This window comes from Salvelinus fontinalis, chromosome 27 (assembly GCF_029448725.1).
Source record: "Salvelinus fontinalis isolate EN_2023a chromosome 27, ASM2944872v1, whole genome shotgun sequence".
Classification (NCBI taxonomy): domain Eukaryota; kingdom Metazoa; phylum Chordata; class Actinopteri; order Salmoniformes; family Salmonidae; genus Salvelinus; species Salvelinus fontinalis.
The window spans coordinates 10017018-10161196 of NC_074691.1; the positions used below are offsets into that span (position 1 = coordinate 10017018).

At 43.0% G+C, this 144179-nt stretch overlaps 4 protein-coding genes across 7 annotated transcripts; 2 read left to right on the forward strand and 2 right to left on the reverse strand.

The window, feature by feature from the left end:
- Positions 1–23503: 23503 nt before the first annotated feature.
- LOC129824998 (heparan sulfate glucosamine 3-O-sulfotransferase 5) lies at positions 23504–94450 on the forward strand. 3 transcript variants are annotated; one of them, XM_055884626.1, is made up of 5 exons: positions 23504–24101; positions 52142–52218; positions 52356–52522; positions 91946–92087; positions 92199–94450. In XM_055884626.1, the coding sequence occupies exons 4-5, from the start codon at positions 91981–91983 to the stop codon at positions 93130–93132; spliced, it is 1041 nt and encodes a 346-aa protein (XP_055740601.1). In that variant the 5' UTR covers positions 23504–24101; positions 52142–52218; positions 52356–52522; positions 91946–91980; the 3' UTR covers positions 93133–94450. The 3 variants fall into 3 exon arrangements, with proteins under 3 accessions (XP_055740601.1, XP_055740600.1, XP_055740598.1); XM_055884625.1 differs by lacking the exon at positions 52356–52522 and having other exon boundaries at positions 23505–24101; XM_055884623.1 differs by lacking the exons at positions 52142–52218; positions 52356–52522 and having other exon boundaries at positions 23505–24101.
- A 6243-nt stretch (positions 94451–100693) lies between these two features.
- LOC129824999 (serine protease 27-like) lies at positions 100694–108961 on the reverse strand. Its single transcript, XM_055884627.1, has 6 exons — positions 108878–108961; positions 104093–104113; positions 103812–103974; positions 102000–102268; positions 101664–101812; positions 100694–101319 (listed from the first exon to the last, which is right to left on the reverse strand). Exons 1-6 carry the CDS (start codon positions 108933–108935, stop codon positions 101032–101034), a joined length of 948 nt encoding a protein of 315 aa, XP_055740602.1. The 5' UTR covers positions 108936–108961; the 3' UTR covers positions 100694–101031.
- Positions 108962–118416: 9455 nt separating this feature from the next.
- LOC129825000 (histone deacetylase 2) lies at positions 118417–126686 on the forward strand. Of its 2 annotated transcripts, XM_055884629.1 has the most exons (14): positions 118417–118594; positions 119308–119420; positions 119527–119644; positions 119791–119865; positions 122337–122475; positions 122622–122763; positions 123070–123162; positions 123758–123866; positions 124094–124234; positions 124974–125082; positions 125346–125476; positions 125622–125759; positions 125938–125980; positions 126295–126686. In XM_055884629.1, exons 1-13 carry the CDS (start codon positions 118540–118542, stop codon positions 125976–125978), a joined length of 1404 nt encoding a protein of 467 aa, XP_055740604.1. In that variant the 5' UTR covers positions 118417–118539; the 3' UTR covers positions 125979–125980; positions 126295–126686. The 2 variants fall into 2 exon arrangements, with proteins under 2 accessions (XP_055740604.1, XP_055740603.1); XM_055884628.1 differs by having other exon boundaries at positions 125938–126686.
- A 3690-nt stretch (positions 126687–130376) lies between these two features.
- LOC129825001 (myristoylated alanine-rich C-kinase substrate-like) lies at positions 130377–133869 on the reverse strand. Its single transcript, XM_055884630.1, has 2 exons — positions 133467–133869; positions 130377–132277 (listed from the first exon to the last, which is right to left on the reverse strand). The coding sequence occupies exons 1-2, from the start codon at positions 133560–133562 to the stop codon at positions 131579–131581; spliced, it is 795 nt and encodes a 264-aa protein (XP_055740605.1). The 5' UTR covers positions 133563–133869; the 3' UTR covers positions 130377–131578.
- Positions 133870–144179: the final 10310 nt, after the last annotated feature.

Genomic DNA, 144179 nt, shown 5'->3' on the forward strand with positions numbered 1-144179 from the left:
GTATATCTGTTTTAATTTACCTCCATAAAACCACACAGGAATATCAACAGTCCAGAGAATCCTAATCCTACAGCAGTCCAATTAGAAAGCTACTTTTCTTCCCTCTAATTAATCCAACTTCCTGTAGATTGAACTCAATTAGCCTTTCGTGTTTTATTTTGATCATTGATTCTCAATTTGAGACGATCCAGTCATTGGCTTTCTGATGAGAATAGTACGACATTGCAGTTGCACACCACCATAAAGGATTCAACACAAATACCTCCAAGACATCTTCATATGTAGCTATCGCATCACATAAAAACACACAATTCTTTCTATTTATGGAAAGTGCTTGTGTTTGCTTTTCCAGATAGGATCAGTATTCCATTCACAGTGTGACAGTTACGGTTCAGATAGCTGTCTCTCCTTCCCTCTGTAAACCCTGTCATTCCAGTGTCACCTAGGAGGTCAAATTAAATGACACGTGGGTCACAGTGGTGTTTTTAGGAGGGATACACCGTGCCCACACATAGTGACAATTCCATTAACCCCCCTAAGAACGCTCACATCACTGTCAAAGCTGTCACAATGGATTCACATCATTTCTGAATCCACACGACCATCATTTCTTACTTTAAAGAAGGAGAATGCTAGATGTACAGTCAGATCCCAAATTATTTGCAGCCTTGATAAAGATGAGTCGGAAAGACGGTACAAAAAAATTAACTGAGCTATAAATAAACTACTGAGCTATATTGTATGCTATATTTGATTTATACTCATAAAACTGCTAAGAGACAAATATTTTGTTTAACAAGTAACACATTTTGCTCAAAAAGATAGGGGTCAAAATGATTGGTACCCGTGTTTTCTATACCTTTCAATACCTCACCTTGTGAGGATAACGCCCTTTTCTAACATGTTTTATGAGATTTGAGATCCCAGACCGTTCCTCCATACAGAATCTTTCCAGATCCTTGACATCCTTCGTCTGCGCGTATAGACCGCCCCCTTCAATTCAAACTACAGGTTTTCAATGGGGTTCAAGTCCGGAGACTGAGATGGCCATTGCAAGATGCTGATTGTGTGGTCAATTAACCATTTCTTTGTGGATTTTGATTGGTGTTATTGTCTTGCTGTAAGATCCTCATTCAGATTCAGCCTCCTGGCAGAGGCAACCAGGTTTTTGGCTAAAATGTCCTAGTACTGGGTAAAGTTAATGAAGCCATTGACCTTAACAAGGGCCCCAGGACCAGTGGAAGCAAAATAGCCCCATGACATCAAAGATCCTCCACCATATTTTACAGTAGGTATGGGGTTCTTATGCATCCTTATTTCGATGCCAAACCCACCACTGGTGTGCCTGGCAAGGCGGCTGAAACCACAAGCACACATGAAAATGGCCATCTCAGTTTCTGGACATGTACCCCATTAAAACCCTTAGTTTTGAATTGAAGAGGGCAGTCCATAAGCACAAACGAAGGATATCAATGATCTGGAAAGATTTAGTATGGAGGAATAATCTAAAATCCCAACCAATGTGTTCTCCAATCTCATAAAATATTTGACAAACAGGCTTAGTGCTGTTATTCTCCATACAGGTGACGTATTGAAAGGTATTGAAAACAGGGGTGCCAATCATTTTTACCCTTATCTTTTTGAGAGAAAAAAAGGATTACACGATAAACAAATATCTATTTTTCTGAGCAATTGTATTAGTATAACGTAATATAAATCTCCCAATTTGTTTAAGCATACAATATGCTCATCTTTTTTTCAAGGGTGCCAATAATTTTGGACCTGACTGTATATGGCTGTGGAAGTGGTAGAAATAAAATGCAACCATTCAATGACATTCAGTTCCGACAATATCAATATACATATTGTTAGAGTGCTGTATTTTATATTTAGAGGAAGAGCAAAGTGAACCCTTACAAAGTTCCCGTTGGGGATAATGAAAGTGACTGAGATGTCAGAGTTGGGGAGAGAAGAGCGTAGATGTGACAGCCAGGTCCAACGGAGTACCCTTTCAACAAAAATAACTGACAAGCATGGCAGTCTAGGGAACAGCAGAGGGGAACAAAAGTTTTCTTGAAAATGTATACTTTTATATACTGTACCATCTTTTGTTTTTGGAATATAATTTCTCGATATTCAGGTAGTTGTTTTTGATATCATGGCATCATAGTTATTGGCATATTACAATAAAAAGTTATATCCACTTTATATAACAAAAAGGGCCTTGGCATTCAGAAACCCAATGGTCCACTCTGTCTGCCAATAAAACCTCACGTTATCATTTCAGGAGTGTTTCTTAGCCAATCAGCATAAAGAACTGATTTCCGATCATTATATCTGTTTTGGATAATGGTTTATAATATCTTCTATCTGCGTTTATTAGCACTTTGGTTGATTGCCACATACAGTAGTTCCTCTTATTGAGTCATAATAATATTTAGACCCAGGTTTAAGATTCCTCAGCATGTTTCCTGGGAGAGGGTGCTTGTTAAGATTTACAGGCCATTTCCTGGTCCCATTTCCTTTAGTAGGTAATATGTGTCACTTTTTATAACATTGAGGAGTTGAAGTGTCGAGGTGAAATGTTAAGTGATGTTTCGGTGAAATGCAAAGGGAGGGAAGAGATTGGCTTAGACTTAAGTGGATATTCCAACCCTCACAGTCGTAGTCCTCGGATGGTCAGGATCACAGCCCCTGGTCTAACTAGGACTAAACATGAGCATCATCTTTGTCCTTGAGGGGTCTGGATGATGTACACATAGAATTGCATATAGAATCCCTATAGAGACGTCTAGGATCTCTATGGATATGCTGTACAGTTTAGAAAAGGCATGTACCGGTAACTGCAATACCATGTTCTCTTGCTGGTTTACCTTTTAAAATGGTCATTGGTTTACCATTTGTGCCTTGTTGGTTTATAACCTTGATTAGTTGATCATTTTGGGAATTTTCTTTGTATTGATTGGGATCCACCTGTGTGAAATTTTCAAATCACAGTAGCTTATCAGTATCCTTTTTATTGTTGCTACAACAATAGGAAGTATATTAGAGCCTGTTCATGTTAGCATCACCAACATTAAATCCTACATTATAAATGGCCATAAAACACATCCACTTCTCATGGTGCCAGTTGGATGTTAATTATTTTTGATTGAACTAGATAGCCTGTGATGTTTTGATGAATGCACAATGGGGAACACTCTCAGCATTTTATTCTGCTAATGATGCATTTTGACAATACTTAATGAGCACGGAGTAATAAGATTCACTTGCCATTTTCTACCTTTATTAAAGAATTACCATTTGGAAATTCATCGTGCTACTTCCACTTCCACTGAGTGACAAAACAAAATCCATTAGTCTATTGTGCCTCGCCTTGCCAGCCAGTGTGTATGTGAATGTGAATACTAATGTCTCATCTTCAGCACGCTCCATTCATTGATGTTTCAGTGTGCTGGTTGCCTTCTCTTGCATTACTATACAATAAATCCAATGGTATATATTTTTTCAATGACATCATATACTTCACTTCAAATATACACGTCATAATTGTCGTGACTTGACTTTAACATTAATCTGAAAACTGTTATTTATCTAATGACCTAAATATGTTTAATTGTTACCCGATTGAATGAATCATGTAACAATTAACTCATTGTGATCTGGGGCACCACGAGAGCCATCGCCCGAATTAAACTCTAAAAGATCTTTCCCTATCACATCTATAAACAGTCAACTTATTAATCACAACCTCGTGTTATATCATCATTCATTCGTAACCTCCTTGCATCTGCAAAAACCCGAGCCTTACTTACAGTTGAAGTCGAAAGTTTACATACACCTTAGCCGAATACATTTTAACTCAGTTTTTCACAATTCCTGACATTTAATCCAAGTAAAAATTCCCTGTCTTAGGTCAGTTAGGATCACCACTTTATTTTAAGAATGTGAAATGTCAGAATAATAGTAGAGAGAATAATTTATTTCAGCTTTTATTTCTTTCATCACATTCCCAGTGGGTTAAAAGTTTACATACACTCAATTAATATTTAGTAGCATTGTCTTTAAATTGTTTAACTTGGGTCAAACGTTTCATGTAGCCTTCCACAAGCTTCCCACAAGAAGTTGGGTGAATTTTGGCCAATTCCTCCTGACAGAGCTGGTGTCACTGAATCAGGTTTGTAGGCCTCTTTGCTCGCACATGCTTTTTCAGTTCTGCCCACAAATCTTCTACAGGATTGAGGTCAGGGCTTTGTGATGGCCACTCCAATACCTCGACTTTGTTGTCCTTAGGCCATTTTGCCACAAGTTTGGAAGTATGCTTGGGGTCATTGTCCATTTGGAAGACCCATTTGCGACCAAGCTTTAACTTCCTGACTTCTGTCTTGAAATGCTGCTTCAATATATCCACATAATTTCCCCCCTCATGATGCCATCTATTTTGTGAAGTGCACCAGTCCCTCAAGCAGAAAAGCCCCCCCCCCCCCCACAACATGATGCTGCCACCCCCGTGCTTCACAGTTGGGATGGTGTTCTTTGGATTGCAAGCCTCCCCCTTTTTCCTCCAAACATAACAATGGTCCTTATGGCCAAACAGTTCTATTTTTTGTTTCATCAGACCAGAGGACATTTCTCCAAAAAGTACGATCTTTGTCCCCATGTGCAGTTGCAAACTGTAGTCTGGCTTTTTTTTAATGACGGTTTTGGAGCAGTGGCTTCTTCCTTGCTGAGCGGCCTTATAGGTTATGTCGATATAGGACTCGTTTTAATGTGGATATTGATACTTTTGTACCTGTTTCCTCCAGCATCTTCACAAGGTCCTTTGCTGTTGTTCTGGGATTGATTTGCACTTTTTGCACCAAAGTACGTTCATCTCTAGGAGACAGAACGCGTCTCCTTCCTGAGCGGTTTAACGGCTGCGTGGTCCCATGGTGTTTATACTTGCGTACTATTGTTTGTACAGATGAACGTGGTACCTTCAGACATTTGGAAATTGCCCCCAAGGATGAACCGGACTTGTGGAGGTCTACAAATAGTTTTCAGAGGTCTTGGCTAAGTTCTTTAGATTTTCCCATGATGTCAAGCAGAGAGGCACTGAGTTTGAAGGTAGGCCTTGAAATACAACCACAGGTACACCTCCAATTAACTCAAATGATGTCAATTAGCCTATTAGAAGCTTCTAAAGCCATGACATAATTTTCTGGAATTTTCCAAGCTGTTTAAAGGCACAGTCAACTTAGTGTATGTAAACTTCTGACCCACTGGAATTGTGATACAGTGAGTTATAAGTGAAATAATCTGTCTGTAAACAATTGTTGGAAAAATTACTTGTGTCATGCACAAAGTAGATGTCCTAACCGACTGTCCAAAACTATAGTTTGTCAACCAGAAATGTGTGGAGTTGTTGAATAACGAGTTTCAATGACTCCAACCTAAGTGTATGTAAACTTCTGACTTCAACTGTATGATTCAGTACTACACAAATTGGTTTAATTATTTATTTATTAGCTAATTAAATGGTAACACAGGATAAACATACACACTTAATATGTTAAAAACATGGCTGCTTGTTACAAAAGAGATGGAGAGGGAGGGAGAGAGGGGGACAGAGACAGTTAACATTGGTACTTTCAGAAACTACTCTCACTTACAGTAAACGTGTACTTTGCACACGAACCGCCGCCCGCTTTGAGTAAGAAATCATGAATGTATTTACGTGAAATTCCTATGTTCACTGGATCTCTCCCGGTGGACAGAGCTGCTTTGGAAAGGGTGTTGGCGGCATGCTTGTAAGGCTCTGATAATTTGTAATATTACACGCACAATGCATAGTATGGAAACTTTGTACATGTAATGGGTATACTTCCAAGTTACAATATTTCCTTCACAACATTTTTAATGACATCACAAAATAACAAACAAAATGACATTAGTGTTCTATAGATCACCTCTGACCATTCCCCAAGTTCTATGTTAGAAATATTGTTCCAGTAGTTGCTTTTGAACATGTTAGAGTTTCAGCGGGAAAAAGTATCTTGAAACAAAGTACATTTCTTTGGTGAATATTGGAGAGGGAGACCTGAATCTTGCCCCCTTGATTTATGACAGGACATGAGTTGTTAATCCTGTCTAGTTCTTTGTCTGAGGTCTGAGTAAACTTATTCATTGCAAACCTGATCTGACCTATGGAGATTCTCATGGACAGTCATGACATGTTGGTTACCCGTGTATGGATGACCCAACACAGTTGTAACCTTAAACATTTTAAGCAAATGAACGCAGTTACACTATCTTGCGATCTATACATCTTCAACATTTCAACATAGCTAGCTAGTTTTAGTGTTAAATGACATTGTGTATGTTACAAGTGGAATGTGAAATGTAATGGTTTCATGGTTCTATGACAACACGCTCAGGTTTAGTTACTATTTCTAGAAGTTTTACAGTACGATGGAACGTCTAGAAACTTGGCGGCATTTCAGCCATATGCCATTCTCAATGGGAGTCAGCATTTGCAGGCTCTTCCCTGAACTAACCATTCCTTCTCTTAGCCAATTAAAAGCTCCACCCCTTTGCTAATGAAAATGCAAATAAACTCAGGAATTATGGAGATGGTTGACGACGCAGGTTAATTGGCTTAAAATTCGAGGAAATGTTGTAACAGATGCAACACTCTCAGGAATATGAATGTTACATTAATGCGTTAGTGAGTGTGTCGATGTGTACAAAATTGGGCATGCAACAACAATAGGTGGCTCTACACATGACATTTTTAAACATGTGTGCGCACTTGTGCATGTGCGTGTGTCACGTCTGTCCATCATCACTGGCACTTAACTCATTTTTGTGGGGACTTTTCTAAGCTGTGTGGAGTCATCAGATGAATTTACAGCCGCTGATCAAGGGCATCGTTCATAGGCTAATTGAACATCAAGTCAGACATCTCTCTCATTTGATTTATGGGGGATGGTGTCACGCCCTGACCTTAGAGATCCTTTTTATGTCTCTATTTTGGTTTGGTCAGGGCGTGAGTTGGGGTGGGCATTCTATGTTTTGTGTTTCTATGATTTTCTATTTCTATGTTTTGGCCGGGTATGGTTCTCAATCTGGGACAGCTGTCCATCGTTGTCTCTGATTGGGAATCATACTTAGGTAGCTCTTTTTCCCACCTGTGTTGGTGGGAAGTTGACTTTGTTTAGGGCACATAGCCTTTGAGCCTCACGGTTTGTGTTTGTAGTGTTTATTGTTTTGTTCGGCGTCATTTTTATCTAATAAAAATAAAATGTACGCTAACCACGCTGCACCTTTGTCATCCTCCTTCAACAGCCGTGACAGATGGCCAGTGCCATCTCTGTCTTTCATCTCATTTAGATCCTAAGAGGAACCACGAACAAGGACTCTATGAACTTCAATGTACCTCGCCATCCTTTATTTGACAACTTTTACAGATTCCTTGTTAAAATATGTGTATTGACGGTGATCAGTCTCACACCCACTTAGACACAACAATCCCTATTTTGGTTTAAAGCTTGTTGATTGCTGTGGATTTTGCTTTTGCAAAACAAATCCAAGAAGCCGGAGTGTAGGCAGAAATTTGTTGGGTTGCTGAGGAGTATTTTTATAATAATAATGTATTCTTTTTTTGTTTTTACTCAATCTGATTGGGTACGACCCTGCCAAGAAGTGCAGCCTGAAAACGCATTTAAAAAAAATACATTTAATCGTGACATATCAGTTTGAGGCTGTTATCATTACAATGGCCTCTAGAATTTGCTTGATAAATGTGCATGAGGTGACCCCTGAACACATTACAGCTCCCTGCTATCAGATTGTCAAATGAGGGCTACATTATAGATGGAGTGTGCCTGCTTCTACACACAGAGGCAAAGAGACAGCGAAGGGCTTCATCATTACTACCTGTCACCAGTATTTTTGTCTTGTATATTTCTGTGTAACCGATGCATGTACTACATGTGCCTGTACCATTTATCAAGCCTCTGATATTGATTCTGTTCTCAAGAAGGACATTCTACTGTTTCTCTCTCATGTCCCCATAGGGTAAGTATGTCCAGAACGTTGGTTATGACTGTTTGCACTCTCCTCCGGCCAATGTTCTGAACATTTATTTATTTGTAGCAAACTACACCACATCACCTCCAGCAACTGAAGTAGTTGGGCAGTACACAACACTAAAGCACTGGTCAAACAAGGAGTGTGAACTCAACACGGTCTTAAAAGGTACAAATGCTTTGGTCTTGACACACTATCAAATCTGATTCAGTTTTATGCTCGTTTGAACTGTCCAGGTCAAAAGGGAACATTATAAATCAGCCATGTTGGGAGGGGAGAACAATGGACCACACAAGGCTCCCACTTTTCACAAGGTCGTGACGAGGCCCACCAGGCTACACCAGAGTGGCTGCTTGGTATACAAGGCCACAGTAAAAAGAAATGGATCTTGATTGCCACGCTCTGTTGCCCCACTACAAATTTCCTAAGCCGTATTTCTCTTTAATATTGTTCAGAGCCAATAACTCGAGGGACAACTGACAGGGGCCGGCGGAGCGGAACATGATGCACCAAACATGATGGCACACAATACTGAAACAACTCATGCCTGTTATTTATTTCTATCTTTAAATTCGATAATATAATATTCAGATGGATGAGAGTGACAATGCTGAAAAACTGTGGTCATTGTCTCAGTGCAGAAGTTACATAATGATACAACTTCAAAAGAGACCGTCAAGTACTGAAGGTCACTTCTGGCATTCATTAGCGAACATGTTTCTGTAAGAATACATAATTATGATGTATTTAGTACATGTTTGGTCATAATCCATGATCCCTCTAAGCTGCGCACAGCTCCACTCGCGCTGCCACGCAGAAGAAACATCAGCGCGCCCAGAGAAGCACGAGATTGAACTTCACACAACTTTCTAGAGTTTGCCCCTTTAGTTAGACTATCAACGTTTTGCTCTACTGTGGGAATTGCTCTCGAATCGACGCAATACTAGCCACTTTCAATGTAACATACCAAAACAAAACTAACTGTGCAAGAGATTTTCTTGTAGGCAGAGCTCATTGGAGTAGGATTCTATTGCATTGACAGGAATGACTCAGGCCCATGCTCTACACAGACCGGTGCGCCATAACCAATCAGAGCTGCAGTAGGCCTATATGCAAATAACCATTTGCCATATATAGCTCTGTGCCATTCACTTTGAACAGGACTGTGTTTACCACCGTTGCACATTTGTTAATATTCTTTGCTAGTTAGTGAGTTATTAGCCCGGTTATAGCTATACTGAATAAAAATACAAACGCAACATGCAACAATTTCAAAGAGTTGACAGAGTTACAGTTCATATAAGGAAATCAGTCAATTGAAATACATTCGTTAGGCCCTAATCTATGGATTTCACATGACTGGGAATACAGATATGCATCTGTGGTCACAGATACCTTTAATAAAAGGTAGGGGCATGGATCTGAAAACCTGTCAGTATCTGGTGTGACCAGCATTTGCCTCATGAAACGCGACACATCTCCTTCGCATAGAGTTGATCAGGCTGTTAATTGTGACCTGTGGAATGTTGTCCCACCCCTCTTCAATGGCTGTGCGAAGTTGCTGGATATTTGCGGGAACTGGAACACGCTGCTGTGCACGTCAATCCAGAGCATCCCAAACATGGAAGAAGTGGGACATTTTCAGCATCCAGGAATTGTGTACAGATCTTTGCAACATGGGGCCATGCATTATTATGCTGAAACATGAGGTGATGGCTGCAGATGAATGGCACGACAATTGGCCTCAGGATTTCATCATGGTATCTCTGTGCATTGAAATTGCCATTGATAAAATGCAATTGTGTTCATTGTCCATAGGTTATGCCTGCCCATACTATAACCCCACTGCAAGCATGGGGCACTTTGTTCACAACGTTGACATCAGCAAACCGCTCGCCATACATGTGGTCTGCGGTTGTTAGGCTGGTTGGACATACTGCCAAATTCTCTGGAGGCGGCTTATGGTAGAGAAATGAACATTACATTCTCTGGCAACAGCTCTGGTGGACATTCCTGCAGTCAGCATGCAAATTGCACGCTCCCTCAAAACTTGAGACATCTGTGGCATTGGGTTGTGTGACAAAACTGCACATTTTAGAGTGGCCGCCTTTTGTCCCCAGCACAAGGTGCACCTGTGTAATAATCATGCTGTTTAATTAGCTTCTTGATATGTCACAACTGTCAGATGGATGGATTATCTTGACAAAGGAGAAATGCTCACTAACAGGGATGTAAACAAATTTGTGCACATGTAACATTTCTAGGATATTTTATTTCAGCTCATGAAACATTGGACCAACACTTTACTTGTGTTTATATTTTTGTTCAGCGTAATTTCTAGTCAACAATGGGGGAGTGGTTACTTCCTACAAGAGCACAAAATGTGTGCATTTCTAGCCATCTTTGAAAGGCAAGTCAGGTAAAGAGCTTTTTTTTTTTTTTTTTTTTTTACTTAAAGGGGCGGTGTTGTATTTTGAGACGGTCTTGAATAAGCTAAGTAGCCAATAGGCAGAGGGTAGCATAATTAGGCTGTTTCTCTCTAATAATGGTATGGAAATAATAATGATTTTCATTTAGTAAAGTGGTTTCTTGCATCAAACAACATTTTCAGTCACCTCCTTGTCTAAAGGACAAGTGGATAAACAGGTATAATGTCAATGTTTTTTTCAAAAGTCTCATGGAATGTAGGCCTACATTGAACTCCACACATTTGCTGCTACTGGTAGAACAGCTATTTCCACAATAAAATGTTACGAGATGCATTTTTCTACATTGTTTTTGATAGTAGGCCACTCTGGTAGGCAAAACACACGGCCAAGGCAACAAAGGAGTGGCTCAAGAAGAAGCACATTAAGGTCCTGGAGTGGCCTAGCCAGTCTCCAGACCTAAATCCCATAGAAAATCTGTGGAGGGAGCTGAAGGTTCGAGTTGCCAAACGTCAGCCTCGAAACCTTAATGACTTGGAGAAGATCTGCAAAGAAGAGTGGGACAAAATCCCTCCTGAGATGTGTGCAAACCTGGTGGCCATCTACAAGAAAAGTCTGACCTCTGTGATTGCCAACAAGGGTTTTGCCACCAAGTACTATGTCATGTTTTGCAGAGGGGTCAAATACTTTCCCCCCTCATTAAAATGCAAATCAATTTATAACATTTTTGACGTGTTTTTTTCTGGAATTTTTTGTTGTTATTCTGTCTCTCACTGTTCAAATAAACCTACCATTAAAATTATAGACTGATCATTTCTTTGTCAAATACTTTCCCCCCTCACTGTAACTAAGATGTTTGGTGCAGCATTTTTCAAGTGAAAAAATGTGCATGAAAACTAGTCGTCTGTCGTTGATTGACAACAAACACTTCATTGAAGAATCCCTACTGCTGACCAATCATAGACGAAGGGTCTTTTATACGTTTTATAAGGTGCTTTACTTTCAGACATTTACCATGCATAAGCTCCTAAAACCTAGTACTATGTGAACATGCTGGACCAAAGCACAGTGATCCACACAAGCACGCACTTGCCATCTCAATGGCTTCCTCGACTAGTGAAATCCTCTGAAGGTCCAATCATCTATTAAGCTAATTACCCTCCACCACTCATACACTACTGAAATGAGATCAGATGACATTGTCAGCCTACTTGAAAGATGGCTAGATCTTCACATGAATTAGTGCTTGCACACCATTTCTCCCTTTGAACATCAATGTAATGACAACTGCATCCCCATCCATCCAGCCAATGGCCTTCAATAGTATCAATCCATGTTATGACATCTAAATATATAATACTAACAATGTCCAATATGCTATCAAATGAACATGTGACACATACACTACATTTAATGCAATTGATTTACTGAGAACTTCTGAGACATTACGGTGAAATGATGCAAGTCAGCAGGTTTAAACGGCCTGCAGATCTGCAAAGGTTTACTCTTTTCTCTGTGTGCGTGTCAAGGTTCAAGTCTCTTTTCCAGGGTTAGAAGATCACTATCAACTCTATTGCTCCGCCACTGAAAAAACTGTACATCCGCACTGGCCCATGCCATACTGACCATATCCTCTCCCTACCAATGGCTCCTACAGTGCCTTCGGAAAGTATTCAGACCCCTTGACTTTTTCCACATTTTGTTAAGCTACAGCCTTATTCTAAAATGGGTTAAATAAAATAATGACAAAGCGAAAACAGGTTTTTAGACATTTTTGCTAATTTATTAAAAATAAAAAAACAGAAATACCTTATTTACATAAGCATTCAGACCCATTTTTCTACGAGACTCAAAATTTTGCTCAGATGCATCCTGCTTCCATTGATCATCCTTGAGATGTTTCTACAACTTGGAGTCCACCTGTGATAAATTAAATTGATTGGACATGATTTGGAAAGGCACACACCTGTATATAAGGTCCCAAGTTGACAGTGCATGTCAGAGCAAAAACCAAGCCACGAGGTCGAAGGAATTGTCCATAGAGCTCCAAGACAGTGTCGAGGCACAGATCTGTGAAAGAGTACTGTACCAAAAAACGTCTGCTGCATTGAAGGTCCCCAAGAACAGAGCGGCCTCCATCATTCTTAAATTGAAGAAGTTTGGAACCACCAAGACTGTTCCTAGAGCTGTCAGTCCGGCCAAACTGAGCAATCGGGGGAGAAGGGCCTTGGTCAGGGAGGTGACAAAGAACCTGATGGTCACTCTGACAGACCTCTAGAGTTCCTCTGTGGAGATGGGAGAACCTTCCAGAAGGACAACCATCTCTGCAGCACTCCACCAATCAGGCCTTTATGGTAGAGTGGCCAGACGGAAGCCACTCCTCAGTAAAAGGCACATGACAGCCTGCTTGGAGTTTGCCAAAAGGCACCTAAAGACTCTCAGACCATGAGAAACAAGATTCTCTGGTCTGATGAAACCAAAAGGGGCAGGCTGTCATTGTAAAATAAGAACTTTTTCTTAACTGACTTGCCTAGATAAATAACGGTATTTTTATTTTTTTAAAGATTTAACTCCTTGGCCTGAATGCCAAGTGTCACGTCTGGAGAAAACCTGGCACCATCCTGATGGTGAAGCACAGTGGTGACAGCATCATGCTGTGGGGATGTTTTTCAGCGGCAGGGACATAGAGACTAGTCAGGAGCGAGGAAAAGATGAACAGAACTAAGTACAGAGAGATCCTTGCTGAAAACCTGCTCCAGAGCGCTCAGGACCTCAGACTGGGGCGAAGGTTAACCTTCCAACAGGAAAATGACCCTAAGCACACAGCCAAGACATCGCCGGAATGGCTTCAGGACAAGTCTCTGAATGTCATTGAGTGGCCCAGCCAGAGCCAGGACTTGAACCCGATCGAACATCTCCAGAGAGACCTGAACATAGCTGTGCAGCAACGCTCCTCATCCAACCTGACAAAGCTTGAGAGGATCTGCAGAAAAGAATGGGAGAAACTCCCCAAATAAAATACAGGTGTGCCCAGCTTATAGCGTCATACCCAAGAAGACTCGATGCTGTAATCGCTGCCAAAGGTGCTTCAACAAAGTACTGAGTAAAGGGTCTGAATACTTATGTAAATGTAATATTTCTATTTTTTTCTTTTAATAAGTTAGCTAAAATGTCTAAAAACCTGTTTTTGCTTTGTCATTATGCTGTATCAGGTGTAGATTGCTAAGGGATAAAAAAAAAATACATTGTAGAATAAAGCTGTAACAAAACAAAATGTGGAAAAAGTCAAGGGGTCTGAATACTTTCTGAATGTCCTTTCATATAAAGTTATGTTAACACTCCTCTGTATCACTTCAGAGGATGTCTAAAACATAATATCAGCGACAACACCATTGAACTTTACATAATGTGTTTGCAACAATGCAACAAATTCAGAGATTTTACTGTTCATATAAGGAAATTAATTAAATAAATAAATTAGGCCCTAATCTATGGATTTCACATGGCTGGGCAGGGATGCAGTCATGGGTGGACCTGGTAGGGCATAGGCCTACTCATCTGGTAACCAGGCCCAGTGAGTTTTTCCCCGCAAAAGGGCTTTATTACAGACAGAAATACTACAGGGATATATGGGACCAGGGACGGTGAGGGGCAGGCTGTGGTTGGAGAAGACCAGCCGGAGCTTGCCGAGAAGTCTTGTTCTATGTGCAGACTGTGCAGGTGGCGACAAACGCGGCAACATCCGGAACCATAGTAGGCCACCAAAAGCGTTGTCGCTTTTTTCAGGGACAGTTCGTACTATCAGGTATGAAGGTAAGACCCAGATACAGACAACGTCGAATTAACAATGGTTTAATAACCCAACAGGGGCAGGCAATAGACAGGTCAATGCAGGCAGGGGTCAGTAAACCAGTGGTGGGGCAACGGTACCGGACGGAAGGCAGGCTCAGGGTCAGGGTAGGCAGAGGTCAATAATCAAGAGGTGGAGCAAAGGTACCGGTGGCAGGCAAGCTCAGGGGCAGGCAGAGTGGGTGGGCTCAGAGTTAGGGCAGGCAAGGGTCAAAACCAGGAGGGAGATAAAGAGAGACTGGGAAAAGCAGGAGCTGAGACACAAAAACGCTGGTTGACTTGACAAACAAGACAAACTGGCAACAGACCAACAGAGAACACGGGTATAAATACACAGGGGATAATGGGGAAAATGGGCGACACCTGGAGGGGGGTGGAGACAATCACAAAGACAGGTGAAACAGATCAGGGTGTGATATTTCAGGGTGTGTTTGACAAAACTGCACATTTTAGAGTGGCCTTTTATTGTCCCCAGCACAAGGTGCACCTGTGTAATGACCATGCTGTTTAATCAGCTTCTTGATATGCCACACCTGTCAGGTGGATGGATTATCTTGAAAAAGGAGAAATGCTCACTAACAGGGATATAAACACATTTGTGCACAAAATTTGAGGAAAATAAGATTTTGTGCGTATGGACAATTTCTGGGATTATTTATTTCAGCTCATAAAACATGGGACCAACACTTTACATGTTGCATTTATATATTTTTTCTGTATAAATGTAAGTTATTTTGCACTTGAACACTCAATATTAGGAGTGGGTCTCCTTGAAAGGGTATAATTGTTGTCTGCATTCTACAAATGATGCATTCATAAGCAACATTAGGCAGTCTGCAAAGGCTCTTCCTGTGTCAATTACATTTTGAGCTGCTCTAAGCAGAAAGCTGCATCATTATCATTAGTCGCGATGCATCATTCCTCAACAAACGTAAACACATGTCAGCACCTTCTCACATAAACTGGTTTTATTAACAAATGACGTTGGGTGAAAGGAAATAAAAGAGAAGTCATAAAACAAAATGCTTGCAAAAGCAGAACGCTGCCAAGACAGAAGATGGGCACAAGGTGAAGGTAGTAGAAGCAGATGAGTTTGGATAGTATAGGGATAGAGACTCATTTGAAGTATGAGCACATTCTTTTAGTCTGGTAGCCAAGCCCTCTAAGCTAAGAAAGGATGGGTTTCAGGGTTGGTGCGTGGCGTGTATGTTCCTCATGTAATCATAGAGGCAGTCACTCTTCTCACTGTCTTGTCCGGGGGAAGGGAAGACTGAACATCATTCCTGTGTGTGAGCCGCTTGTCATTCATGAGATCCCTCCTCTCCAGGTTTATCTGCTCCCAGACTATTGATTCACCACCAAACCCTAACTCGATGAGGGAAAGGTACGGTCATCCATCAAGACGTTGGCTCAGGACAGGAGATGAAAAACACGGGCAACTCATCATGTCCTTCATTCCATCCCCAATCAGTCAGAGGGTCCATCCCTAAAGATGCAGAGCCTCTACTCAGCACCAGCACCAGCACCAGCCCAAGGACATCAGCCTTTCACCGTCCTGACGCTTTCTACCTGGCCGTCTGAGGGATGACCCCAGGTGGCCCCGAAACAGTCCACATTAGTGCTCATCTGTCTTCATCAAGCACCGGTGGAGGCCTTTAGGTTGAAGACTACAGCTCGCCCACAAGACAAAGAACGGCACCATTAGTTTTGATTCCATTTCAGGTGCAGTGGTGACTTCAGGTGTCCTGCGGTGGTCAAGGACGGTGCCTCCTCTATGGCCATCTCGCTCCCAGAGTACCTCCACTGAGGGATGGAGCCACTGGTCTGCCTTCAATCTCTCTTCCTCATTGTCCACTCCCTGGAGGTTGGCTTGTCTATGAGGAACATAGCCTACCATTCATCTTAGTCCCATTAGAGGTGTGTGACACCAGGTAAATGGATGAATTGTAATGGTACCTGTAGGAACCAAGGTTTAAGCCATATACAGCACCAGTTCATTAGGGTTTAGTTAAGAGGTAGAACAGAGGTTTGAATGCTGTTGTGATTTTGAATGGCTACGGTTCTGCATTGGAAATAACTATTTAAATCCTAAGCTGATTGATTCATTCATTTAGCAAATATCTGATTGCTCATTCCACTGGAGTTTAAGATGTTATATATAATAGACCTGCAACAGAGCAGAGAATCACCCAGAGGCCTCTGTCTGCAGCCCCTAAAGACCACTGCATTTTAGAGACACCTTTTAATTTGTTACTGCTTTAATGCTTGACAAAATTTCATGTCCAAATAATGGTTTTAATTACGCAATTAGGACAGATCTGTTTTCCCTCAGAAGAACCGCTCAGTCAATTTTCTCGGAAGCTACATTCTGAGAGCCCTACGAGAGCCCTAAATCCAAGTGATAACACAATGTAAATATGTTAAGTAAATCGACATGAGAATTCCACATTTGCCCATGATCTCTGTCTTGTTGACTGATCTGGAGGCCCGATCAGAATATTCATTTTGAGGGCGTGCAAATATTCAGGTCCCCTCTGGAGGCGTGATACCCTATGTTAGCAGCAGGAGGGGTTGGAGGGCAGACTTCATTGGGTGTGAGCATGCGGTTGTAATTAATTTAACAGCACTTATACCTTAAAGAAAGATCTCACCAATATGTGCATTTCAATTACTTAATTACAAGCAGAATGGCAACAGAATTGCCGACACCAAACCGTATAATAATTGCATTTTATAAAATATTTTATCTTTAAATAGATTTTCCAATTCCAACAACACAACTGGTTTGAGTAAGACTAAGGTAAATGGTTTATAGATTGAGACAATCCCATTTTCAAGTTCTTTTCCTCTTAATAAATGCCAAAAGGGGCCACATTTCCTGCAAAAAGGGCATTGCCAATTGCTGCTCTTTTCCTATTAAAGGAGAAGACAGAGCGAGTAATTTCTAACTTGTCTATACCCCCACACGCCCCTCTCACATCAGGACATATTGATTTCACTGCTCAAATTGCTGAAATCCTCTGGTTTCCTCCACTCCATGCTGAAATTAATCAGGGTAATGTTCCTTCAGTAACACTTTATTTGGATAGTCGATCTGTAGATGCTCCACGGGTTGGAACCAAAATTACTTTCCAATCGTTTAGTTTTTTGTTCCATTCCACTGTTCCGACCAGCAAAATAAAGTTCTGAACCGGTTTGAACCAAAAAAAAATACTGGTTCCTTTCTGTTCCTTTTTAACCTGTGAAATCAACAGTTTTTTAAAACATTTATCTTATTAAATTACTTCACCAATCAGTGTGGAAAGAGCAGGCAAGCTAGTTGTTTAATGCGTGATGGACAGACAAGTGTAGCCAATGGCGCAAGATGCATTATCTGAATTAGGTCCACAGAATTATACCTAGGAGGAGCAGCTTCTATGGATGTCCTTTGAGCTAGATGGCTAACGCGCTTGAACTAGCCAGCTAACCCGATTGTGTGTGCAGAGTTGCACCAGAATTAAAAACACATCTTACCTTTTTGTAGTTAATAAATCCAATGTGAAAAACTACAGTAGGCCTATAGTATCCTTAACTAGTTTTGAAAAAGTTATATTCTTCTCTAGAAAACTAAAAATCTCTCTCCCTATCTTCTGAATTACGCTTGTAACATCAGTAGGGTAGGCTATGCTTTGAAGGGGGGAGGGGCAGGTAGCCTAAACACACACACACTTGCAAAGATTTTTACTTGCAGGCAGACACTGGAATACATTTCTGAGTGACAGAGTGAGGGCTTTGCATTGGAGTTTTGTTGCGTTTTTTTTGTGGGACAAGAAAAAAAATCCTGACATGTTAAATTAACCATGCTTTTAAACGAACGGTCCTGTTCCGGAACAGTTTGGATCGGTTCCGTTTCTGTTTCATGAAAAATTTATTTATTTATTTTCCGGTTTTCAGTTGTGTTCCCTGAACCGGTTCCAACCCTTACTATCTACAGACTATCAGTAACATTTAACTAACTAATTACTAACCCTAATCTTAACCCTTATCGTAACCCTAAATTCAACCCTTACCCTAACCTTAACCGTAACCTTAGCAAGCAGTTGCTTATCAAAAGATATTATGTTGATAGTATGACCATCTGTAGAGCATTTACAGAGGAACTATCCAGACTATCCAAATAAAGTGTGACCGTTCCTTCTAAGTGAAAACAAAATAAAAGGTACGCTGCCATACTGATCTAACTAATAATGGGGTATAAGTAAGGAGATGTGAAATCATTACTCAGCAAACATCATCTGTATTATTTGTACCCACTCCTCTGCTCCTTGTTGCATGGAAAGAGAAAATGTAAGGGCAGCCAAGGAGGAAGTTTGGGGCGGATACCTTGAAATGGGTCTGACTTTCAACAGGATCCTGACCAAAAGCATTAAATAGGCAATTGGCCATTGATTGCTTGCTAATGCCATGGGAGAATGGAAAATCATTGCAACTATTTATTTCTTTAAGAAAGAAATGCCTGGCCACTCATGCATGTTATTAAAATCGTTGAACTGAAATCCCCGTTGAAAGATATGGGATATAGATGAGATCTTGGAAAGGAAACCTGAACTTGCCAGAGACTATGAATTAACATACAACATATTGTGTTTCCGGCAGCAATAAATGAAAATGACATGACACTAAAATCTCCACCAGTGATGTTGAGCAAATATCCCAGAAGAAAATACTGAGCATCTCCAGTCCCACTAGGACCATGGCCAGAACTGTGTGCATTAGAATTTCTCAATCGTTGATGCCTGCCTTTACGTACCATAGCTTGGTCTGTCCCTGTTCAGCAAATTATAATTAAAGGGGGAAAAAATATTATCGATAGCTAGTATACTGTATGTTTGTGCTATCTCAACCCACGTGGTACATTTTCTCTAAGACAACAGCGCCATTTGGGAAATCATCCTACAAGAATGATTTCTATGAAGAAAAAAAAGCCTAATTGTTTTGTGGCGCCACTGTAGCTGATTGATTCACAGACCTAACAGTGGACTAGTCAAACACAGTTTGGCAGTGTTTCTATTTGAATGGATTCTTGGGGGCAATTAAGAGTTGGATCTGGTGGAACGTAGGAAGAATCAGCCCGAGAGGATAATGACAAATCGTTCCATTTCGGATTTTCTCCGAAAACAGGCCTCGGCCCACGTCTGCCAGTGCATCACTGACAGACACATGCACATCTCAGAGTTCATGACGCGTGACCAGTATCAGGGCTGGTGGAGTGGGGAAGAAGGAAACAACATGAGCATTAAGGGGTTAGAGCTGTCCTGATTTAATTGATACGGGTTTCCCATACCATACAGACGACTGACACACACTACTGTATGATTATGCCCTGTTTAATTCGGGATGCATACTATCTGTCCGTGGTCATTTCAAATAGCAATTGATTGTGAATCTCATTCTAAAAACAATACTGTATAAGACGTGTACATTCCAGTGCCAGTGTATACACACATTGGACATACAGTACATATAGACAGTATTTACAACAGTGTGTCGTTGTGGACTATTAAGGTATATCTATCACGTGTACGGGGCTGAACATCGGCGTGGTAAAACTGATGACACACCACCGCAGGAATGAAAGTGCCTATGGTGCGGTGTAGTTATGAAGAAGAATGTCTCTCGAGGGGTTCATTTTGTTAGCGACCATGATAATGCTTGACGGCAGTTACGCATTCTAATCGGATTTAAGTTTCCCCATGACAGTCTTTACCCAGAGGAGTAACGCTATTGTTCAATTTATACGATTAAAAGAGATAAAATAAATTGCGCACGGAGGTACTGAAATTAGACATCATGAGAGGTGACTCCGTCGCTGCAGGTTATTGGATCCCCACATAAGAGTTTGGCTGATATTAAACATTATGCAAAGACTTAAGTATAGATTTATATAATACCACATTACTTGAAATATGGTTCTACTTTGCAACAGGGGTAGTAGATGTGCTGACAATGTATGGAGCAGTTTTTTACTTAATACAAGGTGCAGCAGCTTGTCCATAGGGCAGGATATAGATCAGGCATAGAACAGAATGGTTGTAGGGTCTCGAGGTAGAAGTCGCCCTGCACCACAGATCTGCAGTAGAATCAGTCTATTCTCAATCCCGACCATTAGAGCATATGAACATACAGTATCTGATCCTATATCAGTGGTTAGGAGTAGCTTCTACCTTCTGTGGTTGTAGCGGTCAGATAGTTGTGGTCTCTGAGACAGACAACAGGCAGGTGGGAGTGTGAGCCCCTCTCCTCTCCTCACATGACTGAGGTTAGAGCAGCGCCAGTGCGGTCAGTCAAAGTGAATGTCATGTGTGGGAGATCAATGGCCTGACAAGAGCTGCTGTAGAGGTACACAACTGACAGCTAGTCAGCTACACATGAATATTTACAACTTGGTTGCCATTCTCTCTGTCTCTCGGTGTCTAACAGAGCTTGTCCTGGGGAATCTGACATGTAGCCTATATGGACTTCTATACATGTGAGGAAGTCAATATGGCAACAACTGTAGTATTCACAACAATTTGACCTCGTACATCTGTTTTGAAATGCAAGAACGAATAAAACTTTGGAAATATTATCTGAAATGTCATGATTTTAATTTTTGACTGTATTACAGTGCTGGTCTAATGCAGTGGTTCCCAACCACAGAGGGTACTTGAGAAGACCCATGAGACCATAGGCTTACTGGTAAAAATGCACATGGGGGGTAGTTCAGGGGTACTACGGGGCAGAGCAAAAAACGGTTGGTGGTCCAGTAACCGAAAAAGGTATACGTATAATTGAAAGGGTGATGTGAGAAAGCTAGCATCACATGTCACATCTGAGTCTATATTGAATCAAGATACATGGACCATTAATTCTAAAGTGTATAACTACCTTGTTTCCCCCTTGTAATAAGAAGCACTAATTTCAGGCACTTCAGATGATGGTCATACATGGAAAATATAACACACGAAAGGAACCTGATATTTCAGCGCCATGTACAGTGTGATGAGCCTCTTGATTCAAGATGCAATATTACCCCATTCACATAAGATCTCTCCATTTTAATTTCAAGTGATTCCTAAATGACTGGAGGTTGAGAGCCACTGAGTGAGAAGAGAGCACCACGCCCAACTGGATTAATGGGCCCTTCTTTCAGAGTGATTACAGCAAAGACACAGTTGTACAACACAGTACAACACCATCTGTGTCCCAAATGTCTCCCTATTCCATATTCAGTGCACTACCTGTGACCAGAGCTCTATGTAGAGCACTAGGAAAAGGGTGGCATTTGGGATACAACCCGCCTCTCCACTGTGGCTTTCTTCATCCTGTTATAAAGGATTAACCAGCTGCAAGCAAACAAAGGAAATGACATCATCCAACACTGAATTCAGATCCTTTCTGCACAAACAAAAATATGTATGTACAGTATGTGGATGTCCGCCTTATTGTAGATTTTAAACTGTTTTTTAGTAGCTGATAAGGGAGGTGGGTATGGGAAAAATACTAAATCTGAAATGATATACACTGAGTGTACAAAACATGATGAACACGTGTCTTTCCATGACATAGACTGACCAGGTGAAAGCTATGATCCCCTATTGATGTCACTTGTTAAATCCACTTCAATCAGTTTAGATGGAGGGGAGGAGACAAGTTAAAGAAGGATTTTTAAGCCTTTAGACAAATGAGACATGGATTGTGTATGTTTGCCATTCAGAGGGCGAATGTTTTGTACACTCAGTGTATATCACATAACAATATTTGGAGACTTATGTTCATAGTGTCAGTGGTTCTGTTAACGTGACAGGAGCAATCTTGTTAGTATATGGGAATGATAATCATACCAGGCAATAAGTAAAACTTCAGTCTAATATCACTAATGGACAATATGGTAATTGTAGACCATTAAATGTCTTAAGCTTCACATGATGTCTCTTAGTGAATTTATGGCCAGATTTTGTGTTATGGCTTTTCACACATTCTTCTTCAACTTTTGATAATTTCCATAATTGCATTTGACATAGCCTGACTTTATTTGGTGCATTAGTGAACGGACTAAACATTCCGAATCTCTTAAAATGAATAACACTATGTATTTCTTTTATGTGCAGATAAGTGCTGTGTGGTTAGTAAAAGTTGAAACGGCTAAATAATTGATGGTTCTTCTCCGCAATGAAAACGTAACACATCCTGCTTTCCAAAACAATTACGTAGCTTAGCTAACATAATCTTGAGCAACGGCACCTGCATCAGCTTCATTAGTCAAATTTGGATCTGCAAAAAGTTGTTACCAACTCTCTAGTACATATCCCATGGTTCCCCAGCAGCACAGTAAGAAACCAGCCATGTTGTCTTACGCTTGACAGATTCAATCTGCTCTGGGATGACTGAATAATTGAAAGTTCTAATGCAGGACCAGCTGGCAGCTGTGAGTGCCACAGAAACATCTAGACTATATATTCAAATAGCCTTTGTGACCAAACTAGGCTAAACTGAGGAGCCTGGCTATCAATATAATCCTGAGTTAGGAGGTTGATCTTGCACTAATAAACGAATTGATATTTGTGGCACTGTGCTGGTGTCAAAGTTATGTTGCCAATTTACGCAACCCTATCTTGTCATTTGAGCCCAAGTATTATTGACATTGGTCCACCCCATCTTTCAATTAATCTTTATTGAATCTTGACTCCAGTGACAAATTGTTAGGGCATTCTCGGCCTCTTATATGGGCTGTCAGCTAATTGCCCTATTATATAATGTCATTATTGTGGCAAACATGAAGCCCCTGGATAGTATTTAAAATATCAAGTGGTACAATTGGTTTTATGGAGATTCAATGACCTCTCCTTGTCATCACACACACACACACACACACACACACACACACACACACACACACACACACACACACACACACACACACACATATTGTCCCAGTTATCAATTATGGGAAGTTGCAATGATTCCAAATAGTTAAAACCGAAATTCTACAAAGCTGGTGATTTTTATTTGAAATGACCAAATAATTTTATTTTTATGGTGGGCTAATGGGATTGACATTTGGACACAGAGGCTACAGTAGCCCGCTTCACAATAAACGTACGACACTTGCTCCGACCATTACCTCTCTTGTCTGAGTTGAGCTGCATATCGTTTGCGCATCCACCTCTCTCCTCCAAGAAACGCCCAAACTCTCAAAATCAGTCGTCAGTCACAAGTCTGCTGCTACTGGTGGACGGCTGTGGTGGGCACTCCTACTGTATTTTGGAACTCAAAAGCTTGAACGCGCATATTCCAACTGCACAGTGCTTTGTCAAGGTGCCCTGAAAGCAGAGGGTACGCACTTACCGATCTACAGTTTCCGCGGGACAGCGCTGAGATTCACCATTCCCACAGAGGTCCACGAGATGTCACAACCTACTTCATTACATTAGTAGCAGATTACCTACACCTGGCTTCTTGGCGCCGATATTTGTGTACACGTGTGTTCCGTGTGGAACCAGCAGGATGACTGTTTAGAATAGTTTAATAGCATATAGAAACACAGAACATTTTCTCGACGAGTCGGTCCGGGACATCTCTTGCGGCAGTGCGTGTAGGTGCTTGAGACCGAGAAGCACCTGCTCTAGCCCGCAGATTATGTGGGGTCGCTTTCTGACCTCTACTGCATCTTGTTGGTTCTTCTTGTGCATTTCGCCACTGAGAGGATAGCCGTGTCCCGTTGAGGATGCCTAACAGGTAGGTTTACAGTAACATTTTGTTGTTAAAAAAAATATTCTGTACGTGTCATTCATTCCACCAACTAGGCACAGCGCTGTGTTCTGACTAGGCTGTTTTCTACGGGCAGGTAGCCTAACTACGGAAGCAATGGCTGAATGGATATATTTTACGTGTTCATCCCAAAGTTTGGACAAGTCTCTATAACTTAGTTAACATAATGTATGTATTTTTTTTTTTACATGGGTAAATAATAAGCCTTTGCATTTCACTCCATATTTTCAGCTGTCAGGACAGAGCTAAAATTGACCTGCTAGGCGTCATTTCTTTTGGCCCATGTTTTTTTAATTACATTTTTTACAAGTTTTACATGCCAATCTTTCCAGTATGTCAGTCTTTAAGTTCACAGTTATGTTCTGTATTGCAATGTTTCCCAACTCGAGTACCCCCAACCTTACCCTAACCCTAACCCTAACCCTAACCCATTTTTGCTGTAACCCAGTCAAGCACACCTGATTCAACTTGTCAACTGATCATGAAGCCCTTGATGAGTTGAATGAGGTGTGTTTATCCAGGGCTACACGAAATGTGTGTACTGTTGGGGAGACTCTAGGAATGGAGTTGGGAAACACTGCGGTATTGGATAAATAGTATACTGTATTTACATCTAATAACCATGTAATAACCTACAGAATTTCAAGGATGTTTCCACAAAGTTAAATTGTAACTTTGTCACCTGTTTATAGTACATTATGTATTCTGAACCTGTGTGTATGCTGTTATTTGCTGTAAATTGCTTTATGAATGCCTATAGCAGGTTTTACAGTATATTGTACTATGCAATATAGATGGGCACTCAATGCATTACAAAAAACATTCGTTTTGACACATTTTTGTTATAGCAAATCAAAATAGAATCTGATTTCTATGATGCGCAAATAGAGCTCTTAATGTCAGACAGTTTCAGATCTTAAAACATATTTTTAATCTGGGCTCCTAGTGATTGGGTAGATGTTACTCTAAGAGGGTCTTTGCTTTATAAACACAGTGATACATATAGTGTCATATAATGTATCCCTCACAGATATAGGTAGTTGTAGTGCGCCCTAGTTTCTTGTCATATACTTCCTATGCCAATGTAATCCATGAGTTTAAAGTGATACCAAAATGTAACAAGTACCAAATCATGCATAACATCAACACTTGGTTTGCGCCAAACTATTCTCTCCCTCTCTGTCTCTCTCCCTCTCTGTCTCTCTCCCTCTCTGTCTCTCTCCCTCTCCCTCTCCCTCTCCCTCTCTCTCTCCCTCTCTCTCTCTCTCTCTCTCTCTCTCTCTCTCTCTCTCTCTCTCTCTCTCTCTCTCTCTCTCTCTCTCTCTCTCTACCTCTCTCTACCTCTCTCTCTCTCTCTCTACCTCTCTGTGTGTAAGCTCTTCTTTGATCTGTGTGTTTGTCTCTGTGTCTTCTCGTCTCTGTGGTGATTTACTTTCATTACTGTCTACAGATGCTTTTTGCTGTGTAGATCAGCCTGTCACCATTACTCTGCATTTACTTTCTAATAGGGCTTTTGCAATTAGTTAAGTCTCCAGCCTCATCTGTAAAAGTCAGTGGAAACAGACATAAACCACACGGAACAATGCCACGTTAGAATCTACACATTGCAGCGCCATGTTGTTGAATGCGCAACATGGGTAAAAAGACAACTGAATAACTTCCCTAAGCCATCTGCCTCTGTGTGTATTCCAGCTCAGTCTTGCACGTACAATGTGGGCACCACTAGTCTTCACTAGAGAGCTCGATATCCTACTCCTCTGGCACTTCTTCAGAAAGACAGCAGAAACTTTAAATCAAGGACGGATCTCATAAAACGAGTGTCTCTCTCCGCTCTGCACTCCATCCACTCACCCCCACATAGGCAACAGTGCACCACTGGGATGAGTTAGGGGCTGCTGCGTTGTCAAAGGCCTAATTTGGGATAATAAACGCCATGATGGCCGACAGCAAGAGACAGCCAGGGCGCCATATTGTTGCATTCATCTTAATGACTCCACTGGGTAGGGCTGCAGCAGGACTCCCAGGCAGGAGCTGAAAGCAGGCCAGTCTCCGTTGACCTTCTGGAAGAAGAAAAAAAATGGAGCATCCTGCTACCGGCTGATGAAACAACGTGGCTGGCTGGAGAGCTTGCCAAGCACTGTAAAAATCTCAAGAAAGAAAGAGAGCGAGAAATGGAGAATAGCCTTTCACTCAGAGTTTACAGTGTCCTTTACAGTGATTCTCTCAAAACCTCAAGCCAAAGTTAGCTATATTACATTTTATTTTGGCAACAAAAGGAGTACTTGAATGTACACTAGTGCTGAGCAATTATAGTGCTTTTTGAGGAAGTTTTGGTTAGGTTATAAAAATAATCATGGTTTGCGATTTTGGCTTTTGAGTGTTTTTTTTTTTAAGCATTAAATGCAATATGTATTATGTGGGTTGAATGCTGCAACAACACAGAATAAAAATCGGAATAAAAGTCCCCTGATGGTGGTGACAGCCCATTACGGCTCATCACTTAGTAACCATCATTTATTCACATTATTTCACTTTAATAAAATATTTCAGTTGTTGTGTATATTACATTTGTTTAATTTGATGACTTTATTATTTCATTCCAAGTAATCTCATCTCTATAGAGCTGCTGCTTATGCTCTCTGACAAAATCACTATTAGTAGTTCTTAAAAGTAAATAAGGCATATTTTTAGGACTGCTGAATACTGACTATCAATCGCTTAGATCATGTATTCTCAGGTAGAGATACCTCACAAAGCAACAGCTGCTCTCTATATAACCTCACAATCACACATTCTTTTGTCTCTTCTGTAGCAGGCATAAAAGAAACACAGACTGGACAAGTAGATGTGCAACGGATTATGGTCCATGTAGTTAGTTTAGTGCATAAAATGCGGTAATTATGTATAATTTTTGCCTATTGGAAACTACAACTCCTTACAGTTCAGGCTGGATCTCATTTATGTAGAGAAACTGCAATATGCGCAGTGAGCTCACAGAAGAAGAAAAAACGAACAAAATGGAATTCAAATAATTGAACCGCAGTTGGTCAATTAGTTGTTTTAAACGGAAAAATAACTGACATTTCTGTGAATTGCTCAGCACTAATGTACACTGAGTGTACAAAACATTAGGACCACCTTGAGTTGCACCCCCTTTTGCCATCAGAACAGCCTTAATTCGTCGGGGCATGGACCCTACAAGGTGTCGAAAGCTTTCCAAAGGGATGCTGGCCCATGTTGACTCCAATGCCCACAGTTGTGTCAAGTTGGCTGGATGTCCTTTGGTTGGTGGACCGTTCTTGATACACACAGGAAACTGTTGAGCGTGAAAAACCAAGCAGTGTTGCAGTTCTTGACACACTCAAACTGGTCGCCTGGCGTGTACTACCATACCCTGTTCACTTCAATTTTTTGTCTTGCCCATTCATCCTCTGAATGGCACATATACACAATCCATGTCTCAATTGTCTCTAGGTTTAAAAATCCTTCTTTAACCTGTCTCCTCCCCTTCCTCTACAGTACACTGAAGTGGATTTAACAGGGGACATCAATAAGGGATCCTAGCTTTCACCTGGATTCACCTGGTCAGTCTGTCATGGAAAGAGTTCCTGATGTTTTGTACACTCAGTGTATATAGTTTCCAAGCAATATCTAACTTGACCTTGACTACTGACTCTCATTAAGTAAACAAATATAACACACATACAGTAGTGGATATCTACCCCTATAAAGCACGGTGTCATCAATCCTGATCCTTAATAATCCGGGGTCAAATACCAACTAGCAGCAATACCCAATTTGAACAGACGTGTTTGCTGAACAACAATCGAGATGAATTGCTTGCTTGCTATGCAATTAGGGAGAGAGAGAGAGAGAGACGCGATTGAAAGCTGCTGCGTATGGCGTCGGGAATTTGTCACTCCTCTGTCCTGACACCCCTATCTAAGTCATCTTCCTGTTGCTGGTGAGTTATAGTTAAGGTGACCGTGATCATTATTCACAGACCGATCTGCTCTTCCCTTGCACTCTGTTCCTCTTGGGTCTGATCCAGTGTGCTCTATTATACCTCCCTGTGATGATGTGCGGAGGTCTGGCTGAGGAACATCTGAAGGACAGCAGGGCGTTTTAGCGCCTTTGAAAACAATATCGTAATCCACATCCGTTAGCCATATGGGTTTGATTCTCAGGATTCGTCGGGTGCAGCATAGACGCCCTTCCCAACGGTGTACCGCTGGAAACCTTATGTTTGATTACATTGGATTTTGCACTTCTGATTTTAGTTTGCTTTTTTTTCTAGCTGAGCTTCCATTTGAAATGTACATTTCACATTTGAAATAAACATGATTTATTTACAAACACAAAATGCACACCATAGTATTGGTCATATGTTGTTGAGTAGCTTTTGCTTTAGGTTTTTAGAAACAATTGCACGGTATCAGATATTGTATCTATTTTCCTTTGTGTTCGGATGAAAAACAATGGAAGTTATAGCTCTCCCTCTGCAGTACTTGTGGTTTTAAAGCCGTTGAATGGAAATGCAGTATATTACCCCTAGCATGGATCCATATTTACTACCAGTGCTCTCTACTGTGTGTAATTGACTTTGGAATGCATAAATAATTACGCCGACTCGTCTCTGAGTGATGCCTACTCGCTTCCTCACCATGTTCCTCCTCCCTGTTGCAAGCTCTCACTGCTCATTTGTTTTTCACTGCCTTAAGCCTTATCGTTGCACTAGTCCCTGTTGTAGTCTAAGCCATGATACTGCACCTATAGCAGTGTTTCTGTAAAGAACAACATATTTTCTGAGCTGAGGCATACAGTACAGTGAGTGACGTTGAATAATGTGTGTACTGTTTTGTACTGTACGCTCAGTGTAATGGAAGGTCCAATGCAGGTCAGTGTTTCCCCAAGGATTTTTTCCAGCAGCGGTTGCAATGTTAGTGTAGGGAGAGTTTTGGCTTGGAAGTGGGCGTGGCCGACCATTATAGAGGGCCTTCTACTGGCCACACAATAGCTAAATTCCTACAATTATACATGTTTTGCCATGTAGCGGAGACAACATTTGACAGTTTTAAAGCATGCTTGCAAGGGCTCTAGATAAACTTTTTCCACTTGTGGCACTGGTGCAACCAACTTTTTCAGTTGATGGCACCAGCACATGATTAGGTCGCTCCATTTTGTCCCTGCGGCGCGACGTTAATAACCTGACCTGTGTTCTATAATGTAGCTGCATTCCATACAGAGCCAGGATGATAATGACTAGCAATCTTTTAAATTAGCATGCCCTTGCAGGGCTTGACATTCAGTAAAATTTGCCAGTGGCACATTGGGCCCACAAATGCTGATGCTCCAGATACTGAACTAGTCTCAAGAAGGACAGTTTTATTGCTTCTTTAATCAGAACAACAGTTTTCAGCTGTGCTAACATAATTGCAAAAGGGTTTTCTAATGATCAATTAGCTTTTTAAAATGATCAAATTGGATTAGCTAACACAACTTGCCATTGGAACACAGGAGTGATAGTTGCTGATAATGGGCCTCTGTACGCCTATGTAGATATTCCATAAAAAAATCAGCCGTGTTCAGCTACAATAGTCATTTACAACATTAACAATGTCTACACTGTATTTCTGATCAATTTGATCTTATTTCAATGGACAAAAAAGGGATAGCTAGTGTATCACTCTTTCGACTCTTATTGGATGTACATAGATCATTTATTTTCACTTATTGCATCTGCATGCTTGTTGCCTTCTCGCTGTTGCACAATTTCGCATGTGTGCTGGCTGCTCGTTCTAAATAGTATCATCTAATCTGCTGTGTTGTAGTACTCAAGACTGGTCTTGAGTCCAGTCTCGAGACCACATATTGAGTGTCTCGGACTTGTGTCGGATACATTTGTACTCGGTCTTGACTCGGTCTCGGACAGTGAGGACTCGTAATTTCTTCCCTCTGGAGCAGCAGAGTAAAAAACTCATAACTATCAGCTTCCATTTAGTTAGCGCATAAAACGGCTTCGCCAGGCCAAATATATACACTCATTTCTTGAAACATTAATATCTTAACGGCCTTATCAGTTATAGGCATGTTTGCGTAATGGCGAACCTATAGGACTTCAGTGTGTGGCAGGTTGGTGATTCTGAAAGGACTGCAACCGTAAGACTGCAACCGTGCAGTAATATCTAACAATGCACACAAATCTAAAAATAAAAGAATGGAATTAAGAAATATATAAATATTAGGATGAGCAATGTCGGAGTCCGGAGTGTGTGTGTGTGTGTGTGATGGGATGTATAAACATTATGGACAGTATGTGGATACAATATTTAGTATAATTCTGCGCAATGTACTGAAAACCCACCTAGCTGTATGGACAGGGACAGTATATTTGGAGAGAGCCATGATTCCGTAAAACAGAGTATGTTACAGTCCCTGATGTCTCTCTGGAAGGAGATCCTTGCCCTGAGCTCATCTACTTTATTGTCCAGGGACTGATCATTAGCGAGTAATATACTCAGAAGCGGTGGATGGAGTGCACGCTTCCTGAGTCAGAAGTCCTCTCCGAATACCTCTTCCCTGCCGGTTGCGTCTTGGAGCAGCCTCTGGGATAAGTTCAATTGCCTTGGGGGGTACGAATAAAGGATCCAATTCGGGAAAGTTGTATTTCTGGCCGGAATGCTGGTGAGTTACCGCCACTCTGATATATTCCTGCTGTATGTAATAACACTAAAAACTTTCAGGACAAATAATGTAAAAAAATAAAATGCTGAAAAGTTGCTAAGGAGCTAGAAGCAGAAATGTCATGTTTATCGGCTGGGAATGTCAATACAATCAAACTAGCAAGGGCAATGATCACAAGTCAGTCATAACATGGCTAATAGGCTAGTGTATCTATTTATGCAGCAAGCTAAAAACACGAAGCCTAACGTTATACACAGCTAGAGATGCAGGTGTCATTTGGTTGGCTAGCAGGAACTTGAACGACTGTTGTCAAGTTAGCATATCTCTTGGGTTTCCAAATTCACTCTGGCTATCTACTCCGATTTCAGGCTACAATTCTCCATCGTTTATCAGTGCAATTTTGATGGCCAACTAGCTGAAAAAGTTTGTTCCTTCTTTAGATTTGAGCTTATCTTGCTCTGGCTAGCATTAGTTGTTGATCGTGTTGTTGTTGTGCATAACTGAGGGAGAGAGAGCCTACCCTTTCATGGTTGTTTGATCAATTGGACTGTAAAGTTCCCAAATGTAAGAGGACTCTGATGGTGTTTTCATATTTGTAAAAATCCATTCAGGTGTATTTTGTGGCTTTTGGCGAATGTGTTCTAATGATCTAAAGCCGCTCTGTTGCAACTGCCTGTAAACGCACAGTCCAGTTCAAAGTGAATGTAGCAAATGGCTTGTTTGTATAAATGCCTACTGTGGCTCTAATTGGTTATAGTGCACCGGTTTGTGTCGACTCCGGTCCTGGACAAGACATATGTTTTAATTCTGTTTTAATTACTGCAGTGCCTATTAACGATGCTGGGTCAAATATGCACCGCCCTATGGGACTCCCAATCACGTCCGGTTGTAATACAGCCTGGAATCGAACCAGGGTCTGTAGTGACGCCTCTAGCACTGAGATGCAGTGCCTTACACCGCTGTACCACTCGGGAGCATAACGTGTCTCTTTTCAGCATTCGTTTTAAATAAAAGTTTAATTAAAAGTTTAGATCTAGCAAAAAACTGTTGTGCATTGAAAATATATTCAAAGCCCTCCTTCCCCCTTCCAAGCCTCATACTGTCTCATGCTGTCTCATGCTGTCTCATGCTGTCTCGTGCTGCCTCATGCTGTCTCATGCTGTCTCGTGCTTGTGAATGAACTGATAAACATCAAGTTCTATCTTCCTCTGCGGCTGAGTCCAGCGTATCAAGTCTCCAGCCTGACCTCTCGGTTGACAAAAATGATGAGAGCAGCGTCTGTTTGTTGTCTGACTGCAGAGCAGACATTCATTACTTCACAGAGACAGACAGACAGAAAGGGGGTGTGATGTGTTTTTCCCCCTCTGTGGCGTGTCGAGTTACATCAGGGTTCAGCAGTTTATATATATTTTTTGCATTACTGCGTCTCTGCCGAAGCTTGACCATAAAAAAGATAAAGGTTTATTGATGTGTTTGGAAATGATGCCATAGCACAAAAGTTGATTTACTTAAGTCATTCTGACCAGAATTAGGGTAGACTAATGGCAGGCATAACTAAATGACAGTCAGGTTCATCAATTTCACAGAAAGCACTTTCCCCATCATGGTCACCATGAATGAGGGCCGGGAAAAGGCTGAGAGAAGGGACCACATTTCTCTTCTTCAACTCTGGTGTTTCATGCTTGTCAAATAATGCAGGCGAAGGAAAACCTAATGGAATACTGAAGGATTTCACCATCAACATATAAGAACTAATGTTACCTTACAAGTGGCATCAAAAACAATACCAGCAAGTCATATGTCTGGTTTAGTGTTTATTATATGGACTTGAGAGGATTTTTCTTGATTCATGCTACTGAAACAACATCCTATTCTTGGCAAAGATGACTTGATAGTTTTAAGGACGTCTGTCAGTTCGTTTTTTATGTAGTGACAGAGTACACACGTAACTTGGGCCACACAGTCTGACAGCGGAATGCAACACAAAGTGATAGAAAAGCGTGACTCATTTTGAGCTGCTATCCACCGCTATCATTTAGTGGTTGCATCTCCCTATAACATTTCTGTCTCTGGCAGGGCCTTGGCAACCATTGGCAACCACTGTCTCTGGTAGGGCCTTGGTAACCACTGGCAACCACTGTCTCTGGCAGGGCTATGCATCCCCCGCAGGGCTGTGGATGGTGTGCTGCAAGATTTACTGCACTGTACCATTTTAAAGATTCAAAATCTTTAGCACCCAGGGACAGAAACAATAAGCATGAAATAGTGCTGGCAGAGCGTAGTGTGTACCGTGGACCTTGTTTCTTTACCACTGGGTTCTCTCGGGTTAGCCAGGATTGCTGAGGCTATTTCTTGTGAAAAGATCAGCGTTGACAATTTTCTGTTGAGTGTTTTCGGAGGCAGTCATAGAGCGACATTGGCTTCAAGCTCAAGTATGTTGAGTTTAATATTGCTATTCTGCAGCAGGAAATTACCCGCGATGGCATAGGTGGATCCAGGAAAATGAAAATGGAGGAGTTGACAACTTTATTCAAATCAAAAAGTATTGAGATACACAGCCAGTCAGATTCAAGTTTCTTGGGGGAGCAGTGTACTACAAATCTGCTCTGATTCAACCCTGAGTTAGCATCCACAGACTAAATCATCAAGGAATCTGCCTAGCTTATTGATCCATCTGGGAGACACTACTAGTGGCGGCCAGGAGAGGTCAACCTAAAACACGGAGAGGGGCTTTGAGTTCTGGGTGTCAGTCAGTCTAGTGTGGCCTGGCTGAGCCACGGCGAGTGACAGTGATGAGGAGTAATCTGAATCGGTCCCCTGACAGAGAAAACACCCAGCAGCTGGACCTTCTCTCTCCCCAGTCTCTCTCCAGTCTCTCTCCAGTCTCTCTCCAGTCTCTCTCCCCAGTCTCTCTCCCCAGTCTCTCTCCCAAGTCTCTCTCCCAAGTCTCTCTCCCAAGTCTCTCTCCCAAGTCTCTCTCCCAAGTCTCTCTCCCCAGTCTCTCTCCCCAGTCTCTCTCCCCAGTCTCTCTCCCCAGTCTCTCTCCCCAGTCTCTCTCCCCAGTCTCTCTCCAGTCTCTCTCTCCAGTCTCTCTCTCCAGTCTCTCTCTCCAGTCTCTCTCCCCAGTCTCTCTCCCCAGTCTCTCTCCCAAGTCTCTCTCCTGTCTCTCTCCAGTCTCTCTCCACTGTGAGTTATAGGCGGCAGTTATCTGATGGAGCACTTAGTTGCTGGTGGAGCCTTGTTTTCAAGTATTCTTTTCACTTACGTTGTATCGATCCCTGTTGCCAAAGTGTTAATGATGAGTCATACTATTAAATGTTATGACCCACACTGTATTCAATTACTCCCCTTTCTTATAGAGATGGGCTCTTGTAATTAAGGTCTAAACAGAAGCACTTAGAAAAGAAGAGCAGCAGGCAACACAAAATTACCCAGATAGCCTTCACATTTGATACCAGAAGAGAATAAATTATGCAGCAGAGCAGATCTAAGGCGGTGTAAGTTTATAGTTCTTTTTTTTTAAATGATCGGTTTCTCTCACTAAAATAGACTAATGCTTTGGTGAAACTGGTGAAATAAAATACGGGTGTGAAAACGACAGGATAATCATTTACGGGATTTAATGAGAGGAGTACGTACTTTAAACATGTATACAGCGGGGCATTTGCTCAGTTGACTTTAGGTTGTGTAGGGAATGTGCAGTCACAGGGGTATATGTAATGCCCAGGGCCTCCGGTCAGACGAAGGGTTATATTTACCTGAAGAATTGAATGTAACAAGGCAAAGTGCTGCTGTTATGAGCTTATCATCACTAGAGACACAGTGAAAAGATTGTAAAGGAGTTAGTTAGTTAGCGTCTTTTGGCTACATGTTTTTTATGTAAATGTAAAGAGTGTTACAGTTCTATGTTGCATTCTAATGACTTGCTGTATGGAGGAATAAGACGATGAAGGCGATGGGATATTCTGTTCAGTAGGCTGGCCACTACGTCTAGATTTGTTGGGTCAAGCTGGAGGCTGGGTTACTTTCATCTAATAATTCACAGGACCAGAGTCAGCCAAGGGTGATTTTAGATCGAAATTGCCTCGTTTGAATGTCTCTAGGGTGGTCTAACTTCTCACAGGAATAGAGTTGGACCACACTGCTACCCACTTAAATTATGTTTCTGAGAAATGTATCATCTGTTGACCCAGGGCTGCTTCATCTGAATATGTTTCTCTAATTGCGTGGGAACAGCCGTCCTTTCAACCATGACAACATCTTCATGTTTGATCTGCGGTGTTTAAGTGGATCAACTATCGTAAGTGGGATTGATTTTGTTTGCAGGCAGCATCACGAACACAAGGACCTAGTCGACATGATTTGGGAATATTCTTCTGCTAGCGCCTCTGAAATTGATTCATTTGATAGCCAGTTTGCTCTCTGACTCTCTGAGTGAGGGCAGGCTTCTCTCCTCATAAGTGTATTAGATTCTCAGGACAGTCTTGTCTGATTGAGCATTCAGTTCACCCTGTAGCAGCCCGAGGGGCATTAATAAGAATTGTATCAGAAGCCATGAAGGCTGTGAAACTGGAAAGTTTCTGCTGTCAAAAGAGCAAAATCCCCATGAATATTCTATTGGTCTCATGTAGCAGAGCGAGGGTGCTACAGCATTCCTTTAGTCATAAATTAGCCCACGGGGCAGGGCACATAGTGACAGTCAGAGCTAGCATCCACGTCACAGCCCTAAAACACTCAGTCAGAACATCGGCATTGGCTTTGGTTTGAAGGACCTGACTCCAGTGCTACCGTGCCACCAGTATAAAAGAATTATACTGTTGAGGAAGCTGTTTTCGAATACACTATTGAATCTATTGCATGTATTTGAATAAGATATACAACAGACTAATGCAATAGACTGCGGGCCTGTCTGAAGCCCGGCAGGTGAATGAGGTGCTCTTCGATCAGATATGTTAGAACAATGCCTTTGGGAGAGTCGTGGTTTGAAATGGATAAAACCAGGATCCTAGATTTTAGTGATGTTTAGAGTTCTGCGTGACAGAAGAAAAAAAAAGGTAATGTCTAGTGTCTCAGGCATAATCTCTTCAAAGCCCGAAAAAGAAAAGCTGCAGAAAACACTATTACTAACAAAAGATCATAACCCTTGAGCAGAACTTTCAGGGACCTTGACTTAAAGTACTCTGACGCTATGTTGGCTTTTTGGAAAGTCATTCTGAAGGCAAAAACTCTTGTTACTTTTGCTCAAACTCTTGTTTCTCACTCGGCCAATTTGTGTCTGAACCCTCTCCAGGCCTGGATGTAGACTGATGTCAGAACGTGCAGGGCCCTCGCTAGACAAGAACAGACTCACTTAATGTCTTTCACTGTCAGATCGCACAATTACAAATGCTCCCCTTTTCTCTACGTTTTGGAGCACGCGCTCAAGTATTAATGTGCAAGGTCGTCTCGTGGTTATTCTCTTAATCTAATAAAGTGGAAACAAGCACTCTCAATGGCAGTGTTCAATTCGGGAATATTACAGTGCAAAACAGCTGAAACTGTTCCAGTGCACCTCTTGTACACCGCTGCTCTCTCAGATGCACACACAATGCATCATAACTTTTTTTAGGATAGAATGAGGTGGGAGTTGGGTTTGGTACAAGTCACGGTACAGTACATCCTCAGGGATGTAACCTAAATCTTTTTTTATCCTCTCGGAGCTGCACAGAACAGCTTCTTCTTACCGTTGCCTAGGGTGTTATGCAAACATCTCAGAGTTTCCCGTCATTTTTGTTTTGACATTTATACGTTTACACATTGTAAGCACGTTTCCGTGAGTATTTTAGAGGAACTCAAAATGGGCATATCGCTCGACGGTAGTCCTCTCCTGGGTGCCACTGAATGGTTGTACCGGGTCTCTCTCTCTCTCTCTCTCTCTCTCTCTCTCTCTCTCTCTCTCTCTCTCTCTCTCTCTCTCTCTCTCTCTCTCTCTCTCTCTCTCTCTCTCTCTCTCTCTCAAATGGCTTTTTCCTGAGATGTGTATAATCTCACAGGGCTCAATTATAAGTGTTGAAGGAAACAGAGGGACTGGTGTTTTCAGTCTTCAAAGCTGTTCTGCTGAGTTCCTGCGTTCTCTGTTTACTTCACTGCATGAGCCAACCCGTTTGCCCTTTCAGCAGCATACTATTGTGTTTTTATTCACAAAAATGATATATCATCACATTTGCTGGGTTTTCTTTTAAATCTACCGTGCTAATTATTATTTCCCGTCATAAGCAGAAATCTGACCGAATGCTAATGCGCCAAAACACATGAGTGTAACACCGAGCACAGCGCTGTAACTATATAGTACAGAAAAGTCCGCATTCAAGCATAACAATTGCTCCACAACTTACACATATTGTTTGTCTTAACACAATGCATGCACTTAGATGTCTAATATTCATTCTGCCATGTTTCTCTCTGTGTTTTGGGGTTGGGGGAGGGGGGGGCAGCAGAAAGAAAGGCCTGTAAGAATAACAGTTTGCGTTGAGCACCGGAGCTGATGACCTCAGGGTCAACAAATGCATCGACAGATCATAGGTGCTCTCCGTCTCCGACACCCACTCCCGTTGAGCAGCGGACAGCCGAGCGTCTTCCATGATTAGGTGCAGCCTCTGCGTCGCGAGCACATTGGAGATGAGGAGGGCGGTCCGGGGGGGGGGGTGTTGCAGCAAGCGAGGCCATCCATTCTGGAGCTCCAGCTACTGCCGGGATCAGTAGATCTAGTAAATAGATGAGTGTCCTGACCTACAGCCATGTCCTGCATACACCACTGACCTGGCACATCGGTCTCTGGAGTAACGCTATACTTTTACATTGATATGAATGTGCTCCCACTGTATGCGTGCATATATATGCAGCAGGACATGTAGATATACCAGTTCCCCTGTAAGCAGTCTCAATCCCCTTACTCAGCTGTCGTATGACTGTACTGATAGGAAAGCTAATCCACTGGTAACTCTGGGGATTGAATTTCTGGGACCTACGCGCTCTCAGTTACCGTGTAATACCAGTTGTAATGGGAGGGAGTGTAATCTGTCACTACATAGCATAACGTCTGGGTTTCTGATATACCTTGATGCCTCTTACTGGGTTGGACAGTGAATTTTCTGTCCCTTTCCATCGGAGAGATCAGAGACTTTTGAATGATTTTTAAATGCAAATCTGAACTGTTGAGTAATTTCGGTAACAGCGAGTAGACATATTGATATATCCTCTGGCTATTTGTCCAGAGGCAGGTAAAGCTCTCCTCTAAAGATTAGAGACATATATTCCGCTTGTGATCCATGATGGTGAATATGTGGCCCGTGCAAACACACAGTCCCAGAGGTATGATCATTTCCCACTCGACTGATCCTGCCTTACGGGGCTGACACCTTCACGCTCCACATAATGAGCCCACCTGTGACATCATTAACTCCTGCAGCTCACCCTTTAGGCTACCTATCGGGGGTTTTCAACTTTGCTGCATCGTCTGCACACATTCATTATATCCTCTTCAAGCAATATGTATCGGTTTCATCGGCAGCCACATAATAATTATTAAAAGGGCACAGCCTTAAATACTACTGAATACATGTATTTACATTACAGTATTAGACCATTGCTAGTTCGGTCAGTGGCATGGATGGAGGGATGGATGAACAGACCTCCCTCGTGGACTGTGTAGGGCAGGCTGCAGTATCCTCCAGGATCTATGGCTGAGTGAAGAAGTCTTTAGGGCTGCTGTCCATGGTGCTGATTCAGCCCAAGGAGATGAGCAGGGAAAGCAATCACTCCAGAACTCAGACTCAACTAAAAACATTTCTACAAGTGGAGATACTTATTTGCTTTTTGTCCAAATAAGTCAGTTTATGTATGAGGGGAACAGAGCTATCAGTTACTCAATTATGTCCTGTATTGATATTGTGATCTATGTCCTTTTTCTATTTCGGATATCAGGTGTTACGCCAAATATTTCCCAGAGCAGCTCCCAAGTTGTTCATTCGCAGTGCTACTCACCTGCGCAAATAGATTGAGTTATTTTCAAAGGACTGCCGTTTGTATCAGAAAAAAAACGTGCTGCATCATACTATTTGTTCAGCAGAATTAAATCCACCAGAGACGTGCCTCTGTGTCAAAATGGATTTGCTGCTCCGTGATTTGTGGGATCGGTAGCGTCCTTTTAACACAATTTCACGGAACAGGAGATTATTGATAACAAGCCATGAATATAATGGCCGGCTGCTGCGAGCGTGGTCAGTGAGGAGGGAAGTGTCATGCATCGGGAAGATTGATGCGGGCCACGCTGTGGGAGGTCAAACGCATTTCCAGAGAGCCGTGGCCAGGAAGCCATGGCCAAGGTAAAACTCTACATGTACGTATTGTATTTATAATATATCCTGTCAGGCAGTTCCGCACTGTGCGCCCAATGCAAGGAGAGAAAGTTGTAAATAAACACATTGATATGAGACATGCGTTATACAGCTCTGTCTAGACATGATAAAGCCATGCAAAGTAGACGTGATATTGTTGTACAGTATCTGCAACTCAAAAGCAAATGGATGACTATCAACAGTCGGGTTATGAGGCAAAGTTTATATGAGCTCTGTTATCATTGGAATGCATTTTTATACCTCGCTGTAAATAAACCAATGGCAGCAGTGGCCATGGTTAGATGAGCCGCCGTAAAAACCGCAGAATCCTATTAAATTTTTTATAAAAGCAGCCATGTTTTATGAAGCCAACTCCACTCAATATTCAAGGTTCATAGCTTGGCATTGGGACTTGGGAGGGAGCAGCTGTCAGGCTCTTATTACAAAGGATGTTGCACTGTACAATAACAATCCATATATCTCAGAGACCTCCACATTGAAGTCGACGTCTCGTGTATCCCATCTCACCGAAAAACAAGTTTTCCTTTTGATGTCACTTGTCCCCATCAACAACCTCTCCTCTGATATCTGAAGAGCTAGATAATTCTGTTGAGCTTTGATTGGATACTGTGTGGCGCCCTGCCTCAGAGACGACGTTCACCTTCCAGACAACACAATAACAACTGAAACGGAGCTGTCCACACTTCTAGCACTTCTAACCCACCTGAGCTTTCATTTTCTGCCGTGCTGGGTTCCTTAGCTAGTGACGCATCAGAGCACACAGCATGCACAAAAAGGCCTAGCTACTTCATGGGAATAGCTGTTGCCTTGGCTCTGACGCTACGTTTGGCTGACTGTGTGATTTGATGTACTCCGTGGCCCCAGATGATGCACCCTTCATTATTTGTCAACACAGCAGAGCATGACTTATTAATGACTCCTTCACGGTTTATTAAGCTCACCGTCAAAACACTTCATTGGGGACTTTTTGGGTATAAAGTTCCACTCTTCTCATCCCACTGATTTGACAAAACTCTTTCCAGCTGAAGGATCTAGAAACGAACTCTCGACGGGGTCCCTCTTTGAAAACAGTCGTGTTTGTTTTACTCGCAACACCTGAGTCACTGACTCAACCCTGTGTAATCGAAACGATAATTCAGTGAGCTTGATCATCACGTAAGTGGGAATGACTTCTTATGTGCAGTTTGCTTCCTGCATCTTGAGGAAGATTGTCCATGTTATTGCAGAGCTGCGTTTGCTGTGTCAATCAGGCTTGGCTATGGTCACCCATCGCCATTCATCCTTTGGCCTGTAGATGTCCATTTGCAGGGCCTCCCAGTTGATGATTTAAGCAACCTACAGTTATCACAGCCTCAACAGTGAGTGGCGGCCATGCCAAATGGGCCAACAGCCTGCCAGAAGAAGAAGTGCAGTGTGGCTCCCCTTCCCTGCCACCTCATAACAGGAGGCTTCCAATAAGAGGGCCTTCTTATTTTAGGAATGGCTCCCCTCCTTTGCCCCTTCTATCCCCTCCAGTCTCTCCTGTAGGGGGGTTGTCAGCTTTATGGATGTTACTTGCTCTTGGAGCACATTGCAGCCAGAGCTGGCCCCGGGATGTCATCTGGAGGTGTGAGACTATAGCTTTACTTAAGAGGAGACTCTCTCTCTCTCGCCCTCTGCCCTCTGCACTGAGGTCTGACAGACAGATGTTCTTTTCCTGAACCTGTTTACTTGTTGGGCTCAGAGCCATTGAAGCCAAGTTTAGCACTTGCTTGTTACTTTGCCTGTGGCAATGTCTAGACCAGCTCCCTCCTCCTCCTCCAACACATTCACCAGTCAGCTTCCTCTGCTCATTAAACTTGTCTGGTGTTCATAGAAAAACAGAATATGTTTAAAGAGAGTTGGCAGGCATAGATCTCCTGTTCAGAGTGACTCACTGTAAAACAAAGTTAGATGTTAAATCTGTGATCAGATGGATATGTGGAATTATCATGGGTCTAGTTATACAATGACAACCCAGAAGCTTTTCTGCCGTTTTCTTTGCACTCAGAGACAAATAAGATAATCTCATCAATTGAGAATGACATCATGTTGCTACATCTCAGCTCAAGTGATCAAAGAGGAGAGAAAACAAGCTAATTGGATCTCGTCAGGGAAATCAGGTAGGATGACAGATATTGTGTGGAATGTAGTTCAAAATGTGGAAAATACTGTCTGGATGTATAGAGCTGGGTTTGTATCACTCAAACAGGCAAAAGAACATGGGAAAATACAGACAGTACTGTATATCAGAGTCTTTGTGACTGGGAAATAAATATGCAAAATACTGATGTTTAGGTTGCTTCATGAAGTGTTTTAGAAAAGTGATGTTACTTACAGGGAAATAAATGTGGGCTTGTGACATGCCAGTGACTCTGGTGCACTAGTTCTGGAATGGGCAACTTTGTTGGGGGTGGGGGCCACAAAAACCTTAACTCACCATGAGGGGCGGGAGTGGTTCCCAGGTCTACGTACCCACATCCATACACACACATGCAGTCAGAGCCCTAGCCTTTTTGGGGGCCTTAACCTCTCCCTCAACCAACCACATTTAGAGTTCTGCCACTGGTCTCTCGCTGAACTGCAGGGAACAGAAGCTGTGACAGAGAACATCTGACAGACTGTCACTTCAACTGGGTCATAGAGGTGAGGTGCTATGAGTAAACCCCAGCAGCAATTTTAGAGTTTATTTCCTGCAATTCTACACATTTTGCCACGGGGCGGAGAGAAGATTTAGCAATTTGATGCACTAGATGATCTGTGGTTAGGCTAGCTTTAACTTCATTAAATAGCACTTTATGTTGCCGCTTTCTATAGACTAGAAGAGCAAACCAAAAAGGAACCAAAGTTAAGGGTTATGTTTAGCCAGTCATTACGAATGGTTAAGGGTTATGTTTAGCCAGTCATTACGAATGGTTAAGGGTTAAGTTTAGCCAGTCATTACGAATGGTTAAGGGTTATGTTTAGCCAGTCATTACGAATGGTTAAGGGTTATGTTTAGCCAGTCATTACGAATAGTTAAGGGTTAAGCTTTGGGACAGGTTAAAAAAAACAGGGTTCCCAACTGGGATCGAACACACAACCTTCTGATCCGGAGTCATGGGGTTACATCCATCCATCACCCCTGTCCACAGCACCCTAGCCTACTTGATTGTAATAGCGCTCACTGTTGCCCCTAGTGGCCTGTTTTGAAGGCTTTTCCCGACGTCGTCAGGACATCAATCTTCAACGACCTGGTGGAAATGGCACCCTACTCCTTATATAGTCCTCTACTTTTGACCAGAGCTGTATGGGTCCCGGTGGAAAGTAGTTTGGGGGACACACGGAGTCTCCCTCCCAGCCTCCTTTCCTCTACTGTCAGGGTGGTGACTGGCACATGCAGTCTGCCTGTCACTGTGAGCTGGATAATTACGTGGTCAGTGAAAACTCCCTTATCTCTAATGAACACTTGCAGCTAGCGTTTTAAAAGCTTTCTCATCTGCCGTGGGAAAGAAGAAGAAAAAGAGATGCTGCTACTCACTTACTGTCAAGCTTCCCGTGTGCCCTCATTCTTGTATCTTCTCTGAGGCTGCACCATCCCCATTGTGGCTAAACATCTGATTTTATGCCGTTGGGTTGTGACTTCAAGTGGTGCGTAACATGTGGATGATATGGGAGCCACAGTGCTGCTGACTACTGATGGCTTGGCTCTTTGCTGTAAATAGGGAATCTATTTACCAATAGCCCAAAATGTCTACACAAGACATATACAGCAATATAGGAGCAGCTATGCAGTGAGATTCACAGTGCTGGTTGATCCATAGCAGTTTCCCTAATGAATGTATTTTGTGCACTGACACAGATTACTGACTGAATCACACAATGCGTGGGAGATCTCCCAGATCAGCTCTATCTAGGAGTAATTAACACGTAGACACTGAGGACTTGGCCTGACAATTTTATCAGCCACATCTCACACATTTATTGATTGAAACTCTCCCGTGTTTGCCATTTCAGCTGCATAAGCTCTGCCTTGAGTGCTGACATTTAGATGTTTTTTTATTTTATTTCTTAAAACACATACCTGCTTTTAGTTTTACCAGAAAACCGAATACTTTAACATAATCGACAAACAAACACGGAAGGCAGAATAGCATTTGCATAATTTGACTTTGATTGGCCACTTCTATGTCAGAGAAATTCCTTGAGCTCAGATCATTAGCATAAATGACTCACAAAGCCTGATGCAGCAGAAATAAAAGGATGAAAATGGAATGATTATGGGTTTCTCGGAGTGAGGCTATCTTCGCTAGACAGACTGCCGGGTGTGAGTGCTGCTATCACAGATGTGTTGCTGCCAGCCAACTGAAGAACAAGTGGAGAATGGTAGAGGAAAGAGAGAGAGTTAGTCAGTCCGGGGGTTTACACAGTGAACATGGTAGTCAGACTTTCAAAGTGTGGCATGGCAGCTCTCACGGCCCTGCCTCTGTCGTTGTGACAGTACCAGTGACAAGGCTGCAGCTGTCGTGTGATTTGATTGACTCTACGCCATGTGGAAATGATCAATGCTATGGCATGTCACCTGTCCTGCTCTGAGAACACATCACCCACATCAGATGGACTGCCACGTGCTATACAACAGTCCCCTCGGAGACAGAACCCTCGGGTGTACTGTCTTTGGTTTCCCATGTTCTATCTACGGTATCTATCACAATGGATTTAAGGTATGTCAGTGGATTTAACCCCATTGACTAGTGCTGTGATGCCATTGAAGATACAGCCCCGATTGGGGTTTACTACTACCAAGTTTATAGTTTATTATATACCCAGTAAAATAAAACTGGTAAAGTATTTCCTGTTCCCATGAATATCTCTCATGAAGTACAGCATGCCACTGGAGGTAGACCAACCCAAGCTAAAGTTCAAAGCCACTTAAGTCTTTATGATTCACAGCAAGTAATTGGCTGTCCTTATGGGTCTGTACGCTGGCCACATAAAGAACTGCCCTGTGTTTTACTGCCCCAGTTTATAGGCAGCGGTATGATACTATGTAGCTACTAAGAGCTACTCTTTTTGTTGATCAGTAAGCGTGTGGCACTAGCAACAGCTGATAAACTGGGAGGCTGATGAGATGAAGCTTTGGCCAGCTGCTGCACTGTGTCCGTGCTGCTGTTTGAAGGCTGTCAGTTTTACAGCTGACCTTGAGCAGAGTTCCGCACAGTAATTTATGGCAAATAATGTTCTAAGGAGACCCATTTCCAAGATTCACTGTCACTTCACACTAAACGATCACTCTGCCTCCAAAGACAATCTTCACTCCTGACAGGGCAATCCCATAAAAAAATATTGACCGGTCACCTGGGTGTCCTATCCAATTATGTGGAGTAGAAATTAATACTTTTAAAAGCTGCTAGTTTTTGAAAGGTTATTGCAATTTATTCTAGAGCTTTCCCTGGCGCGTTATGATCTATTGGCTTAAGGCATCATTAGTTTCTGGTGTGAGTGTCTTGCCTTGCAAGAGTGAGCTGCATTGCCAACTCATTGATGTAATACTTATTCTGAATATTCAAATCCGAGAGCAATCTATGTCATGGCTTGGTAATGGTATCTGAAGAATCTCTGGCCTAAAAACGTATTTTTACTTTAATGTTTATAGTAAACGTATTGATGATACACTGAGTGTACAAATCATTAGGAACACCTTCCTAATGTTGAGTTGCGCCACCTTTTGCCCTCAGAACAGCCTCAATTTTTGGGGGCATGGACTCTACAAGGCGTCGAAAGCATTCCACAGGTATGCTGGCCCATGTTGACTCCAATGCTTCCCACAGTTGTGTCAAGTTGGCTGAATGTCCTTTGTGTGGTGGACCATTCTTGATACGTACAGGAAACTGTTGAGCGTGAGAAACACAGCAGTTCTTGACACAGGATACTACCATATCCCGTTCAAAGGCGCTTAAATATTTTGCCTTGCCCATTTGTCTTGCCCATACACAATCCATGTCTCAATGTTCTCAAGGCTTAAAAATCCTTCTTTAACCCGTCTCCTCCTCTTCATCTACACTGATTGAGGGGATTTAACAAGTGATATCAATAAGGGATCATAGCTTTCATCTGGTCAGTCTATGTCATGGAAAGAACATGTTTTGTATACTCAGTGTATATTAAAAAAAAAATCACATTTCCTAGCTGTATGTGTCCATAAGTGTAGATTGTTGTTACAATGTGGTATGCTACATAAATGTACGGTAACGATGGGGGAAAAATGGGCTGCGGGCTAAGGCACTGCATCTCAGTGCTAGAGTCGTTGAATCCAGGCTGTATCACAACCGGCTGTGATTGGGAATCCCATAGGGCAGTGCACAATTGGCCCAGCATCGTCAGGGTTTGGCCGGTGTAGGCTGTCATTGTAAATAAGAATTTGTTCTTAACTGACTTGCCTAGTTAAATAAAGGTTGAATGAAAAAGTTTTTAAAAATCACACCGGCAGTCATGAGTCATTACTGCAGTAAAATTTCACGTCACCTTTGAGTCATGCTAATCTCCTCCTACCACATATTACATATTATGCATGGCAGAAAAACCTAACACAAAACAGATTTAAGAGGTCTTTGGTACATAATTGGTCTAGCCTATACTCCAAAATTAAACACATTTTGAGTAATTGCCTTTGAGTGTGGAATGTATTGTTATGCATACTGGATGGAGAGGTTACCCTATGCTATGCTCCAGACGTTCTATCCATGAGTCTGGGAGATAATGTAGAGCCCTAGGCGATGCTGTTGGTTCATTGATTGTGAAGGGTGGCTTACAGTTAGCCTACAATTATAGTGAATTTATAATAGCCTAGTAATAGGGCGTGTTTTCTATTGTCATAATTAATTGGGTGACACATTACCTTTAGCTATACAGAATATCTCGGCACCATGCGTTTCCACCTTCTCTCTCTACTTTATTCCTTTCACGAGCGCGCAGAGGGGCTTTCAACAGTTTAGTGAAATATCTCTCGTTGCGAAAACATGTTACTATCGATGTTGCCCAACAGATTTAACTTCGTTTCCCAAATTAAACACGGGGTAGCTTCAGGAACAGTGTTGGAGAGCGCATGGCATACAAAATTTGAGCGGAATATCACCTATCGCGCAGCTAGAGCATTGGAGTGAAATAAATGTTTTTATATTTATTTCTCAGCTGCTCATGTTAAGCAGAGCTCTGCTATTAAACCGAAGTAGCCTACTCCGCATCCTTGAGAAACAGACCAGCGGGAGAGCGCTTGGCCTCCATTCGCTAGTCATATGGATGACATGTCTTTTTCCCCCTGCCCATTTGATAATGTGCCAGTCCAAAAGAATACTAATTTTACATATTAGTAAAGACCAGATTAAATTGAGAATAGTCTGATGAGTGAAAATATGATCACTTGATGAGAGAACAGCTGTGCAGTCTGAGGTAAGGAACAAAGTGCAAAACCTTCTCAAATCATCAGTAGGTTATTATCACATCATGCACTCCATACATGTTTTAATTTCTAAGACATTCTAAGGTTTGTATCATTCATAACTAATGTTGCCAATTAACTCTGAATCTAGTGGATAGGACCTGTTTCAAATGATCATTGTTGTGCTCAATATAGCCACTTGAAATGCACACTTGCTCCGGAATGGGAAAAATATACTTTCTATTTTATTGAGCTAAGATCAATTATATTCTTCTTACTATAAAAGAATGGCATGGAACTTATAAGTATTTCTTGTCAGCTAAATGAAAAAGCATGCAGCCTATGGCGTGGAGCCTAGCCAGATAACATACAGTAGTCCAACTCATATTCTCTTTTTCTGAAATACATTTTCTTCAAATCATAATGTTTCTTTAGACCTGGCTAAAATAACTAATGAATTATTGTGATGGTGTATATTAAATTGATTTATTAGACTTTTTAAATGTAGATGTTCCAAAGGCGTGGATCAGCTGCTTGTATGAGTGGAGGCTTGGAGGTGCTAAACGTGTATATGTTAATTAGCAGTAAATTACCGTGAGACCAGCAGTCTTTTGCATGGCGATAACTGGTTGACAAAATGTTATGACCGCCACAGCCCTAGTTACATATCGCAATATTATTTTTGGAGGTAGCTATTCTTTTTGGAAGTAGTGTCTGCTAGGCTAGTTGGCTGTACCTGCGCCAAAACTCTGGTATTTGAAAATATTGAGCCAACATGTTTTCAGCACTGATTTCCATGACTGATCAAAGCACATAACGTGAGCAATGTGTTTGGAACATCATCCCGATTAAAAATCGCATTATCGAATCGCAATATAGAATTGTAAGAATGCAATACATATCTTATCGGCACCTACAGTAAGTATCATGATAATATCGTATGGTGAGGTCCCTAGCAATTCCCAGCCCTATTGTATAGTTATTAATAACCTCAAAGCGGAGTTGATTTATGACTTATGTTGCTGTGGAGAGGTCCTTGGACCCTGCTCTGGCACAGGGTGATCAAGGCCCAGGCCCAGGTTGCATCCCAAATGGCACCCTATTCCCTATACAGTGGACTACTTTATAAATAGGAAATAGGCATCCATTTGGGACACATCCCCAGCGTGTGCCTCTAAGCAGCTCTGGCTGGGATAAAGTGTGGAACTTCTCACCCATTAATAATTAGAGTCCGGCACTCAAGGACATTTCCCCCGGCTGGATCAGCACATAAATACATTAACTTGATGCAGGAGGGCTAAAAGTAGACTCACGTGGTGACACTGCAGTTTCTCACCCAACCTTTCTTCGTCTCCATCTCGGCCTAACGCCAGATCATGTTCTAAATGAGCAAATTAGCATTTTGGGCTCAGGCAATTCCACAGTAACAGAGTGATGCTGGGACTCCGATTTTTCACTTTAAAATGTATGTCAAACAAAAACCAACACAAAGTGAATCCATACAACTCTAAGCATAAGGACTACTTAACAGTTTTGACGGGTTGTGCCGCCATTCTGTTACCAAACTTTTGCATTTGCACTGTTCTTCAAGTAAATGTGTTTTTTGGTAACATTTTCAGTTGTCCTTGTGCATAGAGTTGAATGGTTTGTTTAACTTTGCAATCATTGGTTTTTGTTTGGCATACTTTATAAAGTATGCCAATCTGAGTGTCATCACTCTGTTACAGTGGAATTGCCCTCTCCCTTCCCTGTCCCTACCCTGATTCAAAACAACAGCCCGTATTAGAGCTAGTGTAAAACTCCTTAGCAGTTGTAAAGGATGGATAAGACCGGAGTGGATGCTAAGGCCATTTGTTATCATGAATAATTTGACTGCTGGGGTCCCACAAAAGGCATTCCAACAAATAAGCAAACACCACTAAGAGACCAGCAGGGAACGTTTAGAGACAGTCCTGCAAAGAGGATTTCTGCTGTTGGTGCGGTGACGGTGCTCTCTCAGCTGAGCAGGGAGATGGATGAGAACGATAAAACCAAATGGAGCTTTTCTCATTTGCACCACTGACAGAGTTGCTTTATAATGCAAATGTCTGATCAGCAGATCTAATACTGGAGGCCATTAAACACTTGATCCCAAGTATTAGTGGTGAGAAAGGGGCTGGCTGTGCTACCAAAGCAAATGTATTTGTCAAATTAATCTTGGTAATGCTGCTGATAGTAACGATCCTGAATGGGAGTCTACATAAGTAAGCATTTTGTTTCCCAGGCATTAGCAGGAAGAGGGCTGCTGCCCGTTGAGCTAGAGTCATCTCTCAGCACACTCTCATCAACAGTGCAGCAATGGCATTACGCTGGACACCAGTGCGGTCAGGTGCAATGCTCCCTCAGATGTATTTCTGCTCTGAGCAAATCTCAGGTCTGCTGAGATTTGTTGTTGTGAAAAACGTTGTGAAAATTCTGTGCAACTTCCAGTGCGTGTTTACTGTGAACACTGAGGCTGTACCGACTTTAAGTTACAGTTTTAACATTGGCTGTTATGACAGAGAATCAGACAAATTATGCTACCCTCTGCCTATTGGCTATTTAGCTTATTCAAGCCTGTCTCAAAATACAACACTGCCCCTTTAAGACCAAAAGAAAATGCAGTCTTTACCTGACTTGCTTTTCAAAGATGGCTAGAAATGCACTCATTTTGTGCTCTTGTAGGAAGCAACCACTCCCCCATTTCTGACTAAAATGATCTATAACTGGGCTAATAACTCAATATCTAGCAAAAGATATGAACAAAATGTGCACCCGTGGCTACATGCAGCTCTCACTTTGATCTCAAAACAAGTGCATCTACTAACGACCGTTCATGCTTTAAACACAGTCCAGTTCAAAGTAAATGGCAAGGATCCATATATGGCAATGGTCTATTTCCATTTAGGCCTACTGCAGCTTTGATTGTTTACGCCACACCGGTCAAGATCACGTTGAGTCAAAATGCAAGCCAAAATCTACCTCTCAGATTTTTTTTTATATATGACTTTAAAACCATAAGCCTATGCAACATTAACCAATTATAAACAGTACTGTAGAAATTAGGTTTGTCCAGTAAGCTATAGGCCCAATACATTATCACCATATATTGGCTTAGCTTGAATTGCCCTGCCAATGCATTGTTGTTAGGGCCATTTAAATATATATTTAAACATTTGAGGTAGGCTATATGATCACACTGGTAATATATCTGTTGTTGTATTACTTGTGAAGCACAGCTGAGTGAGCATGCATTTAAATAATTGGTGCCTGCGTCTGATAGTTAGTCTCAGCGGAGAGGGTCCCTCCGCTCTCCCTTACCACTAAGGGACACTGTCTTCCAGATGATGGCGAAACTCGAGTCACACCACATTATTTCTGCCTCATGCACAAGTTCCTGTTGTTAGTCCTATGAACAGAGAAAGTGAAATGTTCCTCAACATTAAAAAAGACCCAAGTCGTTAATAATAACAACAATGCAAACCTATAGATACACTTTCCTACTGTCCTACGCGGCAGGGTAGCCTAGTGGTTAGAGCGTTGGACTAGTAACCGAAAGGTTGCAAGTTCAAATCCCCGAGCTGACAAGGTACAAATCTGTCGTTCTGCCCCTGAACAGGCAGTTAACCCACTGTTCCTAGGCCGTCATTGAAAATAAGAATTTGTTCTTAACTGACTTGCCTAGTTAAATAAAGGTAAAATAAAATAAAATAAAATTCATTACTGCTGCAGTGTTTGTTGTAGTGCTGAGTGGAAATAGGAAGAAGTGTTGAGTACGAAGTGCTGACAGTGCTGAGTAAGCACATAAACATGAACTCACTCATAAACAGCATCTCTTTGTGTGCGGCTGTCGTGTGGCTCAGTTGGTAGAGCGTGGTTCGACTCCCACGGAGGACCAGTATGACAATGTATGCACTAAAGTTGCTCTGAGTAAGAGCGTCTGCTAAATCACTAACATGTAAACGTTTTAGAGTGTTTGTGTATGATTGGGATGAAGAAGAGTCCTGTTCGCAAATGTAGCAACAGGGTTGAAAGCTCCACAGCCTCACCCCCTACAGACAGACAGAGACTCTTATCTCCTGTCCTCCTGTATTACCTCTCCACTGGCCCTGCAGATAACCCCTCTGTACCGCTCGCCTCTTGGAGGAGACAGTAAAACCTACTGATGGGGAACTGCTCTGAGGAATACCACCTCCACTACCTCTAAGATGAGGAGGGGGGAAGGGATATGGAGGCGCACGGGGGAAGAGATAAGGAGGTGAACGGATTGCTGTGTTTATTACCTCAGCGTAAAGACCGCTGCCTGTGCACATGTTTTTGTGCTCTACATTCAATTACATGTAATGGTATTGTATAGGGAGATAGTGTGGAAGTGGAGAGCGGGAAGATGAAAGGGGAGGAGATGGAAATTGTTCACAGCAGAAATCAACGCTGCTCCAGTGAGCGGTGTGAAGATTGTTATCATCTCTATGGGCGAGCGTAGTGATCTACGGCGTATCCTGTATTGCTGTGCATGCTTCACAGGTTCTGTTCTACCTCATCAAAACACAAGACTGTGGTTCATAATTAGGGAGGTGTAAGACGCGGCGAGTTCACAAGCCCGGCAATCTGTTGCATGCAGAGCTGTCGCTTTTTTAATTATTAAAATGAATCTACTCGTGTGCCTATTTGCATAAGTTAAATGAATATTTGTTCTGCGCCGCTTGGCAAACACATTCCCGTTCCTAACATTGTATAAGCTCTGTTGCTGGCAGGGTGTGAGGATCTTACAGGAGGAATATTCTCCATGGATCCACTGATACCAGAGGGAGGACACAGTTCAGTGGCCTTATACGTGCCCTTAACATATATGACTATTTTAAGTGATTGAAGTACTGTGCATTCCTTGAGGGCAGACCAACAACCCCCCCCCCCCCCCCCCCAAGGGATTTGACCTTTTTACCCCGTGGCCTTCAGGGTCAGAGTATTCTATAATCACAACATTGGCTGCCTTCCTCCTATCTCCATCCTTCTGCTCCTACTCCATAGGGCTGGAGTGGAGAGAGACCAGTGTATGATTCTTATTGATTGTTATGGAGCCCCCCTTTCCAAATGTATGTTATAATATTCTTGTGATTGAGTATAGTCCCGTTGCATCAGTCTGCATGGAATAAATTACGGACAGGCTCAAAGCCAGAGAGAATCAATACATAATATGAAGAGAAAGGTGGGGGGATTTTTATGTCTGTATTGAATTCTTCTCTGAGACTCGGGGCTCCAAGCCAACATACTCTTCCTATTGTCTGGGAGAATGGCTGTAGCTAGCAGGCCAGGCAAGCTTGTTGCTTTTGTTATGGTCATTTGGGTTCAAGGTGAAAGCTACAGTAATCACAAGGTTGTTCACTCAATGTGCAACACACCAGCGTGGCCCATTTGTTTACATAATGGTGTCTGAATGACAAATTGAATCATACTTAAAAACCTCTTGTTTCCAGGGTGTCCGGATATTTGGCGGGCCGAGACTGTTTCAGCGGAGAGAGAAGTGGCATTAAAAGCATAGTAATTGAGTTATGTAAGTATACTGGACAGAATGATAAATACAATATGCAAGAATTTTGAAGATTTTACTGAGTTACAGTTCATATAAGGAAATCAGTCAATTAAAATGAATGAATTAGTCCCTAATCTATGGATTTCACGACTGGGCAGCCAGAAATACTCCTCAGTTTCATCAGCTGTCCGGGTGACTGGTCTCAGATGATCCCGCAGGTGAAGAAGCCGGATATGGAAGTCGTAGGCTGGCGTGGTTCCACGTGGTCTGCGGTTGTGAGGCCGGTTAGACGTACTGCCTAAAACGACATTGGAGGTGGCTTATGGTAAAGAAATTAACATTAAATTCTCTGACAACAGCTCTGGTGGACATTCCCGCAGTCAGCATGCCAATCCACGCTCCCTCAAAACTTGAGACATGTGGCATTGTGTTGTGTGACAAAACTGCACAGTTTAGAGTGGCCCTTTATTGTCCCCAGCACAAGGTGCACCTATGTAATGACCATGCTGTTTAATCAGCTTCTTGATATGCCACACCTGACAGGTGCATGGATTATTATGGCAAAGGAAAAATGCCCACTAAAAGGGATGTAAACAAATGTGTGCACAAAATTATAGAAATAATATTTTTGTGCATATGGAACATTTCTGAGATCTTCTATTTCAGCTCATGAAACATGGGACCAACCCTTTACATGTTGCGTTAATATTTTGTTCAGTATACAAGTAGTGCAGTTATAAAGGAATTATTTCCCCCTGAATCTTCCCTGCAAAAAGTGCTAGTGTTTATGCTAATGTCCAATGTTCTAGTGATGAGTTCTGTTTTATTCTCGTGTGCTAAGACACTTAACACAGTACAGATGTACAGTGCATTCGGAAAGTATTCAGAACCCTTCACTTTTTCCACATTTTGTTACGTTACATCCTTATGCTAAAATGAATTACATCGTTTTTTCCCATCATCAATCTACACAAAATACCCCATAATGACAAAGCAAAACCAGGTTTTTAGTACAACTGATATCACATTTACATAAGTATTCAGACACTTTGCTCAGTACTTTGTTGAAGCACCTTTGGCAGCGATTACAGCCTTGAGTCTTCTTGGGTATGACGCTACAAGCTTGGCACCCCTGTATTTGGGGAGTTTCTCCTATTCTTTTCTGCAGAGCCATTCAAGCTCTGTCAGGTTGGATGGAGAGCGTCGCTGCTTAGCTATTTTCAGGTCTCTCCAGAGATATCATCAGGTTCAAGTCCCGGCTCTGACTGGGCCACTCAAGGACATTCAAAGACTTGTCCCAAAGCCATTCCTGTGTTGTTTTGGCTGTGTGTTTAGGGTTATTGTACTGTTGGAAGGTGAACCTTCACCTCAGTCTGAGGTCCTGAGTGCTCTGGAGCAGGTTTTCATCAAGGATCCCTCTCTACTTGGCTCCGTTCATCTTTCCCTCAATCCTGATTTGTCTCCCAATACCTGCCGCTGAAAAACATCCCCACAGCATGATGCTGGCACCACCATGCTTCACCGTAGTGATGGTGCCAGGTTTCCTCCAGATGTGATGCTTGGCATTCAGGCCAAAGAGTTCAATCTTGGTTTCATCAGACCAGAGAATCTTTTTTCTCCTGGTATGAGAGTTATTTAGGGGGCTTTTGTCAAACTCCAAGCAGGCTGTCGTGTGCCTTTTACTGAGGAGTGGCTTCCGTCTGGCCACTCTACCATAAATACCTGATTGGTGGAGTGTTGCAGAGATGGTTGTCCTTCTGGAAGGTTCTCTCATCTCCACAGAGGAACTCTGGAGCTCTGTCAGAGTGACCATTGGGTTCTTGGTCACCTCCCTGACCAAGGCCCTTCTCCCCCGATTGCTCAGTTTGGAAGAGTCTTGGTGGTTCCAAACTTCTTCCATTTAAGACTGACGGAAGCCACTGTGTTCTTAGCAACATTCAATGCTGCAGAAATGTATTGGTACCCTTCCCCAGATCTGTGCCTCGACACAATCTGTCTCGGACAATTCCTTCGACCTCATGGCTTGGTATTTGCTCTGACATGCACTGTCAACTGTGGGACCTTATATAGACAGGTATGTGCCTTTCCAAATCATGTCCAATCAATTGAATTTACCACAGGTGGACTCAATGGCAACAGGATGCACCTGAGCTCAATTTCGAGTCTCATAGAAAAGGGTCTGAATACTTATGTAAATATGGTATGTCTGTTTTTAATTTGTAATAAATATGCTAACATGTCTAAAGACCTGTTTTCGCTTTGTCATTATGGGGTATTGTGTGTAGATTGCTGAGGATGTTTTTGTATTTAATCCATTTTAGAATAAGGCTGTAGCGTAACAAAATGTGGAAAAGGGGAATGGGTCTGAATACTTTCCGAATGCACTGTATGCTCTGGTGTATGCCGGTCAGGGTAGTAGCTACATATGAGGACAGAGGTCCGGATCTCTGTCATTTTTTTCTTCTTCTATAAAATAAAAAATGAGGAACCCAGTTGGGGACTCAACTTACTGTTGAGAGTTAGAATAGTAGAAAACACAAGGTGCAATTTAGAAACTTGGTTGTGTATCATCAGTTTTCCTCTAAAACTGCAACCAAAAAAGTTCTGTAAAGCAAACATATTTGTTTACCTTTTGTTAATATTTGCTTTTTCTGCTAAGATCCCTCTGTACATATTCAATTATATTTTTTAATCCCGAGTTGATGTGTAGCGGGTAATTGTATAGCTAATAGGTTATGTGTTTGTAGATCGACTGAGGTGAATGAAGCTACAGCAACCAATGTGTTTTTTGCTTGTTTTTGCCGTTCTCCAAATAACATTTTTGAGTTTTTAAATTGTATAGAAATGCTGTTATGCTGTCCCCCTCCGCACGTCACTAAAACTCAGAACATGGCAACGGCCCTGATGCCAGTCTATTTGTTTATGCCTGCTTGAGGTGAATGAGTCTCTCCCTGAGTGTGAGGTAAACAGATGTGTCAGTCCTTTAATTCACACTCATAGACCTTTACTATGGTGTGCTATCTTACAGTTCCACATTTAAAAGGCTTCCCGTGGTTGTCGTTTCTGCTTAATTTAGCTCAAGCAAGGTTCCTTCATAATTACAAAAACAATATACCATTAATATTAGATGTAGTCTTGAAAAAAATCCTGAAACAGGATAGATGGTGAGTGTTGTATGTTCATGTGTGGTAATTGAATTACTGCATATGTTTGTCGGTGAAAGTTGTCTGGTCACAGGACATGTATTGTTGCCTAACGTGTGTAGTGAACAGGAAGTAAGAAGGAATGGCTGACCCTGTTGTCTGGTCTAGGTTACTTTTTATGTCACTGCAGGTTACCTGTCCTTGGTGGTGACTTTGTCCTGTTCCGAATTCACTTGTCAACAGTTGAGAAGGGAGATGGTTGGCAAGCCCTGCTGCTTGCCTTGGCACACACACACACACTGTGAGTGGTGGTGGGGTATGAGCATTGCCTGGGCTGGGGGGTGACAGGCCACTAAATCTCCCCCACACTCGTCCATCAATCTTCCCTGGTTACCGCTCTCTTTTCCCTCTCCCTCCCTTTCTCTACCCCCTCTCTTTTATACTCACTCTCTCTCTCTTTTTCTCACCTCCCCTACTCTCTTTTAGTATAGGATAAGAATCGTCTCTGTTTACACAATTCCTGGGCTGCACGATTAAGCCCACCTCTCATATCTCTGCTGATGTGTCGGCACCATCCCTGTTTTGTAGGCTTATTTTCAGATTAAGTGACAGTTCCACACTAAAATAGCACCAAATTATTATAAATCTATTATCGTAAATAAAACTTTGCGCATATCAGCTTGTACGACTTGCCTTAACACTTTATTGGCCAGTAGTGTTGTTGTTGTTCACCAGATATCAAATAAAGGTAGTGTGTAGTCAGTTTACTATTAGCCAGTGGGGACATGTTTATTGGCTACATGTCTATATGTGATACAGATGAGCCTTACAAAGTTTGTTTTGATGTGTTGAAAGAAGCTTCTGATCAGATTGTATTCAGTATATTTTCAGTTTTGCCATAACTTTTGACTCATAAGTATTGTTCCATAACTTCAGTAATATCTTCAACCCACATCTTTATGCAGAGCGGATTTAGTTTGAGCTTTCATCAATTTGCAGGGATTCTTCTGTTGTGTAACTACTTGAAAGTTTGAAGACAGGCTAAGTTTGACAACTTGGAGGAAGTGAGAAGCACTTTGATGGGAGGGAAGGAAGGCAGCTTCTCCCACTGGAGTCTAATCCAAGCAAGGCCCTGCAGCAGCCCTGCTGTGTAGCAGACAGCTGGGGAATGATTTCTACTGCGCGCGTTGTAGAGAAACGCTTACAGTCTGAGTTCTGACTTACCTGCATATGTATAAAGTTAATTTGCTAAGTGTGTGGAATCCGCCGAAAGAACGTGAGATAAGCTTCATCTCACAGACACTCACTCATTCAGCTCTGGAACCACATTTCCGACTGTTCAAGCATGTTTCAGTTATCACCCGTCACGACGGATTTAGCCCCGCAACTGAAGGGGGCTGGAATTTAAATTCTCAGATCTACCAGAGAAATCATTTTCTCTCTTCCGTCCTCATGTCATCCGTCATAAAGTACAGGCATCTGTGAGACGGAGGCCTACCTATCAACACTCCTTATTTCTCTTTGAAACTGGAGGGATTTATCTCACGTTTACCCAGAATGCTTTGCACAACAACTAAGGAGCAGGAAGGAAGGGATCTAAATGGAGTTCTGTAAGCTGTCCTGAGCGTGGTGACAGATGAGAGCAATTATGGGGAAAAGAAATCAAATACACATGAAATTATTCGAACCTGAGCTTTCCGATTCCCACCCTCCTCAGTCGAGTTATTTTCATGCCCCGTCTGTGCTAGGCCTACTAAACTGGGCGGAAATGTGACAACAGCTTGAGGCTAATTGTATAAAAGAGAAACATACATCATTTATTCCATTTTCATTAGCTGAATCATTATCACTTAGACAAGACCAGCTGAAGGACAATGGCATTATGAAGTCTGCATTTTCTGCTCTGTTTATGCTCAGCTGGCTGCTGAATCACGATCGAGGGATAAGATCGTTAGCTATCCTTTTGGAGCATTGGCTATGGCCAGGTCTGCATCTTGTCCTTTCCTGCCCTCCGCAGGTTCATAGCAGGTGTACGGTGTCCATATTAGGACAGCCTCAGCCTCTGCAGTTCATCTGCGGAGTCATCATTTTGGCCTTGTCTATGTGTATTACCTCCGGTGACCTCACTGACACCCCCTCTCTCCGATGTAAGTGACTGGCCACAAGCAAATGGCACTAACAGTAATTACCTCTAATTCTATGCAAACGGCAGCCCTGAAGTGTTCAATTAGTGCTATCAAAGGCAGCCATCGGCCATCCTGTTGTGCCCTAAATGTTCCGGCAGAAATACCAAGGGTCTGCACTACTGCTGTGCCGCTCTCACGTTCAGGCGCTGCAGTGGTTCATCCAAACACAATAGAAGATATTGTTGGGCAGGGTTATTTGTGCATCGATGGTGTTTCCTTTTAGCTTGCAGGGCAGAGCTGGGCCACACTCCGAGGCAGAAGACACGCTGAAATCAATAGCTGCTCCCAGTGCAATGCAACAAGAGCCGCGCCTCGGCAACACAGCTAGGACTTTAATTATTTCACCATGTATAACAGCAGACTGGTTAAAGGTTGGAGAACCAGAGAATGACTATGTAGATGCTGCCTGCCTGTCGGAATGGAGGTTATTCTTTTGTTGGAGCCCATTTCCCACAAGGGCCTGGTGCTGAAGCACTTTTGCTTTGTAGGTTAGTGTACATTCAAGGCCTGTTAGTTGCCCAGTGCTTTCACTGAAGGAGAGTAGTTTGGCCCCTTTGTGAAAGCTTGATGTAGCACAAATGACTAACATAGGAGCCGTAGTACAGATTTGCTGGGATGCTATCTCGGTGTGCTGTACAGCATGGAAATGTCAGATGGTACCCTTAAGAGGAAAAGAGAGTGGATATGAACCCCATTACGCCACACTTCAAGGGGAATCAAGGAGGATCCATCAGTCTCTGCTAATAAGCAAATGGAGTTGATCCCACCTAGACTGGGCTGGTCAGGGGGTTCTTCTCATGAAAATCCAGACCTCCCCCTCAAACAATAAGATTTTCAGGTTGTTATAGATGCTAGTAATACAGTGCATTCGGAAAGTATTCAGACGCCTTCACTTTTTCCACATTTTGTTACATTACAGCCTAATTGTAAAATGGATCAAATACTTCTTCCCCCTCCTCAATCTACACATAATACCCCAGAATGACAAAGCGAAAACACAATTTTAGAAATTTTTGCAAATGTATTAAAAATAAAAAACAGATACCTTATTTACATAAGTATTCAGACCCTTTGCTATGACTTGAAATTGATCTCAGGTGCATGCTGTTTCCATTGATCATCCTTGAGATGTTTCTACAACTTCATTGGAGTCCACTTGTGGTAAATTCAACGGATTGGAAATTATTTTGAAAGGCACACACCTGTCTATATAAGGTCCCTCAGTTGACAGTGCATGTCAGAGCCAAAACCAAGCCACGAGGTCGAAGGAATTATCGGTAGAGCTCTGAGACAGGATTGTATCTAGGCATTGGTCTGGGGAAGGGTACCAATACATTTCTGCAGCATTGAAGGTCACCAAGAACTCTGTGGCCTCCATCAAGTTTGGAACCACTAAGACTTTTTCTATAGCTGGCTGCCTGGCCAAACTGAGCAATCAGGGGAGAAGGGCCTTGGTCAGGGAGGTGACCAAGAACCCGATGGTCAGACGGAAGCCACTCCTCAGTAAAAGGCACATGACAGTCCGCTTGGAGTTTGCCAAAAGGCACCTAAAGGACTCTCAGACCATGAGAAACAAGATTCTCTGGTCTTATGAAACCAAGATTGAACTCTTTGGCCTGAATGCCAAACGTCACAGCTGGAGGAAACCAGGCACCGCTCATCACCTGGCCAATACCATCCCTACGGTGAAGCACGGTGGTGGCAGAATCATGCTGTGGGGATGTTTTTCAGCAGCAGGGACTTGGATACTAGTCAGGATCAAGGGAAAGATGAACGAAGCAAAGTACATAGAGATCCTTGATGAAAACCTGCTCCAGAGCGCTCAGGACCTCAGACTGGGACGAAGGTTCACCTTCCAACAGGACAAAGACCCTAAGCACACAGCCAAGACATTGCAGGAGTGGCTTCGGGACAAGTCTCTCTGAATGCCCTTGAGTGGCCCAGCCAGATTCCGAACATCTCTGCAGAGACCTGAAAATAGCTGTGCAGCAACACTCCTCATCCAACCTGACAGAGCTTGAGAGGATCTGCAGAATGGAAGAAACTCTCCAAATACAGGTGTGCCAAGCTTGTAGCGTCATACCCAAGAAGACTCAAGGCTGAAATCGCTGCCAAGGGTGCTTCAATAAAGTACTAAGTAAAGGGTCTGAATACTTATGTAAATGTGATATTTCAAATTTGGGATATTTCAACAATTTAAAAACTGTTTTTGTTTTGTCATTATGGGGTATTCTGTGTAGATTGATGGGGGGGGGAACTATTGAATCCATTTTAGAATAAGGCTGTAACGTAACAAAATTTGGAAAAAGTGAAGGGGTCTGAATACTTTCTGAATGCACTATATTTATTATTTAACCATACGTATTGCATTAATATGCCATATTGCCATATTATAAAATACATTAGATTCAACCAAACAATACTGAAATAAGTGTTGCAACACCACAGTAATTTCTATTGACACAAAGCATTACAATTAAAACGCCTGTAATCATCTCCATATTTCTGATCATTCGGATGTGTGTCATAAATTGCAGTGGAATGGTGATGATCCAACCCAATTTCAGAGCAATATTAAGAGCCTTTGCTTTGCTCCCTCCAGGCAATGTGGCTTCATATTGTTGTATCCCGGTGCTAGGCAACCTGGCTGTGTCGGGTAATAATTGAAGTTGATATTAAAAGACAGGAGCAATGCATAAATGATGAGGGGAACGGGGTGAGGTCATCGGAGAAACACATCCAGCGTGTGGCCAGATGACACGCTGGTGTTCCACAGTCACCTTCGCTGTATACATGATAAACTACTGCCACCAGGGCGAAGGTACAGTACACGGTGGCAAAATAGATACATAAACCACTGCCCTTCGAACACGGCCTTTGCCTTTAATACTTTGGCATAATTACATTGTGTGTGTGTAGAGGTTATTGTCATCATTTTGCTTGAGAGGTGCCGTGCTGTATAAGCTTTTAAGAGAATGTATTGAAGGACAGCACAGATACGTGTGAGAGAGTTTTATGACTGTGTTCTTCTGACATAGTATTATGACAGTGTTTTTCACATGCCATAGACCTACAATGCAAAAATGTTGATCTTACCTAGATATTGCTTAACATTAGAATTAATTTGTATTTTTAAGTTAACTGACTTGCCTAGTTAAATAAAGGTTAAGAAGAAATTGTTATTTACAAGGACGGCCTACAGCGACCAAACCCGGACGACGCTGGGACAATTGTGTGCCGCCCTATGGGACTATCAATCACGGCTAGTTGTGATACAGCCTGGATTCAAACCAGGGTGTCTGTAGTGTCGCATCTAGCACTGAGATGCAGTGCCTTAGACCGCTGCGCCACTCGGGAGCACTGACTTGACATCCTACCAAGATAAATGATCTTAGGTACAAGTCAGAATATCTTAAAACGAGATGAATTATCTTAAGTAAAAATGTGTTGTTTTGAGTTGATCTCGCTCACCAAGAAAATGCATTTACTTGATTTGAGTTGATTTTACTTACCCAGAAAATGCATCAAGAGAATCAAGCCATTTTCAGCTTTAAATAAGCAATATTATCTGCGAGCGCACTAAGATAATCAACTTTGTTCAGACATCCAGTCAATGCATTCAAATGGTAAGAGTTATCTAGATAAGATGAACATTTTTGCAGTGTAGTATCCAATTGTAGGAGACAGTATGATAGTAAGAGATTTTACACCAGGTTTTGTGTAAGAGACTAGCATTTGGCAGAAATAAAGTTTGAGTTGAAATACACTGCTCAAAAAAATAAAGGGAACACTAAAATAACACATCCTAGATCTGAATGAATGAAATATTCTTATTAAATACTTTTTTCTTTACATAGTTGAATGTGCTGACAACAAAATCACACCAAAATGATCAATGGAAATCAAATTTATCAACCCATGGAGGTCTGGATTTGGAGTCACACTCAAAATTAAAGTGGAAAACCACACTACAGGCTGATCCAACTTTGATGTAATGTCCTTAAAACAAGTCAAAATGAGGCTCAGTAGTGTGTGTGGCCTCCACGTGCCTGTATGACCTCCCTACAACGCCTGGGCATGCTCCTGATGAGGTGGCAGATGGTCTCCTGAGGAATCTCCTCCCAGACCTGGACTAAAGCATCTGCCAACTCCTGGACATTCTGTGGTGCAACGTGGCGTTGGTGGATGGAGCGAGACATGATGTCCCAGATGTGCTCAATTGGATTCAGGTCTGGGGAACGGGCGGGCCAGTCCATAGCATCAATGCCTTCCTCTTGCAGGAACTGCTGACACACTCCAGACACATGAGCTCTAGAATTGTCTTGCATTAGGAGAAACCCAGGGCCAACCGCACCAACATATGGTCTCACAAGGGGTCTGAGGATCTCATCTCGGTACCTAATGGCAGTCAGGCTACCTCTGGCGAGCACATGGAGGGCTGTGCGGCCCCCCAAAGAAATGCCACCCCACACCATGACTGACCCCCCACCGCCAAACCGGTCATGCTGGAGTATGTTGCAGGCAGCAGAACGTTCTCCACGGCGTCTCCAGACTCTGTCACGTCTGTCACATGTGCGTGTGAACCTGCTTTCATCTGTGAAGAGCACAGGGCGCCAGTGGCGAATTTGCCAATCTTGGTGTTCTCTGGCAAATGCCAAACGTCCTGCACGGTGTTGGGCTGTAAGCACAACCCCCACCTGTGGACGTCGGACCCTCATACCACCCTCATGGAGTCTGTTTCTGACCGTTTGAGCAGACACATGCACATTTGTGGCCTGCTGGAGGTCATTTTGCAGGGCTCTGGCAGTGCTCCTCCTTGCACAAAGGCGGAGGTAGCGGTCCTGCTGCTGGGTTGTTGCCCTCCTACGGCCTCCTCCACGTCTCCTGATGTACTGGCCTGTCTCCTGGTAGCGACTCCATGCTCTGGACACTACGCTGACAGACACTGCAAACCTTCTTGCCACAGCTCGCATTGATGGCTCCTGGATGAGCTGCACTACCTGAGCCACTTGTGTGGGTTGTAGACTCCATCTCATGCTACCACTAGAGTGAAAGCACCGCCAGCATTCAAAAGTGACCAAAACATCAGCCAGGAAGCATAGGAACTGAGAAGTGGTCTGTGGTCACCACCTGCAGAACCACTCCTTTATTGGGGGATGTCTTGCTAATTGCCTATAATTTCCACCTGTTGTCTATTCCATTTGCACAACAGCATGTGAAATGTATTGTCAATCAGTGTTGCTTCCTAAGTGGACAGTTTGATTTCACAGAAGTGTGATTGACTTGGAGTTACATTGTGTTGTTTAAGTGTTCCCTTTATTTTTTTGAGCAGTGTAGATTAGTTCAGGTTCGAGAGTATATAGCAACATGTAGTGTTAACGGTCCACTTCCACAGGTGATTAATTAACTGTTTTGATGGCTTGCAGGCTCTGTACCCCAGATGGGAAATCACACGTTGCTTGTTTTCCATTCTCAGCCCAAAAATATTGTTTTTAATAATACTCTTGTCTGGTTTTTACATAGAGGATTATACTGTGCATCCTCTCGCCCATGTAGGGGATTGGATACATACTAGAGAACGACCGATATGGATTGTTTTAGGGCCAATGCCGATACCTATTTTGGGGGGTCAAATGGCCGATATTTTAGGCCGATATTTAATATCATTAAATTTGTCCATTTTGATGACTTTCCCAGAGAGAGCCATGTATGCATTAATGCATACATTTTAAAATCAAGCAATACATTTGACTGTTTTTACCTTTCTAACTACATCATGTTTTTATTTATTATTTAACTAGGCAAGTCAGTTAAGAACAAATTCTTATTTACAATGACTGCCTAGGAACAGTGGGTCAACTGCCTTTTTCAGGGGTAGAACAGCAGAGTTTTACCTTGTCAGCTCGGGAATTTGATCTAGCAACCTTTCGGTTACTGGCCCATCGCTCTAACCACTAGGCTACCTGCCGCCCCTAATAATAATTATATTTGAATGGTAAATCTCTTGATAAACTGGGTAAAGGGGTTGGATTAAATGCGGAAGAAATTAATTAAATTGTGTAACTGACTAGGTATCCCTTTCCCTTAATTAAAGGTGCTACACAAAGGATTTTTATTTTTGCATTGTAATTTCAGAAAATGTCCATAATATATCTGGCTGTAATAGTGGAATGATAGTGTTTCACTATATTAATTACCTGCCAGTTTTGTGATTGGCTGCGATATTCGAGTATTGATTTCTCCCACCGGAGCGGCGTCTGTTGTCAAAATGCGAAAGCTATTCTGACTTAATGGCTGTGTTATCTAGTGGAAATTGCTCTGTCATTTCCTGGTTGCTAAAATTCGACACTGTTCGCTCAATTTCAGTTTGTGAGAAAACAAGCACTGAATAGTGTAGGGAATCATTGTACCATCTAAATCGCTGTGAAATATATTTTCAATTACAAAGAGTATTGTTTTTACAGCTGTTTGATACCGACTCGGCCAATTATCGGTCGCTCTCTAATACATAGTATAAATCATTGCACTCCAATACATGGAACATTCAGAGAGTTGATGTCTAATCTCTCCATAAATTGGTAGACTGTATACACTGTAATCTCTCCTAATGGGCCACCAGTGCCATCTTCTAATTCAATTCAGAGCCTGTAATGTACAGTGATATGGTTTGTGAGGTTTGTAAGTCTTTATCTCTGCTACCCTAGAGTGCTTGATGAGATATTCCTCAGACCAAACACAGTCAATGCATGGCTTAAATATGTTTAGAAAGCACTGGATTCACAGAGCACGTACACAAAATGATCCAGAGAGAGTGGAGGAGAGACGTTATCATTCAGCAGCACAGCAACACACTGAATCCATTATTCATGGGCCGTGTACTCACTGCAGTCTTCATTTAATGTAAAAAGGCTTTTCCGATTCCATCTGCTCGGGCTCTGGCTGAAGAGAACCCCTCTATATGAAAGGGTGGGTGTTGCCTAGCTAATGTGGCCATGTAAATAATGAATTGTAATAAGTGGAGCGTCCAAGCTTCTATGTTTTATTGCCTCCCTCCCTCTGCACTCCTGACATTCTAGAAATGGCAAATGTGTCTGGAAATGGACGAAGCACATTAATAATAGGGAAGGCTTTAGTTATTTTGAGACTCTACACTTCTCTCCTCTCTCTAACATGGCTTTAGTGTCCCACTGTACTGTGAACGTTGTTATCACGTCCATTGTGCAAATGCTATTGGTGGATATTATTTGGGGAGTAAGAAAGGTTTTTACACAGTCATTCATAAAGTCACTGGAGTCAAATGCTGTGGAACCGACGTTAACCAGTACAAATGTCAGGGCCAATTTGTGCAAGACTCTACTCTGCAGAGAAATACATGTACCTCTTATCTTCTCTCTTCACTCCCTTTTGTCTTCCACCGAGGTCCAAATTCTCTGCTAGAACAAGTGCATGGTCAAAAGGATCATCAGCGCCGTCTGTCTGCAAGAAAAGGATTGTTCTCCACGCATTAGATAAATCCACCTCTCCACACCGTGACAAATGGATTGAAGATAGACTCTCCTGATTTGAGCTTCTGGATAATACTTATTCTCCGCGTGGCTTTGTTCTGACATATTTCTCTTGGTTGAGAAGAAGTTATAGGACAGGAGGTGCTCCTGCCCATGTCGTCGTCGTCGTCTGACGAAGGACTAGGGGAGCACAGGTTAATGACATAGATTTAAGTTATTCCTCTCTACTTTATTCTGTTCAACATGCCGCAAGTGAGCTGATTTTAATCATGCTGCTAATAGATTTTCATAGAGAAACAGAGGCTGCTCCAAGTTCACAAAAAGCGAGAGAAAAAATCCGAATATGCTAACACATTGATTTACCACAGAAGCACGTGAACAAACAATGTTCTCACAAATCATAAAGATCCCTATTTATTAATATATTTGGGATTGGAAATTATGCAGATAATTACATTGATAGATCCCACAATCTATCCACACACACACACACACAAGAAAAGCGCCTTTGTAGATGGACATCATGTTTATTTCAGTTTGATCGCGTCAGACTAAAAAATAGTCAGAAGTAGTGGAAATGACTTTCCAAACCCGAATCTATTTCAAAGCATGTATTGGCAGACCTCGACAGGAGCACAAATAAACATTTCATTCCTAGTTGAAAGATATTCCAAGAAAAGAAGAACACATCTTCATATATTTAGCATACATTTTTTAATAGCACGTCAGTTATTTCATGCATTAGTATTCTCCGGGGACTCAGTGTGATTTGACTGTTTTGCTGTATGAGAGGGATCGTATGAGCCAGGTCTTTATTGACACCATTAGTTGGGAATGAGGGGCATTCCGCTGGAACCCATTTTAGTTTGGATCCCTCGGGTGATTCTGTTTAACCAGACGAAGATGATTCAAATTCATGCTGAATTTATTTAATTTTTTTAGTATCAGAATTTTGCCAGTGCTGGTGAATTTGTTTACATTGGTTGACACTGACCTATATTGAGTCAAAGACTGTACGGGGTTGGTATTGATGGGCAAATCCTCTTAAGAGTAAGACATTTATTTCGGTGATGAAGCTAATGCATAATGACACCAGGATGAGACTTTGTTTGGCAACATGGTGAAACGGGCAGAAGGGGAAGAATCCGAATGTGTTTAGACTAATTAGTTTAGACTGTGGCAAACCAATAGAAGCTGCCCGCCTTGGGCGACAACACACTAGGCCCCCTTAGTAGGCTAGATGGTGGGCATCTCTCCAGTGTTTAGGTGATAGAGAGAGTGTCTTGTGACAGTTGTGTGACAGTTCCACTAATCAGCCGACTCACCACGACCATCCCCACGCTGTTGTTGGTCAGAACGATCAATCGGCTGATTGACTGGAGACGTTTATACGACCTGATGAAGTGTGGTGGAGGAGGACGAGCGTCTAGAGAGTATGAATAGTTAAACGAGTCGATACATGATGTAAACAGAACTGACCAACATTGTGACTACAGTAGCTATGTACACTGAGTGTACAAAACATTATGAACACCTGCTCTTCCATGACATAGACTGACCGGGTGAAAGCGATGATCCCTTATTGATGTCACTTGTTAAATCCACTTCAATCAGTGTAGATGGAGGGGAGGAGACAGGTTAAAGAAGGATTTTCAAGCCTTGAGACAATTGAGACATGAATTGTGTATGTGTGCCATTCAACGGGTGAATGGGCAAGACAAAAGATTGAAGTGCCTTTAAATGGGATATGGGGGGGGGGGGGGGCAACTCAATATTAGGAAGGTGTACTTAATGTTTTGTGCACTATGTGTATGTGGATTTCATTAAGCTATTGTCATCCAACATTTTAATGCATGTATGGAAGCATGTTATGTCGGTGATGTTGAATAGGCGTTAAGGAAAGTTCCCAGTTTTACATTTGTTCATGATTAAGTCGTAGTGGTGGTGATTAAACTGTAAAGGGTTAAAGGTTATAATAGGGGTGATTAGACTGTAAAGAGACAGATAGCTTTAAATGTCTCCTCCACCTTCTTCACACCTCTTGTCTTTCACTGGTGTAGACCAGATGAGGACTGGAATGGTGCGCCCTAACAAGGAACCAATTACAGAGAGTACATGGTGCTCATCATCAGGTCATTACAGAGACTGGAGAAGTGTTCGCTTCAGTCCGTTAAAGCAGGGGATAAGTATCTACAACCATTCAAGTATAGGGAACAGCGATGGGGATCTCACTCCAGTTTTCCGCTGTGAATTTCCATTTAGATTCCCTGCTAGAACAAACTGCTTGTGTGATTGAAACTTGAGATTGAATCTATCGATCCGGCATTTGATTCAATATCATTGTTGTCCACCCCAAATGAGAAAAGTGTCAAATGCTAATATTCATTTGATTGTATGTGGCTGGTCCACTATCAAAGATGTAGGCAATAAGACTATCCATCTTGAGGAAAGGGTTTACGGCATTAATAGGGGTGTCCTGCTGTGCTGGGGTGGGCTGTTTGCGGACAACCTGAGAATCCTGGGCACCAATAGGTCTCTGCGGAGCCGAGTGGATGAAATGATAAACAGATCGGTGGGGTGGATTCTTTATGCAAGTCAGAGCAGCAAACCTGTCACTGAGAATCAGAAGGAGCTTGATGGCTGTACACAGAGAGGGTTCTGGGAAATATCCTGCTGCATATGCAGCACAAGGTGGGGTGGGTGAATTAGGTTCATGTGCATGTTGCTGTCTCTTGCCAGATGGGTGCCCTTCTTCCCCTCCCCCAACTAAATGACTCCTGGGTCCATTACCCATGAGCACCCAAGCAGACCTCCCCCACTACTGAAAGGAAATAGGGAGCTGTGTGCACATACATTACCACAGTGGTAGTTACATTACTAGATTTACAAGCTGATATCTTGTGATACATTTTCGTTTGCAATATGTCTGAAATGGATATCTTCATATAATGTGCTGACCCGCTTCTCAAGTATAGATACCCTTGGGTGTTGCACTGCATGTGAAGCTGCCAGAAAGGAAGAAGCAGTGTGAGAAAACGCTGACCCAAAAGCCTGGAATGGACAGGAGATCTCAGTCCCCAGTGTTTTTCACATGACTCAGAGCGAAAGCTCTGAATTGTACCCTATTTCGTATATAGTGCACTACTTTTACTACCAGGGCCCATGTACCACAGTGGAGACTCCTCAGAAGAGGAAGGGGGAGGATCATCCTCCTCAGTGAATTTCATAAAAATACAAATAGTGAAACCTAAAAAAATGATTGTGGAAAAAGGAGGAACAGGATGACCTGTGTCTTTTTCCGTTCATATAAGATAACAAATGAAATGTCCCTTTCCACAGTTGTAAACTTTCATTCATAGCCTAGGTTGTAGCAACCTCATGATGGGTATAGGGAAAATGTTAGTGTCATGTAGTAGCCTAAGCCTATCGATGTTACAGGGGGGGAGCTCTATTTTGGTGGCTTTTGGTACATTCTAATGCCTTGAGTCCATCTGAAATACACAGCTAAATTATTGAATACGCTGTTCTGGATATCGTCTAGGCCAGGGATGGCAACTGGCGGCCGTGGCCCCGCTTTTGCAAACATTTCTCTCCATCCTATGGCAAAATGTGTAGAATTGCATGAAATTAGTTTAAAAATGGCAAAATCTTCTCTACACCCAAGGCAAAATGTGTAGAATTGCACAAAATGAACATTTTCTCTCTGCTGTCAAGAGTGGGGTCACTAAGATGTTTTGCTAGCAATGTGGGTATGGATGTGGGTATGTAGACCTGCGAGCAACTGCGGCCCCTCGTGAGGAGTTCAGATTTTGTGGCCCCCACTCCCATCAAAGTTGCCCATCCCTGGTCTAGGCCTAGACGATCAAGACTATTCTCTAAGTAAGAGAAACTTTAACATTAAACCTGCCTTCTCTTGAGATTGAAGTCATATTTACAGTTTTACTACAAGATATGAATTGCCACAATGATGTTTGTTCTTGAAATTATGTGTTTTGTTGGCTCCGCTAGTGCGGACACTGTGTAATTTGGGTGAACTATCCCTTTAACCATTTGGCCTCAGTCAGTGTGGGTGGGATTGTCAGAGGAGGGTGCAGGATGTTTGTGAGTCACAGAGTTGGTAGGATTTCAGACCTGTCAATCAATCACTGTGGGTGAGACTTTGAGGGAAGGCGGTAGATTAGTAGTCTAGTCAGGAAAACTAATCTGGTCAACTCTTTCAATTTAATTTATTGTGGCAAAAACCTAAGAAAAAAAGGTTGTTCTGCCAAGTTATCATGAATTCCATTTTGAGAAACAATATAGAATAGCAGGAAAATGGTTTTAAAAATGAAATAATGAAAAAAAAATCCTGGGGAGGACAGCCAGATGCCCAGCCAGATTGTATAAAAGTGGGGGTGCACAGTCAGGCGTCCATGAATTGACCTACATATATGACTGACGAATGAAGCAGGTGTTAAACATGGGCTTTGCTACACAGAAATCAGCAGTAGCCTATATCAATATCTTTAATAATACCATGTAAGTATTATGACATTAGCTTTTATCAGGGGTTTTAGAAGTGGGGAGACACTACTTGACTGCTCGGAGGAGTCCACATTGTGCTAATGCACACCATTGCCTTTGTTTTGTATCACATGCCAATGATAAAACTGGGGGGGACAAAAATGTAATTTCAGAATATTGCGCCCCTATAACCTTCAATCTGTTTTCTTTGATCATATTTTGGACCAGAATGAGGCTCTCTCTCCGCTACCTATTGTTCTCGTAGAGAGGATTCAACATCGTCATTAAATGTTTTCATAATTTATCTGCAGATAAATCGACAAAAAACAGTAGTACTGTAGCCTAGCAATGTGCAAATAAAGGAGACAGATGAACGGCTCGCTCATTGATACGATTCACGACGATTCGGGTTCACCTAAAAGATCAGTTCAAAAAGAGCCGTTTGTTCGTGAACAACCCATCACTAGGCTACACTGACGAGTCACTTTAGCGGTCACTGGCAAGTCTTGACATGGGCTTCGAATCCTAGGAAAATAGAAACAAGATATTTGGTTTACTTGTTCCGATGCCATACCATGGACATATAACTACGTTGTATGATTTATGAATAGCAAAGGGATATATGAGATTGACTTTATTCAATCAGTTCGACACCTTTTATAAACTAGTCAACACTTGCTGACTGTTCGGTTGTCAATCAAAGCACAGTAAATAGCCTATGAGCCCAACTCTGTGGCTGTACTGGATTTCAACTCATCGTTACCAATTACATAACATGGGACGTGTAAATTCATTCACGGGAGACGGTGAAGAAGCATCACGCTCTCCGTCATCCGTGAAAAGAAATTTGACTGCAGCCAACCACAGCGCACAAAAATAACACCGATTATCGAGAGGCGGGACAGAGAGCAGACTGACAAACCAGCAGTGTTTCCCTGTCATCATGCCCTATCGTACCTCCTTACCCATCCAAATAAAATACTGAAATATTGATCATTTATTTTACAGAGACAAACTCCGGCAGAAAGATGCATCAATCTCAGCTAAAGCATCCAAGCAAGCAAAACATCCCCCCTCTGTCTCAGTATGTGTAGCCCATGTATCTGATACTGTCTGGCCAAAAAGAGTATGGCATGTCATACTTTTTTTAGCCAGACAGCATCAGATACGTGGGCTACATATAGTAAGACAGAGGGGCGCTGTTTCCCTCACGCAGATGCTTTCTCTGGTGAGATAGATTCAGCAGAGAGGAAGAAGTGAAGCGAGAGGGCTCTCTAACACCAAAATCAGTCCAGGATAAGCCCAATGCGTTTCTACGTGCTTAATATGCAGACCTAAGCTTGTAGCTTGCCCTCCTGCCTTTGGGACGACTCTCATTGTTAGGGTGGAGACATGAGCATCTCGTCATTATATACAGATCTCTTTTTTTTCAGGCAGCAACTTGCGAATTGGAAAGGAAAGTTGGCGTGTGCACTGTTCGGATGCACACATTTATGTTTTGTAAATTTCTCTTTAGTTTTGTCAGTTCCCTATTACTTATGTTACCAGTAGGCCTAGTAAATGTATCGTTAATCTCCATCATTTGGTAACATATATTTATGTTAACGCATGTGTTACAGTTATTTACCGTTCTCATTCTTGAAGTTGAAACATTGTTTGTGAGAAACAAGTTTTGGTTTGTTTCATAACCATCATTTACAGTGGTGATTTTAGCATCTAAATCCTGGTGGGTCCAACCAAATTTTTTTTGGGGAGGATGCATGCCAGCAATGCCACTACACAACACAACACTAAACAATGCATTAATTGCACTTTAATGGTGAAAAACGGTGCCCACAAACTGTTAGGGCCTACATAAAGCTGTCCCAACAGCAGAGTCCCAAACAACAGTCCCAACACCTTACCACTGCTACACCTGGCTATCAGCAGAGCCTTGTCTGGCAGCTGTAACGGCAGTCCTCCTCCTCTTCATCAGATGAGGAGGAGTAGTGATCGAACCAAGGCGCGGCGTAGTGAAATTACATGATTTATTGAACACGACGGAAAAAACAAACTAAACTTCCATAAACAAACAAAACAAATAAACGATGCAGACAGACCTGAACGACGAACTTACATATAACGTGAAGAACGCAATGAACAGGAACAGACTACATAAAACGAACAAACCGCAAACAGTCCCGTATGGTGCAGACATATACACAGACACAGGAGACAACCACCCACCACGAACACTGTGAAAACGCCTACCTAAATATGACTCTTAATTAGAGGAACGCCAAACACCTGCCTCTAATTAAGAGCCATACCAGGCAACCCAATAAACCAACACAGAAACAGAAAACATAGAATGCCCACCCAAACTCACGTCCTGACCAACTAACACATATAACAAACTAACAGAAATAGGTCAGGAACGTGACATAACCCCCCCCATAAGGTGCGAACTCTGGGCGCACCAGCACAAAGTCTAGGGGAGGGTCTGGGTGGGCATCTGACCACGGTGGTGGCTCAGGCTCTGGACGAGGTCCCCACCCCACCATAGTCAATCCCAGCTTACGTTTACCCCTTATCATGACCACCCCTTTATTTCCCCCACCTAATTTAAGGGGCAACACCAAGATAAAGTACAGCTCCGGGACAAGGTAGCTCAGGATAAAGAGGTAGCTTAGGATAGAGGGGCAACTCCGGACTGAAGGGCAGCTCCGGACAGAGAGACAGCTCTGGATAAAGAGGTAGCTTAGGATAGAGGGGCAACTCCGGACTGAAGGGCAGCTCCGGACAGAGAGACAGCTCTGGACAGAGGGGCAGTTCTGGATTACTGACGGCTCTGGACGCTCATGGCCGGCTGACGGCTCTGGACGCTCATGGCAGGCTGACGGCTCTGGACGCTCATGGCAGGCTGACGGCTCTGGACGCTCATGGCTCGCTGACGGCTCTGGCTGCTCATGGCTCGCTGACGGCTCTGGCAGATCCTGTCTGGTTGGCGGCTCTGGCAGATCCTGTCTGGTTGGCGGCTCTGGCAGATCCTGTCTGGTTGGCGGCTCTGGCAGATCCTGTCTGGTTGGCGGCTCTGGCAGATCCTGTCTGGTTGGCGGCTCTGGCAGATCCTGTCTGGTTGGCGGCTCTGGCAGATCCTGTCTGGTTGGCGGCTCTGGCAGATCCTGTCTGGTTGGCGGCTCTGGCAGATCCTGTCTGACGGACGGCTCTAGCGGCTCCTGTCTGGCGGGCGGCTCTAGCGGCTCCTGTCTGGCGGGCGGCTCTGTAGGCTCATGGCAGACGGGCGGCTTTGCAGGCTCATGGCAGACGGGCGGCTTTGCAGGCTCATTGCAGACGGATGGCTCAGACGGCGCTGGGGAGACGGATGGCTCAGATGGCGCTGGGGAGACGGATGGCTCAGATGGCGCTGGGGAGACGGATGGCTCAGATGGCGCTGGGGAGACGGATGGCTCAGATGGCGCTGGGGAGACGGATGGCTCAGATGGCGCTGGGGAGACGGATGGCTCTGGCCGGATAAGGCGCACTGTAGACCTGGTGCGTGGTGCCGGAACTGGAGGCACCGGGCTAAGGACACGCACCTTCATGCTAGTGCGGGGAGCAGGGACAGGGCACACTGGACTCTCAAAGCGTACTCTACACCTGGTGCGTGGTACCGGCACTGGTGGCACCGGGCTGAGGGCAAGCACATCAGGATTAGTACGGGGAGAAGAAACAGTGTGTACAGGGCTCTGGAGACGCACAGGTGGCTTAGTGCGTGGTGCCGGAACTGTAGGTACTAGGCTGGATACACGCACTACAGGGAGAGTGCGTGGAGGAGGAACAGGGCTCTGGAAACGCACTGGTAGCCTAGTGCGTAGTGTAGGCACTGTAGGTACTAGGCTGGGGCGGGGAGGTGGCGCCGGAAATACCAGACCGTGCAGGCGTACTGGCTCTCTTGAGCATTGAGCCTGCCCAACCTTACCTGGTTGAATGCTCCCGGTCGCCCGACCAGTGCGGGGAGGTGGAATAACCCGCACCGGCCTATGTAGGCGAACCGGGGAAACCATGCGTAAGGCAGGTGCCATGTATGCCGGCCCGAGGAGACGCACTGGAGACCAGACGCGTTGAGCCGGCCTCATGACACCTGGCTCAATGCCCAATCTAGCCCTACCAGTGCGGGGAGGTGAAATAACCCGCACCGGGCTATGCACACGTACAGGAGACACCCTGCGCTCTACTGCGTAACATGGTGTCTGCCCGTACTCCCGCTCTCCACGGTTAGCCTGAGAAGTGGGCGCAGGTCTCCTACCTGCCCTTGGCCCACTACCTCTTAGCCCCCCCCCCAAGAAATTTTTGGGTGTTACTCACGGGCTTTTTGGGCTTCCGTGCAAGACGCGTCCCCTCATAATGGCGGTTCCTCTCTCTCCTTTCCTCCGCTCTCCGAACTGCCTCCAGCTATTCCCATGGACGGTGATTCACTTTAGCCCATGGTCCTTCTCCGTTAAATACTTGCTCCCAACTCCACAAGTCCTGTATACTCTCCCGTTGCTCAAAATTACGCTGCTTGGTTCTGGATTGGTGGGTGGTTCTGTAACGGCAGTCCTCCTCCTCTTCATCAGATGAGGAGGAGTAGTGATCGAACCAAGGCGCAGCGTAGTGAAATTACATGATTTATTGAACACGACGGAAAAAACAAACTAAACTTGCATAAACAAACAAAACAAATAAACGATGCAGACAGACCTGAACGACGAACTTACATATAACGTGAAGAACGCAATGAACAGGAACAGACTACATAAAACGAACAAACCGCAAACAGTCCCGTATGGTGCAGACATATACACAGCCACAGGAGACAACCACCCACCACGAACACTGTGAAAACGCCTACCTAAATATGACTCTTAATTAGAGGAACGCCAAACACCTGCCTCTAATTAAGAGCCATACCAGGCAACCCAATAAACCAACACAGAAACAGAAAACATAGAATGCCTACCCAAACTCACGTCCTGACCAACTAACACATATAACAAACTAACAGAAATAGGTCAGGAACGTGACAGCAGCGAAACAATTCATTCAGCCTCATTTACTGCCTTTGAAAAAAACATGGCTGACTTGCTTAAACAAATGTGGTTTCTACTGACAATTTAGATGTACAAACTATGGCATAAGGGGACAACAAGCGGATAAGAGACAATCCTTAATTTCGATTTAAGAGATTAATGAGCGAGCTAGGACAGACGTAGTCAATATAACCATTTGTTCAGCACTTTTGAAATGTACAGCGGTAGAATTCAGAACATGGGCCGTTCTTACAGTATTCTCCCTGTACACCAAGTCAGAACCATAGGATAAATAAAGGGGGATAAAAGCAGACGATGAAAGCTCTTACAATATTCAATGATTACATTTCTCTAAAACAGGCAATAGGCTACATGTGCACCATCAATTCAGAACAGTAGACTAAATTATGAGGGAGGAAAGGGACCAAATGATTAGGGTGAGGCACATGGAATACTAAAAGCTTACTACACAACATACACTTAGTATTACTTTCTTGGCTACAGTATACATATCTCCCTGGCATATTACATCATTTATGCAGCAGCATACAATACATTTTTTAGACTCACCTTGTTGTGCTGTGCTCACTTGAACAGGAAGGTGGCGCGGCGGTCCTTCTTGTGGGCTCTAGAAAGAGGCCCGAAATCCCGACTTGGAATTCAGAGTTGGATGACCAATTATTAATCCGAGTTCCCAGTTGTCTTGAACTTTCTGAAGTCTAAGATTTCCGAGTTTCCAGTTGTTTTGAACGCGGCAGAAATCATGCTGGATTGACAGCATGGCCAATGTATTCAAACTTTTCTGGCCCATGGCGTTACCCCTTTTTTCGTGATATCCAATTGGTAGTTACAATCTTGTCTCATTGCTGCAACTCCCCTACGAACTCGGCGAAGGTCAAAAGCCAAGCTGCACTACTTCTTGACACACTGCTCGCTTAACCCGGAAGCCAGCCACACCAATGTGTCGGAGGAAACATTGTCCAACTGACGATCAAAGTCCGCTTGCAGGAGCCAGGCCAGCCACAAGGAGTTGCTAGAGCACGATGAGACAAGGACATTCCGGCCAGCCAAACCCTCCCCTAACCCAGACGACACTGGGCCAATTGTGCACCGCCTCATCAGTCTCCCGGTCACAGCCGGCTGTGACAGCCTGGGATCAAACCCAAGGCTGCAGTGGCACTCATTGTTGAATTTGCGATTTCCAACTTGTTGTGTAATATTTATGTCCAATGGCCGGTGAGCACCGATACGTTTTATCTATAATTTCTCTTCATATGACAAGGATTGAAAAGGATTTGCCAGTAGATTGCTGACTTGATGCATGATGGTGACTGCTTGTGTAGTGGAAATTTCAGTTCTGAGAGAGACTTGGACAATTATTCAAACAATCATCTTTATTCAACATCGATTAATTATAGCAATAATGAAACCGTCGACCGCACATCCTAGGTTGTGTTGCCGAGAGCTTAACTGATAATGAAAAAACAGCGATCTTACATAGGCCCTAAATGCTCAGTCAGTCATTTCTACCGTTCCCATAAGCCACCTTGGTCCATCTCCTGGTTATATGCACGGGATGTTGTTTACCTTCCAACCCAGCTTAGTTTCCCAGATGCCAAGAAGATGAGACAATGAGACATTGTTCTAAACTATTCTAGGCCATCTCTACCTCGGGTCACACACAAACATCTAGTCTATAGAATGCCAGCTTTTAGAATTTTAGCACCAAGCTATTGTCAGCTCAAGCTATCCCTAGCAAAACCCATTTCATTAATCAGATGCCCAGACTAACTGCAGGAAGCTAGAGTTGACACCATAAAAACTCAGCATTAGCAGGCCAGTCTTACTCTTAGTTAAGTATATAACCGTTTACTATTATTAATATCAAACAAATCAGGTAAGTATATAATATTTCCCTGACACTTGTCTAGCTTGTTAGCTAAGATTTTGAAAGTATGATGTTGACATGATCAGTCCAATCAAAGCTACGATAGATATAACGTGATTTGACATCATTGTATCTGTGGCCAATAACCTTGAGCATTCTTGGATGGGCACTTCTAATGTAACTCTATGGCAGCACCCAAGGGGCTTGCATTTACGAGCTCTACCTATAGATTTTGCACTGACGTAGTGTCCCCATGAGTGACAGAACACTGAGCCAATCACGGTGCAACTATAGAACATTACCAACCCCGACGCTCCGTATTTTCCGCAGGCTGCCCCACCACCACAGAAAGCACTGAGCTAGCCTGAAACACCTGCATTTTGGAGCTGCATTATTCAAGAAAACAAAAAAGAGACCATGTTTGTATGCGGCTTTATTAACTCGGCTATTTTTTGGTACATTGTTTGCAAACTGATATGTGATATGTATTAATGCCAAAATAACATGCAAAACAGGCAAACACTATTATTTTTTATTGTTATTATTCGCCCCACCATTATTTGCCCCACCTTTTCTGAATGACGTGTCGCCACTGATTGTGTGTGTGCCATTCAGAGAGTGAATGGGAAAGACAAAATATTTAAGTCACTTTTGAATGGGGTACTGTAGTAGGTGCCAGGCCCACCAGTTTGTGTCAAGAACTGCCACGCTGCTGGGCTTTTCACGCTCAACAGTTTCCTGTGTGTATCAAGAATTGGTCGCCACCCAACGGACATCCAGCCAACTTGACACAACTGTGGGAAGCATTGGAGTCAACTCTTTTGCTTTTGACACCTTGTAGTCCATGCCCCGACGAATTGAGGATGTTCTGAGGGCAATCCCCCTTCTCCGACACACGTGTAAACATTGTACTGTAAATTGTTGAGTGCCTTCCTGTATTTATACTTATGCAACATCATTTTTTTAGAAATATATAATTTTTTTACCCCCCTTTTCTCATCTTGTCTCATCGCTGGAACTCCCCAACCCGCTCGGGAGGCGAAAGTCGAGTCATGCATCCTCCGCCAAACTGCTCTTCTTACCACCCGCCCGCTTAACTCAGAAGCCAGCCGCACCATGTGTATCCTTTGCATATGACACAATGAACATGAACTTGCTAGGCTTCCTCAGTCTATTAGGCAGTGTGTGGATGGCAGAGATTATTTACCCAGGTGTGCATCCATAAGCCCCTGATAAGATCTGGTGCTGTCATCGCTAGGCTAATGGCGAATGTCCCATCATATTTAGATAAAACACCCTGCTTGATTCATGGCTATTTTGTCTCTCTCTTGTGCCATATCATGGGCAATCTGCAAGATGATCAAGTGTTTGCTGACTGGAACAAATATTAAAATACCACAAAGGTGTGCGTGTGTGCATTATAAAGGCCCTCTCTATGTACCTTGAAACACGGCATATGCAGGCATGTCACCTATTAGATCCTGCCAACAAAAAATCCCTCTAGTATAAACCTGTGCCAGCGTGCCTTGTTTAGATGACATATCTGCCTAGGAATCATGCAGTCACGACACTGTTCTACAGAACTAAGCTCGTCTCCCCTGGATATCTGGATTAAGTTGTTTCCACTTGACAGCCTCTGCTTTAGCAGTGGCTGCCCAGTCTCTTAACTTGCTATAGTAGTGGGGAGCAGAGCCCAGTACATCCAAGAAACAGCATGTAGTGATAATGGAACTGAATTAGGCGGGTTGACGCAGCAGCAGTAGCTACCCTGGGGAGGTTGTGAATGTGCAGCACTGCTCATCTGGTGGTGTACCAGACAGACATCATCCTGTCGATGGTACGCTTTGCTTTACTGAGCACAGACTCAGCACAGAGCCAGCATGGCACAGCCGGTCCTCAAACCTTCCAGGCTCCAGAGCTGGAGAGGAGAGGGTGTATGGGCTAGTTAGATGTAAAGACAGCAGACTCTCCTCTTTGGGGAGTGGGTTGGGAGGCACATCTGTTGGGGGAGCCAGCTGCTCCAGAGCCCTCTCTCTTAGCAGGTGTTTCTGTCTGATGGGGCCCAGATTCCCCCATGAGGTAGAGAGGCAGCCAGAGGCACATGCGCCCCCCCCCCCCAATTTTATTTTTTATATATATCACAGGCCTTCTTCTATTAGCGTAACTACAAAGGTAAATCAGGCCTTCATACCTAATCTAGTTAGTTGTCAGTGTTTATAACGATGCAGGGTATCTAGTTAAAATACATCAAGGGAAAACATGATTGATGCAAATGCAGGTGGCTGTAGTTTGCAGAGATTTGTAAATGCAAACAGCCGTCTTTAATTGGAGGTGTGGTGCTCTCCTGTGCCTCGTTTGTAAATTACATTTCAGTCCCCTGTGGGATAGGTCACAGGAAGAGAACGAGACAATCCTTTGTCTTACCTCAGATGTGCGACGACTCTAATCTCAGTTTAGGGACGAGCGTCCGTAGGGGTGACGCCACCTCTCGGATAACAATGAGAGAGCCTGCGTTTGAATGTTGTGTGTGATATCTACCGTTTACATCGATAGACGAAATCAGGATGTATGCACGTCTCTTTATAATATTGTGCACATAAGGTGTATTTCATCAGGGTCTGGGGTCTATAGTCATTCATATTACATCTTCAGAAGGCGTGGGGAGATAAACAATGCAGAGATGGAGTGTAAATGCCACACTATACTGACTTTGCCTTGAGGGGAGAAGGCATAAACCTTGGTATCTCTCTCCCGCTCTGTCTCTAGGCTGTGAGTTTATTGCATCGGAGTTCTGTCTTATTTGTTGCTTCAAGGTCGCACCATAGTCAGCAGTAAAGCAGATATTGTCTTTTGAGTTCAGTGCAGTGATGCTGTTTATTATTTCATCCCACTGCTTCATTCCTTCCCTCATGTCTGGCCTTCATATGGAATATTCTAAAGGGATAGAATACACTCAGGACAACTTCTACTAATTAGTGCCTTTTATTATTGGTTAACTCTCATAATAGCTTTGCACACATGTATTGTGCAATATTTCCCCATTATTCTTTTATTGTCAAGGTGTTGGATCATGGCTAAATAGCAAGTTTCAAGTCTTGCCATAGATTTGTAAGCAGGTTTAATCTAACCTGTAACTTTGTCACTAAGGAATATTCACTGTCTTCTTGGTAAGCAACTCCAGTGTAGATTTGGCTTTGTGTCGTAGGTTATTGTCATGACTTGACTTTAACATTAATCTGAAGACTGTTATTTATCTAATTAACTATGTTTAATTGTTACCCGATTAACTTAATCATGTAACAATTAACTCATTGTGATCTGGGGCACCACGAGAGCCATTTCCCGAATTAAACTCTAAAAAGGTCTTTACCTATCACATCTATAAACAGTCTTATTAATAATAACCTCGTATCATATCATCATTCTGAACAGTCGTAACCTCCTTGCAAAAACCAGAGCCTTACTTATGATTCAGTACTATACACATGTTTATTTTTTACTAGCTAATTAAATGGGAACACAGGATAAACATACACACTCTGCACCGGTTATTGACTGGAGACGTAATACTCTGAAAACAGGTCCCTAGCGGAATGACAACATTGATGCTTGTGAAAGAAGAGATGGAGAGATAGAGAGAGGGACAGAGACACTTAAACTTCTTCTGGCTGCAAGCCCGAGGTCGGTACACTTATGACAACAGCCAGCTCAAGTGCAGGGCGCGAAATTCAAAATATATTTTTTAGAAATATTTAACTTTCACACATTAACAAGTCCAATACAGCATTTGAAAGATAAACATCTTGTGAATCCAGCCAACATGTCCGATTTTTAAAATGTTTTACAGCGAAAACACCACGTATATTTATGTTAGCTCACCACCAAATACAAAAAAGGACAGACATTTTTCACAGCACAGGTAGCATGCACAAAACCAACCTAACTAACCAAGAACCAACCAAACTAACCAAGAAACAACTTCATCAGATGACAGTCTTATAACATGTTATTCAATAAATCTATGTTTTGTTCGAAAAATGTGCATATTTGAGCTATAAATCAGTTTTACGTTGCAGCTACCATCACAGCTACCGTCAGAAATGGCACCGAAGCAGCCAGAGTAATTACAGACACCAACGTCAAATACCTAAATACTCATCATAAAACATTTCTGAAAAATACATGGTGTACAGCAAATGAAAGACAGGCATCTTGTGATTTCAGCCAATATTTCCGATTTCGTAACCTCTAACGAGCCTCAACCCCGGATCCGGGAGCACAAGATCTGTATCTTTCATTAGGTGTCTTGGACTTGTGATTTAATGATATTTAGATGCTACTATTTAATTGTGACGCTATGCTAGCGATGCTACTCAGTGTGGGGGGGTGGGGGGTGCTCCCGGACCCGGGGTAGATACCCGTGAAAGGTTAACATTGGTACATTCAGAAACTCCTCTCACTTAGAGTAACCATATACTTTGCACACGAAGCACTGCCCGCTTTGAGTAAGAAATCATGAATCTATTTGCCGGGGGTCTCTCGGTGAACAGGGCAGCCTTGGAAAGGGGGTTGGGCCTTTTCGGGCACGCTTGTAAGGCTCTGTCTGAAATGGTTCCATCAGGTCTTCTATTGTTCTTCTTTGAAGTTGTCTGGTATCCGGTGACTTGTCGTAAAATCCTGAACAGAACTACAGAGTTGACTTTTCTTTCATTCACTCTTGAAAAGGCTTCTTTGAAGATAGGCTAGCCAGACGTATCGATGGTTTGAGCAGAGTAACAGGATGGCTCTATTTAAATTCACTTTTGAAGAAACTTTACTTAGGACAGCTAATCAGCCGTATCAGTGATTGTCCAGGAGGTGTGTTTATCATCTCCACCTCGTGTTGAGATTCAAAGTTCAAACTTAAACGTGAAGCTTCAGCTTCACATCTTTCTGGTCTGGTATGTTCATTTCTTAACCCATAATTTATACAGTTTGCAGGAAAGGGACTGTTCCGGCAGGCTGGCACGCTCTCTGACCTCACTCAGGGACGGTGACTACTCACTGTGCAAAGTTATAAAAAACAAGCATCTCTTATAGCTTCTCAAATCACATCCCTCTTAACAAAAACACTTTCATCATTTTTCATATTACATGCACTACGCATAGTATGGAAACTTCATACATGTAGTGGGTATACTTTCCAAGTTACAATATTTACTTTATAAAAATGTTTATTACATCTCAAAATAACAAACAAATTGACATTAGTGTTCTATAAATCGCCTCTGACCATTCCCCAAGTTCTATGTTAGAAATATTGTTCCAGTATTCACTTTTGAACGTGTTAAGAGTTTCAGCAGGAAAAGCAGGTTTGTTTTGGAATATTTTTATTCAGTATATTTAGTATTCTTCTTTTCACTCTGTCATTTAAGTCATTATAATATTGTTGATTCATCCTCAGTTCTCTCCAATCACAGCCATTGAACTCTGTAGCTGTTTTAAAAATCACCAATGGCCTCATGGTGACATCCTTAAGCAATTTCCTTCCTGTCCTGCAGCTCAGTTCAGATGGACGACTGCATCTTTGATGTCTGGGTAGTTCAATACATCATCCACAGCATAATTATTAACTTGACCATGCTTAAATATATATTCAATGTCTGATTTGTTATTGCTACCAATCTACCAATTACTGCCCTTTGAGGCTTCCGAAAAACTCCCTGCTCTTTGCAGTTGAATCTGTGCTTGACATGTAATACTTGACTGAGGGACCTTACAGATGTTGTATGTATGGGGGACAGAGGAACGGGGTAGTCATTCAAAAGTATTGTCAACACCTATTATTTGACATAGAGTGAGTCCATGTAACTTATTATGTGATTTGTTTAGCCATAGTCTACTTCTGAACTCATTTAGGCTTGCCTAAACAAAGGGGGTGAATACTTATGCAACAATGGTTTTCACAGACTAAGTCAAATGATACAAGTGACTCATGATGAACGCCCCTCAAATGATACAAATACAACAGCCTGAGCCCACTGGACGTGAAACAACGATACAGATGGAACCACGTGCCATGTGATGTATTATCTGCAACACACTATTACAGCTGATTGTGAAATAGACACAAATTACTTATTCGAAATTTGTGACAGGCACACCAAAAAAATGCCCTTTTTGTGTGTATTACATGATCTTCTTTCTTCATAAAGCATTCATGTAAATTACACAAATTCCTATTTTTTTATGGCCAACATTAGCTAGGCTAGCTAGGTGGCCAACGTTAGTTAGGCTAGGGGATAAGGTTAGGGTTAGGTAACATACTAGCTAAGTAGTTAAATTAAGGTTAGGGTTAACGTTAAGGGTTAGGTTAAAGGGTTAGCCCATTCAAAGGCACTTAAATATTTTGTCTTGCCCATTCACCGTCTGAATGGCACACATACACAATGGGACACATACACTCAGCTGTCTCGAGGCTTAAAAATCCTTCTTTAACCAATCTCCTACCCTTCATCTACACTGATTTGAAATGGATTTAACAAGTGACATCAATAAGGGATCATCGCGTTCACCTAGACATTCTGTCATGGAAAGAGCAGCTGTTCCTATTGTTTTGTACACTGTGTATAATTCTGATATTAGCTTTCCGTTGTGTGCCTTAGGTCTTTACAGTATGTTGACAAAGCAGCAACAGACAGATTATTTTGATCTGTAAATCATAACATCCCAGTGTTTATGGTTTCTCTGGTGTCTCTTTCCCCCGTAGGACACGTTCTCTCGCTGCTGTGTCCGTCACATACAGCTGGAGTGTGAGGAGCGGGGTCCTCTCTAAGGACACGAACAGCACTTTTTAAGTTGACTTTGATGTTGAGATAAGCACCCTGACAGAATGCAGCACTGAGTAGACATACAGTATATGGTCTTTCACTGTCAGTGCTGTGTGGGGCGTCTGAGCTGACACACTGGACAGGGTGTGTGTGTGTGTGAGAGAGAGGGGGCGTGTCTACTCTGTGTACAGTGAGGGGCGGCGGCTGGGCTGGCTGCAGCCAGGGGCAGACTGAGGCATGCAGACACGCCGGTGCCAGAGGAGAGCTCAGGACAAAGGCACTGCAGCGTGCTGGTGATAAATAAAGTAGGTGTAATGTCACAAAATTGACAAATGGCTAAGAGGGGCTGATGGAAGGACGGGATGGAGGTTGGCTACAGAGAGAACAGCAGAATCATTCCCCGGTGCATAGGAATACAGATCAATACGGATAATATTAATTATAATTATAATAACCCCCCCCCCCCCCCCCCCAATCTCTTCCGTCCCTCCACGTTGTCCTCAAATGACATTACTGGGCATTACGGGGAACAATGGCGGGGAACAGCGCCTCAGTCTGTCTCCATTAAACTTCATTGGGATTTTTTAATTAACAAATCGACACTTAGAAATGTGAGAGAATGCAATAAAGTTTTTACATGAATGTGTACCGAATCAGATGAAGAGGATTAGAATTTGTTTGGCCTAAATCACTAGTCTTTTGCACCAGTTCATAGTAGCCGTCTGTCTACTGCACAATACCAGTCGTCTGTCCACTATGGAAGAACGACGTGACTATGTGCGTCAAGTAGACTGTGCCATGTCTAGTGGTAGTTACTCGGCTGCTCGGCACCTCGTCAGCAGTAGTGCCACAAATAAATGGCGGGAGGTAAATCACCCAACTCAATGGAATCGCCCCAAATGTAAGTGGATTTGGGGTCTAATATTCAGCTGTCACATTACATGAGCGTAACTCAAGATGGGACATGATTCAGAATATAATATACCAATTTGCTGCATGCCTCATGGGCGCGAACAATGACTTGTTTGAGGAAAAATGTGCCTACTGGAAATAGTTCCCCAGATCACTTCTCTGTGTGGACCATTACCATTTCTTAATGTTCCGCTCCATCCCATAGACATTCTGTTCCCCCATTTAATTCTGTTGAGTTAGAAGGCTGTGGAAATAAGAGAGTAGTTAGTCATAGGCTATATATTAACAAATGGATGATTTGAAGTGGAGAAAATGGTATTGGTCGGACATGTTTTGGATCTGGGACAATGTGTCTCTCTAGACAGTTCCTATGGCTTCCATGTGGTGTGACACTCCACAGCTGCTGACTACTGCTGCCACTGTTGGTCAGAAGAGGCTGGTGGGAGGAGCTATAGGAGGACGGGCTCAATGTAACGGCTGGAATGGAATCAATGGAACGGATTTAAACCCGTTGTTTCCGGGTAGTAGTAACCAGCCTGGTCAAAGGTAGTGCACTATACAGGGAATAGGGTGGCATTTGGGACAGAACCAGCAGCTTTATGGTCCTGCTCTGTGGGGCTCTTGGGGGACCAGAGAGTGGTTGAGAGGAGACGCCGGCTTGTCTAACAACGGCCAATCAGGTGTTCTACTATGAGCTCACGGACAAGCCACGGAAGTCCACCGAGACCAACTGCAGTACTGATCTATTTCTGGCACACCACCACAGGGCGATGTTCTGAGAATTAGAACAGCAGCGTAGCAGAGTGCACATCATGAGCAGAACATAGCGGGCACCTTAATAAGTCAACAAGATTATACGTCGTATCCATGTCTATAAGCACATGCTACAGTAACGAATATGAGGGCTTTTTCGTTCGTAGGATGCAATAGGCTATATGGAAATGGGTGTTATTATCAAGCCTTTGGATAGCAAACATTTACTCGGTTCAAATGTGCTTGGGGAAATATCATGTAAGCTTCTCCATGCTATTTACAATTGTAGGACAAATTGTGGTAATAACATATAATAGGCTTCATTTACAGCCTGACGGTGTGGTATGTTCAGAACTCATGTCAGTCAAAATAAATGTGAGAAACAAATAGCCTGCTCTCCAGCTTTTTGCATAAACATTCAAGAGGTAAGATGCGCCGAGACAGTTAAGGTCAGGAGCAGAGATGAGAGAAAATGGAAAAATGACTGAATAAAAGGTTATTTAACGGAGAACTGAAACATCAGAGTGCATTATTATGGATATCCATGCTTTGATGTAAAGTCTGACAGATAACTTTCACAAAGACTAGACTGCCCTGCATTAATATCAATGCCTTGTGTTGTCTGGTAAACTGCATATTGACTCGGCGTTAGAGCAAGACTTTTTGCTAAGAGTAAAATTGAGAAACTTAAAAGCATTTATTTTTTCTTGCCATAAACTTGCTTCCAGAATCTAGTAATACTCTCAAGGTGAAAGTGATTCCTTCTCAAACTTTCTATTGATGCTGCTGTTTATGTGTAGACAATTCCAATTTACTCTCGAAGGACCTGCCTGCTTAAAGGCATCGAACATATGTCAGTCTTTGTTTCCCTCTGTCACTGGTACCTGTACTCTCTCTACACGCCGATTGTTCAAACTTTAACTCTTTGTCTGCCAAGTCCTTCAAAAATAATATCTCTGAGGCTCATCTTGGTTTATTTAGGTCACATTGTGTGAGTCTTCTACTCGATTGTCTTGAGACTATTGAGCTCCTAATTTAGCTTATGAAGGCTATAGGCTATATATAATAATAAAATGTTATATATAATAATAGAATGTTGACTGTTTATGCTGATGCGGTGGGGGCTTCATAGAAAAAACACCACCTCTTGATGACCTAAATGTAACATGCCTTGATAAGCGCAAACACAGTTCTGTAGCTTTTCACAAATGGCAGAGTCAAGAATACTTGTCTGAAAGGCAATTTACTATACATTACCCTAATCTGAAACTAATTTGACCAGAAGTCTCTCAGACATCTTTTCAGTGCTAAAATGAGTCTGGGTTCATGTGAAAAAGGCAATTAATTCAGACATGATAAGCTCAGTGTGGATTCAACAGCCAGGGCGATTAGAAGGAATTAAAATACGTCAGTATTTAGTAAGAGTACCAGAGATGGGAGTAGTAGAGAGATGTTTCCCATAGAATTCCTACATAGAGTCAAATGTACGTTCAACTTTGCCGCCTCTTACCAGGGAAGACGTAGTAGTCGGGAGTGAAGGGACATCCTTAATTCTAAGGGAGTACATTAAATGTACTCTAAAAGTAGAGGTCGGGACTTTTAAAAACAGTACATTGATTTGGACCGAGTCTACTTCAGCATTGTAAGTACCCGGCATTGTTCTGCCAATGACACCCTGTATAAATCAAAGAGCCATCGAAATGAAAGCACTCTAGGAGATCTGTGAATTGCTCCCCAGCCTCACAGAGATACCGCCTTTAATGAAAAACATTTCATTTCCAAATGGGAATCCACAAACAAGGGGACTGGACGGGCCCTCTGGCTAAATGGGTTTATTCTCCTGTATTGTTAGACTGCTAAAATTCCAATTGCTTGGCTAGTATCCATTTAGAGGCCAGGGAAAGGCAATATTACTTATTTTCTAGTTACAGCAAGAGTCAAAGGCCCACTCCGCATGCCTGTTATATGTTATATTATCTTCCTTGTATTGTATTAGGGATGATATCAGCCATATACTAATAGGTTTTGGTGTCTTGGATCTCTCGGTTCACGGGGCCAGGGGAAATATTCAAGGCTGTGGATGGGGTAAGTTAGTGGTTATTCTTTAGGGAGAAACTGGGCTTCCATTTGCTGATTTTAACAGTAGTTGCAAATACTTTCTATTGTAAAGCCTACCTACAAACAGAAGCATGATGCAGTCCTGCAAAACTGCATCTCTCTCTCTCTCTAGATTCAAATGACAATAGCCTGCCCACCTTTGAAAAGCAGTGTTCTACTACTCCCTCATATAACTTGTGTTTAACGACACGTCCGACAACCAATGACGGCCACTAGTATGCTTAACCTGGGCCAGAATGAAAGAAGTGAACTGATGAGGGAAAAATACTCCAGTCATGTCAGTGAGTAGATTGATGTCATTCTTATATAATGAAACACTGCCCCCTCTTGGTTTAACAGAGGAACAGGTTTTTGTTTTCCTTCATTGAAGGTCAAACGAATGATGTACTTGATGAAGATAGGGTATTTTTCTTTTGTATGCTAATCACAACAAGGGAAACGTCCTGAGACAGATTAGGTTATTGATGATCTTACACAATTAGCATCAACAGTAAGATCTCTGGTGATTGGCTGTTCAGTGCTTGTCATGGAAGCTCTACACTAGACAGAGAAAGGGAAAGGGGGATACCCACTAGTCAGTTGTACAACTGAAATGTATTCAACTGAACTGTGTCTTCCGCATTTAACCCAACTCCTCTAAAGACCAGAGAGACACCTTAATTACATTTCTTTCCTTTCTGAAATAAAAAAAACCACACACGTTGTAATTACTTGGAATTGTTCTAGGGGATTGAGGTCAGGTTGTTCTGTTTCCTTTGATCATTATTGTTTTGTTCAAATGCAGCAGCTTCATACGCAGATGCTTTATTTTCATACAACATAATTTTCTTTATATTTGATTTATTTTTGTACTTTTCCCCCCCTTTTTCTCCCCAATTGGTAGTTAGTCTTGTCCCATCGCTGTAACTCCCGTGCGTCCTCCGAAACACGACCCTGCCAAGCCGCACTGCTTCTTGACACACTGCTCGCTTAACCCGGAAGCCAGCCGCACCAATGTGTCGGAGGAAACACCGTACAACTGGTGACTGAAGTCAGCGTGCATTGCGCCCGGCCCGCCACAAGGAGTCACTAGAGCGCGATGGGGTAAGGACATCCTGGTCGGCCAAACCCTCCCCTAACCCGGAAGACGCAGGGCCAATTGTGGACCGCCTCATGGGTCTCCCGGTCACGGCTGGCTGCGACACAGCCCGGGATCAAACCCGGATCTGTAGTGATGCCTCTAGGACTGCGATGCAGTGCCTTAGACCGTTGCGCCCCTCGGGAGGCCACAACATGATTTTCACACAGCACACATTATGAACGGAGTTGAAAATTGAGATCGCAACATCAAAGGAGGTCATTTCTATCCTGTTTGAACAAAAATATAAACCCAACATAAACGTAAAGTGTTGGTCCCATGTTTCATGATCTGAAATAAAAGATCGCAGAAATTGACCATAACCACAATGAAAATATATCACATTGGGCCCCACCACCACTGCGCAATTGCTGTAACCACACACCTCCAAAACCCAATCGACCCATTCAAAGCTTTAAATAACTCTACCTTTGCAGGCTTGCAACTCTCGTAATCCAATATTTACTGTACGATATTTACTGACAGTAAGCTGTGAAAATACAACACTGTGCAGACATGCATGCAACATTCTGCATACAGTGAAATTCACTATTTGATGCAAGACTGATACCCTCTATAAGAAATGTGCTAAAGGCCATATTTTACAGTCTAAATGTCATTTTAATGGTACAATTCTTGAACGGAAAATTCTCTTAACACTAATGAATAACTTAAAATAAATATAACTTAAATATACATTAACCTCTTCAATTAAAATAAATGAGCATTATCATCTGTAGAATGATATGACAAACAAAATAATAAAATCCGTAGCAGATTTTTGAACTAAGTATACATACTAACTAGACAATAAGCAGCTGTAAAAGTGGAAATGGAAAACAAAATGGAAATGAAAAGTCCTGATGGTGGCGCTAGAGCAAAGGTCAAGAGGTCACCAAATCAATAGGCTTCTTCCACTTGGGGTCTTGATTGTGCACAACACATTTTATGGCAATCCAGCCATTACTATGCGATATATCTTGTTCTCAGTCTGTTCTCAGTCTTGTTGTCAGCCTGTGGGAATCATGTGTGTAGTGATCCAATATCCATAGCCATGACATTTAACAGTTATCACTGGCCCTTGCTCAACCTTACTCACCAAGAGCCCAGTGGCGATCCTTCTCGCTAGCAAAGTCACTGATCAAGTCTTTGAAGTCCAGCTTTCTAGCTAACTGACTTTCAATGGACAACATGGCAAGACTACAAAGTCTGTCCTGCGACATAGTGGACCTCAAATAGTTTTTAAAATCAGTTTTAGCTTACTGAAAGCTCTCTCGCCACCAGCAACAGTCACAGGCAGTGTGCAAAATGTACATAAAGCAATGCACACTTTTCCAAAAATGCTTTGCAGCAGCATCTTACAAATTGCAATCAGGAGACCAAGAGGGGACAAGTTAGGGGGGAAAGTGTCAGCATATACAGTGTTCAGGTGTCTTCATTTTGAAACTCAGGTGTAAGATCTCTGGAATACTTCATGATCAGTGGTTGGTACACAGAAGGGACTTTATCCTCACTAATCTGCCCAACTTTCAGAACAGCAGAAAATGATTCTACAATTTTTGCAGTGGTGTGGAACCTAGTGTCCAATTCACTTATGATGTTGTCCATAGCAGTAAAAACACTGTGTTCCGAAACACCATTGCTGCACTGTCCTGAGCTGTCTCCTCTTGAGAGATCTCATCATGGAATCTCTTCCTTTTCCTCTGGCGGGCGGCTGTGTTCCTTGCTAAATTGAGGTGCAACATCCATTTGCGTAGCAATCAGTGTTGCCTCAGACAGGAGAGACTCCCATCCATCTCTAAGAGACTGAGCTGCATCTGTTGGGCCTGGCACCAGACAGGGGCAGGGACAACTGATTTAGTATGAATAGCTTGCTAAAAGTTTGCCTGCATTGATTAAATGTCAGCTAAAATAGGAGCGAAATGTAAACACTCAGAATTTTCTGTGAATATATTAAGTAACTAATGTTAGGCAACTTTTGCTCCCCTATTTCACTATGGACTAAGCCAACCGGTTCATTTCCACCACTCATGGACTACACCCACCTACTTCAATGAAAAATTGGGTAACATACAGCCATTTATTTTCTCTCTCCTGTCTTTCTTTTCTTTCTTTTCGTTTTTGGAAGCCAGATTTTTCTTTAGGAAGCTGAGACATGATGCCCCACCGGCACTCCTCACACGCAATTCACTGCTAGCAAGTACCGTTCTCGCATGGTTTGTGGGCAGGACTGAACCATTTCATGTAAATAGAGGGGGGTTGGGCAATACAGAGGCTCTCTGGATGTTTACGTTTTGCCAAAAACAAGAAAAGAAAAAGAAACCGTTAGTTTTATTAGTACTTTGTACATAAAATATTATATTAAATGATAGGTTAATAATTTAATATTTAAAGAAAAGTACCTAATGTTCTAATACATTTTTAGGCCCCTGTCAGTCACAGACCCTTAGAATCCCCCCCCCCCCCCCCCCATACGGCGCCCCTGGTTGTGCACAAATGTGTTTACATCCCTTTTAGTGAGTTTCTCCTTTGCCAAGATAATCCATCCACCTGACAGTTGTGGCATATCAAAAAGCTGATTAAACAGCATGATAATTACAGTAACAGTTAACTCTAAAACGTGCCGTTTTGTCACACGACACAATGCCACAGATGTCTCAAGTTTTGAGGGAGCATGTAATTGGCATTCTGACTGCAGGAATGTTCACCAAAGCTGTTGCCAGAGTAGTAAATGCTAATTTATCTACCATAAGCCACCTCCAACGTCGTTTTAGAGAATTTAGCAGTATGTCCAACCGGCCTCACAACAGCAGACCACGTGTATGCCGTCGTGTGGGCGAGCGGTTTGCTGATGTCAACGTTGTGAACAGAGTGTCCCATGGTGGCGGTGGGGTTATGGTATGGGCAGGCATAAACTATGGACAATGAACACAATTGCATTTTATCAATGGCACTTTGAATACACAGAGATACTGTGATGAGATCCTGAGGCCCATTGTGAGGCCTATTTTTGTAAGATATCTATGACCAACATATGCATATCTGTATTCCCAGTCATGTGAAATCCATAGATTAGGGCCTAATTAATTTATTTAAATTGACTGATATCCTCATACAAACTGCAACTCTGTAAAATCAATGAAATTATTGCATGTTGTGTTTATATTTTTGTTTTGTATACATTCATGAGGCACCGACTCGTGTATTCTAGACTGTGGGTTTTCCTTTGCAAAAGGCTACATACAGCACCTCAGAAACTTTATGATTGAATTGGAGCCACAGTAATCTAGAGACCAAATCATAATCTAGGCCCTATCTAATTAATATATATTCCTTAATTAACGGCTGAAGGCTTGTCTGGGACCAAACTATGCCGTCATCCCTTTTGTGAGAATAAAAAGTGTCTGGTGGAAGAATTCTGTATTCTGCATGTACACTGACTCAATGAAAATGATACCATTATAAAAGATTAAACCGTTTTCAAAAAAAGAAAGAAAATGATACCATGATGAGGCTCTCACCAAGTGGGTCTGCCTGTCATACATTTGATCAAATCCGATCCGAGTTAGCTGGCAGAAACAATGAAATAAATAAAGGGTGGGTATGACTGAGGAAGGCAGACGTCTGCTCTAATGACAATGCAGCATTTTACAGGATCCTGTGAGGGTGGCTTAATCACTTGTAAGGCTTGATTGAGTGTATGTTAATAAACATTAGACTGCCAGTGATTAGTGGTTTATGTGCTCTGCTCTCCCTTCCCCAGGCTGAAGACGCAGTCCTGAAGATTGATGGAGGGCCATGCTATTCAAACAGCAGGCGTTGCTGAGACAGAAGCTCTTTGTGCTGGGCAGCCTTGCTATCGGGAGTCTCCTCTATCTAGTGGCCAGGGTTGGGAGCTTGGATAGGTATGTCGGTTGGTGCCCATAGTAGCTAACACATTTCGCTTTCGGTCTGAAAGCAAGCACTGTTGAATGTTAAGTACAGAATGTCTCTCTCTGTGTTTTCCCCTCCTCCAGGCTGCAGCCTATTTGCCCCATAGAGAGCAGACTGGGCCCTCCTCACCTGCCGGAGCAGATCCCTCTCCGGACCCTGCAGTATAAGCGTGGTCTGCTCCACGAGCTCCGCAAGGGCAATGCCACCAAAGAGCAGATCCGCCTGCACAACCTGGTGCAGCAGCTGCCCCGGGCCATCATTATCGGGGTGCGCAAGGGGGGCACGCGCGCCCTGCTGGAGATGCTCAACCTGCACCCGGCGGTGGTCAAGGCCTCGCAGGAGATCCACTTCTTTGACAACGACCAGAACTACGCCCGGGGCATCGACTGGTACCGGGAGAAGATGCCCTTCTCCTTCCCCCATCAGATCACCATTGAGAAGAGCCCCGCCTACTTCATCACAGAGGAGGTCCCGGAACGCATCTTCAAGATGAACTCCTCCATCAAGCTGCTGATCATCGTGCGCGAGCCCACCACCAGAGCTGTGTCTGACTACACACAGGTGCTGGAGGGCAAGGAGCGCAAGAACAAGACCTACCACAAGTTTGAGAAGCTGGCCATCGACGGCAACACGTGTGAGGTGAACACAAAGTATAAGGCTGTACGGACCAGCATTTACACCAAGCACTTGGAGCGCTGGCTGAAGTACTTCCCTGTGGAACAATTCCACATTGTGGACGGGGACCGTCTGATCACGGACCCGTTGCCGGAGCTGCAGCTCGTCGAGCGCTTCCTCAACCTCCCGTCCAGGATCAGCCACTATAATCTGTACTTCAATGCCACCAGGGGATTCTACTGCCTGCGATTTAACATTGTCTTCAACAAGTGCCTGGCAGGCAGCAAGGGGCGCATCCACCCTGAGGTGGACCCTTCGGTCGTGGCCAAACTGAGGAAGTTCTTCCACCCCTTCAATCAGAAGTTTTATCAGATCACTGGCAGGACATTCAACTGGCCCTGAGAAACGAAGGGAAGGTCTATATAAATGTGTTAACTAAAGTTGTTCTGTTGACATTTTCAAGATGTCAACCTCAAAAATATTAAAGGATATTAAAAAGCACTTTGATTGAATTTAACACCTATGAGAATGACAATGTGACCAAATATGTAACGGAATCAATGTATGTTTGTTTGTAAATATGTAAGGGGGTGGAGGAAAAATGGTTTGTGAGTTACAAAACAATTCAGTTTAATGCGCCTGATCTTCATGTGTAATAGTTCACCTGTTTGACACTTTTCCCCATTTATAAACTCATAATTTTGCCATCTTTCACAGGTTGACATTTATTGGGTTGAGTCTTGTCCTTGAGGCAGAACTGAACGATTTCCGCTATATGGGCCAGTTGCAAAGTCGAAATTCGCTATATTGTAAAAAAATATTTATTTAAGATTAGGGTTGGCAGTATGGTTAGGGTTAAGGTTAGGTTTAAAATCTGATTGTATGGCTTTGTGGCTGTGCCAGCTAGTGACCACACTGCAGAGCTGCCTCCAGAACAAGTTTCATGACAAAAAAAACACTAACCTGCTCATCTCTCAGCCAATACTGAATGAAGGGTGTACTCTCAAATGTGAGATAGACATTAGATTATTTTAAGAACGATGTGGCTTTTAAAAGAAGACTTGTCAGTCGACACACACATTTTACCGATTTGAAAGCGTTGATAAACCTATACGTGTGACAATGTTTCATATTAAAACAACCTTGACGAAGACGTAAGCCCACATGTTCTTACAGTTTTGAATGTGATAGTCATGCATTTATTTCCCTCTCATTTAGATGTTGTTTTATATGTGCAATGGACTTTTTTTTTAAATGTATTCCAGTATCATTCTTAAAACATTATTCCAGTACCATTCTTTAAACCTTTATTTGTTTCTGTTGTTTATTCATGTTCTCCACTACCATGAAGCGCTTGTATCTGTAATATAACTCCGAAATCTAGGAGATTCCCAAGAGGGAATAGGAGCATAGCATTTCGCACCAAATTCTGACTCAGATAAAAATGTGGTCTTGTATGTCAAGCATTTAAATGTTGCGTAAGGGATTTGAGTGGCAACTTTGTCCCCGTCCCCCTCCCCAGTATTGAAATTGTTTGTCATTGCCCTTGGCCAAAAGCCATTGTAAAAAGTTATTTGTTAGTTACTGTCAAACCATCTAATGCTTATTCTACTACAATTACCAGATTTGTTTTATGTGCAAATAGCCACGCTGTATCATAAGTGTATTGTTCTGTAACAAAAAAAAAGGATTTCATTAAAATAACATTTAAACATGTCAACTGAGTATTCTTTTCTGTTTTGTCTCGTAATTTATCTTGGGGTTTAAAGACACTTCCTTGATGCTTTCATTTTCACTAAGTACTGGGTCATTCTATTGAGTCTGTCATTTGAATTAAATCATAATTGGAAACGTACTTCCTGGTACCTTCATTAATTGCCCACAGCTCAGCAAATACATATTTCCATGTATCTTATTATTAGAGGGTCAATATAAAATAAAAGGTGGTATTCTCTGATCTGTTGCACTACAGGAACAGCTGCTCAGTCACAGACTAGCTGCTGAGATGGTTCAATGTCTAAATTCCATACCTTGAGTGCTGACTTGTTTTGACTGTATTTGAGTCGGGCTGTGTGGAGAGTCTAGTCTAAGTAAATAATGACACCTGCTGTGCAGTTGAATGTGATGTGAATCTTCTAGGAATGCAGTGGCAATAGACTCAATGCCCTGTCTCGCACAAAAGTCTGAGCAGGTTGTTCATCCTCAGTGCAATAACGAAGAGGCTTATAATTTGGAGAGACACTTAGTCCACTTAGTCTGCCGATCTTCAGCCTTTTTGGGGATGGTTTTCTATGACATGCCACGGTCCTTCATCTCCTCATCTCCTCCACGGTTCATGAGCAAGTTTCATTTGGAGAGACAACAGTGATACATGATTAGTATCTTCTCAACGCCTCTGTAAGAAGAGAGACTAGAAAATAATCTGGTTGGGCAATGACAGCCGGATGAGTTTAATAATCATTTAGTGACTGGAGGAATGTGATGTGACAAATGCTAGCCTACTTTATCAACTTAATACACAGCATAGACTAGCATCAACAAACATTAAATTAAGTGCAGGAAACAAAAAACATTCAAAGGCTCTATTTTCTGTAATGTATTATCATTGCCAGATTGTTCAGTGTAAAGATGATCTGCATCACATGGTTTAGAGGCCCAAGACTCTTATATGAGTTTTATACACATCCGCAAGGTCAGGCAAGAAGGAAAACATCTATATTGTAATGAAACAGGCAGGGAGCGGGTTTCGAACCCTCGACCTTCTGGCCCGAGGTCCGGCGCGCTATCGACTGTGCCGCAAAAGCATGCTCGAGCGGCAGAGTCGATTTCCGCGCTTATAAACACAGGGTCGTTACACTACTCCCTCCTTTCAAAGAGCGCGTCCTCGCGCTAGCTTGTGACTTTACGTCTTACAGGAACGCGCTCACCGGCCAAGCACACGCACTGTCGTGGATGCGAGGTCCGATCACTTCCGACACCAATGTAATGAAACAGGCAGGGAGCGGGTTTCGAACCCTCGACCTTCTGGCCCGAGGTCCGGCGCGCTATCGACTGTGCCGCAAAAGCATGCTCGAGCGGCAGAGTCGATTTCCGCGCTTATAAACACAGGGTCGTTACAATATTATATACCTAGCTACATGGAGAGAAAGACTAGGGTTTAGCATGATGATTACCGATTGATCAACTAAATGCAGAATGAGCAGCAACATAGTTTTCAATGAGAGGATTCGATTAATGCCCCTGGTGAACCGGGTTAACGTTGGTTGCATTCGTTTTGGAAACGAGCTGCCTCCCGGGCGTGAGCCAGGTGGCCCATTTTGGCCGACGGCGAATTTAGGTCAAAACAGGTGATGTACAGTAGGTTAAAAACGCAGATTAATAAGTAGGATTCTGTGTTATTGCATGCACAATTGATTGCTTTTGATAAAATAGGTGTTTATTGCCTCCCCAAATGAAAACTAGTTAGAACATTCTAAGATATTTTATAGAAAAGAGATGCATGTTTCTGAACGATGCATCATGCTGCTTTGTTGACAACTTGATCGAGTGGCGCAGATTACTGTTTGATTTGACAAGGGCGCTCCTTCACCGCTTTTGCCCGTTCATGTCAAGTGCATTACGGTTTGCCTGACAACATCACGTGCAGCATTTACGGTGACACGGCCTCTGCAGAAGTCACGGCATTCATACATCTTGCGCTTTACGGAAGCAGCGCAGAGCTGTTGTTGTCAAGGAAGTGAGTTTGTGTTTATCAGTAGTGGTGCGTAGTTACATTTATTGGGGAAACTGCAGAATAAATTCAACCACACCTTTGTTTTATCACAAAACCGGATAGCAACCAATGCCCAGTGAAGTCCACAAAGCATATTGCATGTACAGTAACAGACAGTTATATGACCTACAGCATGGTCAAGCAAGTTAATGTTTCCGACATTTTCGGACCACTAAACATCTATGGATTTGACACCACAGAGTTACCACAAGTCGCAAAGAAACCAAGAGTTGCCTCCATTATTCCAGCACAATTTCAAACTCGACATTTCAACATCATCAAATTACCTCTGCTTAGTCTAATACAGTGACAACTAAAAGATACCAAAAACAATTTAGTCCAAGCTAAATATGATGTGGATGTCCATGGTTCTGATTTCTGAGTGTGTGTGTGCGTTCAAGTAGAAAAACATGTTGACTCACCCTACTTGTAAGTATTTACTTTTTAAAAGTATTTTTTCTCCAATACCATTCTCCTCTCTTTCATGTTTACGAAACGGCCTATCACTGTGCTATAAAGTACACGGCTTTCGTTTTTTGTTGTCCTAGGCTACCTGGCTAAAATGCTTGCTCGCTAGCCTAACTTCCATTCACGGGCAATATTCTCTCATTAACATTAGCCTTCTACATCTAGCTACATATTGAACTTCCATCCTCTCAGGCCAGGGGCACAACAATGTATGAATTAATGGTTGGATCAGAATCGCAGTTATAATCATTGGCCTGTATGGAGAATTAAGTAAAACCAGAAGTCCAAATCCCTATCTCCATCCATGGCTAATTTAGGAAAGGGACCATTTTAGCTAGCTAGCCACCGCTGGACAACAGCACGAGATGCAACAATTCAAGTTTTTCTGTCAATGACATATGCTCCCAATGGGATTTGATAGGAGTGACGCCAAATCCAAGCTGGCTTACCTTTACACTTGTTTTTGGTGCCCCATTCACAGTTGAGCTCGCTCAGTTTAGCTCAATGCTGATTGGCAATTTTTTAAATATATATTTTTGTCAAGGGAGGCCAGCTGCACACTGGCTTCCTTTGCCTGCAATGCTACGGGCGGCAACAATGTCATACTCGTTTAGACCAGACAGCATCAGATAAATGACCTACAGGTAGAGAGACAGAGGGGCACTGTTTCGCTCGCTCTGATGTTTTGTCATGTGATATTCATTAAGCCTCTTGGGAGTTGAAGGAAAATTGTAAAACGCACAGAGATTAAAGAAAAATATTTAATTTAAAAGTATTTAATTGTTCTCTTGGTAAACATTTTTGTGGAAGCCTGGCATCCCTTGCCATCCATGAATACACGGCAATAGGGTTTATACAGGACCTCCCGCCCCCACCTACCGTCAACCATTCATGTCAATGTGGCGCTATACGGAGCTATTCCGACCACATACGAAGCCTTCCGACCACATTTTTCTGAGCAAGCATAAATTGGCGTAACTGTAGGGGTGCCTATAGTGTGGCGTATGGGGGTTATTCAGTGATGAAAGACAGGTGGAAGTCCAGCAGGTGAGGAGTGAGTGAAAAAATCTTGTATGCGGAAGCAGTGAAGGTGGTTTACACAGAAACAATCGAGCCACCTAGAGGAGCAGGTATTCCAGAGCAGATTGGGCATGATGTGGGGAGCAGAATGGGGGAGAAGACAAGAATGGTAGTAGACATGAGGAAGGTTGTTACATTTGTGACAGCAGCAATCAATTGAACAGAAAAATGACAATCGAAGACTAAGAAGATACAGATCATAGTGAAGCAGGCAGCGAGGTATCTTGGGATCACTGGACTGACATGGGAAAATGTAGAGGATGACCTCAATAAGAATGAGAATCAGTCCAGCCAGGAATCATGTATTGGTTCAATCATTTATGGTGTTAATCCTTCAATGGAATGCCAGAGGTTTGATGGTGTTAGGTTCAAAACAAACAGAGTAAAAACTCAAACGGATGACTAGGAAAAGCTCAACCCAAGTTTATTCCCCCACTGGGTCATACAGCTGCAAAGACAAAGGCATGTTTGCACAAGCGCATACAGTACCAGTCAAAAGTTTGGACACACCTGCTCATTCAAGGGTTTTTCTTTTTTTGTACTATTTTCAACATTGTAGAATAATAGTGAAGACATCAAAACTATGAAATAACACATATAGAATCAACCAATCATGTAGTAACCAAAGAAGTGTTAAACAAATTAAAGTATATTTTATATTTGAGATTCTTCAAAGTAGCCACCTTTTGCCTTGATGACAGCTTTGCACACTCTTGGCATTCTCTCAACCAGCTTTACCTGGAATGCTTTTCCAACAGTCTTGAAGGAGTTCCCAAATATGCTGAGCACTTCTTAATTGTCCGGTGGTCACGCCTCAACAGTTTAGCTATTTCAAGAGTGTTGCATCCGTCTGAAAGGCATTTTACAATTTTTGACTTTTCAGTGTCAGTTATATTTCCTTTTTGGCCCATTTTACCTGAGGTAATGAAGCTGCCTAATAATTATGCACACCTTGATAAAAGGTGTTATTCACTTTCGCCACACCCTCCCTCATTACACAAATACATATCACCTGAAAATGATTCAATCCAATAATCATTCAAGTGTATATGATTTGGAGTTGGAACATGTACATAGAAATAATGATACAATCAGAATACTCACTAGCCTAATAACTGTGCTTGCGGTGTATTTTCAAAAATTTGGTGTATCTTAATATCCATCATTAACAATTAATATGCGTAATAATGTTGACAGTTCATGCAAAGGATTGTTACCTATAACTATAACCAGGATTGCCATTGCATTACATTTTTGTCAAGCTATTTTTGTTTTAGCAAACAATTATTGTGATTCATCCTATATTGTCCCAAACATCCTTACCCCCTAGCAACAGATGTGGCGGACACACGCACGCACGCACGCACGCACGCACACACACACACACACACACTCAACCCCTTTCCCCGACAAACAGCCATAAGCTCAGATGCTCAACGGTTGTTACATCCCAGAGCCCAAATCAAGAAAGGACTTGATTTAAAAAATGCATATACAGTTAAAGCTGTTTGAGAAAGCAAGATTGAGCAAAATGTGCAAAATTGAGGAGATTCGATTAACCAGTGTCAAGTCCTAGGTGATGGAGATCAGATACACCCCCTTCCCCTGAAACACACATGCACTGCTCCCCCATTTTCCCAAGCATCTCTGTGCAGTCAGACCCACTAGGGTCACAATAATATGCCCCCTCTCTGATTGTCCGAGTGTGACCCCTTCCCCATGGGTTACTGCAGCCAGTGTTGCCAGCCCTGCCACTGCCTGGGTGGGGGTACCCCAGCGTTGGCTTTGCAGGACCAACCCTGCCAGGCAGGCTCAGAATCTTGAGGGGGCTGTGCTGCTCTAGTAGGTCTCTGTCCACATTCCTCTTTCTGTTTTGGCTGCATTTAAGCAATTTACAGTAAGCCCATAAAACAGATGTTTTTTCTTTAGTGTACGGTTCACATAGGTGGGTGTATAGGGTATAGGGTAGGGAACCGTTTCATCATGAGATGTATAATTTATTTTCCAATGTATATCCCTCATCTGCACAAAATTGAATGCTCTCTCGCAACCCCAGTTTCTTGATATGCCACACCTGTCAGGTGGATGGATTATTTTTGCAAAGGAGAAATACTCACTAATAAGGATGGAAACAAATTTGTGCAAAACATTTGAGAGAAATAAGCTTTTTCTGTGTATGGAACATTTCTGGGATTTCTTTTTGAACTCATGAAACGTGTGACCAACACTTTTACATGTTGCATTTATATTTTTGTTCAGTGTCACTAGAGAGATGATGTTACCTCTCTGAAGAAGTGAGTTGGTATGGCCCAATCTGGGTAGGAGGGTTAACAACTGGGGTCTATTCACTAGGAACCAAACAAACCAAATGGAAGCCAACAGAATGGTTTGTTAGGGACCTACCTGAATTTGTCCACTAGAAACTCGTTTTCTTTGCGAAACATTTTCCCATTGGAGTAAACAGTATCGCAACTATTTACTATGGTCTTGGTCTAAATAAAGGCACCCCTGGAATTTATATCAGTCTGTTAACATTCTACGCTAGAGGATGTGGGCAGACTGCTGGTAGTTACCTGCCTGCCCACCATTACATGATAGGAGATTGTTGAAAGACATTCTCAGCTCAATGGTAAATAGCTGTAGTTCACTGTAAATAGTGTATTTATTTGCAGATACAGTCTATTCAAGATGGACAAATATACATAAGTTCATGATTAAATGGAGAAAAACAAGTTGCATTAAGTGTGATAGCTAAGCATAGCTGCAAACAACAATCAGAAACTGAGCTCTGATGAACAACCAAATGTAATACTATAGCACAATGACATTTGCTGTCCAACTTAATGGCTTACATCACAATCAACAAGTATTAGTAGATACAGTAGATTCATATTAAAATAAACCCATCACTTTTGGATCAGTGTATAAACATACTATTACAGTACTTATCACATACAGTAAGTAAAGTTAAGCGTCCTCTATTAGAAGAGATAGAGAGACACGAGAATAGGAGAGAGGGAGAAGAGTGTGATCCCATTGGACAGTGCATTACAGGAGACATTGAGATCAGAGTCAGTCCCACTGGAGGAGAAGGTGACGAAGCCTGGCATGTCAGTGCTGATCTGGCTGTTGATCCAGGTCTGGTACTGGGACACTCGGGTGTACACTCCTGGGAAATTTGCGTCGCCACAGCCTTGTCCGAAACTCACAACTCCAGACTGTATCCAGACCTGACCCGGTTTGCTCACCATTGGCCCCCCGGAGTCTCCCTGTAGAGGGATACATTTGACATTTTAGTAATTTAGCAGATGCTCTTATCCAGAGCGACTTACGGTAGTGAGTGCATACTTTATTCGTACTGGTCCCCTGTGGGAATCAAACCCACAACCCTGGTGTTGCAAGTGCCATGCTCTACCAACTGAGCCACAGGTGAAATTTAAGATTTCACCAGGTTAATCATCAGGGTCAGTGAACAATGAAATTGCCATTAGAAGTTCTCATGAGATTGATTTATCATCTCTTTGTCATTGAATCATATCTCTGCAAACTGCAGCTAAACTGCAGCTTTGGCTCTGCAACTATTTGGAATGAAACACAGCAATGCATCCATCACCTGACAGGAATCTTTTCCTCCACTCAGTAGACCAGCACAGATCATGTTGTTTGTGATTGAACTAAATCCAGTATAGAGACAGCTACACTCCCTGTTCCCCACTACTGGCACAGTCACCTCCTGTAGGGTCCCGGGTGATGGAAGGGGCACTGAGGAGGAGAGACCATGAAATTAACTTTTGCTGATATTCTGTTGTATACATTTCTGATCCTTTCTTTTCTGCTCCAACTGTATTGGAACAACATTTACTTGCAAAAAAGTGGATATATGTACAGGTATATAAAGGGATGTATGGCTTGTCAATGCAAAGTCCGCATCAGGACCATCAGATCTCACCATCACTATTGATATTGCCCCATCCGGTGACCCAGCTAGTAGTGCCAGTGTAGTAGGTGCTGTCCACTGCTGCCAGGCAGACCGGCTGGATGTAGTCAGTGAAGGTGACGGGTGACGAGAGCTTCAGCAAACATATGTCATTGTCGCTGGTTGCACTGTTGTAGTCCGGGTGGCAGATGATCTGAGAGACTGTTTGGGATACCTCGTTGGAGTTGATGCTTTGCTGAGTCTGCCGGCCCAGGTAGACAAGCAGGTTGGACGTGCTGGTGCTGAGAATGAAGAGAGTTGAGACTAACTATTATTCATGTGATTATTAGACTATTATTCATGTGATTATTAGACTATTAGTGTGCTTGCTGATGCCGTTTGCACAATTCAGTGATGTACTTTAGAGAGATAATGTCACCTCACTGGAGTCATTACCACTCCTACAACTTATTTGACAACCATTAACTGTACTTTAAAACAAGTACAGTACAAACTAGCAAGCACATACAGGTAACTGCCAAAATAAAGGAAACACTTGAATAAAATGAGGGCTACAAAGTCAATTGAAAGCAGGTGCTTCCACACAGGTTTGGTTCCTGAGTCAATTAAGCAATTAACATCCCATCACCAGGGGCCGCATTAACGCAGGATTTTGTATTTTTCAAGCAGAAAATGAAATATAAAAAGCAGAAAAGACATCTTGCTGCATTTGGTAAACGCAGATGACGTTCAATATAAACGCAGGTGAAATGGTTTAAACCGCCCATTCTGTGATGTGCTGTGTTTTTTAAATGCTGTTACTGCTTGTCCCTCTTGAGACGCTGTGGCAACAACATACATTAACACTTCCTCAAAATAGTCAGAATCAAGATAAAGAATCTAAGATAAATCAAGAAACCTGTCATTAATTTGAAGTGTTTGGCCGAGGAGGTCTTAGTCGAGCATTTTTACATCAAACTAAGCTGTTTAGTGCAGTTTTTCTCAAAGGATAAAAAATGTGAATGAAAACTAGTTGTCTGTCGTTGGATGACAACACACACACTTCATTGAAGAATCCCTACTGTTGACCAATCATCGACGAAGGGGCGTAGACTTCGGCTACCAAACTTCAGCTTGCCTCAAGAAAAATAAAATGGTGTGCTTGAACAGCCGAATAAACCTGTACGCTGCCTAACACCAAAATGAACTTAAACATCACAAAATGTTGTCATAATATATGCACAAACTGTTTTGACTGGGAAGCATACCGTAACCTTCAGGGTCACGTATAAAAACATCCAGTTGCACATTATTTTGGCTACCATGGCTAGAAGTGGTTAGAAGTGACTTTGAAGAGGAGTCTCAGAGGATCATAAGGGGTTAAAAGTTGTGTGTGTCTCAGCCACCAGATATCAACCCGAAGAACCCAGATATCAAACCGAAGAACACTTATTGGAGATTAGTTTTCCACCACCATCAACAAAACTCCAAATGATGGAATTTCTCATTGAAGAATTGTGTCACATCCCTCCAAAAGAGTTCCAGACACTTGTAGAATCTATGCCAAGGTGCATTGAAGCTGTTCTGGTGGCGCAACATCCTATTAAGACACTTTATATTTTGACATGTCCTGTATTTTGGCAGTTACATGTACATTTATCATGTTACATTTATTTAATTGAAAAAATTACCAAAATACATTATACTTTGAATTAGTTCTCTGAATTAAGTGATTAATACATTATTAAAATAGATAATTCAGTGCATAGACAAAGACAGCATATAAATGTTACAATATCACCATGACATAATATATGGGTTGGGGGACGGGTAAGGTTATTCTACCTGGGGAAGCAATGAGCGGCAGTCAGCACCCACTCTTTGTTGATAAGGGAGCCTCCACAAAAATGGCTGTTGGAGCTGTGCAGACTGGCCTGCCATGGCCAGCTCCCTGCCCCTGCATCCTGACCCCCAACAATCTTTGTGTTGAGAGAAGCAATGCCACACACTGGAGAAGACAAACAGAGGAGAGACAGCTCATGATTGAACACACAAATCCCTCACAGCATTAAGGAAGATACCCTAGCTGATATGAAGCACTGCAGTTGCATGCAATAATAACTTACCATTTGCCTGTGAATGGCCCCCTGGTGGAGAGAGAGTGGATTGGTGTTATTAAAGGGGTTTACAGTTACCAGGTTACAGTGATTAAAGCACTATTCAAGCATGAAAAAGTAAAAAATTAAGTATAATTTGAAAAATAAAACGCATTTTGTAAATGTAAATGTATTTATTGATTCTGATAAGAGATTAACATTTTATGAATTTAAAGTTGTTTGTTGATGTGAAAATAAATCTAAATGTATCGATTCTAAGGATGCTGAAAAAGTTTGAATACCTCTGGCTTAAAGAGATATGCTAAATGGGGGAGGAAACAAATATCTAAATATGTAAAATCGCTGAACTATCCCTTTAAGTAGCTGGAAATCTTACAGTTTGTGGCTCTATCAGAATAGAATGATGCCCTACAAAATGATAGCCAGTGTATTAAGAAAGTTTAGACCCCTTGACTTTTTCCATATTTTGTTACGTTACAGCTTTATTCTAATATGGATTAAATAAAAAAGTTTCCTTATCAATCTACACACAGTATCCCATTATGACAAAGTGGAAACAGGTTTTTAGACATTTTTTGCAGAAGTATTCAAAATAAAAAACAGAAGAACCTTTTATACATAAGAATTCAGACAATTTGCTATGAGCCTCGAAATTGAGCTCAGGTGCATCCTGTTTCCATTGATCAACCTTGAGATGTTTTTATAACTTGATTGGAGTCCACAAGTGGTAAATTCAATTGGTTGGACATTAAATGGAAAGGCACACAAAGACTTGTCAAGGATGATCAATGGAAGCAGGATGCCTTTGCAAATCATGTCCAATCAATTGAATTTACCACAGGTGGACTCCAATCAAGTTGTAGAAACATCTCAAGGATGATTGAAACAGGATGCATCTGAGCTCAATTTCAAGTCCCATAGCAAAAAATGTAAATACGTACAGTTGAAGTCGGAAGTTTACATACACCTTAGGCAAATACATTTCAACTCAGTTTTTCACAATTCCTGACATTTAATCCTAGTAAAAATCCCCTGTCTTAGGTCAGTTAGGATCACAACTTCATTTTAAGAATGTGAAATGTCAGAATAATAGCAGAGAGAATGATTTATTTCAGCTTTTATTTCTTTCATCACATTCTCAGTGGGTCAGAAGTTTACGTACTCAATTAGTATTTGGTAGCATTGCCTTTAAATGGATTAACTTGGGTCAAACGTTTCGGTTAGCCTTCCACAAGCTTCCCACAATAAGTTTGGTGAATTTTGGCCCATTCCTTCTGACAGAGCTGGTGTAACTGAGTCAGGTTTGTAGGCCTCCTTGCTCGCACACACTTTTTCAGTTCTGCCCACAAAATTTCTATAGGATTGAGGTCAGGGGTTTGTAATGGCCACTCCAATACCTTGACTTTGTTGTCCCTAAGCCATTTTGCCACAACTTTGGAAGTATGCTTGGGGTCATTGTCCATTTGGAAGACCCATTTGCGACTAAGCTTTAACTTTCTGACTGATGTCTTGAGATGTTACTTGAATATAACCACAGAATTTCCCTTCCTCATGATGCCATCTATTTTGTGAAGTGCACCAGTCCCTCCTGCAGCAAAGCACCACCACAACATGATGCTGCCACCCCTGTGCTTCACAGTTTGGGATGGTGTTCTTCGGCTTGCAAGCCTCTGCCTTTTCCCTCCAAACATAACGATGGTTATTATGGCCAAACAGTTCTATTTTTGTTTCATTAGACTAGAGGACATTTCTCCAAAATGTACGATCTTTGTCCCCATGTGCAGTTGCAAACCGTAGTCTGGCATTTTTATGGCAGTTTTGGAGCAGTGGCTTCTTCCTTGCTCAGCGGCCTTTCAGGTTATGTTGATATAGGACTTACTGTGGAAAAATATACTTTGTACCCGTTTCCTCCAGCCTCTTCACAAGGTCCTTTGCTGTTGTTCTGGGATTGATTTACACTTTTCGCACCAAAGTACATTCATCTCTAGGAGACAGAACGCGTCTCCTTCCTGAGCGGTACAACGGCTGCGTCGTCCCATGGTGTATATACTGTACTTGCGTACTATTGTTTGTACAAATGAACGTGGTACCTTCAGGCGTTTGGAAATTGCTCACAAGGATGAACCAGACTTTTTTTCTGAGGTCTTGGCTGTTTTCTTTTGATTTTCCCATGATATCAAGCAACGAGGCACTGAGTTTGAAGGTAGGCCTTGAAATACATCCGCAGGTACAGCTCCAATTGACTCAAATTATGTCAGTTAGCCTATCAGAAGCTTCTAGAGCGATGACATAAGTTTCTGGAATTTTCCAAGCTCTTTAAAGGCACAGTCAACTTAGTGTGTGTAAACTTCTGACCCACTGGAATTGTGACACAGTGAATTATAAGTGAAATAATCTGTCTGTAAACAGTTGTTGGAAAAATTACTTGTGTCATGCACAAAGTAGATGTCCTAACCGACTTGCCAAAACTATAGTTTGTTAACAAGAATTTTGTGGAGTGGTTGAAAAACAAGTTTTAATGACTGCAAACGAAGTGTATGTAAACTTCCGACTTCAACTGTATTTACTTATGTAAATAAGGTATTTCTGTTTTTAATTTTTTATAAATTAGAAAAAATGTCTAAAAACCTGTTTTCGCTTTGTCATTATAGTGTATTGTGTGCAGTATGCTCAAGGGGAAAAAGTATTGAATGACATTTTAGAATAAGGCTGTAACTTAACAAAATGTGGAAAAAATCAACGGGTCTGAATACTTTCCAAAGACTCTGTGCATACACTGCATATTATTGTCACAGAAACAGCCCACTAGGTAAGAATATACTTTGCTCTCTAGCTGAAACTTTTGGTAACTCAATGCTGGTAGGGTTTTTGTCATATCAACCCTTTTGTTCACACACCATTCAGTGCTGCGCAGTGGATTTCTTTCTAAGGGCGAAAAGACGATAGGTAAACAAACTGGCATTTCCACATTTTCATGTTTGGAACATCCATTGTTATATTCTTAGTCTCATTCTCTTTCTCAAGACAAAGAAGATGATTATGGACTACAGGAAAAGGAAGCCCGAGCATGCCCCCATTCTCATCGACGGGGCTGTAGTGGAGCAGGTTGAGAGCTTCAAGTTCCTTGGCGTCCACATCACCAACAAACTAACATGGTCCAAGCACACCAAGACATCCGTAAAGAGGGCACGACAAAACCTATTCCCCCTCAGGAGACTGAAAACATTTGGCATGGGTCCTCAGATCCTCAAAATGTTTTACAGCTGCACCATCGAGAGCATCCTGACGGCTTGCATCACTGCCTGGAATGGCAACTGTACGGCCTCCGACCGCAAGGCACTACAGAGAGTAGTGCGTACGGCCCAGTACATCACCGGGGCCAAGCTTCACCCGGGCCAAGCTTCCTGCCATCCAGGACCTCTATACCAGACGGTGTCAGAGGAAGGCCCTAAACATTGTCAAAGACTCCAGCCACCCTAGTCATAGACTGTTCTCTCTGCTATTGCACGGAAAGCGGTACCAAAGTCTAGGTCCAAGAGGCTTCTAAACAGCTTCTACCCCCAAGCCATAAGACTCCTGAACAGCTAATCAAATGGCTATCCAGACTATTTGCATTTCCCCCTCCCCCACGCTGCTGCTACTCTCTGTTATTATCTACGCATAGCCACTTCAATAACTCTACCTACATGTACATAATTAACTCAATTACCACGGCACCAGTGCCAAAAGCACATTGACACATTGACTTTGTACCGGTACTACCTGTGTATAGCCCCGCTATTGTTATTTACTGCTGCTCTTCAATGATTTGTTATTCTTATCTTTAACTTTTTTAGGGATTGTCTTAAACTGCATTGTTGGTTAAGGGCTTGTAAGTAAGCATTTCACTTTTGTATTCGGCGCATGTGACAAATAAAACTTGATTTGATTTAACATCTAAACAGTAGTATCACTATGTCAAGTGGGTGAAACTCAACAATAAACAACATGAATGTGGTCTGGTTAGACGAGTCTATTGTTGATCCAGGCTGTATCACAACCGGCCGTGATTGGGAGTATCATAGGGCGGTGCACAATTGGCCAAGCTCTTCCGGGTTTGGCCGGGGTAGGCCGATATTGTAAATAAGAATTTGCTCTTATTAACTGACTTGCCTAGTTAAATAAAGGTTCAATTTAAAGTATATATATATTGTTGTCTTTTAATAAGAAGAAGTAGATATAACGGTAGTTTGAGTGAGAATCTTTGATTTAGTCAGCGTGGAAACCACTTTGTTTTTGTTAAACAGTAACATCACTTGGGACAGTCCTGTGAAGAATGTTTTGGCTATCATATTAATTATAGTGGTGTCATGTGACTTTTATTACACTGAAAGGTTCAGTATAAGAATGATTACGTCCTTTCAATAGACATGTATAATTTAAATTACTAATCATAGATAACTTCAACTTTCTAAATACTCAACTTTTTGGGGGGGAGGGTCTCTCAAAATGAGGCAGTAATCATTACAAAAACAAATATAAACACGGACCAAAATAGATTATGGTCCTGTAATATACTGTAAAAGCAGTGAGATCAAACATATTCACCGTTTTAATGCCGTCTAAACTTTCCTTTATTCATTTGGGAAAGAACCCAATCTCTGTCGATATAGGAATCTAGTCAAACTGTAAAATAATTTACTTGGAAATGTACAGTACTTCATAATAAAGTGTGAATTTGGTGAGTTTTCTCTAAATGTATGAAAGTAACTCAAAGTAGAATGCTAGTCTTTAATAATAATAATTCTCTATTACCTTTTCCCATGCAGGTCAACGCTACTACAACAGCACACAATGCCCACCCCGACTCCATCCTATCAGCTGCTACGGCTTTGTGTATGTGCTGTCATTAAAATACTGTGTGTCCTGTCTTTGGTTGAAGGAGGAGGTATGTACCACAGGAGGTTGGTGGCACCTTAATTGAGGAGGATGGACTGTGGTAATGGCTCACCACACTGACCCATTCCATTAGCTCCATGTCTGACATTATTATGAGCCGTCCTCAGTCTCCTGTGGTATGTACATAGGTAGGTAATAGCTTGTATTGTTGAGTCAGGGTGTGACACATGCCTCGTGACACATGTCATTGGTCCTCTCTCTCTCTCTGTCTCTCTCTCGCTCTTCCTCTCTGTGCGTATGTCCTCCCCTGCTTTGCCTCATTCAGCACTCTTCATTTTCAATTATTCTCAGTTAAATTAAAATCCTGTATTTGTAATTCTATCATCCTTACAATTAAAGAGTAAACATACATACCTACACACTTTTTAAACCCCCTATGCCCCTTTGAGACCACCCTTTCAAAGTCACTGCCATTTCTTCCTCTATCCGTTGTAGCCAAAATATTTGGCAACCGGCATTTTTATACAGGACCCTAACCATGATGGGATGTTAATAGCTTAATTAACTCTGAAAACCACACCTGTGTGAATGCACCTGCTCTCACTCACTCACTCACTCACTCTCTCACTCACTCACTCACTCACTCACTCACTCACTCACTCACTCACTCACTCATTCATTCATTCATTCACTCACTCACTCACTCACTCACTCACTCACTCATTCATTCACTCACTTACTCACTCACTCACTCACTCACTCACTCACTCACTCACTCACTCTCTCACTCACTCACTCACTCACTCACTCACACACACACCCTTGTGTCCTACCTCACAGCTTTGCTGTTGGCATCATGTCATCTAGAGTGACTTGTTTCAGAGGTAGTGCCCCTTCCTCTCTATCCCCAGAGAGACTAATTTTAGAGGCAGCGCCCCCCTTTATCTCATTTTAAAGACAACGCCACCCCCCCTTCTCTTTATCCCCAGAGAGACTCATTTTTGAGGCAGTGCCTCCCTTCTCGGGGGCAGACCACGAGAGTCCTGGACCAACCTAATCCAGCAAATGTATAAATTCAAAACAGAGGTACTTAGAATACTTTTAAGTACACCCTTCTTTCCACGCTTGCGTCCACTCTGGTTTCCTTTCTTCCTTTTTTTGAGATAAACACTGATCTGTGGATGACTGGATTTGAACAGGCAAGGCCTTCCCCCTTTTGGTTTTTACCAAATCCAACCTTTTGAAATCGGTGAATAGGGAGGAAGGAAAGCAGGCTGCTTTTATTTGAACGATATCCCAGGTCTAACACATCATAGGTTGTGGAGGTGGAGGTAGAAATGTAACCAATTTCAATGTTCAGCTTAACAGCTGTTTTACTGGGTACACCTACATGTTTCAAGCTGACCTCCATTGTCCCTGTTCTCAAGAACTCCAATGTAACCTGCCTAAATGACTATCGTCCTGTAGCACTCACATCTGTAATCATGAAGTGCTTTGAAAGGCTGGTCATGGCACACATCGACACCATCATCCCAGACACAGTCCAATTCGAATGCCGCCCCAACAGATCCACAGACGACGCAATCTCGATTGCACTTCACACAGCTCTCTCCCATCAGGACAAGAGGAACACCTACGTGAGAATGTGAGAATGTGAGAATGCTGTTCATTGACTACAGTTCAGCGTTCAACACCATAATCCCCTCCAGGCTAAGGACCCTGGGACTGAACACCTCCCTTTGCAACTGAATCCTGGACTCCCTGACAGGCCACTCCCAGGCAGTAAGGGTAGGCTACAACACCACTATACTGACCCTCAACACGGGGGCCCTTCAGGGGTGTGTGCTTAGTCCCGCAATATACAACAACAAAAAATAAATTTCATCATCAATTGTGATGGCTAAATAGAAAGGCATTTAACAACTGAGTTCTGATAAACAACCAAATGTAATCCTGTAGCATTACAAAATGTCATTTGCCTTCCAACTTATTTACATCACAAGAACATATTTATCAGTAGATTCATTTTCACATTGAATTAAAACACACTTATTGTAAATTTCTGATCTTTCGTGGTCTGCTCCAACTGTTTTGGTATAAACGGAACGGGCAAAAAAAGTGGTTACATGTATAGGTATATAAAGGGTACGTATGGCTTGTCAATGCAAAGTCAGCATCGTGACCATCAGATCTCACCACCACTATTGATATCGCCCCATCCGGTGACCCAGCTAGTAGTGCCAGTGAAGTAGGTGCTGTCCACTGCTGCCAGGCAGACCGGCTGGATGTAGTCAGTGAAGGTGACGGGTGACGAGAGCTTCAGCAAACATATGTCATTGTCGCTGGTTGTACTGTTGTAGTTCGGGTTGCAGATGATCTGAGAGACTGTTTGGGATACCTCGTTGGAGTTGATGCTTTGCGGATTCTGCCGGCCCAGGTAGACAAGCAGGTTGGACGTGCTGGTGCTGAGAATGAAGAAAGTTGATGCTAACTATTATTAGTGTGCTTGCTGACACTGTTTACACAATTCTGTGATGTATAGCTCTCTGGAGTCACTACCACTGCTACAACTTTTTTGACAACCAGTAATAATGCAAGACCAGCCAGCAAGCACACATTTTCTTTAGGAAATGTTCATGTGCAAGTTAACTGAAGTTAATTTATTATAATTGACATGGTAGAGTTGTCATAAAAATACTTGAATACAATAGATGAAACAGTACGTAGGAAAATACAGCGTAGATAGACCTTTCAATCACACATTGACATAATATACTGTAAGGGTTGGCGGATGGGTAAGGTTAGGTCTTTGTACCTGGAGAAGCAATAAGCAGCAGTCAGGACCCACTCTTTGTTGATAAAGCATCCTGACTCCCCACAATCTTTGTTGAGAGAATCAGTGCCACACACTGGAGAAGACAGACAGAGGGGAGACAGCTCACACTAGAGCACACAAATCCCTCAAAGTATAAAAAGAGCAACAAGACAAAAAGCCGATATGAAGCATGTAATCATTTTTAACTGCTGCGCATAGCCACCTGGGGGAGAGAAAGTGGACTGATGTTATTAACACATGCTAAACGAGGGAGGAAACAAATATGAACATTTGTAAAATAGCTGAACTATCAAATCAAATCAAATTGTATTTGTCACATGCCTCGAATACAACAGGTGAAATGCTTAATTTACAAGCCCTTGACCAACAACGCAGTTCCAAGAAAATATAACAAAAAACGTTTTGGGGGTACCGGTACAGAGTCAACGTGTGGCAGCCCGTCAGAATGCTCTCGATGGTGCAGCTGTAGAACCTTTTGAGGATCTGAGGACTCTTTGTCGTGCCCTCTTTACGGATGTCTTGGTGTGCTTGGACCATGTTAATTTGTTGGTGATGTGGACGCCAAGGAACTTGAAGCTCTCAACCTGCTCCATTACAGCCTCGTCAATGAGAACAGGGGCGTGCTCGGTCCTCCTTTTCCTATCGGCCACAATCATCTCCTTTATCTTGATCACGTTGAGGGAGAGGTTGTTGTCCTTGCACCACACAGTCAGGTCTCTCACCTCCTCCCTATAGAATGTCTCAGCCTTGTCGGTGATCAGGCCTACCACTGTTGTGTCATCAGCTAACTTAATGATGGTGTTGGAGTTGTGCCTGGCCGTGTAGTCATGAGTGAACAGGGAGTACAGGAGGGGACTGAGCACACACCCCTGAGTGGCCCCCGTGTTGAGGATCAACGTGGCGGATGTGTTGTGACCTATCCTTACCATCTGGGGGTGGCCCATCAGGAAGTCTAGGATTCAGTTGCAGAGGGAGATGTTTAGTCCCAGGGTCCTTAGCTTAGTGATGAGCTTTGAGGGCACTATGGTGTTGAACACTGAGCTGTAGTCAATGAATAGCATTCTCACATAGGTGTTCCTTTTGTCCAGGTGAGAAAGGGCAGTGTGGAGTGCAATAGAGATTGCATCGTCTGTGGATCTGTTGGTGCAGTGTGCAAATTGGAGTGGGTCTAAGGTTTCTGGGATAATGGTGTTGATGTGAGCCATGACCAGCCTTTCAAAGCATTTCATGGCTACAGACGTGAGTGCTACGGGTCATGTAGTCATTTAGGCAGGTTACCTTAGTGTTCTTGGGCACAGGGACTATGGTGGTCTGCTTGAAACATGTTGGTATTACAGACTCAGACAGGAAGAGGTTGAAAATGTCAGTGGTCAGTGGTCAGCGCATGCTCTGAGTACACGTCCTGGTAATCCATCTGGCCCAGCAACCTTGTGAATGTTGACCTGTTTAAAGGTCTTACTCACATCGGCTGCGGAGAGCGTGAGCACACATTCTTCCGGAACAGCTGATGCTATCATGCATGTTTCAGTGTTACTTGCCATGAAGCGAGCATAGCAGTTATTTAGCTAGTTATTTTATTATTTAGTTATTTCGTTTCCCTTTGTAGTCTGTAATAGTTTGCAAGCCCTGCCGCATCCGACGAGATGCGGAGCCGGTGTAGTACGATTCGATGTTGGTGTTGACGCTTTGCCTGTTTGCTGGTTCGTCAGAGGGCATAGTGGGATTTCTTATAAGCTTCCGGGTTAGAGTCCCGCTCCTTGAAAGCGGCAGCTCTACCCTTTAGCTCAGTGCGAATGTTGCCTGTAATCCATGGCTTCTGGTTGGGGTATGTACGTATAGTCACTGTGGGGACGACGCTCTCGATGCACTTATTGATAAAGCCAGTGACTGATGTGGGGTACTTTTAAAAGCCATTGGAAGAGTCCCGGGAACATATTCCAGTATGTGCTAGCAAAACAGTACTGTAGTTTAACATCTGCTTCATCTGACCACTTTTTTATTGACCGAGTCATTGGTGCTTCCTGCTTGAATTTTTGCTTGTAAGCAGGAATCAGGAGGATAGAGTTATGGTCAGATTTACCAAATGGAGGGCTAGGGGCGAGCTTTGTACGCGTCTCTGTGTGTGGAGTAAAGGTGGTCTCTAATTTTTTTCCCCTCTGGTTGCACATTTAACATGCTGATAGAAATGAGGTAAAACTGATTTAAGTTTCCCTGCATTAAAGTCTTCGGCCACTAGGAGCGCCGCCTCTGGATGACCGTTTTCCTGTTTGCTTATGGCAGAATACAGCTCATTGAGTGTTGTTTCAGTGCCAGCCTCTGGCTGTGGTGGTATATAGACAGCTACAAAAAATACACATAAACTCTAGGTAGACTGTGTGGTCTACAGCTTATCATGAGATACTCTACCTCAGGCGAGCAAAACCCTAAGACTTCCTTAGATATTGTGGGAGAGGGTCGTTTGAGGAGATCAATGAAATGGGCGGCTTTGGAAAACCGATCCACAACCGTCAGGATGACGGTGTTGCCATCAGACGGAGGAAGCCCTGTGACAAATCCAGGGAAATATGGGCCCAGGGGTGATGAGGAACGGGCAGTGGCTGAAGAAGGCCCGACGGAGCTTGCCACAGAGTCTTATTCTGGGCACATACTGTGCATGCGTTGACGAAGGCAGAGACGTCAGGAACCATAGTTGACCACCAGAAGCGTTGTCGGAGGAAGGCCAGGATTCGACGGGAGCCAGGATCTGGGATGAACATTCGGTTAGCCAGGCACCCTCCAGGGTCCGGCTGGGACTGCTGTGCCTTGCAGACCAGGGCCTCAATACCCCAGACAACTGAAGCCGCAGGGCATGAGGTAGGTAGGATGGTCTCAGAGTCAGAGGATGTGGCAGCGGAACTGTATAGGCGAGAGAGAGAATCTGGCTTCACATTCTTAGACCCTGGGCGGTAGGAGATGTTGAAGTTGAACCTGGTGAATAACAGAGCCCAACAGACCTGCCTAGAGTTAAGGCTCTTGGCTGTGTGGAGACATTACAAATTCTTATGGTCGGTCCAAACCAAAAATGTATGTTCCGCTCCTTACAGCCACTGCCTCCACTCCTCCAGCGCCATCTTGACCTCCAGAAGTTCCCTGTTACCTATGTCGTAGTTTCTCTCAGCGGAGTTGAGACGATGGGACAGGAAGGCACAAGGATGGAGCTTTTGGTCCTGGCCAGATCGCTGGGAGAGGATGGCCCCCACTCCAACATCAGAAGCATTGACCTCAACCACAAACTGACAGGACGATCCACAAAAGCCCTGTCAACAGCTGGGGACCATGTGAACAGTACCTTGGGAGAAGTGAGTTTAGCGAGGGGAGCCGCCAGGGTGCTGTAGCCCCGGATGAAGCTGTGGTAGAAATGAGTAAACCCCAGGAAACATTGCAATTGCACTCTGGACATGGGTTGGGGCAAATCCACCACCACTCTCACTTTTTCAGGATCCATCTGGACAATTCCTTCAGCGATGACGTATCCCAGAAAGGAGATAGTAGAGCGGTGAAACTCGCACTTCTCAGCTTTCACAAACAACTAATTCTCCAGGAGGCACTGAAGGACATGTAGGATGTGTTCTTGGGCAGAGCGGGAGAAGACAAGGATGTCGTCGAGGTAGACAAACACAAAACGATTCAGCATGTCACGGAGCACATCGTTGACCAGGGCCTGGAAAACAGCGGGAGCATTGGTGAGCCCAAACGGCATGACCAGATACTCATAGTGTCCACTGGCCGTGTTGAAAGCCGTCTTACACTCGTCACCCTCGCGTATCCGAAAACACGGTAGGCATTCCAAAGGTCCAACTTGGTAAAGATGGTAGCCCCCTGGAGAGGTTTGAGAAGGGAGGAGCGGCAGGGGGTAACGATTCTTAATTGTCATGCCATTGAGGCCCCGGTAGTCGATGCATGGAAGCAGGGTTTTGTCCTTCTTTTCCAGAAAGAAAAACCCTGCACCGGCAGAGGATGCAGAAGGATGAATGCTCCCCGCAGCCAGAGAGTCCTCAATGCACTCCACCATGGCGTTGGTCTCGGGGCTGGATAGGGAATATAGCCGACCTCGAGGCAGTTTGGTGCCCGGGAGGAGGTCAATGGCACAATCACAGGGATGATGCAGAGGAGGAGAGGTAGCACAAGCCTTGATAAATACCTCCAGGGTATCATGGTACTCTACGGGAACAGTAGAGATATCCAAGGCTTTAATTAAACCCAGAAGAGGACGTTTCGGGGGAGGCTGCACCGCTTTAAGGCAGTGGGAGTGACAGAACGGGCTCCAACCCAGGATTGAACTCGTGGTCCAGTTAATAACGGGATTGTGCTTTTGGAGCCAAGAAAATAACAACACAACAGGGACCTGAGGGGATTCAATGAGCAGAAGCTGTATAGTCTCACTGTGATTGCCAGATACCCGCAGATTAATGGGAACTGTGCTGTGCGTGACTCTTCCAATGGAGCAGCTGTCCAGTGCCCTAGCGTCCATTGGAACGGAGAGGAGTTGAGTGGGGATACCTAGTTCCGGTACCAGGGTAGCGTCCATAAAACTTTAATTTGCCCCAAAGTCAATGAGCACCCAGAGAGACTTAGACTGGTCTCCCCACAGCAGGATCACAAAAAGAGGAGTACAGGTAATGGGAATTACAGAGTTCCCAATCTGGCTCACCAGTGTGCTCGTATCTACAAATGAGTCAGGTCTCTTTACTGGGCAGATGGCTATGTGAACATTCCCTAGCAGATACAGTATCTCAGATACAGTGTCAGTCCACCACCTTAAGCTCAACCTCGACAAGACAAAGCTGCTCTTCCTCCCTAGAAAAGGCCTGCCCGCTAAAAGACCTCTCCATCACGGTTGACAACTCCACAGTGTCGCCCTACCAGAGTGCAAAGAACCTTGGCGTGACCCTGGACAACACCCTTTCGTATTCTGCAAATATTAAAGCAGTGACTCGCTTCTGCAGGTTCATGCTCTACAACACCCCTACCTCACACAGGAAGTGGCACAGGTCCTGATCTAGGTACTTGTCCTCTCCGGTCTGGACTACTGCAACTGGCTGTTGGCTGGGCTCCCCGCTTATACCATCAAACCCCTGCAACTTAACCAGAACGCTGCAGCCCGCCTGGTTTTCAACCTTCACTCCGCTCCACAGCACACTCCATTGGCTTCCAGTCAAAGCTGGCATCCACTACAAGACCATGGTGCTTACCTACGGAACAGCAAGAGGAACTGCCCCTTTCTACCTTCAGGCTATGCTCAAACCCTACACAGCAACCATCGGCTCCCAAGTGGTGCAGCGGTCTAAGGCACTGCATCTCAGTGATAGAGGTGTCGCTACAGACCCTGGCTAGATTCCAGGCTGTATCACAACCGGCCGTGATTGGGAGTCCCATAGGGAGTCCCATTGGGCGGTTTGCCCGGGGTAGGCCGCCATTGCAAATAAGAATTTGTTCTTAACTGACTGGCCTAGTTAAATAAAGGTTAAATATATATATTTTTTAAACATGAGCACTCTGTTCTGCCACCTCTGGTCTCTTGGCCCTCACGCTCAGCCCAGTCCAAGCTCTTCTCTGTCCTGGCACCCCAATGGAATCTTCCTTCCTCCTCACCTCGACTTTTGGGTGTCAAGGAAAATATTTGGAGTAAAACAACATTATTTACTTTAGGAATGTAATGAAGTAAAAGTTGTCATAACTATAAATAATAAAGTAAAGTACAGATACCCCCAAAAAGGACTTAAGTCGGAGCGGGGTTCCAAAATGCAATCATATCACACGCAATTTTACAATTTAGCCTATAAAATTATCATATCTGTTTTTTATACAGACTAGCTAAAAAATTACTGAAACTTGGATTATGATAATCCGCTGGTAAAAAAAAGGGGGGGAGAAGCAAAAACATATGTTTTGAACCCCCTATTTGAATTTTCTCCATGGGTCAGTGATTTCAGAGTCCCTGTACAGTGCAATATGAATGTCAATATACACAATAGGCTGACTGAGGAGGTGATTTCCAACAGTCAAAGTCCCGCAATAAGAGCTGTGACGCTAGTATTTGTGTGTACTCTTCAAAGTTGTGTTCTGTGGTTGTCACTGAGTAGACTGATACCCCATTTCATGGATCCGCAATCCATAGGTAAGGCTGTACAGTGCAATATGAATGTCCAACGTGGTTGACTGGTAAGCTTTATGTGGCTCATTTCATAGCGGTTTCAAAGAGCTACGACACTAATATTTGTGAAAACTCTTCCCAGTTGTGTTCTGTGTGTGTGTCACTGAGTAGACTGATACCCCATTTCTTTGATCCATAATCCATAGGTAAGGCTGTACAGTGCAATACGAATGTACAATTCACATAGTGGATTGACTAGTAAACTTAATCTGGCTAATTTTACGGTTTCAATACAATTTTGAAGTCTAATACATACACAGTGCGATGTCAACTGAGGTTTGTTTTCTTCTAATTATTGTATTTTCTTGAATTTATATAACAACATTCCACATTTGTTTAGCATTATCTAGTCCAAATGGCATAATTCCTTTACTTGTAACCATTTGCATCACTTTCAATTAAGAACTTTTATTTTGAAAGTAACCCGCAAACGCCTCTATTGCGGCTATTCCTGATTGTGAATGGCTTCACATAGGTCTCTATCCGCCACCAGGTTCATAAATACTACTTAAATTTCGGCAAGCATCTCAAACAGAAATCCGACTCAACATGGCTTACACCGTTGCAGGTGGAACCAAGAAGAAAGTCTGCTACTACTATGACGGTAAAGAAATGCATGTTCATTTTGAGTTTTCAGAATAAGTTTCCAAGGCCAAACTAGCGCGTTAGCTTGGGTGCTTGATGACAGCCAGTGCAATGTAATATCCATTCATTCTCTGAATAGCTCTGTACTATTGGCTAGCGATCCTGACATGGTTTGTTTTATGTTCCTGTTAGGATCATGAAATAAATTACGAGACGGTGTATTATAATCTAGATATATCGGTAAACTAGACTAGTTAGTGAACGTTAACCAGCTACTGTAGCTAGTGCTATTTTAGCTGGCTTCACTCTTGTCGGGGCACATTGTTTGTAGCTAGCCAGTTTAGCCAGCCACAGCCATGTTTACTTTTACAACTAATATTATTTGAAACAAGTAAAGACACTGTTGTGTTATTTGTTTTTATGAAATTGAAAATATAAGCAGAAAGTTAAAGGAATTTACTACTGCCAACAAGGGACCAGTGATAGCGTTGAAGACTGAAGATGACGACACTAGCGGCTATTGCGCATTATCAGCGTTCCTTCATGCGCTAGTACTGCTAACTGACTGCATTGTTGTAGTAACGTTAGTAAAAAATAGAATTGTGTGGTAGTATAAGTACAGTATGGTTAGAGCTGGAATGTTACATGGGGATAGTTAGCTGTGTGAAACATCAACATTTCTCAAATGTAGGCTCTGTTTTTAGTTATGGTCTTTTTTCCCCTTTTTAACAGGTGACATTGGCAATTACTATTATGGACAAGGGCATCCCATGAAACCACACCGAATTCGAATGACCCACAACCTACTGTTGAACTATGGACTGTACAGAAAAATGGAAATATATGTATGTTTATAACAAGATTTCAAGTAAAAAGGTTAATTCTGAATATGTAGGTATGGCTTTTTCTCTCGTTTGCCATCAAGTAGGCAATTGTTATTTTTTGTTGCAGAGACCACACAAAGCCACTGCAGAGGAAATTACCAAATACCACAGTGACGATTACATCCAGTTCCTTCAATCCATACGACCAGACAACATGTCAGAGTACAGCAAGCAAATGCAGAGGTGTAAGTTGAGCCATAACAAGGGCCAGGAGTTGTTACTAACCTTATGACTGGACCAGGGAAAGCTACACATACTAACCTAGTATTGGAAAAAATATGTGTATTTCTTGATGGATTGTTTGAATCACTATTTTGTGTTTTTATCATAGTTAATGTTGGTGAGGATTGTCCTGTATTTGATGGGTTGTTTGAGTTCTGCCAGTTGTCTACCGGTGGCTCTGCTGGTAAGTGTATGCATACATACATACAAATATATTCCCATGAATAAATACAATACATGACCAAAAGTATGGGGTTGAGATCAGGGCTCTGTGCAGGCCAGTCAAGTTCTTCCACACCGATCTCGACAAATCATTTCTGTATGGACCTAGTTTCGTGCATGGGGGCATTGTCATGCTGAAACAGGAAAGGGCCTTTCCCAAACTGTTGCCACAAATTTGAAGCACATAATTGTCTAGAATGTCATCTTAATGCTACAGCATAAAATGTTTCTTCACTGGAACCAAGGGGCCTATACCTCCAACCATGAAAAACAGCCCCAGACTATTATTCCTCCTCCACCAAACTTTACAGTTGGCACTATGCAATCGGGCAGGTAGTATTGTCCTGGCATCCGCTAAACAAAGATTCGTCCGACTGCCTGATGGTGAAGCGTGATTCATCACTCCAGAGAATGCATTTGCACTGTTCCAGAGTCCAACGGCGGCTAGCTTTACACCACTCCAGCCGACACTTGGCATTGTGCATGGTGATTTTAGGCTTGTTCGGTCATGGAAACCCATTTCATGTAGCTCCCGACGAAAAGTTATTGTGCTTCCAGAGGCAGTTTGGAGCTCCGTAGTGAGTGTTGCAACCGAGGACAAACAATTTTTACTCGCTAAGGCCATTCTACTGCCAATGTTTTTTCTATGGAGATTGCATGGCTGTGTGCTCAAATGTATACACCTGTCAGCAACTGGTGTGGCGGAAATTGCAGTCTGCTAATTTAAAGAGGTGTCCACATACTTTTGTGTATATAAAGTGCCAGTCAAGTTTGGACACCTACTCATTCAAGGGTTTGTATTTATTACTATTTTCTACAAAGTAGAATAATAGGGAAGACAAACTATGAAATAACACATGTAGTAACCAAAAAAAGTTATCTAAATATGTTTTTTAGATTCTTCAAAGTAGCCACCCTTTGCCTTGATGACACCTTTGCACACTCTTGGCATTTTCTCAAGCGCCTTCACCTGGTTTGCTTTTCCAACAGTCTTGACGGTGTTCCCACATATGCTGATCACTTGTTGGCTGCTTTTCCTTCACTCTGCGGCTTCACTCTCTCCTTCACTCTCCAACTCATCCCAAACCATTTCAATTGGGTTGAGGTCGGGTGATTGTGGAGGCCAGGTCATATGATGCAGCACTCCGTCACTCTCCGTCTTGGTCAAATAGCCCTTGCACAGCCTGGAGGTGTGTTTTGGGTCATTGTCCTGTTGAAAAACAAATGATAGTCCCACTAAGCGCAAACCAGATGGGATGGAGTATCGCTGCAGAATGCTGTGGCAGCCATGTGGTTAAGTGTGTCTTGAATTCTAAATAAATCACTGACAGTGTCACCAGCAAAACACCTTCTCCTCCATGCTTCACGGTGGGAACCACACATGCAGAGATCATCCGTTCACCTACACTGCATCTCAAAGACACAGTGGTTGGAACCAAAAATCTCCAATTTGGACTCATCGGACCAAAGGACAGATTTCCACCGGTCTAATGTCCATTGCTCGTGTTTCTTGGCACAAGCAAGTGTCTCCTTATTTGTGTCCTTTAGTAGTGGTTTCTTTGCAGCAATTTGACCATGAAGGCCTGATTTCATGCAGTCTCCTCTGAACAGTTGATGTTGACATGTCTGTTTACTTGAACTCTGTGACGCATTTATTTGGGCTGCTATTTCTAAATCTGGTAACTGCAGCAGTGGTAACTCTGGGTTTTCCTTTCCTGTGGCGGTCCTCATGAGAGCCTGTTTCATCATTGCGCTTAATGGTTTTTGCGACTGCACTTTCAAAGTTCTTGAAATTTTCCTGATTGACTGACCTTCATGTCTTACAGTAATGATGAACTGTTATTACCTTTTGCTTATTTGAGCTGTTCTTGCCATAATATGGACTTAGCCCTATTTGGTAAAAGACCATCTTCTGTATACCACCCCTACTTTGTCACAAGACAACTGATTGGCTCAAACGCATTAAGAAGGAAAGAAATTCCACAAATTCGCTTTTAGCAAGACACACCTGTTAATTGAAATGCATTCCAGGTGACTACCTCATGGAGCTGGTTGAGAGAATGCCAAGAGTGTGCAAAGCTTTCATCATGGCAAAGGGTGGCTATTTTGAATAATCTCAAATATAACATTTATTTGTTTAACACTCTTTTTGGTTACTACAGTATGGTTAGAGCTGGAATGTGTTATTTCATAGTTTTGATGTCTTCACTATGATTCTACAATGTAGAAAATAGTCAATAAAGAACCCTGGAATGAGTTAATGTGTCCAAACTTTTGGCTTGTACTGTATAGTGTATCTGTTAGGGTAACCCTAACCCAAATATCTTTTTCTCTCTCTACAGTTTTTCACCTGCAAACAGAACTAGTTCAGAAATCACAACACATGCTTGTGAAAATAGCGTAAACAACAATGTTTTTCCTCCCTTGGCACAGCGGGATCGGTGAAACTCAACAGGCAGCAGACGGACATTGCGGTGAACTGGGCCGGTGGACTCCACCACGCTAAGAAGTCTGAGGCCTCTGGCTTCTGTTACGTCAATGACATCGTGTTGGCCATTCTGGAGCTCCTCAAGTGAGTTTGTGTTCCCAGATAGAAACCGTATGACTTCTACAATGAAATGCATTAGTGATGGTGACTTTCTTGTTGTTTTTGTAAACACCCTGATATATCAACGTGCGTTCTACTATGTTTAATTCTTCACACCTCCTCGTTCCCAGGTACCATCAGAGGGTACTGTACGTAGATATTGACATCCACCATGGGGATGGAGTAGAGGAAGCCTTCTACACCACAGACCGGGTCATGACTGTGTCCTTCCACAAATATGGAGAGTACTTCCCCGGGACTGGAGACCTCAGGGTGAGTACTTGGCAGCGTCCCAGATGGCACTACTTTTGACCAGCAGAACTAGTGCGGTATGTACAGATTAGGATGCCATTTGGGAAGTGACACATGGGGCTACGTCCCAATGTGAATTTCCTGACAGTGGCCCATTGATAGCTAGGTAGAGACTTTCTTTCCACAGTTATAGTTAAGACAATCTCACTTCCATTATTTGTAGTATTTTGCTTGGGAAGAGCGCTTTATGGTGGATGCAGTATTTTAGTTATGGATTAGCAAGTGTGTAAACGTGTTTAAAATCCTCAATTGCCACTCTGTTCTTAGGATATTGGTGCTGGAAAAGGCAAATACTACGCAGTCAACTTCCCCCTGAGGGACGGCGTTGACGATGAGTCGTATGAGCTGATCTTCAGGCCTGTAAGTATGCACACGTGTCGCAGGGAATCAGGGCAGTGTTCAGTGCGGAACACTAGCGGGGCTGCAGGTAGCCTAGTGGATGAGAGCGTTGGGCCAGTAACCGAAAGGTTGCTGGTGAAGAATCTGTCCTTGAGCAAGGCACTTAACACTAATTGCTATGGTCTAAGCATTTACAGTGAAATGGCCTCTGCAGAATCAGGGCATTCATACTACTTGTGTTTCGCAGAGCTATTGTCAAGGAAGTGAGTTTGTGTTTATACAGGGCCTCCTGCCCCCACTTATCGTCAACCAATCATGTCAATGCGGAGCTATACGGAGCCCTCCGCATTGTTGCAGAATTTGAGGCGCACGGCAATGTGGTACGGAGCTCAATTTGGCCTCTGGAGGTGCTGCAATAGCGTCACACCCTCCATACGGAGCCTTCAACCACATTTTTGGGATCAAGCATAAATTGGCTTTTAACCCTACGAGGTCCGGATTCTGATAATTTTCTGTTCTAGCTGATAATTAATTTCACACCTGGTGACCCAGGTCTAAATTAGTCCCTGATTTAGAGGGAAACAATGGAGAGAAAAACATGTGTTTGTCTTGGCAGGTGATGGCCAAGGTGATGGAGATGTACCAGCCCAGTGCAGTGGTTCTGCAATGTGGAGCAGACTCCCTCTCAGGAGACCGACTGGGCTGCTTCAACCTCACCATCCGCGGTAAGGAGGCTGTATGCTAGTCGTCTTACCTGTTTTATGTGCGAGTCCATTTTAAACTTGTATAGCTTCATTTTAACTGTAATGATTGAGACATCTGTTTTTACTCTGTCATTTATTGAACAGTGATGATCTAATTTGTTCTGAGAGAAGCGTATTAGCCTGTTCTAAGCACTCCATGTTCCTATAGTCATGTGGTGTTTTGTCTCTTCATGCTGCTTTTCCGTCAGGCCATGCTAAGTGTGTTGAGTACATTAAGTCATTCAACCTTCCCCTGCTAATGCTGGGTGGAGGAGGCTACACCATCCGCAACGTGGCCCGCTGCTGGACCTACGAAACAGCCGTGGCTCTGGATACTGAGATCCCTGATGGTGTGTTCATATATTTTTTCCTTTATTCAAAATGCCCCATTTCCCATCCCCTCGTGCCATTTTTAAGGTGCTGTCCTCATTTCAGTGTCGATTGCCTAGACCTGTATAATGCTGTGAAAATATCAAGCCATTGAGGCGAGTCTACTTTTTGTAGTTTACTTAATACAATGTCTTCTCTTCCCCCTGAGATATTGTCTGGGTCTCTAGAGGAAACACTACAGCACTAGACAGGGGCTTTGTCCCGAATTGCACCCTATTCCCTACATAGTGACTTACTTTTGGCCAGTGCCCTATTGGCCCTGGTCAAAAGTAGTGCATTATGTAGGGTTAAGGACCTGGTCAACGGTAGTGTGTTACAAAGGGAATAGGGTGCCATTTGGGACGCATCCAGGGATAGTCTTGGTCCTGATATTCCTCTGCCTACCGGGAGCTGACTAAGCAGAATATCAGTGGGCCACCAAGTGTGTGTGTGAGGACATTATCACAAGCCTGTCAAAGGAGCCAGCTGTTTTCTTCATGGAATTCGGGACATTAACAGAACCCTTACCCTTTCCATTATAACCGCTCTCAAGTGGAGGGACTTGTATAGGTGTAAAAATCAAACTGTAATTTTATAAAAAATTTACCTGAAAGGGTTGACGTTCTGAAATGTTATTTTAGTTACAGCACGTACATCGTAACGCTGGCATTTTCCCTTTCTCTTATGTTTTCTCTTTTTTTTTTGTTTTTTTTTGTCCAGAACTGCCGTACAATGATTACTTTGAGTACTTTGGGCCTGACTTCAAGTTGCACATCAGCCCATCTAACATGACCAACCAGAACACATTGGAGTACATGGATAAGATCAAGTAAGGACTGAGTCTGTCATGGACTGTCAAATGTAGCATATCAGATGTATTCAGCTACTCCCAAGGTGTTGCATGTCATTAAGGATGTGTGTCTGCATTGAGGTTGTTGCATCTGCATTATCACTTTAAGAAATTGGTATTGTGGTAGGGAGTTCTCGTTGGCGTGTATGATTATCCAAGTTTCTTAGAGCCTTCTCGTGTGCATTTGTGCTGATGTTGGTTACTGCGCTAAAGCAATTGCCTTTGTGTGTATTAACCCATAGGCAGCGTCTGTTTGAGAACTTGCGCATGCTACCTCACGCCCCGGGAGTGCAGATGCAGACGGTCCCTGAGGACGCCATCACTGACGATACGGTGGATGAGGATGCAGAGGACCCCGACAAACGCACGTCCAGTAAGACTCTCCTTATTTGACAAATCACACGACATTCACTGTGTATAGTCTAACTGCTGTTATGTGGCTGAATTTTCCGCTATGGAATCCATCTTGGATCCTATTGCCAGAAGCATCTGAATGTTGATTTCCTGTGTCGTTTAAGTCCGTGCTTCAGACAAGAGGATAGCCTGCGACGAGGAGTTCTCCGACTCTGAGGACGAGGGAGAGGGAGGAAGGAGGAACGAAGCCAATCACAAGAAGGGAACAAAACGGACTCGAGTTGAGGAGGAAGAGAAAGTTGGTGAGTATTCAGAACTTGGTTACCCTGACTACAAACCCTTTTCGTAAAGGACTTTCAAGAACACTTGCAATTCCCTTCATTTTAGATAAATTGAGTTAATGACGAAAATAACCTAGACATATTGAATTGATAAGTTGATGTGATACAACTTGTTTATTTTCTGCTGTCTTCTGTACAGAGGTGGAGAAATTGAAGGAAACAAGCACAGAACTGACATAAAGGTAGTCATTGTGGCGCCCTGCCACTGTTTGTACAGTTTTAAAAGGAGGTCATGAATTCCTGTCAGCCCTCATTTGTGCCGTGCTGCAAGATCCAAAACAAGTATGACAAGTATGATAATCTCGGGAGTACAGACCATTGCGATCTCTCATCCTTCTCTTTACCACAATAAAGACTTCATTAGAATTACTTTTCACAACCAGCTACTTATAGTTTGAGATGTATACGAAATTGTGCTTAATTAGAAGTAGTCACAAATGTATTCAGACACTGACTTATGTTATGTTTTGGGGTGGGAAACCGGCACACTTTCCAGTGTGAAGACTGAGCAGACTAGCAGTGCCTGATTCAGCCACATAGCGGTGCTGTGATCTCTCATGGACAGTCCCGAGTGTGGCAGCTAAACTTGGTTGATTCTACACCTTCGCGCCTGACTCCATACCAGAAGCATTATATTTATCATTGATCTGTAGCTGTATGTCGTTGTGAAGACTTAGTTTCCTTTGTGTACTGTAACAGTGGATTTCTAGGATTTGCAACCAACCTGGATTTGCTGTACTTTCCTTTGATACTTTTTGAATGCTTTTATATTGCAACATGCTTTATCTTCTGAATGAGATCTACTTGTAATTAAACTGTTTTTAGAGAAGAGTTTGTGGGTGATCCTGTAGATATTTTGCATTTGTCAATTAAAAGCTTTTTGTTTTATACTATGTGGTGTGTATGTATTATAGTAGTTAGAGATTAGTTGGGGCTAAATATGTTAAATCAACCATGATCATTTAAATGATCTACAATATGATGGGGTTCATCGCTGCCGGCTCACGTGGCAGGTACTCGCCACCAAGTGCCCTCTGAGCTGGATGTCACTGCAATCACTACTCCTTCAAGGCACTCAGAATCCCAATCACATTTATTTGCATGTACAGGAATGGTGCTGCCACAAACAATTTACAGATGGACAATAAATGAGATAGTTACACATACAGTATGTACATAATGAACACCAGGATACAGACTACACTATAAACATCAGACTACACTAAATAAGAGGTACATCATATACAAGCAGTGGCCAGAGGAGTCTGGGATGTAAATCCCTGTTGGTATCCCCATGTCTTAGACTTGCCTGGTAGACCGGTCTTCTCCAGAGATGTCATCCACATGTTAACTTGCATGACAAGTGCCATGAGCTTAGTTCAACTGTAGCCCTATCATAACCCCACATAAAGATGATGCACCATGTTCTTTGTAAACATGCATCATGTCAGTTCTTGCAAAATCCAAAACCAAATCGATACAAATTTCACTAGGGATTTTTTGTGGCGCATTGCATAGCAGCCACACGATGGCGATGCAACCCTTATTTTCATCAATGAATCAGTGTATTGGTTGTGTACACAGATTTGCAGGTGCAGCGAAATGCTTGTTTCTAGCTCCAACAGTACAGTAATATCTAGCAATGAAAAAAGCCTGGAAATTAAGTGAAATAGGATGAGCCATGACTAGAATACCGGCAGTGGAGGCTACTGAGGGAGGATGTCTGGAACGCAGTAAATTATATGGCATAAAACACATGGAAATTATGTATTTGATACTATTTCACTAATCCTGCTCCAGCCATTACCACGAGCCCGTCCTCCCCAATTAAGGTGCCACCAACCTCCTGGGGAACACAGTATATACATACAGTATGCAAACAATATTAAAGTGACCAGTGTTCAATGACTACATATGGCAGCAGCCTCTAAGATGGAGGGTAGAGTACCAGGTGGTAGCCGGCTAGAACAGTGACTAAGGTTCAGGCCAGGTTACTGGGCGGAGGCCAGGTGGCTGGGGGTCCTTAATGATCTTCTTGGCCTTCCTATGACACCGGGTGCTGTAGATGTCCTGGAGGGCAGTGTGATGCGTTGGGCTGTAGCACCACCCTCTGGAGAGCCCTGCGGTTGCGCATGTTGCAATTTCCGTACAAGGCAGTGACAAGACAGCCTGACAGGATGCTCTCAATGGTGGATCTGTAGAAGTTTTGAGGTTCTTAGTGGCCAAGCCGAATTTCAGTTGCGCCTTCTTCATCACGCAGTAAAGGGACCATTTCAGGTTGTCAGTGATGTGCGCGCCAAGGAACTATATATTTTTTTACCCTCTCCACTGCGGCCCCATCGATGTGGATGGAGACGTGCTCTCTCTGCTGTCTCCTGTAGACCACGATCAGCTCTCCTTCATTATGTTGACGTTGAGGGAGGAGTTATTTCCCCCCGGGGCTCCGCACGGTTGGCTGTCTTAACGTTGTCGTTTATCAGGCCTACCACTGTTGCGTCCTCAGCACAATTTGATGATTGAGTTGGAGACGTGCGTGGCCACACAGCGCTTGTTGTTATAGCTTATTTACCTACCATTTTGGCCTAGTAATTTCAATCGTCGTGATTGCTAATACAACCCTGAAGATCTTTAATCAAATTGTGTAGACAGACTTGCTGATGAAGTATATCTCTATGTTCATTACAGAAACCTAGCCTACTAGTAGCTATGACACACCTGCAAGCGGGAAAATAGCACGTGTGAAATTCAAAACAAGAGGAAGCTGCAACCCAGTTAGCAGAGAAACATTCATACGCCTATTTTGTGGCCTATTCGTCTATTGATGAATAATTGCAATTTATAGTACGTTTTTTCGATTTGTTGCCATTTTGTGTGTTACAATGTAGCATGCATAACATGCTACATAACATGCTAGCATGCATAACATGCTACAGAAAGATGTGTGCCGCTAGCTACAATGTTGCACGGTAACTTGCTACATACAGAATGTTTTGCGCTAGCATGTTGGAACTCTGCTCACTGAGTCATTCACCAATTTCACTTTACTTGCAGCCTGTTAAGCTAATATGAAATATTTCCTGTTACTGCAGCAAATTGTATTAACATGCCAAATGTCTAGTTTGTTGTGCTATATATAGTCCTTCGCTGCAAAGGTTTGCACTCATTGATGCTAATTGAAAACGGATGGTGCATCTGACATCAAAAATGTTTTATTTTGTGTCGGCAACACTATTCATGGGCTATTTTCAGTAATGGAAGCTGAAGAATGTGGTAAAATGTTTCTCAACAAAGCTACAATAGAAGCTAACCTATAACATGTAAACAGCGTTGCTGCACTGTAGGCCTACAGCCAGGTATTAGGCCAGCTACTGTAAAATAGGTTATGTGTGGTCTCACCTGGGAGGGACCCCTTGCCCTGAAACCAAATCCATACGAATATTATATTATCCAAGTGTAGCATCAAGCAAGCCTTCGTAAAATCAAACCACTGTGTTGATGGTTTCTTTCAAGGTGTTGGGTGGGGCTCTACATCATTCATTGTTCAACGGCATTGCAAAGTATTGAGTCTCTGTGCCTTGAGGATCTCTTTTTACAACAATGAGCCACTCAAAAGGTCTTCACTGACATTTTATCATTTCCATTGGCATTGTACCAGTTACTGAGTAACTATTGTGCTACAATCTCACACCATTCAAAATATGATTTGCAAAATGTCAACGTATTTAACATCAGTCAGAATTCAGTGATGTGGGCTGCATGTGATCATGTTGGGGGTGGGGAATAGCACTAAACTAATAGTGATGGTACGTACAATGAACAAACCCTGAACCCCGTGACAAATGCATCTATTCTGGTCCATGATTCATTTAAAAAGGCTTTGAATGAGTTAGGCCTAGTTGTTAGTTGTATAATACTTGCAAGGTGAAATAGATTTGTCCATACCATTGAGTATTCAATGTAGGACTTTTGTAGATAACCGAGGGCCAGTGACACTGGCTGTGACGCCATAAGTTCAAATCCTAGGTGAAAACCTCGGTGTTGCGGCAAGGGGCTTCTACAATCATACTGTAATGTTTGAGTGTGTAGAAAAGTTTGCAGTTGTTAGCCTGAATACAACATTTGTTTGAACACACTATGGCTGCATTTATCTGATCAGCTCTGAAAAAGAACAGACGTGAAAAGATCTGATGTGAATGGTCAAAAGCTCAATTAGTGGGGGGGGACTGAATTTGACTGCCTGTGTAAACAGCCAAGTATGCTCAAATTACACATGTTGAAATTACTCATCAATTTACCAATTACAACACTCAACGACCCACTTACCACCTCCATCTGAATGGTTAAAGCTGGACCCCATAGTGGAAAAAACCACATCCGTTTGTGACATTACAACAAACACTGTTTGCACATGCAATAGAATAGCACAATATATACTGCAATTTATTTGACCATGCTGCGCAACACTCAGGTTGGCAACAAAAACAACGGTGGTGGGGCGGCTATTGGCGCCGTTTCCCCCTATTGCGGATTCCATCTTTAAAGGATTAGAAATTTGTTAAATGAAAAGACAGATGCTGCTCAAATTTTATTCACATTTATTGTTGCTTTTAGTGTGCTCACAGAAAATTAGAACACTAAGCAGGAGTTTAATAGCGTTTTTTTTAAGCAAAGTTACATTCCATCTCTAAGTCAAATTGGTCAAAGCTTCTCCAGTATTTACAAAACAAAAGAGACGAGATGCTACACAAACGTCGCATCTGATAGAGATTCCTTAATTTGTCAAAGACCACTGAAAAAAGCATTGTCTGCTGTAATCAAAACATACCACAGTATATAAACAGTAACCATTCCACTTATCACAGCTTGGTTGAGTTCAAAATTGCTGAAAAGGTCATCCAGGATGAATTTGTTTTTGTTATCTTACAAAAATGAGCGGGTGGAAAGAGCTGCAAACTTCATGTGCTTCTTGAGATCAAGATTTCATTTGTACAATAATCATAGTTAAAAACACCCCGCCTATACATACTTACACTTTATTAAGGTCATAAAACCAGCAATAAACAATAAAGCCTATACAACTTGTATTTCTACTGAATCACTGACTGGTACAGCTAATGAGATTAGTGAAAAGCTCCTATGAATTTATTTAATGACTTCCTAAACCTAGCTCTGGGAATTGTATTTTTTGTCGTCTCATTGTAAAAATGACTTAGTGTTATAAACCGCATGGTACTCTTGTGGTACATAGGTGTTTGTTTCATTCTCGTTTTTAAGACCCCTCTTTACATTATAGTCTGTGGCACAATTCCCAGGCACAAAGGTGCCACCTCCAAATCTCCCCCCACCCACCCACCCCAAAACCCCCTCATTTACATCTCAACTCATTTACATACCCCACCTCCTCCATACCATGGGCATGTCCATACATTTTGACAAGGTACATTTTGTATAAAAATGCAACAAAAAAAAAACATGTAATACAGATGCAAAAAAAATATATGGCAGAGTGTAGATGTATTTTTTTTCTGTAATATTACGTTTCTAAGCAACCCACCTCTGCCTGTTGGAATGGTAGTAACAATGGACCAAGATGGGTTTTGTGGAGGGGGAAGGGAAAACAAAAAAAGAAAAGCTTTAAAATACCCCTGGTTGTAGACAAGTTCTCCAAAGCCAGGAACTGGCACCACTCCAACATACAAACAGGGAAATGTTTTTTTGATTATCTTTTTTCAGCTTTTTGTTTTTTTATTTCTTCCGTTTTGCTCTTCGCGTTTCCAGCTTTACTCAGCAGTGGCCTCTGCGGCAGCGGGGGCCTCTGGACTGGATGCGACCTCTGTTGCAGGTACAGCCTCCTCCGTTTTGGGTGCCTCCACAGCAGGCTCAGCTGGCTTCTCCTCTGCTTTTGGCTCGTCGGCGGCTGGGGCTGCCTTGGCCTCCTCAGCGGGTGCTGCTGCTGTTTCCTCAGGCTTGGCCTCTGTTGGGCTTGCTGCTTCCTTAGCTTCCTCCCCTGCACCGGCAGGCTTGGCCTCTCCCTCTGCAGTCTTGGCTTCCCCCTCGGCAGCGGCCTCTGGGGCCTCGGCTGCCTCCTCCTTGGCCTCATCGGTGGACGCAGCGGCCTCCTCACCCTCTGCCCCATCGCCCGTCTCCTTTTTGGTCTTTTTGAAAGAGAAACCGCTAAGCTTGAAAGACTTTTTGAAGGAGAAGCGCTTCTTCTTCTTTTTGGGGGTCTCGTTGCTGGTTGAAGGCGTGGCACCCTCCTCCGGTTTAGCTGCCCCACCCTCAGCTGATGGAGACACAGCCTCTGCATTCTCTGCCTTATCCCCTTCTACTGCCGCTGCTGAGGGTGCAGCCTCTGCAGTTGCAGCCTCCTCTTTTGGAGCCTCCTCGGCCGTGGCACTACCATTGGCATGCACCTCTTCTTTGCCTGCCTCTGCAGCCGCAGGAGAGGCATCCCCGTTCACTTTCACATGGCCATTTTCCTAAAGACAGAGGCCATTAACATCACATAAAAAGCAAGCGTGGAATATAATGTGTGATATGGACTATTGTCACTCAGTGACACAAGGGGCGGTAGACACCACAAAAATAAACCGGGACAAACGCATACAGCCCTCTGTCTAATAAAATAAAATAAAAAAAACATGTTTAGTATCAATGGGCCTTTACGCACGGGCTTCGGCAGGCTAATTGATTTGCGAGTTACATGTTCAATGCAGAATTCGTTTTAGAAATACAGAATTGAAACTATTTTCCCGTAATCACGTGCGAGAATGAGGCGCCTCCGGCAATGAGAGAAGGGAGACACGGTTTCGGATGGTTCGCTAGGGGGCGATGAGTGTCTGCCAGTCGCTCCAACACCGAAGCGCCAAAGCAAAGCATCTGCTCATTAAACAGCAGATGCTCATTAATACACCAGAGCACGCAGAGCATCCTTCAGATACATACCCCTAAAACTAAACAGCACCCTCAAACCATCATCCTTATCACTTTAATAAATACCATCCATTCCAACACTTAATACCAACTACAGAAGGGGCGCATTATCAAATGTGGTTCCCCTGCTCCCGTGTGGTAGTAACCATCCCTGCTCTCTATTCTAGCATCTGTAACAAAAGGCGTGTTGGCTAGCTAGACCGTGGCAAGCCATTGTTGGCGTCGTTCATCTCCCCCATTCACCCACCGATTGCCTCAAGTTATTAGATTTGTGCTCAGTTTCAGTTAAGATTTTTGATTCAAACATGATTTATCCATTTAACTACACATGGCTACATAAGGGCCAACAATGTGATACCAATTTCCGCTGTCTCGCAATTCGAAATTTCAAACAAAGAATTAACCCATTTAACCGAAATCCCCACACATCAAATTAATCAATGGAAACGACGGAATACTTTACCGAATTTGTCTCCAAATAATTATCCAAATCAGTTTGGGCTTTTGTAATAATTATACAATTTTAGAAATTGCATTTCAAATCAATGATCAACTGTTTGATGAAATCGTGTAGAATCAATGTATTCCAATCGTGGTTGTTTGCTCCATCAACCTGGCGAACGTCTCCATAAGTGCCCACAACACAATAACGCACGCAGAGAATCTTTGCGCAAACCAACCGTATATTTATATTTCCTTTAACTCGGATACAAATATATTTTTAAAATCAATTACCTGTCCATTGGTCTTGGTTGGTGAAGCGGCAGCCTCTCCTGGCTTTTCAACCGCGGTTTCGCCTTTTGCAGCTGTCTTGGAGAATTGCGCTCCCATGCTTTCGCTCCAACAAAGAAACTCAACCGATCCAAAAAAACGAACAAAGACCACTACTAGACTCTTTCTTAAATGCAAGCACCTTGCGAAGGCTCCTCTTTGAAACGTTTACTGGAGAAGTAATCAAAGTCCAGTCTTAGTGAACAAAATGGGAAAATTGCAGAAAATACCTGCCAAGTGAAGAGAAGTAATAAAAAATCCCAGATTTGTGGCTATGTCGCTGTAGACAGGGTGGAAAATGGAGAAATTTCCCGTGTTGCTAATAAGATGCGGAGTCCAACGCCCAAGTGCACAGGGCCACATTCAGTTGCCAAACGTTCTCGAACGTTGCAGATAGAAATGCCATGAATAGAGCTGGTGGTTCCTCATTCTACATGTTGGAGAGGCATGTGTGTTCTATATTGTCTATTTCTATCTGAACGTTTCAAAACGTTGCGTTCTACTGAACGCGGGCCAGATGAATGGGCATCCCGAATGATGACGGCATCCGCGCTCAGATCCAGCGAATCAGAGCCCTCACACAGAAAGTGGGCAAGGATATAAAAACGAGGGAACAATGGATTTTTTGCAGATTGTAACAAATCTGAAAAATATATGTTGTCGTGGCGACAAATTTTTCTTTTAAAACTACCAAACAAAATTTACTCGACTAGAGAATCATTTTGGAAGTGATGGTGTGCGCAGAGGTTTGAAAGGCATTCTATCACTCCTAAATAAGTGATACCTAATTATTGATTCATTATGATAGATGTTTGAGGGTGTTTGTAACAATTTCATCTCAATTATGTACGCTAATTTGATTATGAGGAATCGGCATTTGCTTTAGGCAGAAATTGTTTTTGGCTCATTGAGCTCCAGCCGCCTCCACTTTCAGAACGTGCTCTGAATACGACCACATTCACAAGACACAGACAGTGCACATTTAGTAGGTAGTCTATTTACTGGTGGCTATTTTTCATATTGAATAAATACTGCTTTTGTGAAAGAATCATGTATTGATAAAATACATTTGAAGGGGGACACCTAAACCCACCTTTCAGCCCTATGCCATCTTGTAATAAGTTAATCTGTCACATATAATAGGACCACATACAGTATGTATACAAAAGTTTGTGGACACCCCTTCAAATTAGTGGATGTGGCTACTTCAGCCACACCCATTGCTGACAGGTGTATAAAATCGAGCACACAGCCATTCGATCTCCGTAGACAAACATTGGCTGTAGAATGGCCTTACTGAAGAGCGTCTTAACTTGCAATGTGGCACCGCCATAGAATGCCACCTTTCCAACAAGTCAGTTTGTCAAATTTCTTCCCTGCTAGAGCTGCCTCGGTCAACTGTAAGTGCTGTTATTGTGAAGTGGAAACGTCTAGGAGCAACAACGGTTCAGCCTCGAAGTAGTAGGCTACACAAGCTCATAGAACGGGACCGCCAAATGCTGAACCATGTAGCGCGCAAATTTCGTCTGTACTCGGTTGCAACACTCACTACTGAGTTCCAAACTGCCTCTGGACTCAACGTCAGCACAATAACTGTTTGTAAGGAGCTTCATGAAATGGGTTTCCATGGCCTAGCAGCTGCCCACAAGCCTAAGATCACCATGCGCAATGCCAAGCATCGGCTGGAGGGGTGTAAAGCTCGCTGCCATTGAACTCTGGAGCAGTGGAAAAGCATTCTCTGGAGTGATGAATCACGCTTCACCATCTGGCAGTCTGATGGACGAATCTGGGTTTGATGGATGCCAGAAGAACACTACCTGCCCGAATGCATAGTTCCAACTGTAAAGTTTGGTGGAGGAGGAATAATGGTCTGGGGCAGTTTTTCATGGATCGGGCTAGGCCCCTTAGTTCCAGTGAAGGGAAATCTTAACTCTACAGCATACACTGACATTCTAGACGATTCTGTGCTTCCAACTTTGTGGCAACAGTTTGGCGAAGGCCCTTTCCTGTTTCAGCATGACAATGCCCCCGTGCACAAAGCGAGGTCCATACAGAGCCCTGACCCCAACCCCATCAAACACCTTTGGGATGAATTGGAACGCCGACTGCGAGCCAAGCCTAATCGCCCAACATTAGTGCCGACCTCACTAATGCTCTTGTTGCTGAATGCAAGCAAGTCCCTGCAGCAATGTTTCAACATCTAGTGGAAAGCCTTCCCAGAAGAGTGGAGGCTGTTATAGCAACAAAGGGGGGACCAACTCCATATTAATGCCCATGATTTTGGAATGAGATGTTTGATCAGCAAATGTCCACATACTTTTGGTCATGTAGTGTATGTTACCTTTTATATATATATTTTGACAATTCTTTTGAATGAAGACACTTTTCAAATGGAATGTATTAATCTATTTATTGTACATTATGTCATTATAGTGACTCCCGAGTGGCGGAGCGGTCTAAGGCACTGCATCTCAGTGCTAGCTGTGCCACTAGAGATCCTGGTTGAAGTCCAGGCTCTGTTGCAGCTGGCCATAACCAGGAGACCCATGGGGCGGCGCACAATTGGCCCAGCTTCGTCCGGGTTTGGGGAGGGTTTGGCCGGAAGGGATGTTCTTGTCCCATTGCGCACTAGCGACTCCTATGGTGGGCCGGGTGCAGTGCACGCTGACACGGTTGCCTGGTGTACAGTGTTTCCTCCGACACATTGGTGCGGCTGGCTTCCGGGTTAAGTTGGCATTGTGTCAAGAAGCAGCTGGGCTGGGCTGGGTTATGTTTCGGAGGACGCATGGCTCTCGACCTTCGCCTCTCCCTAGTCCATACAGAGTTGCAGCGATGGGACATACGGAGTTGCAGCGATGGGACAAATATATATTTTTAAATAAATAAAAAGGAGTGTAGTGGAGTAAAATTTGTCAAAATATATATAGTAAAGTACAGATACCCCCAAAAACTAGTACTTTAAAGTACTTTTACCACTGGTGTTACCTATATTTTAGCTGACAATTCTGGCTTTTCTGAATGTAATTTCACAATTTAATTAGCATATATAATTAAAGACAAAGGGTTAATGCTATTATTAAAAAATAGTTTTCATTAGTAATAAATTACTTTAAACCGGTGTGTGTAAAGTTCTATTGTGCGACATTTTGATATTTCTACCATGTGTTTTGTGTTGTAACATCAGAAATAATTGAGGTTAAGTCACCAAAATGTGATTATCATATTCTTAAAATGCTTACTAATGAAGGCTGCAACAGTTGTGTAAATACAAATAAACATATTCTATGAAAATGGGTTAACTGATGCCAGAACACCAACATGCCATGCAATAACACCAGTGATGCAATGTAACACCAGTGACACAATGTGAAAGCAATGACTTAACATATGATTATTCCATACAAATTTGATCAACTTAGTAATATCTTTTATTTCTTCTGGCCAAGACATGTTTTACTTTGTACGACAATGTTGTGTTAGGATAGACATTTTAGTCAATAGGCTTCATCTTTTGGTCTCAATCTTATGGACTAAAATGTATTTCCCAACACAACGTTGTCGTACAAACATAAAACATGTCTATTATAGCAATAGAAACACAACATTGAATGTAAACTAGGACTAAAGTTAAATATGTTCATGTAATAAGCCTATTTCCTGTACTAACTTTTCCCGTACAAATTATTTCCCATACTAACTTCACTTTTACTTGAGATGTTTGTCTTTAGAAATGTTTGTCCATGTTTGTCTTTGCCATGTTATTGTGTCACGTCCATCTGTTATCATCTCCGAGCCAGTCTCCATTGCTTTCTAGCCGCTGATGGCTACTTCTATGGTAGCCAGTTCACACCTGCCACTTTCACACATTCAGGTGCTCCTCCAAGTACTTACAGATACGGTGGTCAATCTGATCTTTTGTTCACTGGCAGCGGCTTTGGCTTCAGACACACAATCTGGTAATCCCCATACCAGTTGATATCATCTCTTGGGCTTGGCCAGAATAACTTGTTGACTCCATTCCTGTGCATGCACTTAACTTTGACGTTTTGTTCTTCGGCCTCCAGTATAACGCCAGGGTATGGTTGTTCGTCATAGTTCACAATGCACCACTGTCCAGTGTGGTGAGCCTCGATGACATCTGGAGTGGAGCTGAGGCATCCGGGTCAATGACATCTGTTAGATGTGGAGGTGAGAGACCGTGGCCATTAGCAGGCACTGTCCGGAGAGTGATATCTTGGAGTCCATAACATGGGCAATCCCACACTCCTTGCCCTGCTTGGCAGAGAGGTCAGCTGTGAACCACCAACTCCAACCCGGGGCACCCTTTCTGTGACTGGCCTCAAATAAATTCCACGTACTTCCCTGGATGCCGTTCTCAACAGGTTCAGTGCCAACCATATAGAAGTTGCCCTTTGTTTATATTGGGTGTCAGGGCCATCATTGAAGAAGTGAAGGTGTTGCACGGTAGGGTACCGCTGTTTTAGCATGTCCAGAATGGGTTCCAGGTGAGCCCATATGGCTGTCGGGTGAGAAGGTTAGAAAGAGATGGGTGGGGGCTCCTCTGCCACATAGAGGATACCAGTGTGGAGCGTCACCTGCTTGTGTGAACCCCCGAAGTGAACGGACTGGATCTCTGAAGCATACATGCATGTGAAGTTTTCACTAAAAACTATATGGGTCAGGCAGTCATTGGTCAGGTTCTGTCTCAAGGTCCGGTAGCTGTGGTACCTGCCATCGAATGTTGAACAGACGTCTCCTATATTTTCAAGCGCCTTTCCTGGAACTGGGTAACAAGCTCTTCCTCGGTTATGGCCAAGTTTGACCACGTTTGAGCATTTCATTTGCCATAAACCGCAATTTCTCATGAGTCTTGCACGGCCAAGTTTCTTGGCCTCTCCTGCGGTGTCACCACCCAAAAGGGTCTCTCCCTTCAGAAGAAGGCGTATGATGAAATCTATTGCCCATGCTCAGCAACGTATTTCCTGTGGAGGTTATGCCGGGAATCACAAAGGAACCTCCTGTTTCTTCACCTTCCTTAGTGTGATAGTGTCTTTCTTGGCAGGGGTTTGCCTGCTAGGTAAAACTGTCTCACGGCTGTCTTCTTGTTTATTTCCACCAAGCTTGCTTGTTGACCTCTTTTGTTGCTTATAGGCTTTGTATAAAAAAAACTATGCTCTGCTCACACAACTTTTGGAATTTTTTATTTATTTATTAGCTTTCCTCTCAGTATATTTGCTAACCCTTGTTTGGCTGTGTCTGATTTGGCTGCTTTGCTTTGCTCTTAGATCCCCCAAGGCCCATAGTGGAAGTTTAGAGTTTTTTTAATTGTTGAAGAGGCATGGTGGCCATGTAGTGTGCTTCTCGTCTCCGTTCTTGAACTTTCAGGGTCTTGATTTGTACCCTGCAAACGCCGACAACGTTTCTTGCAACTTATGCTGTTTTCTTCAGGCTTCATGTACTGCTGTCCTGTGCGATCTTCGCGCTTCGGTTTGTCTGTAAAACATAAAGATGTAATCTTTGAAAGATGATACAAATATGAAATCCTACTTTATTTTCTGTCATGCCTATCCACAAAACTATATAGCTTCGGTAAAACATAAATAATTCTGCCATGTGACAAACATTTTGGAAGCCTACTTAAAGGTATAGTTCACCCAAATTACAAAATGGTTTAATGGACAAGGTAGGACAACAATCCATGCTTTGGTTTTGTTTACCTGGCCACTGTTTAAAAGGCTTACTTTTTTACATCAATGCAAGTTCATGCACTTCTCATTCAAACAATCTATACGTAACTCATTGAGTTATTGTGCCACAAATGCTAAACAGTTAGCATTTGAAACAGTGGCCAGATAAACAAAACCAAAGCATGTGCTGCTGTCATACCTTGTCCATAAACTGCTTACATGGTAAAGAAACATCGGTGAACTATCCCTTTAAGGAACTCTGTAAATAAGTACTAATGTCTTCCTACTTAGTACAGACACATTGTGTTAAATTCTGACCTTGAAGTACTGGGTTGACTGTCTGGAGAAAATGCGGGGGGGGGGGGGGGGGGGGGTCAACACTGTCTTTCCTGCTCTCAACATCTGTGTTTTTTCTGTCTGACCCGCCATTTCTTTCGCTCCTGTCTTTTTCCTCTTTCTGTGAGATCATTCACTCTTTCTTTTTTTCTAAATCCTTTAAATAAGTCTGGTGGTTTTTTTTCAAGGTAGGCTGCTCTACAGTCTGGGTCATCTGGGTCAGCATCCCTTCGCTGTCTATAGAGTCTTTTGCTTTTCAGCAGCACTTGTCACGCCCTGACCTTAGAGAGCCGTTTTATTTCTCTATTTGGTTAGGTCAGGGTGTGATTTGGGGTGGGCATTCTATGTTGTCTATTTCTTTGTTTTTGGCCAAGGATGGTTCCCAATCAGAGGCAGCTGTTTATCGTTGTCTCTGATTGGGGATCATACTTAGGCAGCCCTTTTTCCCACTTTCTGTTGTGGGATCTTGTTTTTGTTAGTTGCTGTGTTAGCGCTACAATTCTTTACGTGTCGTTTTTCTTTTTTGTTTTTTTTGGTGTTCATTTTAATAAATTCAAAATGTACGCCTACCACGCTGCACCTTGGTCTCCTTCGAACGACGGGCGTAACAAAGGTCCCACCACCAACGGACCAAGCAGCGTGGTCAGGAGGACTGGACCTGGGAGGAAATCCTGGAGGGAGCAGGACCCTGGACAAGGGCCGGGGAGTATCGCCGTCAGAACGAGGCGATAGAGGCAGCGAAAGCGGAACGGCGACGATTCGAGGAGATATACCAACAAAGCAAGCACGAGAGGCAGCCCCAATTTTTTGGGGAGGGGGAACACGGGAAGATTGGTGGAGTTAGGGTTCAGACCTGAGCCAACAACCCGTGCTTACCGTGGGGAGCGAGTGACCGGTCAAGCACCGTGTTATCCGGTTCTGCGCACCATGCCTTCAGTGTACCATGCCTTCAGTGCGCATCCACAGCCCGGTGCGCTCTGTGCAAGCTCCCCGCAGTTGCCGTGCTAGAGTGGGCATTCAGCCAGGGCGGATTGTGCTGGCTCAGCGCTCCTGGCCTCTGGTGCGTCTCTTCGGGTCCAGGATATCCTGCGCCAGCTCTACGCACGTTATCCCCAGTTTGCCAGCACAACCCAGTGCGGCCTGTTCCAGCTCTCCGCACTTGCCGTGCTACAGGGGGGATTCAGCCAGGACGCGTTGTGCCAGCTCTACGCTCCAGACCTTCAGTGCGCCTCCACGGCCCAGCATATCCTGCGCCGGCTCTACGCACTATGCCTCCAGTGCGCCTTCATAGCCCAGTGCGTCCCATGCCAGCTCTCCACACTCACCGAGCTAAAGTGGGTATCCAGCCAGGACGTGTTGTGGCAGCTCCCCGCACCAGGCTTCCAGTAGGTCTCCTCAGTCCGGTGAGACCTGTTCCGGCTCCACGTACGAAGCCTCCAGTGATGATCCATGGTCTGAAGCCTCCAGTGATGATCCATGGCACGAAGCCTCCAGTGATGATCCATGGCCCGGAGCCTGTAGTGATGATCCATGGCACGAAGCCTCCAGTGATAATCCATGGCCCGCAGCCTCCAGTGATGATCCATGGCACGAAGCCTCCAGTGATGATCCATGGCCCAGAGCCTGTAGTGGTAATCCATGGCACGAAGCCTCCAGTGATGATCCATGTCCCGGAAACTGTAGTGATGATCCATGGCAAGGAGCCTGCAGCGACGGTCCCCAGTCCGGAGTCTCCAGCGACGGTCCCCAGTCCGGAGCCTGCAGCGACGGTCCCCAGTCCGGAGCCTGCAGCGACGGTCCCCAGTCCGGGGTCTCCAGCGACGGTCCGCAGTCCGGGGTCTTCAGCGACGGTCCGCAGTCCGAAGTCTTCAGCAGGGGGTTCCCAGTCCGGAGCTTCCAGCGGTGGTTCCCAGTTCAGAGCCTCCGGCGATGATCCACGGTCCGGTTCCTCCGGCAACGATTCACAGTCCGGAGTTTCCGGCGACGTGAATACCCTTGAAGCGGAGGGATCAGCGTAGGGAGCGGGGGCTACGTCCCGAACCGGAGCCGCCACCGAGGGTAGATGCCCACCCGGACCCTCCCCTATAGGTTCAGGTTTGTGGCCGGGAGTCCGCACCTTTGAGGGGGGGGGGGGGGGGGGTACTGTCACACCCTGACCTTAGAGAGCCGTTTAATTTCTCTATTTGGTTAGGTCAGGGTGGGATTTAGGGGGGCCATTCTATGTTGTCTATTTCTTTGGCACCTCAGTACCTTCAGGCTTCAGGCACCTCAGTACCTTCAGGCTCTGATCAGGCCCTACACCCAAACAAGGGCACTGCGTTCATCCACCTCTGGCCTGCTCGCCTCCCTACCACTGAGGAAGTACAGTTCCCGCTCAGCCCAGTCAAAACTGTTCGCTGCTCTGGCACCCCAATGGTGGAACAAACTCCCTCACGACGCCAGGACAGCGGAGTCAATCACCACCTTCCGGAGACACCTGAAACCCCACCTCTTCAAGGAATACCTAGGATAAAGCAATCCTTCTGCCCCCCCCCCCCCTTAAAATGATCTAGATGCACTATTGTAAAGTGGCTGTTCCACTGGATGTCATAAGGTGAATGCACCAATTTGTAAGTCGCTCTGGATAAGAGCGTCTGCTAAATGACTTAAATGTAAATGTAAATGTAAATGTTTTTGGCTGAGTATGATTCCCAATCAGAGGCATCTGTTTGTGGATCATACTTAGGCAGCCCTTTTTCCCACTTTCTGTTGTGAGATCTTGTTTTTGTTAGTTGCTGTGTTAGCGCTGCAATTCTTTACGTGTCGTTTTAGTTTCTTATTTTTTTTCGCCTACCACGCTGCACCTTGGTCTCATTCCGACGACAGCCGTAACAGCACTTTATTTGCCATATCTATCAAAAGGAAAGTCATATTATGTTACAAATTACAATATTGAAACTGTAGAAAAACTTAAGTTGATATAAAAAGTTAGCAGTGCTATTGATTGTCACAGGTGTTACCAGCAGGAACAGTAACACCTGTGACGAATCTGCTGACAAAATGGCATATCTAAAATGGTTGCCACAGAAGCTCAAACCACACTTCTTAAATTGTAAATAAATCACTTAATAATGTAATTGGATCAATTATTTCAATCATATTTCCTTTCCCCATACTATATAACACCAGTGACTGTTTTAAAGCTTTGCATTAAATTACCAAATGAATCATCAAATTGCTAACATATCAAGAGAATGCAGACGCAACACAGACCCGCCTTCAATGAACCTTTGACCCAGGAAGAAGTTGGCATAATGTAGCATTTCTTTAGCATATATATATATATATATATATTTTTTTAAGGGTAACACCAGTGACATGAAATTGAGGGACAGCTATTCCCTGTAAATTATTTATAATATTTAGTTGATATTCTAGTTATTTAAGTAATTCCCTAAACAGATATAATACTTTACTTTGTATTATGACGTTTAAAAATATATATTTTGACTCATATGTCACTAAACTATGACTCCTAGCTCGAGGGACAAGCCATTTTCATGGTGCTGACCGTGTTCTATGATAATATGAAAAATATAATTTCAAATATAACTGCCTTACATACGTTTATTAACAATAAAACACTTAAATTAAAACAATAACATATATTTTGTGTGTTTTTCCTTGGTGGTTACAGCGGGGGACAGGAAAGCCACCATTTCCGTGGAATCACCCTGACGCATTTGGAACCCAAAGGGTCAACATTAAGCATTTCGTATTTTTGCCTTTCCAAGAAGCTTTAGCTGGGCTGAAATATACTTTTATGTTGAAGACCTGGTTTAATGTGAACTTGTGAAGTATATTGGGGATGTTTGTTTAGTGAACTTATAAGATAGATTAACATTTGAGTAATTTAGTAGACACACTTCTCCCGAACATCTGTGAGTGCATACATTTTAATACTTTCCCCCCCATGGGATTCGAAGCCATTAAAAGCCTTGATGCGTTTCGCCTAACTTTTCCAGGTTCGTGTAAAGTACGTGTAAAGATTCAGAAATAGTATTTTGGTATTTGGTATTTTATAGCTGTTGCAAAAGCAGCAGCTACTTTTCCTGGGGTCCACACAAAACACGAAACCTGACATAATGCAGAACATCAATAGACAAGAACAGCTCAAGGACAGAACTACATACATTTTTTTTTAAAGGCACACGCAGCCTACATATCAATACATCCACACAAACTATCTAGGTCAAATAGGGGAGAGGCGTTGTGCCGTGAGGTGTTGCTTTATCTGTTTTGAAACCAGGTTTGCTGTTTATTTGAGCAATATGAGATGGAAGGAAGTTTCATTCAATAAAGGTTCTATATAATACTGTATGCTTTCTTGAATTTGCATCCCTAGTGTGGACGTCTTTTTGCATTGGTTTTTGCAACTTGCCATATTTCCATTCTGAAGATTTGTGGTTGGCTACATATGTTACAAAAGCACAGTAACGTACAAACTCCTATTCACAATTCCCTGTCTGGCCACTGTACAGTTAGTTCATGGTTCTGCAAAATGGTTTGTGTCATAGCTGTGGTGTTACATTCACCAAATTGGAAGATACCTCTTTGAACTGAGCTGAACTTCACTAAAAGCCTTCAAATGTACTTCACCAGTACAGTTATTTAG

Bases quoted from the DNA above. Each gene is read 5' to 3' on its own strand.
- LOC129825001 (XM_055884630.1), bottom strand. From the start codon at position 133,562: ATGGGAGCGCAATTCTCCAAGACAGCTGCAAAAGGCGAAACCGCGGTT. The intron at 132,278-133,466 runs GTAATTGATTTT...CTCTGTCTTTAG, and splicing joins CAACCAAGACCAATGGACAG to GAAAATGGCCATGTGAAAGT.
- LOC129824999 (XM_055884627.1), bottom strand. From the start codon at position 108,935: ATGGAGTCGGGGTGGGCATTGTGTGCTGTTGTAGTAGCGTTGACCTGC. The intron at 102,269-103,811 runs GTAGAATAACCT...CTTCATTCTCAG, and splicing joins GCCGCTCATTGCTTCCCCAG to CACCAGCACGTCCAACCTGC. The intron at 101,813-101,999 runs GTGAGATCTGAT...TCTCCTCCTCAG, and splicing joins GGGCAATATCAATAGTGATG to TGCCCCTTCCATCACCCGGG.
- LOC129824998 (XM_055884626.1), top strand. From the start codon at position 91,981: ATGCTATTCAAACAGCAGGCGTTGCTGAGACAGAAGCTCTTTGTGCTG. The intron at 92,088-92,198 runs GTATGTCGGTTG...CCCCTCCTCCAG, and splicing joins AGGGTTGGGAGCTTGGATAG to GCTGCAGCCTATTTGCCCCA.
- LOC129825000 (XM_055884628.1), top strand. From the start codon at position 118,540: ATGGCTTACACCGTTGCAGGTGGAACCAAGAAGAAAGTCTGCTACTAC. The intron at 125,083-125,345 runs GTAAGGACTGAG...ATTAACCCATAG, and splicing joins GAGTACATGGATAAGATCAA to GCAGCGTCTGTTTGAGAACT. The intron at 125,760-125,937 runs GTGAGTATTCAG...TCTTCTGTACAG, and splicing joins TGAGGAGGAAGAGAAAGTTG to AGGTGGAGAAATTGAAGGAA.